This window comes from Dermacentor silvarum, chromosome 3 (genome assembly GCF_013339745.2).
Source record: "Dermacentor silvarum isolate Dsil-2018 chromosome 3, BIME_Dsil_1.4, whole genome shotgun sequence".
NCBI lineage: Eukaryota > Metazoa > Arthropoda > Arachnida > Ixodida > Ixodidae > Dermacentor > Dermacentor silvarum.
The window spans coordinates 62,839,504-62,982,866 of NC_051156.1; the positions used below are offsets into that span (position 1 = coordinate 62,839,504).

At 48.4% G+C, this 143,363-nt stretch overlaps 5 protein-coding genes and 1 long non-coding RNA gene across 6 annotated transcripts in view; 2 read left to right on the forward strand and 4 right to left on the reverse strand.

The window, feature by feature from the left end:
* Positions 1-1,412: 1,412 nt before the first annotated feature.
* On the reverse strand, positions 1,413-5,108 carry LOC119444430 (RNA-directed DNA polymerase from mobile element jockey). The gene has a single exon (XM_049664588.1). It carries the CDS (start codon positions 5,106-5,108, stop codon positions 1,413-1,415), a length of 3,696 nt encoding a protein of 1,231 aa, XP_049520545.1.
* Positions 5,109-5,157: 49 nt separating this feature from the next.
* On the reverse strand, positions 5,158-7,398 carry LOC125939626 (uncharacterized). Its single transcript, XM_037708830.1, has one exon. It carries the CDS (start codon positions 7,396-7,398, stop codon positions 5,158-5,160), a length of 2,241 nt encoding a protein of 746 aa, XP_037564758.1.
* Positions 7,399-33,375: 25,977 nt separating this feature from the next.
* Positions 33,376-82,077, reverse strand: LOC119445453 (serine/threonine-protein phosphatase alpha-2 isoform). The gene is made up of 7 exons (XM_037709734.2): positions 81,893-82,077; positions 73,036-73,398; positions 69,832-69,936; positions 64,009-64,232; positions 59,171-59,305; positions 48,748-48,834; positions 33,376-34,275 (listed from the first exon to the last, which is right to left on the reverse strand). Exons 1-7 carry the CDS (start codon positions 81,948-81,950, stop codon positions 34,273-34,275), a joined length of 975 nt encoding a protein of 324 aa, XP_037565662.1. The 5' UTR covers positions 81,951-82,077; the 3' UTR covers positions 33,376-34,272.
* Positions 82,078-82,490: 413 nt separating this feature from the next.
* On the forward strand, positions 82,491-119,567 carry LOC119445454 (3-oxoacyl-[acyl-carrier-protein] reductase FabG). The gene is made up of 9 exons (XM_037709735.2): positions 82,491-82,674; positions 88,938-89,077; positions 93,833-93,925; positions 95,723-95,861; positions 97,946-97,986; positions 105,460-105,529; positions 109,936-109,972; positions 114,863-114,926; positions 119,245-119,567. The coding sequence occupies exons 1-9, from the start codon at positions 82,638-82,640 to the stop codon at positions 119,401-119,403; spliced, it is 780 nt and encodes a 259-aa protein (XP_037565663.1). The 5' UTR covers positions 82,491-82,637; the 3' UTR covers positions 119,404-119,567.
* Positions 119,568-136,504: 16,937 nt separating this feature from the next.
* Positions 136,505-138,214, forward strand: LOC125943805 (uncharacterized). Its single transcript, XR_007465904.1, has 3 exons — positions 136,505-136,646; positions 137,233-137,329; positions 137,715-138,214. It is a non-coding gene; the product is annotated as an uncharacterized LOC125943805 (long non-coding RNA).
* Positions 138,215-140,277: 2,063 nt separating this feature from the next.
* The window catches only part of LOC119444431 (uncharacterized), a 20,578-nt gene continuing 17,492 nt past the window's right edge, over positions 140,278-143,363 (reverse strand). Inside the window, exons 4-5 of the mRNA XM_049664589.1 lie at positions 142,985-143,269; positions 140,278-140,290 (exon numbers count right to left, since the gene is read on the reverse strand). Coding sequence (XP_049520546.1) covers positions 140,278-140,290; positions 142,985-143,269 — 298 coding nt within the window. The remainder of the gene's footprint in view (positions 140,291-142,984; positions 143,270-143,363) is intronic.

Sequence of the window (143,363 nt, forward strand, 5' to 3'; positions counted from 1 at the left end):
TCCAGAGTGGAGGCGGAACCTCCCTGCCTTTCATTAAATAATTTTTTATTGCGATAGCAATTATATGGACACTTCAACCGCATTTCTGCCGTCGCCGTGAGGTTCCCTATAGATAAAATCTTCGCCGCGCGCCGTATGCCTGAGCGGAAGCGTGCGGGGACTGGTGATATCACGGTGAGCGAACGCACAATCTCCCACGCGCAAGCAAGGAAGCGGGAAGCCAGCGCCGGAGGGAGGGGGGGGGGGGGCGCACTTCTACTCTGCCAACAACCGCGCTCGTCGCTCCGCCCGCACCGTCTCTTATCTCCCCACGGCTCTGACCTTTATGCGCCGTGCATTCGCCGCTCAGTTTCCGTTGAAGCGATAGACCGCACGTAACTTCGCCGCTGCGGCGTAGGCGCTTGCTGCCAGCGTTTTGACAGTCGTTGTCTGCAGTCATTCAGTGTGATCTATTCATGTTTGTTTGTGCGCGCTCACACCACGCTTGTTCATTCAGTTAGTAATAGTCAGGCCACATTTTCCAACGCACGCTACACATGCAATGCTGCCCGGATCGGCAGTGCAGCGCTACAGGTGTGTCCCTTCGCACGCGCTGCCCACGGGAAGCGCTTCTTATCAACACCACCGTTTCACACGCGCCTTCTCGTGGTCATCGAGTCTCTCTTCATGTCGGTCTATTTACGCCGCAGCACACCTGCTTACTTAATCAGCTCATGTTTACTACAATTAATATTGTTACGGTTAATGTTGAACCGGCTTTATTTAAAGGACGAGGTTGATGCTGAAGTAAAGATGGCGTCCTGAGGCTGCGCCAGCTAACGTCTTCCTCCTCTTCTCCTTGCCCGGCTCATGCCGTAGCAATCCCCGGTTGCCAGACGAAGCCCGCTGGGCAAGTCCAAATCACTCGGAAAGCGTGGGGTGAAACCGCTTAAGACGAGCAACATGTACTAACTGGGTCCGGCTAGACCGACGACCAGCTGACGTCAAGCGTGCCACCACGTACGTCAAGTCACTCAAGCGATCTACAACGACGAATGGGCCCGTGTACTGGGGTAAAAACTTTTCGCATAAGCCACGCTTACGTAGCGGGGTCCACAACCACACAAAGTCTCCTTTAGCGTACGAGACAGACTGGTGTCGGCTGTCATAGCGCTCTTTCGATCGGTGTTGCGATGCCACAGTACGAAGACGAGCAATGTGTGTGTGAGTGATTTTAAAAGGAAGAGAAGAGAAAAGTACAGCGCCGTAACTGCCTCTCGGGGGAGGGCACCTCAACAGCGCTGTACAGGGAAGGGGGTGAGGGACATATAGTGACAGGCTAGTGAGAAAGTGGGGTAGAGGGGAGAAGAGAGAAAAAAAAAAAAAAAAAAAAAAAAACGAGCAGCAAGGCCAGGAGGTGAAGGCGGCTCGACTCACAGCCGAGAGCGCAGGTCGGCATCCTCCAAGAAAACAAGTAACGACGCGAAGGCGTGTCTGGCAATGGAGGGGTGTGTGGCTGGGAACAGGAGTTGCCGTGTGGTATCCGCGGGCAACCCGAGGCGATGGTATGCCGCGACAAGTGCGTCGCGCTCCGATGCACGCGCGGGGCACTGGAGGAGGGCGTGCTCAACCGTCTCGACGTCGGCGCACTCCCCACAGGACGGCGAGCCCTCACCCGTCAGCCGATGCAACCTTTCGGCCGTCCGGGCGCAGCCGATGCGGAGTCGCAGGATGAGAGCGCGGTCTCGCCGGCTCAGGCCTCTGCGGGGCAGCAACCTGGGGGGAATGCCGCCGGCGACGCGAGGGTCGGGGTGCTGCGTCCTCACATAGCCGGCCACGGAGTGGCGGGCGACGTCAAACCGCGTCACGAACCGCGACAACGGGACCGACGAGGAATGGGCCTCCTTTGCGAGCCGGTCTGCTTCCTCGTTTCCCTGCAGGCCAATGTGAGAAGGCACCCACTGGAACACGAGGTCGCATCCCCGCTCGCAAACGCCGTCAAGCTTGCACCGGAGCCGGCGAGCGAGCGTGGGGCCGTGATCTTCTCCGGCCAGAATGGAGAGCGCCGCTCGTGAGTCCGTCAGGACGGCCGCTCGCTGAACAGGAAGCTGGAGCAGCAGCTCGGCAGCCAGGTCAATGGCGGCCAGCTCGGCATGCGTCGACGACACAGCACACAGGACACGGCACTGGAACTGCGCCGAGAGCTCGGGGGCAACGCACGCCGCCGAAGCCGCGCCGTCCCGGAGCACAGAGCCGTCAGTGTACACCAGCACGCGGCCGGCGAGCTGCTCCTCGATCACCGCGGCCGTCTCCTGTCGCAGGGCGCAGGCGGCGGTGTTGCGCTTTCCCCGGACCCCAGGCACGGTGATGCGAATGTCTAGACGGCGGCGGCGATGCGGAGGGGGCGGCAGCCACGCACACGACGGTCCCGCGCCGACAAGGCTGGCGAACTCGACGACGCGGCGCCCCATGCCGGAGTTGGGCAGGGAACGAAACCGGTCAATCAGCTGCTGCCCGTGTGACGAACGATGCAGTCGCTCAACGTGGCCCAGCGCCCTCCCCACGGCGCGCAGGGAGATAGGGGTCTCGCCAGCCTCGGCGAGTGTGGCGCCCACTGGTGACGTGTGTGGGAGGCACAGGAGTTGTCGAACAACGGCTCGGTGATCCATGTCCAGTGCCTCCCACTTCGCTGGGCTGAGGTCAGCGAGCGGCAGGCCGTACAGTAATCTCGCCGAGGCCACCGAATTGTAGAGTCGCAGTGCCAAGGTGGGGGAGCAGCCCTGACCGCGGGCCAAGAGGGTGCGCGCGGCACTCGCCACCCGTTTGGTTCCCTTGCGCAGGGCAGCCACTGCCGGCTGCCACTTGAGCCGGTGGTCCACGATGAGGCCGAGATAGCGCACTTTCATCCGCCACGGGAGGCTCTCACCGCGAAGGGAGAAACACGGCGCCGATCGGTGGGCCCCGTAGCGTGGATGGACGAGCATCGCCTCGGTCTTTGCCGCCGACAGAGTGAGGCCGATGCCGCGCACGTACTCGTCGACTGCGTCGAGTGCCGACTGTACACACCCGCGCACAACACTGCCCCTGGCGGTGGGACCACTGGCGAACAGCGCGATGTCGTCCGCGTACAACGCGACACGGACCTCGTACTCCGGCAGCTGAGGGATGTAGTCGCCGATGCGCGCGAGCGCGAGATTGAAGAGGAAGGGGCTCAGTACACTGCCCTGCGGCACACCAGTCGAGACGGCGCGCGGCTGACTGAGCGCTCCCCCCACGCGCACACGCATCGTACGGCCACTGAGGAAGGCCCCCACATATGCGAGCAACCTCCCGGAGACCCCCATGGCACACAGAGCGTCGAGAATCGTGGCGTGCGGCAGCTGATCGAAGGCGCTCATGACGTCGAGGAGGACGAGGTAGCTAGCGTCACCGCGGTGCTTGGCCTCCTCGAGCGTCGTGACGACGTCAGCCAGGGAGTCGGCAGAGGCACGGAGACGGCGGAACCCGCTCTGCTCGGCAGCCAGGATGTCGAGAACCGCTGCGATCCACTCGAGGCGCCGAAGAGCCATGGCCTCGAGGACCTTGCCCGCGGCAGACGTCAGCGACACCGGTCGATACGAGGCAGGGTCGCGCGGTGGCTTGCCGTTCTTGAGCAACGGCACTACCACCGCCTCGCTCCACTCCCTCGGGATGACGCCCGATCTCCAGACGGCGTTGTAAGCGTCCAGCAGGTGGTGGAGCTGGTCGCTGTCGAAATTCCGCAGCATCTGGTAAGTGACGCCGTCGGAGCCGGGTGCCGAGCGACGCCTCCGTGACGCCAGCACCGTGCGCAGCTCGCCGATGGTGAAATCAGCCGTGCACAGTGCGGAGATCTCTTCCAGGGTGCCAGCCGCCGGGAAATAGCGCTGGGGGGCCATGAGCTCGCGCCGGGGGTGGTGGTGCGGCTGGAGGATCCCCGTCGGTCTGGTCGAAGCCGCGGTTGGAGGGCAGAAGGTGGCCGCGAGCAGCTCGGCGAGCTGCGCGTTGGTGATGCCGCGTGCCACCGCGATGGAGAGTGCGGGGCAGCGCGGCACACGGGGCCGGAGGACCGCACCCAGGATGCGCCACGGGCGCGAGCGCGCGCGCGGGTCGTCAAGCGAGCAGCACAGGCTGGACCAGCTCGCACTGCGGCGCTGCCGTGCATGGCGGCGGCAGACGGCGTCCAAGCGGTTGTAAACAGTCCAGTGCTCCCGCTTGTCGGTGCGCACGGCTTTGCGCTGTGCCCTTCGGCGCGCAGCTCGCAGGTTTAACTGCTTGATGTCCGGCACGGGTGTTCCAGCCGGCACCACACAGCGAGTCGTGGCCGCGCGCGCACACTCGGCGATGTGCCGAAAAAGGCCGCACTCCGAGACTGGCACTGCAGCACACAGTTCCCGGAAACGCGGCCAATTCACAACACTGTAGGACCTCGTCGGGAGGTCGGCGGTGGCGCGAGGCACGAGGAAGATGGGGAAGTGGTCCGACCCCCCCGTGTCGGGGTTGCGGCGCCAGGCGTAGTGGCACCGGTCCGACACCAGCGTGAGGTCGATTGCACTCCCCGCACAGCCACTGCGCACGAAGGTCACCGCTCCGGTGTTGGCGATGAGTAGGCCAGCACGGAGCACACTGTCCAACAAGCCGCGGCCACTGCAGTCGATGTGGTTGGAGCCCCATGCCGTGTGGTGCGAGTTAAAATCCCCGCACACCACGAGGTCCCCCCCAACACGGTCAGACAGGCGGCACACGAACTCAGTGTCCCAGCGCCTACCAGACCGCACGTAGACGCTGGCAACACATGTGTCGGTGGCGCCGACGCGCACGGTCACAGCCACGCACTCCACATTCGCGCAAGGCAGGTCGCACACGTTCACCTCGGCCTGGGCGAGACCAGCGCGCACGTAAAGAGAGGCACGCGATCGGCCGGCCGGGTGGGAGGGGTCAACACACGGGCTGGCCGTGCATGACGCCTGCTGGCAGCTAGTGGCACTGTGGTACGCCACAAAGCCCGGCAGGTTGAGCTCCCCCGCGCGCACGTACGTTTCTTGCAGAGCAAGAACGTCGCACCCGTCGATGAGAGCCCCACCCGCGAGCTCGGGATGACGGCAGCGCATCGAACGCACGTTCCACTGAACGATGCGCGGCCGTTGTTCCCTGGGCGTACTAGCCATGCTGAACCAGGGCGTCATGCATTGCCAATGCCGCCACACACATGTGACGCGCTGGCGAGTCGGCGGGGGCCAGCTCGAGGAGGGAACGAAGTGCCGAGGCAAGCGCCGTCAGCACGAGCACGCTTGTATCCGGCGCCGTCGCTCCGGGGGGCTGCACCGGGTTGTTGTCGGTGACGGGCGGTTCACCCACGCGGCCGCTGATGCTGCTGTCCGCTTGTGTGCCGCCGGTGAGGGCCGCAGAGTAGGAGAGCCCCGGCTGCCGGCGCGATGAAAGTGGCCTTGACTCCGTGGCCCGCTGGCCGGCGGGTCGTTGCTTGGAGGAATCAATCACTGCTGTGCCGCTGCTCCGCGCGAGCTCCAGCGCTTGTTTACGCGTGATGCGCGGCTTGGAGCTCGCGAGAGTGGCAGCGACCCTCCTCTCAAGCTGCCACTGGGGACAGCGCGGTTCCGTGGCGGCGTGCGGGCCCCCGCAGTGAAGACAGCGACGCCTGTCCACCGTGCAGGAGTTCGTTGGATGTCCGCCGGCGCACTGCAGGCAGCGAGGGTCGCGCGAACACGTCACCGTCGCGTGGCCGAAGAGGCCGCATCGGCCGCACTGAAGCGGGCGCGGCAGGCGTGGTCGCACGGCGCGCCGCCGTCGAAACAGCAGGACCTCCTCGGGGACGACGTCGCCGGCAAACCGCAGCGTCACGACGTCACCGCTCCTGGCGATGGCGACCACCGGCACCGAAGACTCGAGGCCCTCGAAGATGGTAGCCCCATCGAAGGTGGGGTCCACGTCAAACAGTGTGCCTGTGCACGTGTTCAATATGAGGGCTTTTGCCCTCACGCGCACATCACATATGACGCGGACCGCTAGCAGAGCCGTTAGGTCCTCGCCCGGGAGCGTGTCGACGGCCACGACGTTCCTCCGAAGGTTGGGGCGGACCCGATGCGCACCAGGAACTCCGGACAGGAACGCCGCAATGGCGTCACCCGATGCCGCCAGGAAGTGCGACCTCCGGGCCGCTGGTCTGTAGAGTACTGTGTACTCGCGGGGCGGGAGGTCGTCATCAGTGACTTGCGGTTGGAGAGGGGCCACGAAAGGGACGAAACGTAGCCGCTTTTCCCTTCTCGGCCCTGTAGGGTGGTCGCCCTGTACCCCGCCACAGGCAGGAGGTTCGGAGGGCTTCGGGTGGTCCGCCAAATCATCGGCAGATGCGATGGGCTGCTCTCGATTGCGAAGGGTGCCCTTGTTCTTTCCCTTCTTTTTCTTCTTTTTCTCCTGGCTGGCCGCTCCGCTGAGAGGGGAGAGGCGAGGCTCGGGGAGAGAGGGGGCGCTTGGAGAGGAGGCCTCGTTCTCATGCGTATCCCTGCTCTCCTGCGGGCCGCTGCCCCCGGGGCTGTCGTCTGATACCAGAGCCGGAGAAGCGAGCGGCGGCTGAGGGGTGACGGGGGCGGCTTGCGAGGGGGAGACCTCCTGCGCGAGGGAGGTCGGCGCGGGCGCGGCATGGCCGTGGGGAGGGAGATGAACTCTTTCTCTCTCCTCCTTGGACGGCTCCGAGGGGGAAGATGCCGGGGCTGGCGGGCTGCTTTTTGCCCGCTCCGTCTCCGCGCTTGCCTGCCCGTCGACAGCAGCCGCGGGCTTCTCCGAATCGGTGGAGTCACTCTGCTCATGGCCGACGCTTGGTAACACGTGGGGGGCAGGGGGAGACGAAGGCGGGCGGGTGTCATGGCGTTGGGGGAGACCGGTGGAACGTGGTTCCCCTTCGGTGGTGGATGGCTGCTCCTTGTCGACAGCAGCATCATCAGACGATGTGGCGTCGCTCTCGCTCTCGGGGGACAGGGTGAAAGCCGCCGGTGAACTTGTCGCGGTGTCGTCCGCATGGATAGGCGAGTCGGTAGGAGACCTGAGGTATGAGGCTGTGTCCGAGTCGGTACAGCCAGTCGCTGAGGAAGCGCTCGCAGAGCTAGTGGGTGATGACGGCGACGAGGAAACGGCGTCGTCATCTTCGGCGGGGCTTTCGAGCTCGGCCTTTTTTGGCGCGCGTCTCGCTACCCTGCGAGCACCACGGGCTTTCCTGGCGGCGCCCTTGAAGGAGGTGGGTGAAAGCCGCTTCGGGGTCCCCTCGTGGTTGCCCTGGTGGGGGTTGAACATCCGCGCTGCCTCCTTCAGCAGGAGGTCCAGGGCGCGCGAGCGGGCATGTGGGGGGCCAGGCCGGAGCTCGGCCATCCCCTCAAGGAAGTCACCCATCTCCGGGTGAACTCAGGCGGGAGAATTAATGCACTTGCCCATGCCTGCTCCCCTGGGAGCCCTAAAAAGGGCTACGCTCGAGAGCGCGGTCGTGGGAGAAGGCGGACAAGTGCAGGTGAGCGGGCCGAAAAACGAAGACGAGCAATACGCCGGGCTTCTTCGGCAAGACAAAGCGTCTTGGCAACAGAGTACTCGCTGTGAAAGTCAAACGGTAGTATAGTGTCAATGCAGCTTAGCGGTGGACGTGCGTAAAGGAGATAAAAAGGACTGTAATCGGTCGTCTCATGCTTTGCAGTATTATAAGCATAGGTGATGAAGGGGAGTACGTCATCCCAGTCTCTGTGATCGGAAGATACGTACATGGCCAGCATGTTAGTTAGAGTTCTGTTCGTACGTTCTACAAGCCCATTTGTCTGAGGGTGATAAGGCGTTGAATGGCGGAACTGCGAATTGCAGAGACGAAGCAGTTCTTCTACGGCGTCCGCAACGAATTGACGACCGCGATCGCTAATGATTACACGGGGGGCACCATGCCGAAGAATAACGAAGCGAAGCAAAAAGGTTGCAACGGACGCAGCTGTTGAAGATGGTACGGCCGCCGTTTCCGCGTAACGGGTCAGATGGTCGACACATACGATCACCCATCGGTTGTCGTTAGATGATCGGGGAAATGGGCCCAGAAGATCAATACCCACTTGTTCAAATGGCAGGCGAGGCGGCGGCAGAGGTTGGAGAAGACCTGGCGGAGCGGTCGTAGGGCGCTTGTAGCGTTGACATTGTTCGCAACTGGCGACATAGTGCTTGACTGTGTCCCGCATTCTGGGCCAGTAAAAACGTTCCTGTGTCCGGTTCAAAGTTCTGATGAATCCTAGATGGCCAGAAGTCGCATCGTCGTGCATGGCTCTCAGTATGTCCGCTCGCAGACTCTGCGGCACCACCAGAAGGAAGCGTGCGCCTTTAGCCGAATAATTGGTCTTGTAAAGCAGGCCGTCGCGGACACAAAATCGACCGGTGGCTCCAGGACGCGATGCGGCTACAAATAGAGGTTCCAAACTAATATCATTTTCCTGCTCTGCTGTGAAAGTCATCGAGTCCGGGGATGTACAAGAAATGAGAGCAAAACAGTCATCAACATTGTCTTCGTCACACTCGGTCGTCGTCGTCAGAGGAAGACGGGAGAGACAGTCCGCATCTGTGTGGCGACGCCCAGACTTGTAGGAAATAACGAAGTCGTACTCCTGCATTCGAAGAGCCCAACGTGCCAGTCGTCCACTCGGGTCACGGAGATTCACCAACCAGCATAACGCGTGGTGGTCGGTAACGATAGTGAACGGGCGTCCGTAGATATAGGGCCGAAATTTGTGGACAGCGAAAACAGCTGCCAAGCATTCTTGCTCGGTGACAGTGTAATTGCGTTCCGCCTTATTCAAAGAGCGACTAGCATAAGCCACAACGTGTTCAGCTTCTTGATGACGTTGCACGAGTACGGCACCGATGCCGATGCCACTGGCATCAGCGTGCACTTCCGTAGGTGCGGACGCATCGAAGTGACGCAATATGGGCCCTGACGTTAGTAGAAATTTTAGCTGGCGGAATGCGTCGTCGCAAGCCGATGTCCAGTTGAAAGGGACGGCTTTTTGGAGAAGACATGTTAGGGGGTACACCACGTCGGCGAATCTTGGGACGAAGCGACGAAAATATGAACACAGGCCCAAGAAACTCCTCAACTCCCGCACTGACTTCGGTGCTTCGAAGGAGCTGACAGCCTCAATTTTCCGTGGATCTGGCCTCACGCCGTTCTTGTCGACCAGATGCCCAAGTACTAACGTCTCAGTTTCCCCGAAACGACATTTCTTGGAATTCAGGATCAAGCCAGCTTTTTCGACACAATCCAGAACAAGTCTGAGACGGCTGTTATGCTCACTCAAAGTGCTGCCAAAAATCACCACATCATCGAGGTAGCACAAACAAATTTCCCATTTAAGTCCTCGGAGGATAGTGTCCATAAATCGTTCGAATGTTGCTGGCGCGTTGCAAAGGCCGAACGGCATAACGTTAAATTCATAGAGACCGTCTGGTGTCACGAAGGCCGTTTTCTCCTTATCGTCTGGGTGCATGGGTATCTGCCAATACCCTGATCGTAAATCCAGTGATGAAAAGTAGGCAGCGGAATGTAAACAATCAATGACATCATCAATTCTAGGAAGCGGATACACGTCCTTTTTGGTGACCGCGTTCAGTTTCCTGTAATCAACGCAGAACCGCCACGATCCATCCTTCTTCTTTACTAAGATTACTGGTGCTGCCCACGGACTAGAGGACTCTTGAACAACACTTTTCTGTAGCATGTCTTTCACCTGTTCAGCGATAACTGTCCTCTCTGTGGAAGAAACGCGGTAAGGCTTTTGCCGAATGGGGTGCGCAGATCCGGTGTCAATTCTGTGGCGGGCACGAGAACGCGGGAGTGAAGACTGCTTGTCGCCTTGTGTGAAATCGAACACAGAAAGATGTGCCCACAAAACTTGTGCAAGAGCGTGGCGCTCATGTGAGGGAAGCGCCTTGTTGATCATCCGTAGGATCTGTTCTTCAGAAGTGCTTCGGAGATCGCTAGTATGAGACTGCTCCTCCTCGCTTAGAACTGTAATGGAGCTGTACGTAATCTCGTCAAATTCAGCGAGCTTCATATCACGCGGGAGAACAGCAGGGGCGCAAGAACAATTGAAAGCCCACAAATTTGAAGCGCCATTCACTACTCTCACGACAGAGCGTGGCACAAGTACATCTTTCTTTACGCAGCTCGACGTAAGTGGCTGAACTTGCGCGTCAAACGATGAAAGGTCGGCAGCAGCGACATTGACAGGGACACGTGACAGCGACCAAGGGGGTAGCAGCAAATCGTTCGAAACAACACAATAGTTTTTCTCGGGTAAAGATGTGTCGGCAAGGGTGGCGAGAAGCGCGCTATTCAAGGTAATTTCGCCTGTGCCACAGTTAACGGAAGCACCACAATCCTGAAGAAAGTCAATCCCGAGAATAACATCATGAGTGCACCGCGGTAGCACGAGAAATTCGGTTTTAAGATCTTCTCCTCCGAATAAAACACTTGCAACACAAATACCAAGGGGAATAAGGCACTCTCCACTGACACCACGAAACGTCACACCATCACTCCACGGGAACATAACTTTCCGACCCAGCCTCTCTTTGAAAGTCACACTCATGACGGAAACGGTAGCACCAGTATCCACTAATGCTGTTGCAGGTATACTATCAATTAACACACGCACTTTGTTCTTCACCATCATAATAGGCAGAGGAGGATTTCGCAGAGACGCAGACTGTCCGGCGACCTTACCTCCATCGGCCGCGCCGGCTAGTTTCCCGACGGCGGTGGTGACGTAGCACGTCGACGTGGTGACGGTGAACGGCGTTGGCGACTGGTTGGGGGCGTCAGGCTGCGGTCTGAAGCTGGCGAGCCACTACGTCTATTATATTGACGGAAGGTATTCCGGGGTGGCGCGCCTGTGGTGTTTGCAGTATCAGGGTCTGTCGGCCAGCGGTCTTCATAACTGACTTGTTCAAAATTAGGCCAAGCTGGTGGTGGGCCATATGTTGTGGTCTGTCGGCGCCGGCGACAAAAACGAGCAATGTGTCCTGAGGCGCCACAGCTGTAACACACAGGCGATGCTCGACCGACGTTGTAAGCCTCGGGGTCAACCCTGGGACGTTGCGAATAATAAACGCGATCTGCCGAATGCCGATTCGTGGTGGTAGCTCGACGATTGCGCTGATCGTGCGTCATGTCGTCGGGAGAGGAACGTCGATGCGGTCGCAGCTGATCGACTCGACAGTCTGCAACGCCTGGCATGGCAGAGAATGCCGACACAGCAGATGCATGCTCTTGAGGTTGGTTGCAAGCGCAACGAAGCTGTTCGACATTCGCCCCTGTGGGGTGTCGTTCAAGTTCTTCGCGGACAATTTGCCTTATAGTTGCCACAAGGTCAAATTGAAAATTGCACTTGTCGTTATCGTCAACGCTTGACACCGTTGTGACATTCGCTAACCTGCCGAACTTTGGCGTGATACGGCGCAGCTTCAAGGCCTCAAATGTGCGGCAATGCTTGATGAGGTCGGCGACCGAGGCGAGACTCTCCTTTCCGATTAAATAATTATAAACGTCCTCGGCTATGCCTTTGAGAAGATGTCCAACTTTGTCCTCTTCGGACATTCGAGGATTGACCGTTTTGCAAAGCTTCAGGATCGCCTCTATGTACGTCGTACAGGTCTCACCTGGGACTTGAGCGCGCTGAAGCAATGTCTGCTCCGCCCGCTTCCTTTTCGTCGTGGAATCTCCGAAGCATTCTGTGAGGTCAATCACGAAGCTGTCCCACGTTGTGAAGGAATCTTCATGGTTCTCGAACCACACTAGCGCTGTGTCTGTGAGGAACAGACCGACATTGTCGAGCTGAGCCGTGGAGTTCCAGCCGTTGTACTTGCTCACACGCTTGTAGTGGGTGAGCCATTCCTCCACGTCCTCTCCGAGTTTTCCTGAGAAAGGGCGGGGTTCCATCTGATGCATCCAGGTGCCGGTTGTTCGCACTGGAGCCGCCAGAGAAGGCTGTTGGTCGCCGCTGTGGGACATCGGGATCTCAAGCGGTGTCGGAGGCAGTCGAGCGAGGCGTCGGCTTCGGCGTGGCACTTGCTGCAGCAGCTCCGTCGTCTTGGTCGAAATACCCAGCACTTCCACCACAAAACTGTTACGGTTAATGTTGAACCGGCTTTATTTAAAGGACGTTTGACTATATTGCTACCAAAGCCGCTCACCTTACTTCGTATGACATTGCTGTGTTGCTATCGCATTCATTGCTTCGCCCTTAGGGCGAAACTGTGACATTTTTTTCTCTCTCTCTTTCTCCATTTACTCCACCCATGCGCTGAGGTCACCCGGTCGTGGCTGCGCTTTGGCTATAGTGTACTAGAATACGGTTGAGTGTGACGAGCGGCTGGGGCGGCGCATGCTTTGCAGTGAGGCGCCCGACGTGGAAAAATACTGTGGAGGCGCTGCGATAGAAGTGGATTGGGCCGCATCGAGGTCGCGCCGTTGGAAACTGCTGGCGCAACTGCTCGGCAGGGTGATTCGTACTACTTCGCGCGGTTACACCATGCGGAGAATGCCCAATTCCTGAGCAAAGGCGACCACCGCTCGCGCTACACTGTCGGCCTCCGCTGAGGGACGGATCCACTCCTCGAAGCTGGCCACTTGCCCCCGGTGCTTTCGTCGGAGGGCTGCATACTTTGGGCTCTCCCACAGCCTGCAGGCAGTGGATCTTCCTTTGGCGTATGTTGTAGGCGTTCACGGAGCTGTTGTCGCCTCTGTCGTTGTTATAGGAAGGATGTATCTTCATTTCTGTAATTTTGCAGGGGCACAAAAGTTATTTCTACGTTGCACATCAAACCCCCCTCCACTGCACCACCGGTCTCCGCTTTTAATCCCTTGGTCTTCCCTAGGAGACTCGACTGGGGAATCTGTGACCTTGGTGCGGCCAATCAGAGAGGTATTGTTCACCCAACACCGCCTCTACTATTGCCTCCTCGAGCCCTTGTATTTGCTGCCATGGCGTGGTCCTCGAGGAATCCGAGATCGTTGTCGTTCCTACGGTAGTAATTCCTCGAAGTTGGCCTCTCGCCTCAATCCGGGGCATCTTCGTGACGGTCAGCTTGTCAGGGTCGGCGTCGGGCGCTGTCGCCGTCTGGGCGACGCTGATGAAAGGGGCTGCCTCGGGGCAACACCAAAGGATGCCCACTCCCGATTTGGGACGCTTGTCTGCCCGCCACCGTCAGTGTCGAGCACTGTCGCCGTCTAGGCGACGCTGACGAAAGGGGCTGCCTTGTGGGAAACGTGCAAGTTATACGCTGGCCCAGGTTGAGGCGTCAGTGGTGGCAATTGTTTATAGTATCACAGATCGTCCAGCCCTGCATGACCCGACAGCCCGGTGACAACGCGGAGTGCCTCGTTGTGCAGCACCTCCAGCTGCTGGACGTGTTCATTGTTTCGTCAGTCTGTACGCAAGCGCTCTGTATGTTGCATCATGCATGGGACATCAGCTCAGCCAGGACAAGCTGGCGGGCTGTCTTTGTTCCGGCCCCTCCGAGGCGCCACAATATTCGCTGTATCAAATGAAGGATCCGACGCCAAGTTGGACGTAACTGCCGGATCCATGTATGTCGAACCGACCGTCTACTATCGGCACGCCAAGAATTCTCACGTAGCCTTCGGTCACGGAGCGGCATATTTTCTCGAGTTTTCGAGTGGTTTTGACTCCAGAAACGTGGTGTCCTCACTGTGCGGCGTATAATTTCGAGAAGGCGACACGCCGGATTACGGGCGTCAAAAACATCGTGGCCTCACGGGATGGCATCTCGTTTCGAGACATCGACACGCCGATTAGCGGCCGCCAAAAACGTGGTGTCCTCACTGTGCGGCGTATAAATTCGAGAAGGCGACATGCCGAATTACGGGCGTCAAAAACGTCGTGGCCTCACGGGATGGCATCTCGTTTCGAGACATCGACACGCCGATTAGCGGCCGCCAAAAACGTGGTGTCCTCACTGTGCGGCGTATAAATTCGAGAAGGCGACACGCCGAATTACGGGCGTCAGAAACGTCGTGGCCTCACGGGGTGGCATCTCGTTTCGAGACGCGACACGCCGATTATGGACCCCGAAGTGTGCGTGGGCGTCCGTGTGGTGCAGTGCCAGGGCTCGACCTTGGAGAGACGCGAATCTACCGTCCTTCGTCCATGGTGAAAGGGGCGCGGCCAAGACTTTTGGGAGGAGCCATGAATTAATTAGGTGAACTCTGCAGTACCGGTAGTTCCCCTACATCGGGAACTAGGGAAAGGAGATGCTATTTAAGCGCAGATTTTGGGCCCTGCTAGTTGGTCTAGAAGCTGAATGTATGCGCTGCTGAGAAGCCGTCGGTGGGCTAGTGCCATCCAGTATCGCATGGGCCGCCTGGCCACGTCGGAACTCCGAGGAACTAGTTGACGTACGAGACGACAAACCAACGTCTGCAACGAAGCTCACGGTAGTTCGCCTCAAGTTAGCTCAACCTGCTTGAGGGAAGTCGTCAGATCTAGACTCCCGGGAAACCCAGCCCAGCAATCGCATCCACCTCGACAAGATCGGCCCGCCAGCATTGTTCGGGAAAGCTCTGTGCACCGACTTCACGATTATGGACTTGTTGCTGCTGCCCGGCCACGCGTATGACATCGTTTGTTTTCTTTTTTGAACATTGTTTTCTTAATTTTTAACACGAAAGTGTTTTATGCCGGGGTCCACCAAGACTTCACTGACGTATTTCCGTCACGGAAATACGTCACACGAACATACACGAACATAATACAAAGAAAGAAACCAGAAGAAAAAGTTCAACAAACATGCAAAATATGGAAATCGAACCCACGACCTCTTGGTCCGCGACGATAGATCGCCGAGCGTTTAACCCATTGCGCCACAAACGCATTTGCAGAGAGCTACACAGACGCGCCTTATATATCTAACACTCCTCCGCGTACCCGCGCTCTTGCTCGGGGCGGTGCCGCCGCCTACGAGCAGAAAAGAGAAGTACTGCATTATGACACTAACGCGCACCGACAGTGAACGCTTCGGTGGTCTCAGCACTACGACGCCTCGATGCCAGCATTCGAAGGGACGCTGGCATCAAGAAGCACTACCAACGCCAGGTGGCGTTCACCGTACTCAGCACAGCGGAGCGTGGCCTCCGCAATTAGCTCTGAAAATGTTTCTGAAGTTGATCGCGGAGGCTGCAATTACGACGCGCTGTACGCGCTGATTTGACTCGGTGACGATTCAGTTACGTGCTTTGTCTTGCGCGTTGTATTAGTGTGTCAGTTACGTGCTTCGTCTTTCGCGTTGTGCTAGCGTGTGCAGCGTAGTGCAGCTTCCATATGCACGACGGTTGCTCATGGTCATCGACGTTGGTAGTCGTGATGGAGGAGACGTGCCACCAGGCGTCAGCGTGGGTGCATCAACGCCTAAGGGCGCTTTAGGCACAAAGCACCAATAGACATTATATATCAATGTGCAATAAACATTACACTACTTCTGTGAAGACACGTTTCACTTTCGTGTTCTATACCGATTCCTATATAAGAGGGATCAACCACATTTTTTTTGAACTTTGTTTTCTTTTGAACTTTATTTTTAGTGAAACGCTGTTAGGTGTTATTCTTGTATATTTGATCCGCACCCTGTTTCATGTGTATATGTTAATTGCTCATCATATTTCTCTGTCATCATTGTGCTATATTAAGTTCAAGTGTGTTAGTCTGTCTTGTGTTCTTTATTATTTTATTATTTTGTTTATATTTATTTATCAGTCCATAAATATCTTGTTTTTTGTTTACTCCCGACTCTGACTCTTTTCACTCTGTTCGCTCGAGTACGAAACGACCAACCGGCTTGTCTACCCCGTCGATTGACTTCGCGCCGACGACGAATCTGTGACAGCTGACACCAATAGATGGGCACGTGCCCGCGAAGTGTAAGGTCACTTTTGTGCCGGCGTTCGTCGTGGCCACCAATGGTGATGTACGAGGTCTTTTCGGGGGATAGTGCGAATGCTAATTGCGTAATTACCATCAACAGTCATCGTGAGATGAATTCTGCCGCAATTTTTTTAATGAGGAGATTAATACAGATATGACACAGTCATCCATTTTGGTGGGGAGAGGTCACAGAATGGGTGGCAGCTCTCGTTTGTGCATGGCCGGTGGCTAGTGTGCAATAACAATTCTGTAATCCACTCTTTCTTTAGAGGAAAAAGCGCCAAGATGGACACGTGAATCCAGGCTCTAAAATCAGGCGCTGTCATCGATTGAGCGCAACTCTGGGGGCTTGAATTTTGTACATTTATGTCACTTAAAAGGAAATTCATAATTGAATACACTCAACCTTCCTCCTCTTTGATGCCCCTTTAGGTACAAGGTGCTCAATTAGAATAACCACATAATATTGCAGGTATTGCATCGAGCTTCTGATATCGGTGGGATATCAGAACATACAGCGCAATTTTCAAGCATGCACAATAATGACCTCCGAATTTCACATCGGTACATGTCTGCTTGCCTCTTGTTTGGCCTCACTCGAGCTCCAAACATGCACTGATGAAGCCCACAAGTTGCCATTAATAATCAGTGATGGTACTGGCCCTTGGCATTTCGGAACAGCTTTTGGAGCAGCCTAACATGAATTTTGGAACAGTAAAATAGACTTTCGGAGCAGGCTTGTATTAAAGCGATTGTAAACCATATTATATGAAGCTTTTACATTGGTCGCAGGTTCATAAACTCAATTCAAACAAAAATATCTTCCGATTTTTCGCAAGAACGTCCGATTAATCAGGCCGTCCAAAAACATTAATTTTAGGAGTACGATTATGTTAATGGCTTTTTACAACTTTAGTGGTATGAAGAAAAATCGCCCCATTCCACTGCTGTGAACCGCGAATCAGTTTAGCACACAACGTAGAGGTGACACAGAATTTACAGAAAAGGTATTAGCAAATTTTATTTCTCTTGAGCGGTGATGGCGGTCATCCCGAAGGAAGTCGACACGCACACACTTTTATTTTGATTGGCGGCATACATTCGCGTGGAAGACTACCGCCACCTCGGGAAGCCGAAGGAAATTGGACGCGCGACGGGACCGCCGCGCCGGGAGAGCGGAAGCAAACTAGGCACGCAAGCGCTTGGAACGACGACAAAGAGAGGGCGGTGCGAGCGTACACATGGCCGACGCGGCTCGCCCAGTGGCAAATCATTGAGAAACCCTATTATCTACCTGAGAGTCTACTGATATTGAAAATAGTGACTACTGCTAACTAATCTACTGAAAATGCATATTCAAGTGATGAGACGTTTGCATAGAATGAAGCGATTTCGCATCGAATTCGGGAGCTGAGTTTTTGCACATGCAGATTTATTGACGGCATGAAAAATCCACGGAATCTAGCCATAGACAGCTTCGCTGTAAAAATTAATTTTGCCCTGTGCTTCACTGATATACCAATGTCATCTACTTGCAATACCACGATGGTCGACACCGCGGGGGCGTTTCGCTTTTGCCCGTCACGAAGTCCATATACACGCGCGCGACCTTTGTGAAGCGCTGGCAGATTTGGCTGTGATGCGCGAATTCATGTTTGGATCGAGTTTCCTGCTACGGCGAGCTTTCGCCGTTCCGTCCAGTAAGCACAAAAACAAATTTGCCAGTCATATTAGCAGTAATGTGTGTCGGAGAACATCGGCGTGTGGTAAAGTGCGTGATGAAAATGTGGCGACGCGCGTGGCCTTCTCACTTGCGAACATGAACCACTTGGTGGTGGTCTGCGATGGATTGTGCAATGAAGAATATCGGCTTTTCCATGGATGTGTGCCACATTTCTTGTGGTAAAGTGTACGTGCGACGAGAACAGCGACGATATCGGCTCATCTTTGCGTAGGGAAACGGACCACATTATTTGTGTGTGCGTGTGTGTGCGCGTGTGTGTCTACTACGCGATTAGCAATACATCTCGCTTACGAGACTGTGGACGAGTTTTGCGTGTAATAAAACCAGTCGTAGTGATCAGGCTCCGATAGAACTTCAGGACCCGTAATTATTGAACAGGTGAGTATAAATGAGACACGATGATTAGTGAGCGCATGTATTTCGGGGCCATCCGCGCTGTGTGCAGAAAAAGAAATATGAGAAAAAAAAAAACTTCGTTTGAGCATAATTTATCGACTGAGAGGTATGGCTACAAAGAACTCCTACGATGCTTTGACCGCTGCCGAAGCTGCGTGTATACATTAACCACGTAGAATGCCCTAAAGGCAAACCACTGAAATTATCGCGATTTAAGGCAGATCTCTTTTTTTTTTTTTTTCGTTATTGGTGCCGTGATGATGCACATAAGCATGCAAAAGTTATGTATTGTAATGTTGAGAGCAGCAAAGGATGCAGTAGACACAGCTTAGTTAGCGCGCAACGGATTCACATGACTGAGACTAATAATTAAAATTAAATTATTGTGTTTAACATCCCTAAGCTGCACAGCGGCTTATGAGGGCCAGTGTAACGAAAGGCTCCGGATTAATTTTGTCCACCTAGGGTATCTTACCATGCTCTAAAGCAGGCTAATAAGCTTTTCTGCATTTCTCCCTCATCTGAATTTAGGCGACGCTACTTGGCACGGCTCCACTGAGCCGCCGTGTAGTTGTAGACAAACTTCATCTCGTATATCGTTTAAAGCTACAGTGTAAATGGGGCGCAAATCAGTGCATTCACGACAATGCAATACAAATTTGTGTTCGAAGACCAGTCATTTAGCGAAGTATCACTTTGCCACCGCGAAAATGTGCATCATCTATGATAAAATGTTCGTTTTCGAGGAATAATACATTTTCGTGGATATTTGATCTACGGAAGAGGCGCACTTTTACGAAATCACCACACGCTGACTTACGGGAACCATGCACTCGGCAACAACGCTACGTTAATTGTTGTACCGGTAGCGACTTTAAGTATCGGTAAAACGGGGACGATTATACTTCCTAAGCACAGTTCGTAAATGCTGTGACTTCAAAAAATCGCAATATGCCGGACTTGCGATCACGGCAGAGAGAACAGGTCGCATGAACGTTGTTTGCCAACCAGCGCCCGCTTCGGAGGCGCGGCAGAGGGGAGGGCCCCCGCAGTGACGTCACGCTGTTTCCAAACAGGGAGAGGTCTATTGACGGCCATCTTGCCGCGACGGCCTCCTGCTCGCCACCACGTACGCTGACAGCTAATTTTGGGCACAGCCGTACGATATGCAGCTAGGCCTAACCATGGCCACTTCGTCAGTGTCCAGCGGCGCAAGTTGCCATTTAATTGGTGCAGAGACGACCGAAACTTTGTAGCAGCCGTATACGTACGACATTCTTAAAGGGCCCCTAAACTACCTCCGATATATTTTTTTTTTTATTTCAAGTAAACACGCGCATCGAGTTCAGACTGCCGTCACGATCAACGATGCCAAACGCTGCAGCGCTACGCGTGGCGGGCACGCCACAAAATAAGAAAAATAATGTCGTGCTCCTCCCCAAGCCTTTCCGGTATCCCAAGCGGTCGTCGTGACGTCACCAGGGTGCATCTGCTGATGTCAATGGGGGCAACGATGTCGATTGGTCGAGCAATAACCTACGACTTCCGGCTAATCAGGTACGCGCGCTCCCTGCTCTTCCTCGTGTTCGCTTATGCGCCCTTGCGAATCGGTAACTATACCTGGCGACGACTTTCTGTGGCAGCACGGCCAAGGCTACACGCTTCGGCTCCGTGGCCTTGGCCGTCTGCAACGCAAGTGCTAACTCGGTCACGTTCCAACACAGTCGTGCTTAACGGTCTGATTAGCTGCGCGAACAGAGTCTGACTGTGGTGGCCTTTCTAGACGTGCGCGCAACACAGGGTCCATAGCGGCGCGCTTCGCATGAGTACGGGCCGGCACGGCAGCAACAGCAGGTAGCCGATGATGATGATAAAAACTTTTATTGAAAATAAGAAAGTAAACCTTGGGTTACGCGAAGATATGGTCAGGTCCCTAGTCCGGGACACCGTTGGCAAAAGCCGCTGCCCGTGCTCTTTCGATGAGGGCTCGTTGCTCCTCGAGGTCCGAGCTAGACAGCGCCGCCTCCCAGTCCTCCCACGTTGGCTGATTTATTATGTTAATACTGCTATTTTTCTGACAAGCCAACCATATACCATATGGTATATGGTTGGCTATACATACCATATGGTATAAGTCTGCCTTTTGGCCACAAAATTTGCACTGCGCCGAAAAAGACTCGGGCTCTATGGCGTGAAGCCTAGATGGATTATTAAATGACATAGTTTGTAGCCGACGGAGGTGACACTCTTCTGATTTATTAAGAGCCCTAGCGGGCCCCGGCAGTGTCTGCCTCTCAAGGCGCAGATGCTGTAGTATCTCTGAGTATATTGTAGACGGAGAGGGGGAGATAAAGTCAGCAAAGGAGCACGTAGAAGGATCCCGGGGAAGAAAAGCTCGGGCTGAAGCATGTGCACGCTCGTTTCCCTCAACCCCCTCGTGACCTGGTACCCATATCAGCTGCTTAGGTGCAGCGCGAGTCTTAGCTTGACTAAGAATTTTCCATGCCAGCGGCGTGATTCTACCACGCATATAGTTTCTATAAGCCGCCTGCGAATCTGTAATAATGTATTCTGACGTGGAGTGTGTAGCCGAGAAGCGCTGAGTCGCGGCTAATTAAGACCCGTCCACGTTACTGGCACGGCAACTCGCCGCACGCCGTTTGCCATTCGCGGGCCGCTGTTCGACGGCGGTTTTACTCGCGAACGGCGAGATTTGTTTGCCGTAGAGAGGATGAGACCGGGACCCATTTGTGCGGCAGCATCACCACAGCAGATCGCTCGACGGCGCCAATATCGTCGCTAGGCCTTCTCCGGTTCACTTCATAGCTAAAGCGGACGGTGCTTCGGAATGAATTGCCGACGCTCACAAGCCGCAGTATTTTCTTGCCGTTGCTGTCGCTTTTCGCAATAATTGTACACAAATAAGAAAATACGCTGATATTAGCGGCGCCTTCGGCTGCGATGCGAGCACAGCCGAGCCGGTCGTCTGCCATCGGTGACCGTGCACTGCAGCTGAGCTCGACAAGTATCGGAGCTCGCGTTAATGTTTAACGTTTGACAGTGGATATCGTTTTTCATAAAATGTTCAATTACGCATCACTGTATCTCGTGGAAATTATTTTGCTTGGAACAGAAGCTGCAGCCGATGTTTACGTCGGTGGTGGAGGCGCGCAGCTTAGCGCTCGTCGACGGGCCCGTCGGCGGTGCGCCAGCCACCTCTCGCGCGGCAGACGTTCTCCGGCACTGGTGGCCGGTTCGCCGTCTGTATGGTTGCCGCTAGCATGGGCGTGCCTTAACCGGAAGTGGACAGTGTTTTGAGAAGCGCGTTGGCGATGACATATGTCACGTGACATTGGAGGAGCACTCGGCGAGGAGGAGAGACCAGCCGACGAACGGAGAGTAGCGAAGGTACGAGCCAGGGCCGTGTTTCGATCATCAAACGCGTATAACTCCGCTATTACGGCACCATTTCGAAAAATTCTTTTCGGCTACGAGTTCGTTGTAGACTCGTGCACAACTGCAACACCACAACTAAATTTCGACCTCTGTGTGGTTTAGGGGCCCTTTAAAGCCGCGAAATCGTCTGGTTAACTAAAGTGGGAGACAGGCGACAAATTGAATGGCGGAAAATTTTGTTCACGGCCACCATGTCTGCGACATCGTGTGCGTTATGCTCGAAAAATCGAGCGATACATCGTAACGCGCCCGAAACTTCGGTCACCGTTTTACATTCGTCTACAGGAGAGAAGCGCGGTGTCTGTCTCGGAGCCAGCGCGATTGCTCGCTACCCCCCCGAAAAGCGACGCTGTCCTGTTGCCTAAGAAGCCAACACGCGGAGGGGCGGAAGGTATTCAGTCCACGGGAGAAACAGCGGTACATCCAGTCCTAATTGGAGAGGCTTGGCTCGGTCCACCGCGTAGCTAAAGCAGCCACTGATACATGCCACGCAGCTTTCGATGATGCGGAGGAACTGCGCTTGAGGATCGAGTTCCGTATGCGAAAGCCCGAGCTACCCTTTCGGCGCAGGGTGGGCGCAGATCTCACTTTGCTGAAATGTCTTTGCTGAAATGTAGCAGGGTTTGCCTCCCGGCGCAGTTCAGCGCAGCAGTGGCATCACTGCGGCATTGCTCACTGATCTTGCCATAGCATGCGCTTTTGTCTTCCATTGTTAGTGCATCAACTCAGTGTCTTCTCAGATAGCATACACATACACTGGTCTGTTGCATCCACACGTCCCATCAATCAACAGCTTGCTTCTAAGCAACGTCTGTGCTACACGCTCAGAAGCCTCAGTTCCAAATGCATGCACTATCATGGTGGCATCCTTCACTGCTGCAACTGCTTTGCGTTTGCATGCGTCCTTGTGCAGTTGTCTTCTACGTGCCACATTACCTGTCTTGTGAATGTGTTGGTTGCGAAAGCCTGGTCACCTATCTATTGCTGAAGCACATTGCAGCACCCTCTTCGTGTCTGTGAGACACAAGAGGGACTTCTTGTTTTCTAGTATAGAGCATGGCACAGTGCACTTTTGCATGAGGAGCTTCTCGTACATTCTTGACTGGTCACAGTCCTTGGTAGCATTCATACAAACTGCTAGGAAGTGTGCAGCTTAATACTCAAACAATAGGGTCACATTCTTGTCTTGCTTTAGCACAACTCAGTTTGAGTATGAAGAAAAAGGACAGCCAGGCGACAGCTCACCCCATCACCCAGTGGCGCATCGACAGAGGGGGGGGGGGGGCTTCGGGGTTTCCGACCCCCCCAGGCCACGACCATTTGGTAAGAGCTTCAATGGGTGACCATGTGCACTGCTCTGCAGACCGGCTTCTTGGCCCTATCAAGCTCTTTCAAGAATGAGTAAAACACTGAAAAAATAATCATTCTTGGTGTCATTATTATGATTATTAGGCATTTTATTTGCTGTTGGATTCTTCTGGCTAAAGCACGGAAATTGCATATTATGCAAAGTGCTTGCTCCCCCCCTCCCCCCACACACAAATTCAACCCCTCCCTAACAGAGGTCCTGGGTGCACTACTGCCGTCACCTGTCTGTCCTTTTTCCTTCGTACTCAAACGGAGTTGCACTAAAGCAAGACAAGAATATGATGCACCAACTCGCCCATTCAGCCAATACTTGTGAATAGGGTCACAGGAGGACAAGTCATGTGAATCGATAGACACTGGACGAACAAGAAAAGCCTTCGGCCAGGGGTGGCGGTTCAATAAGAGAGTTCCGGTGATTGCAAGTCCTCTTGTCAAAACATTGGCTCTGGGCTGAGGCTTGTCTTGTTTGCCCAATAATGACCAACACAGCTAAACATGGCAGTACAACAAGTAGTCATTTCTGATATTTCAATGACTGACAGTTTCAGTATAGCTGACATACATAACTGTGCCTCAACATGGGGCCCTTGGTTGCCTAAAGCTTGCTGCTTCCACACATTCTGGAGGCATTGCAGCCCATCCCAAAATGTAACTTCTACTGCACGCATTCTTGACCTTTGCAACTTATGCAGGCACACAATGTCGCACAATGAACACATAAAGGCCAGACACAAACTGCTCGCAAGTAATTTATTTGCAACTGGGAAGTTGAATCATCACCATGCGAGCACAATGCAGCACTGACAGCCCCACTTTGTTGCTTTCTTTTTTCACTTTCTTAGAATGTTCGCTGCATGAAAAGTGTACAATGCATTTGCTGACGTAGTCTACTCTGTACATTATATATATACATATATATGTATACACAGTATAGAGATGTATAAATATATGGCTATGTATTTATAGACGCGCAGTCTTAAACCATCCCACCATGAAACAAAGCCAGTTTCTCGCATCCTTAGAAAAATCCACCATAAAGAATAATTGGGTTGCCACAAACTACTTAAGACTCCTACTTGACAACCAGCAAGCATGGAAAAAAAACTCAATGAGCATGAAATGGCTGTTGGGAGTACCACGTTGTACACACTCGTAGAAGACGATGCTTGTGCAAGGGAACATCAACAAGGAAGTGAAAACGGGTACACAAGTGGTCTAGTCAGGCATCATCATATTACCTTTGCTCTTATTTCCTAGGCAGAAGCTGGACAGTGTGTATATGAAGCTTATAAGCAACACAGCCTTCCGCCTAAACAGAATTTTTTGTGCAAGGACTTCAAGTAGAGAACCATGCTGTGTGTGGTTCTCTATATAATAGCAGAGCACATGTCCACTACATGTCTGGAAAACTTCATAATGTAAAAAAAAGATGCCATTTATGTTTGGTTCCTGCAGGCCAGCTTGCGATTAGAGATATTACTGTGCACGCACTGATTTTTTAAACTGTAGTGAAAGTAAAATGCAGAGCAGAAACAGAATGGAGGCACATGAGACATGGCTGTGTGTCTGTTCTGCTTGTGCTTCTTTTTTTTTGTGCTACACTTAAGTATGACCAGCCTCTACCAACTTGCCCAAATTTTCTGCTTTGCAAAAATTCTTGGAGCTGTAACTGAAGACGTAGACACACCCGCACTCCTACTGTTTGCCACTTCCCTGCCAAGCGAAAGCATCTGCAAATACCATGGGCATGCAACATTGGCTCTTTTTTGCAGGAGATAAGCACAAGCTTCCCAACAATTGTCACTGCTGCAGTGCGACGCCAGCAACACATTGCTTACCAACTGTACCCACACAGTAACAGCACTCTAGGAACTAGCAAGAACAAAAGGCATTACAAGCTAGTTTACAAAACATCCAGAAAGGACTATAGGATCAGCACAGAGTAACCAAACTGGGCCACCTAAGCCTCACAAAATCTTTGCCTGCCTGTCATTTCATGACACAAATGAGCATTGGCAAAAGAAAACATAGCAAAGGTGGTGATGACACAAATGCACAACCACATCTGTCCTGTGCAATAACTTTTTCTCCCGCAGGAACTCCCGCACTTGACGTGCAATGTTGTGAAAGCTAGAGCTGCTTTCCACAAAGCCTCCCATTCACAACTAAAAGGCAGTGCTACATATTTGAAGGAAACAAGACTATATTAGATGACATAAGTCAAATATGTTATTACACAGACAATGTCTATATATCTTGCATACTGCTTCCTTTTTGCTCACATAGAAAATTTTTTTTTTGTATTGATAAATTCCTCACAGCTGATGGTAACTGAGGCGATCTCTCGTCTGGCAACCCAGCCGTCCTGATGTCAAAATCTTTCGGCACTTGTAAGATATGTGCGATAAACAGCAGCTTGGGTGATTTTGTCGTTTCAAATGGAGCAGCTACAGCAGCACTGACGTGAGCAGAAGTACTTGAGCAGACGTAGGACTAAGTCGAAGTTTGGCTCTTGCCTGTGCCTGCTCTACGAAGTAGCACGTCAGCTTGCAGACTTTTGGTCATGCTCACAAGATGGCCCCGGAATTTCACATTTCGCAAATTTTGTTCAGGTTCACAAAAAGCTTTCCCTCATGGGCTGTCAAACTGAGGTCGCACTACACTAGAACCCCCCCACCAACCCTACCATAAACGCTCCGACTGATGCAATCTTGTGACCACACTACTTGCTCAGCTTCCACAGCGTTGCACATTAAGCATGATTTATGAGTAGCCATCATTTCAGCCACAAACGATACAACTTAATTAACCAGGACAGTCAATATCAGCAGAGTTTTCCACTGCACAGAAATGACAAAAGCAACAAATTTCACAAAATTCACTGTGCAAGAACCTTTCATCATCCCAGAGGTCCTCGCAAAACACTCATTCAGGAGAGCCAGCACTACATTCAGACTGGAGCTGTATTATAAATGGATCACTTTCGGGGATGTCACTTTCAGTGCACACTGACTGGCTAATGAGCTGGCATAACTAGATGTGACAAAGCAATGGCACAGCTGCCATCGGTCATTTTCACATCGTAAAACTTCCTATTGCAGTGAATGCTGTGAGGCATCACTTTCGGCGACACGTCACAACTGGTGCAACACCTTGCCGTAACAAGTGAAAGTATCGCCCAAAAGCGCTTGACTGGCGACAACGGCCTCCCGATTTCCTTGCAGTGCTTATATCAGTTTGTGTAAGGGTGTCCCTAAGCACTGGCACTTCGTGTGCTCACACACTGCCTATGTACAGAGCAATGGAACATGCAGACAGATGGCTGGGTAATGGGGGACGGAATGAAATATGATACAATGAACCTAAGTAGGTTTTGCGATGTTCCGAGAAAAACTGTCAGCTGCTTGCTGACATCTGCCTGGCAAAGACAACCTAATCAAACCCGTATCGTGCTCTACGCACTCGCCTGCCTTCAGCAAAGAATATAAAGACTGACAAGGTTGCCGAGATGCACGCATATTGCATAGATTTTCTTTTCTTTGTTCCCCGCTCTAAAAAATGACAGCAGTGCAGCAGAACCTTTGCACGACAGCTCGGGCCTCGCATTGTTGGCACAGTGACGTTAACCTGGTTCCCTCTAGCTGCCAACAGTACTGCACGGAACTAGCGGCACTACTATTAGCAATGAATGCTGCCAAGACATACTCGTAACTAAAGCCAATGTAGACTGCTTTGAATTACGCTGGAGTGCACTGTAGTTGAGAAAATGCGTAGCAAATGAAACGCGGAACCAAAAAGTGAGTCAAGGAGTCCAGCGATCATTAGCACAAGCATCACCACTGATCTAGCAAAAGGGAGGGTCAAGAGATTCCCACAAACTGTGCAAGCTGAAGATTTCTGCTGCATAGCTTTGACAGAAGTTGATGACATATTTTGGAGTGCAGAGAGGGTTGCAAAGAAGAGCCGGGAAGAAGAGGCTGAGCCTTGGGATAATTGCATCAAAGAATGAGTTTTCGAAGCTTCCTGCCCTTTCTGAACAAACAGTTTCAGGAAGCAATGTCAGTTTGTTAGTGAATGGGCCCCGCAACGCTTCTTGTGAAAAGGCATAGAATGTGTTTAATGCCAGGGGCATTTTGTCGACAATCTTTTCTAAGAGTACAACCAAAGCTGCCAGAAAAGAAACGCCACCATTGGCTTCCCCTTGTGCCCTTTTCTTACTTTCATTGTTTCTGCTGCATTCAAAGCTGCACTACGTGAAACACTTATCACACACTGTCTGCCACTGCAGCGAGCTCTAGACCAGCTGCTGACGTAGCATCAACGCAGTGCTATCGTTCTGATCCACTAAAGGACACCACTGCCCGGTAGGTGACAAGATTGTGTGTGTAGTTCTTATGGATTTGCTACTTAGTAAGGTATACACAAAAAGTGGCAGCAGTTTCAAGAGGCTGAATAGTGAGTCTTTTGAAGTGTAAGCCCCTACTGCGAATACAATATTTGGCTGGCTCCCCAAGTGGGTTTATTTACTATGTCCAAAAAGCATTGTGGAGCCCCTTTAAGGGTTAACCTTATCCATAAAAAACAATTTCACAAAACACGATTCCAACAATTGTCTAGTCTTGGCAACTAAGCAGAGATGCAAGGAGAATAGATGCTAGTACGAATAAAAAAAAGAAAAAAAAATCAGACTACAGTGTACATTTTAGGAATTACCTTTTTTTTTTTACATTTCCTGCAACTTGCGGTTCAGCTGTTACCTCAACATGACCCGACACCGTTTCAAACCTTATTGGTTTTATTTTCCTCAACCAGCTTGGACGTGTGCACTGCCTTCCATTGGGTTTGTGCTACTCGAGAACCAAGAGCATCGCCTGCTCGTAAAGATGAGTGCTCTTAAGGCTCGAAGGGGTGGTTTGGAAATGCGAAGATGGCTAATGCAAGAAATGAAAGACAAGACAGCAAGAAAAACACTTGAAAGACACAAAGCTGCCAGTGGCAGCCCTTGGCGCGAAGGCAGCAGTAACGCTGCCTTGCATTTGCGGAAGCACAATCACTCTCAGCTCCTACCTCCTACGTAGCTTATTTACATCCACCTGCACGGCTCGCTGCTACAGACGAGCGACAAATGGGTCAACTCGTGCTTGATGCTCAAGAAGAGCGCAATAGCGGAGACTGCCAGTGCAGACGAGTCCAGGAGTTCTCAAACAGAGCTACGATGCCTTAACCGACGGTGCCGAGCCAGCACACTTTAGATGCTCCTTTTTTCCTCGACTTGCAAAGCTGGGACGACGACCCCATGCCTAAGGGCATTACCCCCGGCAACACACGCCAACTGGTCAAAGCAGTAAAAGTGGCTGTGCTGGTTCTGTTAAAGAGAAGAGCGAACACTGCATCTTCGGCTAGGAAACCACAGCGCTCTACAACTAGACAGTGTACATTGCAAAGTGAGTGTTACGTATGGATATTGCTTGCCAGGAGAGGAGAGTCAGACAAAAACGTGCTGCTTCACAGTCTCAGTTTGCAGTTGTCGTTCTGAGTTAGTGTCTGGAACTGCAGCGCATTGCTCAATTGACATGCGAGATGAGGTGTCGACAAACGCATAGCTCCAAATGCCACGACCGCCAATGAAACTAGCACATTTGCCTGCACTGCCTCAGCCAATTGGTGGGTCACGCCTGGGAACAACCTTCTGGGAATGGGAGTCAACAGGGTGAACCAGTTTCTTAGGCTGGATGAATGCAGGTACCCCACAAGGAGCTCCCTACTGAGAACCTGCACAGCCCACCCATGAACAGCACTGCCACCTGTCAAATTATCAAGTGACAGGGCCAATTTCTTGATGTTTGCAAGTTCAGGCTCATGACCAGCAGCCTAACATTTTAACCAAATGTTGCATTGTAAAATTAACCTAGTGTAAATAAAGGTGCAGCAGCGATTCGTTTTGCACTTTAGCCCCCTCGACTGCTGTACCCATGTCACCCGACATAGCATTCTTTTTATTTCCTGTGCTATTAATAATAACAAGGCTATTGTGGAGAAATTATTCTCAAGATGAACAAAGATTGCCACAACATTCCAGATTTTTTTCCTTTCACTCAATTTACGACTACCTTTTGTAAATAATGTATGTACTGCATATCTAGACCTGAAAATCAGTACGCCCACAAGTTACTAAACTTTTTTTGTAGGTGTGTGAGTGGCAAACCTACACAGAGGCAAACGGCGATGGCACCAGGCATTTGGCTGAAACATCAGCATATCAACCAGATACTGGCAGCCACTACAACAACTTCACTCAAAGAAGTTTAAATCAAGGCCTCCCGTTCGCAACAACAGATCAACTAATCAAGCAAGAACTGTATGCGATAATTTTCTGTTGGGTCCAAAACGTAGTACAAAATAACTACCGTAATGACAAATGCTAACTGAAAAAACACCCGTAAGAACAAGAACACCAATACTGGATACTGGTTCGGTTGAATGAAACATCACCGCATGCCTGTTTGGTAGGCTGTAAACTTAAGCTAACATTTCGTCAACACTTGTGATGCCCTCAAACACAGAAGAAAAAAAAAAAAAAATGACACGGTGTTAAGTTGAACATTCATGCTCAGACATTTCAATTCTGACAACTCATTCTAGAGCCTCATTGTAGCCCTCCCCAAGCATGATGCCATGACAACAAAGAAAGATCTCTACACAACACTCAGAACACCACTAGCACGGCAGATGAGAAAATAAGCACACTGACAGACTCATCACACCTGCTCATGGGAAGACTTAACCTGCTTGCACTGAAAGAACAATGCTACTCCAATTTTCACAGAAGAAAAGAGTCCTGCCTGAAGATCTCTCCTTCCGCATCTACGACAAAACCCGCCAATACAGTCGAACACTTGCACAACAAACACCTCCAATATGAAATGACCTCTATACCTGAAAATTCCGAATGTCCCGTCGTAATTCCCATCTTTTGTATGTATTTCCAGCGCCTCTACAGCGAAGACAGCTAGAACACACTTGCCTATACAACAAAAAAATTTATGTGTCCTCTGTGTTGCCTTAAAATGAACACGCATATCGCCGGCACACATAGTGAGTGCCAAATGACATAACAAAAACCGTACAGACTGGTCTAGACTGCAAATTTCTTACTGTTTGCGGATTACTGGAGGCATAAACTGAGTGGCCAGGTTGGTGCCGCAGAGCTCAACCAGTCAAACAGTGAGCTATTATTGCAGTAACCAAATGTTTTCTACTTCGCTGCTGGTGTAAAATTTCGGCAGCGGTGTAATCATCACATTGCCTTTATTAAGTGTATTTTCTACAAAAACACAAAAATGTCTATAAGGCAATCTGGTTAGAAGCGTTGGAAGATGTTGCTACCAGCGTACAGCTCTCGGGTAACTCAGTAAACCGCAAATGGTAAGAAGTTTGCGGGACAAGCTAAAACTCTCCGAATGTTCCACAGCCGGAGTGGAATACAGTACAAAAGGTTCTTGGGAAAATCCCTTCGTACAGACAGTGGAAGGAGCCTTGACATATTGTTGCCTTCTACTGATGCCTTTGACAAATCGGAGCTTTTAGGGAGCCTGCAACAGCAGTTACTCCCCCCCCCAAAAGAAAACCATGCATAGAATTTTATGGGCAAGCGTAAGCAAAGCCTGAATATTGCTTGTATCGAACATTCTCAAAACATTGGTAAAAGTAAAGAAATAATAAGAATTGCAACAAGAGCACAACAGTTGACAGCATATTCCACAAGGACAACGTAAACACATCCAATTATTTTTTTTTTGGCACTAGCACAGAAAGCTTGTTCCTTTTTTTTTTCTTTTTTTTTCTGGAGCACTCAAATAACAAAAATAATTATAAATAAGTGGCCCTGCAGAGCAGTATGTAAGTGGCATCTTTTCTGGAGTTATGGTCAGCAATGGCCTCGCAAGCTGCCTAAAAGAATGCAATTGGGGGGAAAAAAAAAGGAAAAGGCCATCCACCCAAAGGTAGCGCAAAGCTAAAATGTAAATCCAGTGGGTTCTTAAAGGCCAAAAGCAACGAAATTTCACTTCGGCTAAATTGGTTATAAATAGCTAGTCTGTTCTACTGAAGCAATCTTGGCAGGGCTGGCAACTGTGAAATTTTGTAAAAAGCAGCCTTTTAATAGCCCCTAAGCAGGCAACACATGCACCTGGTGGTAAACGGATACAATGCACCACAGATGCAAGCGCCTGCCAAGAAGCTCTGGGTCATGTGGCACTTTCAGCTAGTGACAATAGCAGCCTTTGTTACATTTAGTTTCAGCAACAAGGACGTCCAGTTTTTGCGAGCTATTTGCAATGCATCCATTCGTGTTTCAAAGGTAAAATTATATACAGTGGAATCTCGATGATACGAATCTCAAGGGGTCACGAAAAATATTCATATTAGCCGAAATTCGTATCATCGAAACACAATTAAAACTAGCTAAATTAAGGGGGGACTGCGGGGATCAGATCGCGAAAATCGCGAGAAAAATCGATTTTTGAAAACCTCGCGTTTGGGTATCTGCAACGCCTAATCTACGCTGTATCAAAATGGTTTGGCTGAAAACGCGCTAAAAGTGGCCGAAAAAGATTTATTCGTCAGTGCGCAGGGCAAGAAAACAGCTTTAAATCGTGCAAAATTACCGCACTTCACGGAGACATATCTCGTATTTCCCGCCACCGAGCGCCGCCATCTTGGTATCGTTCGAAAGCTCAAAGTTTCGCCGTTCCGCTTCTCAATTCGTCCGTCGTCGCCAACTTGTAACAAACGCACAAACACCAAAGAAGCGCGGGTCTGCGATAGGTAGTCACACGGGCCCTCTGATAAAAGTGGGCCTCCGATTGGCTGCCGTGCTGAAAGGAGTCTCTCCATTGGTTGCTGCTGTGGCAGGGGCAAGATGGCAACCGCAGTTGTCTGCTTCGTAAACCACGCCGGCGTCTTCACTTGACACACAGAATTCGGATTACTGAGAACTTCCAGGTTAGTGATGGATCGTCGCTCGTTGGCGAATAAACTTTGGACGAAGCACGCCTTCGGAATACGGAAGCGCTTCTACAGCAAGAAAAATACGGCGATTAGCGGGAGAAGCGAAGGCGCACCCGACTGAACGAGCGCAACCTTGCACCGTGGATTACGTGCCGCGCTATCTTGCACCGTGTGACTCCAGCAGCGAAACCCACAATCGCCCTGTGCCATCGGCACCGATAACGCAGCCGACGGAAGACGCGCCAACGGAGGCTCCCGCGCCTTGGCGTACGGCCGCGCGAATCAGCTGAGATCGTATCTCGGTAGACATAGCTCGCTGCGACTAGGCAAAATGGCGCAAAAAACGCGACCCGAAGCACGGCAGCCACTCCGCCCGATGGCACGCGGAAAAGGAGGAAAAGCACAAAAGCAACAAAAGCGCCACCGCTTCGAACTCTTCGCGCCCATTCGCGGCCTCCGCGCTGTCCGGCGTCGCGTCCGCGCCTCCGCACCAAAAGAGAAAGGGAGAAAGCCCGTGACTGTGTGCTGTTCTCTTTCGCGACCGTCGGTGGAGCGGCATTTATTCGTATCAACCGACGTGGGTCGAAAATCGATTCGTAACAACCATTCTCTAGCACGTTGCAAAGTAATGGGGCTCGGCCGGGACCACAAAAAAATTCGTATCATCCGGAAATTCGTATTAGCCGTGATCGTATCATTGAGGCTCCACTGTACGCAGGTCGCTCTACATCTACGGAATCTGGAACGAAGCTTTCTAAGCGGCCAACAAAATTGTTGCAGTTGGACTTTAAAGAGCTTGGCAGTTGAAGTTGTGTACCACAGTTTAACCTGTCTGAAACCATACAAAACAAGCAGGCACCAATAAAAGCACACACGAGGTCTAACTAAAAGGAAGCACTAAAATGAAGCCACCACAAAGGTAAAACTAAACGAGGTTTCAAACATTGCATTTCTTGGAATGTGAAGTTCAGAACTGACTACCTTAGTAGGAAATAAAATCAATAAATCAAACAAATAAAAGCAATTAAACTAAAAAAGACAATATACAAGCTGTCACAATGCACGGAGCATTATATCACAAAGATAATTTCTTTACATAAAATGCTAGAGCCCCTTTGTATAAACGTGCAAACAGCAGCAACAGCGTTAACTCAGCAACTTCAATATGCTTGCAAGAAGCTAAACTGCAGAACAGCATTGCAGACCAATCGCACGATGGACAAGGCAAATCACTGAAGCTTACTAAGTATAAGTGAAAAGCTGGGTTACTTGGGACAGTCATGGCTAACGTGCCAGGAAACAAGGTTGGCAAAGGCATCACTGTCCGATCTCTTTGTGCTTCCACCATCCTTGGCTCCCGACACGCTGGTCACAAACACACAGTTCTGATCAAGGTGCAGACATCTCTTATCTTTCTACAGTAAGCTCCCCGGCGCATGAAACCACACTTTATTGTCACGAGCAACAGTGCGAGACGTAAATAATAGGAGGGAAAAGAAGAAAAAAAGACAGTGGGAACAAGCATGGGGGAAAAAAGAAAAGCAATGGGGACAGAGAGAATTGCTGAGGTGGGGGAGAGCAGCACGGGGCCATCATCAAGGTGGCACACCTGGTGCAAGGGGGGTAGAGAGGTCGGACAGGGGAGGAAGGCAGACTTCGAGTGAGCCGAGGCAGTGCTGTAGCAAAGAGAGATGCCTGGGAGCGGAAACCTGCATGTTGTAAAAGAAAAGACTTCCCCGCAAGAAGGCACAAGCTGCTTTTGTGGGAGGGACGGTAAAAAAAAAATAATAAAAAATAATGGAGCACCCAAAGCAGCGAGTTACAGGGTCTTCCTCAATGCGCGCAACTCTAGAAACACTCAATCTGTCTCGGGAGCAAGAGCCGCCACTCAATTGACCCCAAAAGAAAAAAAAAAAAAAAGACACCGAGGGGTCGGGAGGTTAAAAAAAAAAAAAAGGATGCATGATCAGTCTTTTTGTCCCCGTGATCAGTCCTTTTGTCACATTGGCTGCATACGAGGGAGGTGTGGGGAGGCGTTTTCTAAGAGCCTGCTGTCCAGGAGCTGAGGAGGGTGAGCATGCGTTGCGCCCGTGACCTTTTTACCCTCTCCAGTCGTGCTGTTGCGTGCTGGTCAGGTGCAGTCTGCAGCTCTTTTCTAGTTGTGTCCATTGTTGCGATGGTGGTGGTCTCCTTCTCTCCCCCCACCTTCCTCCAGAGGCATCGGCTGTCTTGTGGAAAAAAAGAAAAAAAAAGCCTGGTGCAGCCTCCCTTCGCCCGCAAAGGCAGGGTTGCCGGGCTTTCTTTTTTTCCTCCCCCGTCTTGAGCACCCGTTCACTGCATCAAGGAAAGGCATGCCAATCAATGGGAGCCAATATGGCCCGCTTTATACTGGCACAAGAGCCGTGCAGAGTGCTATGCTGGTAAGTGACATTAAAACGTAGAAGAACTTCTGAGTTCACCAAGTGCTAGTTTGCTACAAAAGACAGGTTGGCACATTGCAAGTGCAAATATTCATAATCTATGGATATTTGCACAGGAAAAAAAAAAAAGAAGAAAGAAAACTGCACACTAATGGCTGTCTGCTAGATTCCAAACAAAACAAAGCTTCGTTGACAGCTGTCACACGAGGAACGTCTCAGGTTGGTGAAAAGGTTCCAACAAGGGGACTTGTCTGTGTCCAGGTAAGGATGAAAAGTTTTCCCGAAGTATAACAAGACTGCGCGTACGGTTATGCAGGAGCCTCTAATCATTCATTTGGTGGTGTAAAGGGGCGAATGTTCTCGACAGGAAAAGCAGGTTTCACTGTAAAGAGCAGACAAGTCCTCCACACAAGAAGAAAGATGGCATTGCCTGGCTTGTCTTCAGTTTAATTCTCCATCTCGTAGTATGCAAGCTTCTGTCATTTGCTTCCTTGTCTGCTTATGCTGCTACGAGGAACAGACGAAGCTGCTCAAACATTTGTTTTAGCTGGAGGTTCATATGCTGTTCACAGCAACTGACTCAAGTGAATCAGGGCCATTAAAATCTGGCGATTGGTGTTGCACTGCAGAGTCATCCGCTCAATTCCAGCTGCGGCAGTTGCATTTCAATGAGGAATAAATGCAAAAACGGCTTGTCTACATTTAGGTGCACCTTAAAGAACCCAGTTAGTCAAAATCAATCCAGAGTTTCCTCACTGTGGCGTGACTCATGACCAGATGTTTTTGGCACGTATAAAACCCCGGCAAGCAATTTTTTATTCTATTTTTTGCACACTGGCCCAATTGGAAACAGGAACAAAATTTTGCTTCGGCTAAATTGGTCGGTCATAAGTGAGTATCATATCCCCTTCAGTCACGGTGTCCACTTACGGGGAGAATTCCTTTTGCCAATTCTGTCCAGTAGTCTCAAGAAAAATATCATGGAAACTGAGCTGTGGCTCGACTGATCCCTTTCCAGTTACCTAATCTTACCCCAGTTCTCTACAACCAGCAGATCTTTTCTTTTTGTGATATGCATGGAAACACATCACACTGCAGAGTACTGCTCCACATGACCACATTACTGAAGGCACTACTACGTTTGATGGGATCTTTGATGTGCCACGTTCTGTCAGCAATGCTGAAGTAGTAACTTCGTCACTACAAAGAGCACACAAATTTTTCTGATTAATGAACATTTCAGAAATCCCCTGCTGACTGCTTTTATTCTCAATGTAAAAGTATTTCAGCAACACGAACTTCAGTATAATGTACTTTTCAGGATAATCATCGTTATTCAGTTTCCATGTCATGTTAAGAGCGCCTCGTTACCAGGAATTCATATTCCGAAATCTGGCCATTCTTAGATTTCAGTCTATCCTTCATGGCAGTTGGAGCAGTAGGCTAGCAGTCGACACAGTTACGTAACATGGCGCATGAGCTCAGAAAACCTGAAACGGCCCAGGAAGAGAGACATGCGGGAAGGCACTTTTTGCTTTGTTTCAAAGGCAACAACGCATCAGGTTTTGCGAGTGAATGCCACCCAGACACTTGTCACCTAGCAATGGAGGCAAGTCTCCTCCTTCTTTTGTCTTTTTTTGTGTGCGCGCTCTTCTTTCTTTTGTGCTTGTTTCTGTGGCCATTACATGTGTGGAGAGTAACCTCCATGCTCACGGGGATGCCACACGGCCTGCCCTTTGCAGACAGTGTCGGTTACATGCAGAGTAAGACAGTGGCGGTGTTCGTGCCAAGGAAATGTGAAACACATTGCACTTTGTAGGCAACATGGAGCTTCCTCCTTGTTGGTGGTTTTGTAGGCTTTTGCACACGTCACTGTTACTATACGGTGCATGTTGCAAATAGCAACAGCACACACAAGCCAAGGGCCAACACTGACGCTTTCGTGGACAGCCCATACAGTGACAACTGATGCACTGACAATTTGATGGGTGGAATGATTAATTTTAGGGCTTTCACTGTAACGACTTTTCAGAATATTGAACAAAATGCCGCGGTCCACTGAGGTTAATTATATCGAGATTTCACTGTAGTTTCTCCTTCCACATATTGCTTGTAGCCAATAATTAGGGTGTTTTAGTTGAGCGTCCTTACGGTCCGCTCCGCTCCGAGTTGCCCCGCTAAGCCACAGCTACAGTGTACTAGAAGGGGGCAGTGGGCTTACTCAGCCGCTCCTCTGACGCAGTCAGCGTCGCATCCAAGAGGTGGCCACGCCACTGGCAACTTCAATGGAAGCTTTGCTTGCAGAAGCTTTGATTTTCCTTGCGTTTCTGACGGTTTCAGTTCGAAGCAGTTCACACTCTTATTTCTTTTTAATTTTGACATACTTGAGAGTCTTTACATATCTTTAGCAAGCACTATATTTGTTTAGGCCACATGATATTTGCCATAATAGTACCTTGTGGAAAAGGAAGACGGCAACTCTTGGGCAATTTGCTGCCTATCCTTACTCTTAAACCTTTTTTGCAAAGAGGTCGTCGCTGACGGATTTTGCTTATGTGGAAGGGGCCTTCGAATTTTCCGAATTATCGGGCAATCGTAAAAAAAAAATTGAAAGGAAATTTTGAATGAAAGGGACGGTGACCAAATATACGGTTTCATGCCATGTCGACCTAATGTAAAATTTTGTCCTGACAGAAAACGCACTGCACTTACTACCCAGCTGGGCTAAAAAAAAAAGAAAAGAAAAAACACCAGGCATGCTAACCAGGTTTGTGCCTTTGCTTAGCCAAAATGAATTTGTATATATGGCTTAAATATTTCATTGTTCCGCTTTAGTTGTTCCATGCTTCACAGTAGCCTTCTACGTTTATTATTAATCATCATTACGCTGGCACACATTGATTAAATCAAATCAGATTGATTTTTTCCGTAAAGAAATGGAGGGAGGCCTGAACAAAAAGTGAAAACTAGTTCACTTGACAATTAGGCTCAGGCCTATGCTTATGCACAGCTATATAAGGGTAAGCAAAATGAAGATAACAGGGCTGTTGCTGACACAAAGCTTTTATTTGCAAGTACAGCAAGCCATTGTTTCATGCACTTCAACTCATAAGCAACGGTTCAACTTCAGCAGCTTGGCCCTCTGCCGCTTTCCTGCCTTGTCACAGTTAATTCCTTTCACATAAAAAGGCAGACGTGTGACAATGTAGAAACTAATTATTTTAGCTGTGAGGCTAAGAGCGTGCACATTGCAGCCAACTTTGAGGGGAAGCTTACTCTTAACAACTGCCAGCATGTCCATAACGCTGTCAGAGTGTGGCTCACTCTGACAGAAGCATTCTGTGAAAAGATCCTCTCGCTTTTTCACGAAGCCGTACAGCTGACTGGAGGGATAAAGGAGGCCTCCTCGGTCACAGAAGTTTGTTAGCCGGGCATAAAAACGTTTCGCCTGGTGGCGTCATAGTAAGCAGCTTTATGCATTCTTGGCATTTTGTGCTGGAATTGAAAATACACTCCCGCGCAACATAGCCCGCAATGTGTTAAGCGAGTCTTGAGTCGCTTCTGGCCACGTGCTGGTTATGGTCGTTTGAAACCCGCAGGCCCGTGCAATGCTGGGGTACCACGTTTTGTGTGGCCTCTGTGGCAGTAGCGCTAGCAGCAGTTTGACTGTACTCATTTCGGTCACATGATGCTTCGCGATAGTCAACTTCCTGTAAGGAGGCCAGTGTACTTTCCTCGCAGTTTCCTTCACTAACTGACCTAACTAGACCATAAAAAGAAAGACAATTCACAGTGATCAGGAACTGCACAAAACCGTGATCAGGAACTGAGCACAAAACGTGGCTTGAAATGGAGCTCGCATACTGCGCTCGTGTCGTCCAGGGGCTTGTCAGCTCTGTGGAGGTTTTTTTCCCACTCTTTCCGCCTATTTTTATCCTTCGGGACGCCAAACAAGGACAACTTTGGCCCATCCTTCCCATAAACATAGCACCCAGGCGCGTAACAGTGATTTTGTCGATGCCACGGCATGGCTCAGTTACTGCAAGGCATACTAATCTCTTGCAGGCTATGTGCGAAAAAAACACTGAATGAAAAAAAAAAAAAAAAACCTACGCGACGACGTCCACAGAAAACGCAGCTCTGCAACTCCAACGAATATGATCAGGCACTGGGCTGGCACTGGGCAGCGCAGCCGTCGCACCCACGCTCCATTGAAACTGACGCCAGCGCCGCCGCTCGGGCTATCGGAGAAGCTCATATCTGCGACATTCGTGGAGCCGCCGCATCGCATAGCCTCCGCCGGAGAGTAAGCCCACTGCCCCCTTCTAGTACACTGTACCACAGCGGAGCGACAGGCGATTTTCACGTTTTAGGTTTTTTTTTGTAGCGTAGCGGAGCGTATCTTTCGTAGTTAGAGCGCACTCTGGCCAAATTCAGCGTAGTGAAAAAAAAAAAAAAGTTTGTCACTTTTACAAAGTAAGACAAATATATATAACTTATTTGTTCATGAAGTATCTAGACGGGTGCTTGTAATGCGTTACCGGTCCATTTTATCGAGTGGAAAATGAAGCGTTGACTTGGTGAACGGCACATGATAGCCAGCGAGGTTGCATTTCGAATCCAATCCAATCCTTTCTGATGCCAATGCGCTAGCGGAATTTTTGTTCGCTGTGCTGTTCACTTATTTCCTTAAAGAACCAGTTGGAGGTGTATTACATTACACGACTAGCGCCTCAATGCAAGGTGCTTCGAAGCACACGCAAGAGAAGGCGTGTGCATCGACCACCCTCGCTAGCGAAAGACAGCAGCAACGCTCCTCGCTCCGCTTAGGCAGCTTGTAAGCGGACCATGTTTCTTGCTCCGCTAGCTCGCTTGCGGCTCAGTGGAGGGCGCATGCGCATTCGTGCTTCCGCTCTGCTCAGCAGCTAAGCGGAGTGTAAAAACGCTAAGCTAAAACTGTCTAATAACTTTTACATTGTGGAGATTCAGGTGCGCCCTGCGCCATTGCACAAGCATTTCGCCTATTCTGCTGTACCTTCACATCCCCCTTTCTATCTGCAGCATTTGTGGGGGCCGGCCTTTGCCACGAACCAGTCTGTGGCACAACCAGCACAGCGAGAGATTGCCCTAGCTCTTGTGAGTGGGCCCATTGGTTACTATGAGAGCAAGCAGCATATCCAGTTTTTCCTAGCCGCGTGTCGCGGGGAGCCATTTTCCTGCAGTGACGTGCTAGCGGTGCCCCTTCTGTATTTTTCACCTTTGGTGCTGGAGCCCTTTTGCTTCCCGGGACCATGCATTTGTCCAGTGCTGGGTGTCGCCGGAGACAGATAAACTATTTCCATTAACTTGGGGCAATAGTGTGAAAGTGCACAGTTCTCGGTGTGCTAGAGTACGTGAGGTGATGGCTGATGTGGCCCCGAGATTCGTTAAGCCCGAACCCGCGGTGGTCGGTATTGTGTATACCAGACCCCAAAACATGCAGTCTGAGCCAGCGATTCAAATCCTTTGATGAAGATAATGCAGCACTATACTAAAAGTACACAAAGACAAAATTAATTTATAGTAGACTCTCGGTAAAGGGAAATTGCTTACACGAAACAACAGCCTAATGATTGGTTGGTCTTGCATTAAGGCGATGCAAAAAATACTAAGTTCGTTAAATGGAATCATACTTTTTCAAACTCTGAAAATATTACAGATAATGAAACCGAGTAGCCAATATCAGCAGCATCACGACGGGCATCACTGTTTGGGCCTTTCCTTTTAAGGTTTTCTCGGCAGTTCTGCATGTTATTGCCATGGTGTTGGCAGGGCACACTTGCTGGCTTTCGTTAGAGCTGTGGTTAGTGTGGCTCTACCGTGGTCAGGGCTTGCCTCGTTTTTTTTTTTTTTTTGTGTTGGTAATGTCAGTGAGCTGAGAGTTTCAGCGTTTCCAATAATGGCACAGAAACACCTGCACAACGCGTTCACGCTAGAGACAAAGATGAAAGTTTTGAATGAATTCTAGAGTGGTTGCTTCAATAAAACGGCTATTTGATAAGGGGGGACAGTGTAATAAAATTAGCATTACTTATTTATGAACCAAACTTGATAAAAGTTGGCATGCTTGTTTAATTTCTTCTCCTGACTCTAAAAAATGCAGTTATTTTTTTTTGTAGGTTCATTTCGTTACATAATCAAGTAAACAATGTCTTTTGTTCTTACTACAATAGACAAATAACCGCTGCATAAAAATAGACAAATGACATACGGACCAATAGCAGAAAGCACAAGCTACACAACATAGGAAGCACTTTAATGATTGGATCAATATTTCTTACTTTATAGTAAACTGAACTCCATTGTTTTCAACATGGCCATGCATTAGTCACACAAAAGACAAACTTAAAAAAACTTTAAAGAAACTTAAGAAACTGCTTCCTATGTTTGGGTGCTCCAAACATCTAGCTTCATGCTGCAAAAAGAATTAATATTCTATCTATAATAGCTACTGATATATCACAGTAAATGTCTTGCTGGGTGTGCAAAATTAGTACAGTAGAACCTCGCTGATACGTTCCCGCTTAGTACGATTTCCCAGCTCCTACGTTCGCAATTGCGAAAAATAAACATAACCCCATCGAGGAATGTGTTAATATGTTCCGGTTAATACGTTCCCGGAAAATGCGATTATTCAGCAGCAACGTTCAGCATTGCGGCAAACTGCAGTCATATGATACGTTTTGCAGCGAAAAATTATCATTCAGGTATGCAAAAACGCCGCTCTTATGTGCTTGTGAAGTGCTAAGCGGGAGACAGCGGCCGCGTGGCTTCTCTGCAGTGCTCGTTCGCCCGAAGTGACAAAGCGCGGCAGCAGTGGTGAGCAAATAGACCTCTGCACTACCCCGCCCCTCGCTTCAACGCGAACTACTAATCGGCGAAAACAGGCGGACACTGCGCGCGCGGGGCTACGACTCGCCGAGACCGTAGCGGAGGTGGTGGCGGACGAGGTGCCTGAAGACAGCGGCGAGAACGAAGGCTTGCGCCCACCGGCTACCGTCGCCGAAGCCCTTGCTGGTCTGGAAGCCTTACGAAGCTTCTTTTGCACGAAAGAACGAAAATGCGGACAAGGGTCTGCAATGTGCGCAAAAGAAGTTATTCCTGTCCAAGGGTGTGACGCACCAGCAGAAAATACAGTCAAATCTCGATAATTCGAACTCGAAGGGGCCCGAAAATTTGTTCTAATTAAAAGAAGGACTTATTTTTTTCATATTTGTGCACCATAACGCTACATACAAACGGTGCGAGTCGTGAAATATCGCGGCGCGCAAGCACACAGCGAGCAAGGGCTACGGAACTGCCCACACCGGCCAACGCTCGCATCCCGATAGCGCCTCTTCCTCTTCACAACCACAATCTCTCTCTCTCGCATCCCAATAACGGCAGTGAACGAAACTTCAGGGAGCGGGCCGCGCCGGCACGGCAATGCACGCGCGCGGAGACCGCGTCAAAGGTGAGGGAGGGGGGCGGCAGGGAAGCGCATTTGGCTTTGGCAACCCCGTTGCTTCGGTGGCTCCCCTCGACCTCCATCCCAACTCCCTCGTAGCTCCCTCACCCTCGACTCTCCGTGCGCGCCTGCCGGCCCGGCGCCAGCTTAACCCACTCCCCCTGAGTTTCGTTTTCTGCCGTTGAAGCGAGCGTTGGCCAGACTGGGCCTCCGCGTTGCTCAAATAGCGACCTTACCATGTGAGAGAGGAAATTTTTGCCGCGGTATTTCTTTCTTTTTTTATTTCTCCGCGCAGCGTTGAGGGGTCTCTCCCAAGCTTTTGCTTTATGGCGGTGTCGGAGCATTGCCGGTGCGCGGTTATGTTCCAATTAACCATCGCAAACGCTTTCGTGTTCGAATTACCGAGTGTTCTCGCCCACAGGAATACACGTAACTTTGACGGGACCATAGCGTCAGTTCGAGTTAATGAGATTCAACTGTAACTATGTTTTGCAAGAAATAAATGTTTTCAACCTTTGCACCTCAATATGGGCTTGTCAGCTTCAATTTTTACTGGATTTGGATCGTACGTTTTCCCGGATCGTACGTTTATTTTTCGCATATTTTTTAAAAAACGTATGAACGAGGTTCTACAGTATTTCGAGAAAATCAAGAAAACAAACAAACAAATGTGTACACGTACACACTCCCAAAACATTAGTAGGCTCCTGGGACATAGTCAGTTTGGGTATTAGCACCTCTGTGGCGCTTTTTGAATAAGCACTGCACATTTTCTGCCGATGCACGCTTGTGTTCAGATGCAGCTGATCGGCGCCGGTCTTTTTCGTCCATGCGCTGCACACACTTTTGGCAGGGTTCATCCAGAGTTCTTGCAAAATGCTTGCCGAGGTTATCCTGCAGCCAGCATATAATTTCATCACTGCTTCCGCCACAGCAGTCTCAACGCTGAAGAGTGAGGTGTGATGCTCCTTCGGTGCGAGCGCCCATATTAGCGAGTGCAGGCTTTCGTTGTTCTGTGTTTTGCCTTGCTGGCAACGCTCAAGCAGCATCTTGTCAGAGAGCCATTAGTAAATTGGCAGTATCGCCTTGCTGACATGAGTAGGTAAATTGTAGTAGGTGCTTCGGCACAGGTTGGCCTTTTGCCTTTGCAGCATTTTGCCGGCACTAGGAATTGGGACCTCCTGGACAAAGGCTATGATTTGAGATGGCATCATTTGATGTTACGTGATAGTAGCTTGCCATCACGGCCTTCTCTATGGCTACACACAATTTGCACAATCCTCTTTGTCAACTTTGATGTAGCCATATACTTTGGCCTCCTTTAGGGCCAAGAAAGTACGGCTGTCACCGTCTGACAAAACAGTTGTGTATCTTAGGCTGTGCTTTTCCAGTGATATGTTGAATAAAATCAGGCCAGCCTCCAACGCCATTTCACCAGCCTTCTTATCCGTATTTTTCTGACACTCATGGCTGGCTTTTCATTCTTCGTACGAAGAGTCACCAACTTTTGGTCCACGCTGACAACCGGCACAAAAGTTGCTCAGCACAACGTAGTCCAGCACAAGTCCGGTAAAAAGTTCAATGACGGCGCCGACACCGATGTGCGAACTGTGCCCGCGGGTCATCCAAAACCCGTCGTACGATACAGCAACGTTGCCCGGGTTGCCGAAGTTTAATTGGCTGTAAAGCTGCCGGACTGACCTCACGCATTCAATTGTAAGCGTCTCAGCAGCCCGGGTCGCGGCAGGCGTCAACTTCGTTTTGACGTACCCCTGCCACGTTTTCGTATGCAGCCCGCGGTGCGATATATTCATTGCTGCGAAAAGATCGTTGAACGCAGTTTGCCGATTGCCGGTGCTCTGCATCGCACACGCAGCCAGAATATTAACGGTAAACGGATTGACCTTCCGAGTCCCATTCACACGCGGTGAGTGGAGGCGCTGACAATTTGTTGCCGCCTTTCGAGCATATGAGCACCAGACTTACTGCAAGGCCGCATTCGCGCTCCTTCCGGCTGATTTTCGCACCACCGCCTCATGTATTACAATCCGCCTTTTGCATGTCCCAAGTGCACATGCGCTGTACCCTAGCGGCGAGCGCCGAAAACGTTTTGTACGGCGTCTGTGGTTTGTGCAGCTGACGACGCACACAGATGCAGCATAGCCGTCGAGCATGCAACTCTTTATTGTCGGCGTGGTGCCGGTCGACGACGCGGTATTTGCGCTGTGTTTCGGTAGAAACTTCAGCTGTTCACAGAGATATTGGGTTAACGTCCGGTACATCACAATATATGCTGACACGACACCGATGTCGGTCAGAAGTCGACCTAGCTCACGCCGGCGCCAATGCTCGGCCGGCTGTAGTTGTGATACTGTGCCAATGGGAGACCTATATTGTCATACAAGTACATGACGTAGAAGCGACCGACGACGCTGACAAAACCAGTGTGCTGATCGCAGTGCGAGCGGCCGCCGAGTGAGAACATCGCACTGACAACGTCAATATCGCCGAAAATGCGCTCGTGTATGTATTTCTTGACGATCAAATTGAGTCGAAACGTGCTTCCGACGCTGATATGCACGAGTTCCAGCCCTTTACAGCCCTCCACATCAAGTTTGAGGCGGTGTCGATCTCGTTCAGGCAGCTTCATTAGGTTTAACACAGCCTACGAGTTCATCCGCTACTGGCGGACCTGAAATATAGGATAAGCAAGTACGACGAAGGAAACTGCTAATATAGTTCGGTCCTGAATTTACCGACTAGAAGTGAACCACTCTTAGCATAGTACGATGCACACACAGAGTGGGAAGTGGTGACGAGGCGCAGAGCTAATACCACGGTACAGGCACCGTTCCTGAACGAAGGCAGTCGGTCGCAGTCACCGGCGCTTCCATGAACGAAGTGCAACTACGGAGAGGGTATTTTTATGCTGCCAGATTTAGTAGTTACCGAAAACACAGTTTGCCTCTTACGCTAAACAGGCAACAAGTGATGGCCCTTTCGATACTGCATCGTAAGCAGCAACACCACTCGTTGCCACGCGAGTACGGTGGGCATCGGCATTTTCGCGTGCCAGTGCAGCTAGGTGGTCGTGGTCGTCGTTTTCGATGTGCCCGGGACGGGTATGCCTTCTCGTCTTAGTGCGATCGCTTCTGATATGTGCATGAGAAGTGTTCATATATGCTTTGAACATTTCCTCATTATTTCGTGTGAGCGGTGCACGGTTTCTATACGGTACTTGAAGTGAACAGCGAGCGGTGGCCGTACGCGTGCCGATGTATACAAATGCGCCGTTCTTGCGTTGCATAAATACTCTGGGCGTAGTGTCGCCCCTTCAAAGAGCTATGGCCACTGTGGTCAAGACTCGGCTATAAAATCAGCTTTTATCATCCTATTAGCGTACCTTCAGTGCAGGTCTAAGAGTGGAACAAATGCACGAACTCTGCTGCTATATACGATACGGCTAACCTCCGCTGAGCGGAATCGACCCCAGCTTGAACTTCATGTGGGCGGCTGGCGAGTGCTCACGTTCGTGCATTTCAACTTCCAAAGCATGTTTGGAATCGTATTCGGTACGAATAAATATGAGTAACAGGAATACAAGCGTAGGTGGTGTGTCAATCGCGTTACGGTGCGATGTATTCGTTCAGAGGCACATCGCACGGTGACTGGTTTTGTCGGCGTAGCTGCACGAAATCCCGTCATATTTCAACAACTTGCAGTTGTAAGTCGCACCAGAGTCATTGCCGGCCTAGGCATCCTGTCCAACAAGCGGCCACTCACGCAAAACGAAAATTACAACTGACAAATGCACAAACCCATTTCAGCTCACTTCTTGCAGCGTGCCTCTGCGTCCCGCAGGGCCCCGACGCGAACATATTGTTTCTCGCGGAGCCCGCTAAGGTGGCGCCACAGCGCAATGCAAAAGGCAGATTCATATGCTCCAGCAGTGTGTTCAGCGATTCCAGGCACACCACGGTGAAAACAGTATTGTCAAGCGGGCCGGCCGCGACATCGCTAGCGGACAAGATCTTCGACTTACAGCTCACTGCTGCGGTTGACGCGAGCTCTCGTTGGATCTTCTGTCGATTATCTCCAATTCTTTAGACGTCATCATAACCGCGTCACGATGGACGCGGCTGGCGTTTTCGTCGCACCTACTCAATGTCGCACCATCTAAGCCTAACATTGTCGGCTCCATCGGTTCCGTCGCTTCGATGCCGTTGTTGGCTTGTCCTCAACGACTTGCGATGCGGTGGGGCGTCTTTTTTCAACGACTTGCGATGCGGTGGGGCGTCTTTTTGAAATTGTCGAGCATAGACTTCTTCCTTTTCTTTCCAAACTTGTGCTTAGAGTCAAACTTTCGAAGCGGAGGAGGCATAGTCGCGGGTAGTCACACAATGATCGTATCGAACATGGCATCTTGCACTGCGCGTCTGTAGCGGCTAGCAGACAGCTCGGAGTGGGCCCAACCAATCACGTGGCATTATCTCGTCACGTGCATGCGACAGCGAATGAGAACGCGCGTTTCATCTATTTTTGCCGCCGGTTTTTGTATTGAACCAGCAAGCCCACGGCCGCTGGATAAAAAAAAAAAGGTGCGGCCCATTGCGTGGCGCCGAAACGGTGTCTCGGGCCTAGTTCTCCTCGCGCCCGCTCTGGCGCCAATGCTCGGGTACAGCCGTTCACGGAGAAGCGTTTCCACAGCCACGTTTGTACGCGCAACAGTGACTCTAATCAGGCCGTAAATAATGCGTTTTATAGTTACACATTACAGGTTGAATATTAAAGTCCTTATTAGAGGAGCCGATTACCCAACACATATGTGAAAAGTCTGCCCTAGGAGTGCCAATCTTTTGTAGAGTGAGCCTCAATGCTCTCCAAGAAGGCTGCCCGCTCGACTCGCATGAAATGAAAAGTGCTCTATTACGAATAATCGGGAGTGGATTTACGTGTTTCTTCAAGACAACTTCAAAACGGTGGATCGCGTTTATTTACAAGATGATGAATGCGAAGGTATCGCGAAGTCCACGGTGCCGCACCCGATCTTGCCCAGCTTCATTCTTCTCTTCAACCGAACTCCGCTCGCACGTTTCAATATTCTCTCTGCGCTGGTAGTGGCACGGCCACTAGGTAGGTAGGTAGCCGGAAGAATCTTCACCCAGTTTTTATAGGGGCAAGACTGCAGACGCTCCCATGTTGGGATGGGAAGGCCAAGCCTCACCGCCGCATCGTGGGCCTTCTGGACAGCCCGGGGTTTATCAATCCATTCGTGGCTCTTTTAGATAAAAAAAAAAAGGTGCGGCCTGCTGCGTCACGTCGCCGCTAGTGGGTCAGCGCGTTTTGGCTGAGTTGACAGTTGCTGCCATTGTTTTTCCTGGGCTCGAAAAAAAAAAGAAGTTTCCTGGGCTGCACATTCTTTTTTGCATGTACGGCGGATAACTGGGAAACAAAGTCGGGACCGCAGTCGGAAGCACAAGCCGTGTTCTTTTTATAGTCATTCTCAGTAAAATGTAATGAACATACCAGCGACCTGTCGCTTGGCTCCCACTTGCTTTCTCTCCCTGACGGCCCTTGGCGAGCAATATTCTTCAGCCACGCTTCCCGACACTGTAGATCGCAAGGGAGCTCGTGGTACTTCATAGTAGCGTCTCTTCTCGCGTTCGAGTTGCACAGCGGCACACAACAGCATCGCAGCATCACACCGCTAGGAAAAACCGTCTGCCACACACGCGCACACCAGAGAACCGTACTCAAGCACAAGAAACATGAGGCAAGCTGCTCACACACACGATCACACAAACAAGGCACACGAGAATGCGCACGAAAAAGCACATCAACACACATAAATCCTAAGGCAACCACATTGTAGCACGAACTGACGTCTGCCTTGTGCACCGTAGCAGTGGCGCCCTCACCAAAAACAGCGGCCGCAACTGTCAACTTAGCCGAGACGCGCTGGCCCATTGACGGCGACGCGACGCAGCAGACCACCTTTTTTTTTATCCAGCGGCCGTGGCAAGCCTAATGAAGCGGCAGCGCGCGATATTTGAAGCCAAAACCCCGTTCTTTCAAGTGAGACCAAGATGGCCGCCCTCAAGGCACTAGTATGCGAGCGCGGCGTCATTGAATGTGTGTCATTTTAGTGTCGACACACAAAAAATCAGGTGCCCTATCCCTAATCAGGTGCCATAAATTGATGGTTTGTCTGAAATATGACCTTACGAGATTGGAAACTTGGCAGATAGGGAGAATAATAGATGTAGATTCCAGAAATGCTATTTTCCAAAGTTCGTTTTTTTGACGATTTTTTGGGGTCTAAAGACCCGTGTCCCCTTAACTAAACGACTCTTCTTAACAGTAGTGTGTAAGTAGAAACATTGCAAGAAGTAGCTTTGTAAAGAGTACACCTATTACTGTAAAGCATCCGTCGCTTTCAAAAGAGCATTTTGTGTATCCTCAAGATCAATGTCTAGGTAAATGAAACTCCTGATAAACAGAACTTATTCCCCTGGTCCCCTCCTTGATGTTCCGTTTAACGAGAGAGTCCACTGTGCTCTGTAATTAAGAGGACTCAGTAGAAAAATGCAGAACAGATCTTCCCACCCTGTTTGCTTTCTTTCAAGAGTCTGTAGTACCTTGGGAGTAAAACTGTGACACGCTTACTGACAGTCACTCTGCTCTGCAGTCACAGTAAGAAATGATCTGGGTCACAGACAAATAGAATTGTTAAGTTCTGGGGTTTTACGTGCCAAAACTACAATGTGATTATGAGGCACACCATAGTGGGAAGGGGTGCGCTCTGGATTAATTTTGACCACCTGGGGTTCTTTAAGTTGCACCCAGTGCACGGTACAAGGGCGTTTTTGCATTCCACTGTTAAAATTTGTGCCCGCTCACCTGTCCCCGCTGTGGTGCTGGTGGCTTGGCCCCTCCTGCTGCAATGCCGCCGTAAGGAAACTTCTTCTTGTCGGCTGGTTTCAGAATCTGCAAGTCAAGAAGCAGAAGCAGCTGCAACACTTGTCCTGATCAGAGGGTCTCGTCATTCCACACCGTCTTCGCACAATCCTCTCCACAGCAGTGGTTTCCTGCAGGCAACACTCCTACACTCTTCCTTCCAGTGACCTTCCAATGCCAACAAAATGTGCCTGCCACATGGGGACCACATTTGACATGCACATACGTGCATCGGCATCGATGGCATAAGTACCAAAGACGGTGCAAAACTCATACCTGTGCAATCATTGTGCCACTTGCTCTTCTCCACAGCCCGGCGTCATTATCAATTTTATCACAATTGATCCAGTCCTTATCAACCCTTACCTGTCCTTATCAACTCTTATCAGAATTGCTCTGATCATTATAAGCCCTTATCGCTCTTTAGCACTTTATCCAGAGGCGTCAAACCAGTATTGACTGTGACGAGATCCATTTGACCCCTCATCACTCCTTATCCTTGTCAACTCATTGACTGCTTATCTGGCAGTGTTGCACGACGCGAAGCGCATGAGCCCTCAGAGATTGGTGGCATTAAGATAGGTGAAGGAACGCCCTAATGGAAGGCACATCCCGCAACCACCGAAACGCGTCGGGGATGTGACATGTTTGCCATTAAATTTTTGCAATGTCTCAATTTTTCTGACATTTACAATGCTCCAAGTAGGCTCTACATGTGGTCCTAGAGATGGCTTTTATTCCACCATCACCAAATATTTCAACAAATCCTTCACAGAAACTGTTCCTTTGACATGTGTTTCGTACCAGTGGTACAACACATTCATATGGTTCAGATATATTGAACTTCTGCAAGCGTGGGTGTGTAGTCCAGTGGGTAAGACACTCGGCTTCCAAGTGTGGGGGTTGTAAGTTCGAAATCACCACCGCCAAAGTTTTTCCATTCAAATTTATATTGTTTTATACATTACTTTCTTCATAGCAATTAGTCCTTGTGTGACAGACGGACGGGTTTCCTCATTGGGTAGGCAGAGAAATGCTTACACATTTAAAATAGGCATATCTAAGTTGCACACACATGGACTGTAATTCAAACCATGTGTGCCACCCATGCATGCTGCTGCAATGATGAAGGGAGCTGAAAAGTTTGAGGACTACTCTTCTAACAACTGCGTACTTAGCGCCGGAGCGGGTTCTCGCGCGCACCGTATCTTGAAAGCGATCTCCAGACGGCTCTGACCTTTGTATGCGCTGTGCTTTCGCCGCTCAGTTTCCGTTGAAGCAATAGACCGCACAAGCCTTCGCTTGCTGCGGCGGCCGCGCTCGTTCGCGCCAGCATTTTGACAGTGGTTATCTGCAGTCATCGAGTGTGATCTATTCATGTTTGCTTGTGCGCGCCGACACCACGCTTGTTAATTCAGTTAGCAAGTACGGTAAAAACCCGCATATAATACGAGGTTTCTTTCTAAATTTTACCCTGTAAAATTTCTGCCTCGTATTATATGCGGATCCCAAAGTTTTCAGCGTAAAATTAGCAGTTTCGGGTTCGTTTTTGCTCACTGCTATCATCATCAAGACTCGTAGCGGAGTATGCATCATCTTGCGGTGGCGTCGGTAGGCTGCTGCTGCTTTCAACGGGCGCCATTTTGACCACGCTAAGAATCGGCATGTTCGCTAGTCTATCTCGCACGATGTTGGGACCGCGAAAGTAGTACCCAGCTGCCTTTAAAAGGAAAGTTATTTTAGCTGCCGAGGCCATTGGAAATTGCGCCGCAGGGCGGCACTTCGGCGTCACCGGGCGCAGCGGTCACGGCTGGGATGACATCCCAGTTGCAAAGTTGCAACGGCGGCAGATAAGCGCATTTGGCCTTGGCAACGCCGTCACTTTGGTGGCAGTGGCTCCCCTCGCCATCCCTCTCAACTCCCTCGTAGCTCGCCCCACCTTCGACTGGCTCCGCGCCAACTTAGCCCTTTGCCTGAAGTTTCGTTTTCTGCCGTTGTCGGGAAGTTGGCCGAGACGTCGGCTCGTACAAGCGTGTTCCGGCGCGACGGTGAAACGGCGACCTTGCTATTTGAGAGTCAATTTGCCGCCGCGCGTTGTTTTTTTCGTTTTCTTTTTCTCCGCGTGGCATTGAAGGGTCTATCCTAAGCTTTTGTTCTACGGCGGTGTCGGAGCAATGCTGGTCGGAGGCGCCGCCGCGTGATTTGGAGCGCTCCTGAGGGCATTGTCGGCGCGCCATATGTTCGAATTAACCTTCGCAAATGCTTTCGCGCTTGAATTACCGGGCGTTTTTGCACACAGCAATACACATAACTTTGACGGGACCACAGCGTCAGTTCGAATTAAGCGTGTTCCGAGTTAACGAGATTAGATTCTCAATGCTTTCTGTGGGTTTTCCTCACTCGCATTATATGCGGGTGAAAACTTTCTTTTTTTGCGTTATTGCTATCCCCAAATAACACCTCGTATTATATGCGGGTCCGTATTATACGCGGGTTTTTACGGTATGTTTTTTTTCTAAAGTTTTGGTTACTATTTTGAACGTGGTGTGTACACTGAGCAGGTGTCTCGGAGACCCGTGTCTCAGTGATCGGCGCTACCTCATCTGCCTTCGCGAGAGCTAAGCGGTGTGAAGCTCTTTTCTCCGATCTCCATGGTGAACTCCGTTGGCAGAGATCGCCAACGCGGTGACGTTCGTGTCGACTGTACACGGAGACGACGTCACTGCTGCACAAATCCAAGCAAGTCGATTCCCTCCAAGCGTAGTATGAGGCAGGGCATTATTAGAGATTTTTTTTAATCCGCACTAATAATTTTTTTGTCAGCCGAACGAGTTCTTCGGACTATTTTTCAGTCCCCACGCGCTCGGAAAACCGGTTGGCGACTGTACAGAGCGCCCCAACCTAACAGCCGCACGTTGCTACCAGCCGGAAACTGAATTATCCGAATAGAGCCACGCGGGCCATTCAAATTATCCGGTAGAACTTGAATTGAAAATGACAGGACCGCTCAAATTCTTCGAATTAACCGAGTTCGAATTATCGAGGTTTTACTGTAGAGCATGGGTTCTCAAAGTGGGTTTCGCGGAACCCGGGGGTTCCGCGAGCCACTGATAAATTTTCCGTGGTCCCGCGCTCGCCAAGTGGCCAAAACGGCGAACACGAAGTGCGCTTGATCCACAGAACCTCAGTTACCTATGCCCGAGTCTCAAAAAGCAGATCACAGTGCGTAACCACAACGCGCGAACTGCGCAATAAATCCGCAAGCAGCTTGTGCGAACCTAAGCTTTCGCACTTGAATCTCGGAGGCTGCAACTTACCACTGTGCGCAGTTCTCCCATTTGTAGATAGGGTAGGTGCCGATAGCGTACGCACTGACGTATACTTCGGAGGAATAAAAAAATTAATGCGCGGAGCACCACAAATGCGCACCGCAAAAGAGTTAAAACGGCGCTAGCGTCCAAAAACGAAGCGACACAGTCCTCATCGGTATGGTCCTCAGCAGCAACCGTACTTGACTGACAGCAACGCCGCAACTCGTCGTGCCTAATTGTGCCCGCAAAGCCTTTATTATTGCATTAATCGCCGCGCGCAAAACCGCGTTGGCGGCTAGCCGTGTGCCTTCATAAGTCCGTAATCGCGATCGCATCGATAACCAGCACAGTTTCGTCCGCAGCAGCCGTTGCGGCAAATAGTAGTTCCGTTTTGACTCTGTGCGCGCGTCGGCTGCGTGCCTTTCGCAACTGCGTAGTCGCCTCTATGATCGAGTCGATAGCGACCGCGGTTTCGTGCGCACTTGTTGCAGCAAACGGTAGTTTCATTTTGACTTGGTGCGTGCGTCAGCCGCCTGCCTTGCGGCTGCCTGGAAGTACGGAAGTCAGCGGAGACGGCGAACGCTCCCCTCAAACGGGCGCCCCAAGGAGTGCTCGAGGAAGAGAGACGAAATGGAGGCGAAGGGCATGTGGTGCTAACGAACAGCCAGTGAGGCTCAAACCAGAATCTTGAGTGCGAGTCGTAAACATCACGGCGCGCATAGCGAGCGAGGGCCACGAAACTGCAAACTCCGGCCAACTTCACGATAACGGCAGTAAACGAAACTTCAGGGAGCGGGCGGCGCTGGCACAGCACGGCGAAGGGCACACGCGGAGACCGTGGGATGTGAGGGAGGAGGGCGGCAGGGAAGCGGATTTCGTTCGCCTTGGCAACTCCGGCGCTTCGGTGGCTCCCCTCACCCTCCCTCGTAGCTCCCTCACTTTCGACTGTCACCGTGCGTGCCCGCCACCGCTCGAGCCGGCCCGGCGCCAGCTCCCCGAAGTTGCGTGGTTTCGTTTGCCGGCCTGGGACAGAGCCGCTACTTCCCTCTGCGCCGTAGCCGCAGCATGCAAGGTCAACACGCGACTAGAAAGTAGAGGAAGCATAAAGGAGAAAGAAGGGTTCACTACAATTTTCTACGCGTGGCTACGGTAGCGTGGCTGAGACGTCAGCACGTACACGCATGTTCCGGCACAACGCAGAATCGGCGACCTTGCCATTTGAGAGAGGGTGAAATTTCCGCCGCATTCTTTTTTTTTGTTTTGTTCGCCCGCGACATTGAGGGTCTCTCCTAAGCTTTTACTCTATGGCGGTGCCGGAGCAATGCCGGTCGGAGGCGCCGCCGCGTGATTTGGTTCGAATTAACGAGATTCGACTGTAAATTGAATGCAAACGTTCTAGCCGCATTCCTGGACGGTCGCATACGCGTGGCGGCTCGGTGCACATGTTTTGCATATGTGCGGGCCTTGAAAATTGTTGCTTTCGTTATAGTGCGGTACCGCTTATAGTTCGGATATTCGCGACTCTGGCGACTTACGTTATAAGCGGTCTACACTGTATAATCATCAGCAATGGCTCGAGCGTCAAGGTCTTCTTTCACAGCTGCTGGTTCGTTGGCACCCTTCGGCGCAACTGCGCGAACACGCTCGTGCAACTGCTCACGCGTTCATCGTCTTCTTACACAGCTGGCTCCGATGCTGCTCATCATTTATGAATATTTTTTATGAATAGAATGTCTGCTGAATACAATCTAGCACTTTTTTTCCCCCTCAGGCTGAAGTAGTGACTATATGTTGTACTGAATACCAATGAGATTCTCTGTTTAATAGTGGCCCTGCGCTTTATGGCAATCTTTTATTGCCTAGAAAGCTTTGCTTTCCAAGTTTTCTCCAAATTACAGAACCGCTTTCGTATCATTACGGCAGGTGGGTTATTTTAAGGTCAATTCGCGCAACAGACGAAAGCGTGGACCGCACATCCGGCGACTCGATCACTACTCCGCATGTAGCCATCGTTAGTGCTGTGTGGGTCGACCATGGTCGGCACCGGCGGTAAAGAGCATGTGCCTTTTCATTGTTAGGTTCAGTGCAACTTGCCACCTGTCAAAAATCTTAAACCAGGAGGGTAACAGCAAGTTCGCATGCCGTTCCACTCTGCCCCCTCCTCGTCCATCCGTTCAGTGCAAATGTATTCAGCTAAGTGCACTAGTCACACGACACACTCATGCCCGCCGTGCAAATTCGAAGCTAGTCTTGTGACGGGTTGCTCGAAGCGTCAAAAAGAGACGAATGTGTGTCTACAGACAGCGCCGCGAACGAGAAGCCACCGTATGGGGTGTCACAAAGATGGCAGCTGGCATCCATGATCGCGTCAATAGCCCCCATGGTTTTGATCGCGTCAATAGCCACCCGGAAACGCTGGGTGGCGTCAATAGCCACCCAGCGTTTTGGCGTCAATAGCCACCCAGCGTTTCCGGAAAACAGCTTTGTTTTGAATCAGTGCACACGTCGGCTGTGTGCCTTCAGAACTTCATGGTCACCATTCATGTTTGCCTCGATAGCGGCTGCGGTTTCTTCTGCAGCAGTTGCTGCAAACAGTTTCATTTCAAAGGTTTTACTGGTGGTTCATCAGTGATCGGTCCCAAGATCATGCGTATGAGTTAGATTGATGGTTGTTCATGCGGTGTTCATTTAATTTATTTAGTCTCTGCTCATCCAACACGATCTTTTCGTATTAATAGCCAAGTATTTCAGCAGGGGAATGTTACGAATTCGTATTACATCGAAATTCGTACCAGCTGTGATCGTATCACTGGGGTTTAAGGAGGGAGGAGGGGATGAAAAATAACTTTTTTTTTTTTTGTTCTGGCAGAAAGGGCTGAAACTTGGCACACACACTGTACATTGCAATAGATAGGGAAATCTAAAATTTTATTAAGATATCTTCATTAGTTTTTGTTTTATAAGAATTTACGAATGTTTACAAGTTCCTTGCTCGTGGAAAGCTTGGCACAGTAACGAAACATGCCAGGGAGCTGCCTTTAGTTTTAATCTTTGCTCAAAAGAACACTACAGGGTACAACAGCTTCAACAATTTTTTTAACCCTTTTATTTTTTTTTTACACAGAACATCATGTTCACCTTCACTAATTGTACCAGAACTTGTCACTCACAAATTGCATGTAGAAAAAAAATCCATCAACAAAATATTGAAGACTGTCATACCCTCAAGCACACTTCAGGGAATAGATAAAAATAAACGGAATCAAAATCGGTCGAGCCATTGTTGTGCTATGCTTTCCACGAGCGTGATGACCGACCAAAAAAAAAAAAAAAAACAATTGAGAAAATGGGCTGTTTTGCAAGCAGCGCAGATTTATTAAAATGCATCAAGGCTGTAATATTTGCCATCATTGCTGTCAGGCATCTTCTTGCACCTTTGCCTCTTCGTTTAGTGGGCGTTTAAAATTTCATAGCCTGGCTGGTCCATCAAATTGAGTTTCTGTTTGCGGACACCGCGCGAAGGGAGTCTCGAACGCTACATGCTCGCGCTTCTGCAGTCACCGCTGAGACGAAACACGGCTTGAGGCGCCGTTTGGGCGACTATTTGTCCGGTGAATCTTCGGTTATCACACTGTAGCTCGTCGACGGTTGGGGTTCACTTGGACTTGGACACGGCGTGTCCAGTGTCACACGATGCATCAGAAACTGAGTGCACCGTTTTTGCCAGCGATGCTGACCTTCGACTCGCGTCAATACGATCTCGGCTGATTCGCGTGGCCGTACGCCGAGGCGCGGGAGCCTCCGTTGGCGTGTCTTCCGTCGACTGCGTTATCAGTGCCAATGACAAAGGGCGATTGTCGGTTTCACTGCTCGAGTCACACGGTGCCAGATAGCGCGGCACGTTCAGTCGGGTGCTCCTCCGCTTCTCCAACTAATTGCCGTATTTTTCTCGCCGTAGGAGGCTTGCGCTTCCGTATTCAGAAGGCATGCTTTGTCCAAAATCTCTTCTTGAACGAAATCCATCACTAACCTGGGAGCTCTCAGAAATCCGAATTCTGCGGGTCAAGTGAAGATGCCGGCGTGGTTTGCGTGGAACAAAACCTTTAGGACTATCATTTAAAAACTCATTTCCAAACTACTACTTCGAAACCTGTTTTCAAAGTAGTTTCTAGGCTGACATTTTGTCAGGAACAAGACGAGGTACTCTTTATATCTCGAAAATTATATTCACAAAAACTATTATTACATATCCGACATATAATGACAACGAAAAATTTGAACTTAGCCTCAAAGTGATGACATTGCTACAGAAATGTAATGAAAAACAATCAGTATGTTTTCATAATTTCTGAAATGATAGTTTTCCTAAAGTGACATGCCCAATGAGTTCGGACAACAGCCATAACTTCTTTTTTATTTGATCTGTATTAAAGAAATTTAGAATATGTACTTAAAACAAGATATATAAACCTAGAAATTTTTATGAATATCGGTGCAATGTGCAAGTTCATGTTCAGCCCCGTATCCCTCCTTAAAATGAAATACAGTCGAATCCCGGCACAACGAAGTCCGCTTCAACGAAATTTTCACCACAACGAAGTTTTTTTCATTCCCCGTCGATGTCCCATAGAACATAATGCATTGAAATTCCCTCCAAAACGAACTACTTCACGGACACATTTTCACTTCAACGAAATTTTTACGAAGCAGACGTGAGCAAAATTTTTTAAACGGCAGCTGACCGAAGCCCCTAAAACTCTTTTTTCATGCCTTAACAAACCATCGACCTTCATAGCGTAAACACACAGAAACTTGAGCTGCTCGGGCTGCAATGTAAACAAAACAACGCCGCCATGCCGCGTTAGTGATGGCGATGCAACGCGCCCGTATGGAGGAGCATCTGAGCTCCGAAGAAACGTTTTGGGTCATATTTGTTAGAAAAATAATACGCCTATAAATTACATACACGCATCAATTTTATTTTTATAGTATGTCTAATTATTAATGTTCTATAACGTTTCGTGAGAATTTCTCGGGTGTACAACACCAATTAAAAAGTTGCGGTTGCGAGGTCAAATCCCGGTAGGGTGCGCCGAGGCGTTCACGCGATGCACGCTTGACAACAAGCGATTGCACGCCAGTTGGTCATTGTCTCCCGAAGGTGTCAAAGCGGTATTCGGAGAAGCATGTCGCCGCCGACAAAGAAGCGGAAGTTTTTGTCGCTGGAAGAGAAGGCTAAAGTTATCGCCCAGGCTGAAGGCGGAAAGAGAAAGTCAGTCATCGCGGAAGAATTTGGGATTCCGGCGAGCTCCCTTTCTACTATACTGAAGTGCAAGGACGCTATAGCGAAAGCGCTAGCTTCCGGGACGTCGGCGAAACACAAGAAAGTGACTCAGCCGGTGCACGAGGACTTGGACAAGGCAGTGTACACCTGGTTTGTGGAGACGCGGGCCAAGAAGATCGCTCTTAGCGGTGATATTGTGCGACAAAAAGCACTGAATTATGCCTGCTTGCTAGGCATAGATGACTTTAAGGCCAGTGTAGGTTGGCTGAACAGATTCAAGTCGCGCCACAGCATCATCGGCAAAGTTTTGTGCGGTGAAGCCGCTTCGGCGGATAGTGACGGCGCCGCTGCGTGGATGTCAGCTAGCCTCGCAGGCATCCTGAATGACTACTCACCGTCGGATATTTACAATGCAGATGAGACCGGACTCTTTTACGAAATGCTACCCACCAGGACCCTGGATTTTAAGGGGCTGCGCTGCCACGGAGGCAAGCACAGTAAGAAGCGAATAACCGTGCTCCTGTGCGCCAACATGGACGGTTCGGACAAGCGGCCGCTGTTGGTCATCGGCAAAAGTGCCAAACCACGCTGCTTCAAAGGAAACCGGAGCCTTCCCGTGAAGTACATGGCTAACACTCGGGCGTGGATGACCCGGGCTATTTTCGGAGAGTGGGTTCAGGCTTTCGACCGGGACATGGGCAGGCAAGGCCGAAAGGTTTGTTTACTCTTAGACAATTGTTCCGCCCACATCATAGAGGACGACGCCGAGCTGGAAAACGTGCAGTTAAAGTTTTTCCCACCGAACTGCACCTCCATCATTCAACCGCTCGACCAAGGGGTCATCCAGAGCGTCAAGCGGGCCTACCGTGAGCGCCTCATTCAAAGGCTGCTTCTAAATACGCAGTTGGGCCGCGAAACAAAAGTGGACCTGTTTATGGCGCTCCAAATGATTGCCGCTTCGTGGTGCGCAACGAGAAGCGCCATAATCAGAAATTGCTTCCGCCATGCTGGGTTCAGCGCGCAGGCCACCGAGAATTCGGACTCCGAAAACGAAGATGGAGACGGGTCGCCGTCTGATGAAGTCGAAGCCGCGTGGGCAGCCCTGCTGGAAAGTGGAGATGTGCCCGCCGGTGTACATCCAGACGAGTACATCCAAGCTGACTCGTGCGTGGTGGTGCGCGAGGAAATGACCGACGAAGACATCCTGAACAGCGTCCGGGAAGACTGTGTTTCGTCGGACGAAGATGACGCAGCCGCGCAACGTGAGCCCGGACAACCGACTACATCGCAGGTAATGGACGCATTCGACACGATCAGGCGTTCCATCGGGACCACGGACAACGATCAGGCAATGGCTTTGCTGGCGGCATGCGAGAACCTCGTTGTGCCATCGCTTGGCAGGAAGCGGAAGCAAGCTAAGCTGACTGATTTTTGGCATTAAAGATTGCTTTTTGCGTCAGCGAGTCACGTGTCACCTATGTATTTGAATAATATCGCGACAACGAATTTCCGCGACAACGAAATTTTTCGCGCTCCCCGTCAATTTCGTTGTAGCGGGATTCGACTGTATATGTTGTGCACACTGATTCACTAATTGCCATCGATTCCAAAGAGCTTTCTTCTTTTATATGTAGCAGCGTGCCACCAAAGCGACACTTCATGCAGCAAAGAAGTGTCAATAAATTTGCCCCGAGTACAAGGAGAAACAAGAAGGCAAGAGCTCAGCTACACCAATGGACTGCATACCGGACAATCGCTTGGCTCATCTCACCTGGAATGAGCACATGAGGGTCTCGTCGACGCTCATCATGGCACCAGCATTGTCGAACTCGCCACAGTAATTGGGTGCTGAGAAGAGCGTCACCAGTTGTCGCTTGGCAAAGAACTCGTAGCCATCTTCCACCACCTGGGCACAATAAGTACACTTTGCTCTAAGAATGCTTTTGCATACTTCAGTAAGGCAGCAGTGCCTTGAACTGCCACATAAACATTGTTTTACATTTGGCATGACTAAAGTGCTATCATCGTAACGATCTCGCAAAAGGCACACTTGCTGTATCAGGATACAATCAAACTTAGCTCAGGACAGGCAAACGAAGCCTTCCCTGAGGCGTCTTCCCTCAGGGAAGACTTCACAGATGATTGCACTGTCGTCAAGTTCTTCGGTTACCCACACAGCATCGGCGGCAGCAAGAAAGTCATCTGCATCACTCATAAGCCTAGCCTCTACTGTAGTGATCGCTGCATTGTGCTGGAGTTTGCAGCTATGAGATGGCACTGAGAGCAAGGGGGTGGCACCTTGCAACATGTATATATAGTGTAGATAGCTTATAACGTAAGTCGCCGGAGTCGCGAATATCCGCACTATAAGCGGTACCGCACTATAACCAAAGCAACCATTTTCAAGGCCCACACATATGCAAAACATGTGCACCGAGCCGCCACGCGTATGCGACAGTCGAGGAATGCGGCTAGAACGTTTGCATTCAATGTACAGTCGAATCTCGTTAATTCGAACCAAATCACGCGGCGGCGCCTCCGACCGGCAATGCTCTGGCACCGCCATAGAGTAAAAGCTTAGGAGAGATTCCTCAAAGTCGCGTGTAAAAAAAAAAAAAAAAAAAAAATGCGGCGGAAATTTCACCCTCTCTCAAATGGCAAGGTCGCCGATTCTGCGTTGCGCCGGAACATGCGTGTACGTCCCGACGTCTCAGCCACGCTACCGTAGCCACGCGTAGAAAATGGCAGTGAACCCTTCTTTCTCCTTTATGCTTCCTCTACTTTCTAGTCACGTGTTGACCTTGCACGCTGCGGCTACGGCGCAGAGGGAAGCAGCGTCGCTGTCCCAGGCCGGCCAACGAAACTGCCCCACGCCGGCAAACGCCCGCTTCTCGATAATGGCAGAAAACGAAACTTCGGGGAGCGGGAGCAGGGCCGGCCGGCGGGCGCGCACGGTGACAGTCTAAAGCGAGGGAGCTACGAGGGAGGGCGAGGGGAGCCACCGAAGCGGAGGAGTTGCCGAGGCGAAATCCGCTTCCCTGTCGCCCTCCTCCCTCACACTCCACGGTCTCCGCGTGTGCCCTTCGCCGTGCTGTGCCGGTGCCGCCCGCTTCCTGAAAATTCGTTTACTGCCGTTATCGTGAAGCGCACGTTGGCCGGAGTTGGCAGTTTCGTGGCCCTCGCTCGCTATGCGCACTGTGATATTTCACGACTCGCACTCAAGATTCTGGTTTCAGCCTCACTGGCTGTTCGTTTGCACTATGTGCCCTTCTCCTCCACTTCGTCTCTCTTTCTTCCTCCAGCACTCCTTGGGGCGCCCGTTTGAGGGGAGCGTTCGCCGCCTCTGTTGACTTCTGTACTCCCAGGCAGCCGCACTGTAACCGGTATTTTGTTTCCCGCAACTGCACTATAAGCAATATGTGTATACAGTAAAAGCTCGATGATACGATCACGGCTAATACGAATTTCCGGATGATACAAATTTTTCTGTGGTCCCGGCCGAGCCCCATTACTTTGCAACGTGCTAGAGAACGGTTCTTACGAATCGATTTTCAGCCTACGTCGGTTGATATGAATAAACGCCGCCCCACCGACGGCCGCGAAAGAGAACAGCGCGCAGTCACGCGCTTTCTCTCCTCTTTTGGTGCGGCGCCGGACAGAGCGGACTCCGCGACTGGGCGCAAAGAGTTTGAAGCGGTGGTGCTTCAAAAATAAATGCTTTTTACGTACATTTGCCTGAGTGAGTTCACCTCTGACTCTTTAATTTAGCTACAGTCGAATCTCGTTAATTCGAACACGCTTATTTCGAACATACCGCGTACCGACAATGCTCTTAGCAGCGCGCCAAATAACGCGGCGGCGCCTCCGACCGGCATTGCTCCGACACCGCCATAGAGCAAAAGCTCAGGAGAGACCCCTCAATGCCGCGCGCAAAGGAACGGGGAAAAACAAAAAAACAAAAAAAGAACCCGCGGCGGAAATTTCCCCCTCTCTCAAATTGCAAGGTCGCCGGTTTCTGCATCGCGCCGGAACAAGCGTGTACGTGCCGACTAGAGTGCTCTAGACAACCGTATTCTAGCACACACTAGTGCCGACGTCTCAGCCACGCGGATAAAATGGCAGTGAACCCTTCTCCTCTATTTTCTAGTCACATGTTGACCTTGCACGCTGCGGCAGCAGCGCAGAGGGAAGCAGCGGCGGAGGCACAGTCGGGTCAACGAAACTGCCACGCCCGCAAACGCTCGCTTCCCGATAACGGCAGAAAACGAAACTTCAGGGGGCGGCTAAAATAAGCTGGCGCCAGCACGGCGGCGGGCGTGCACGGAGTCGAAGGTGAGAGAGCTACGAGGGAGTTGAGAGGGAGGACGAGGGGAGCCACCGAAGCGGCGGAGTTGACGCGGCCAAATCCGCTTCCCTGCCGCCCTCCTTCCTCACCTTCGACGGTCTTCGCGCGCACCCGTGTGCCGGCGCCGCCCGCTCGCTCCCTGAAGCTTCGTTTTCTGTCGTTATCGGGAAGCGACCGTTAGCCGTCGTGGCAAGTCTCGTGACCTGCACTTGCGCGCCACGATATTTCACGACTCGCACCGTTCGTGCATCGTGCTATGGTGCACGAATACTTCAAAAATACGTCCTTTTAATTCGAACAAATTTTCGGGCCCCTTCGAGTTTGAATTATCGAGATTCGACAGTAGTTTTAATTGTGTTTTGATGATACGGATTTCGGCTAATACGAATATTTTTCCTGACCCCGTGAGATTCGTATCATCGAGCTTTTACTGTACATGGATGCTATGGGAAAATTAACGGGAGTCTGAAAAGACCGCACTATATCTGGTCCTGCACTATAAGCGGTTACATTATAAGTGGTCTATACTGTATTTAACAGGCAGACAGCAATAAAGGGTCTTGTTGTTGTTACGGGCAGAGTTTCTCATGTCGTCAATCGGCATTCCCTGAACATCTACGACGTCTTCCCATTCTTGCCGTAAGTTCTCTCGGGGATTGGGAATAACAGCATCCTTGGCTGATGCTGGCGAAGATGATGGGCGACAAAACCAGCCTTTCTGAAACAATTCTGTATTGTTTCATCACATCCATCCATCCTACCTTGAGCATATGAACCACCATCCACAAGTCAATCTTGAGAATCTTGTCTCGACAGATGAGGATGAGAAGCCTCTCGATAACACGGCAGCGGTAATTAAAGTGTTGAATTGTGCCCATGTTAAGGGGCTGTAGCCTTGCACAGTAGCACTGGCTGCCAAAAAAATAAAGTTTGCTGGCTTGCAGCGCAGGGTAGAGTCAATGAGCAGAGCATCCAAGGTATTGTTAGCATTATTTAGTTCGTCGTAGCCAATCGTAGCTCTGGAGAACAGAGTAAAAAAAAGCCGACAGGCTGGCTTCATGCTCCCTCCTATTTTACCCCCCCCCCCCCCCCCCTCATTGCCATTCTGCGACTGGAGAAATGCCTGGAAAGTGAGTGACCTGGCTTGCTGCTTCCGAAATCTACCCACGGTACTCGATGATCTCAGAGACGGTTAAACTGGAGCGGAGCACATACGAGCGCCCACCCCTCTCATGGTTTAGAAGGCCTGGTTTGATATTTCGTTTACCTCGTATGTGCTTTATTTTTAGCATGTGTTTGTGTAGATCGTGTTTTTAAGTGTCCGTAGCAAAAGCAGGACACTTTAAAAATGTTCGTTATATCTGGTTGCAATTTCAACAGGTAGCATAGGAAAATTGTAAGTACAACGAAATATAGCCATTATAACCAATAGATTCGTTAGACTGTAGACAGCATACGCAACATTTTCTTGCGATTACACACAAGAGTTGCGACATATTACACGGGAACGTTGCAGGAACGACGACGTATCAAAGGGGATTCTGATGTTAAATTCCAACGGCAGAGTCTGAGCAGGCGGCCGACTGCGAGCGAGCACACTACTATACACTAAATGAATCTTAACTTGAAGTGTCACATTCAGAGCTGTCGCACTCAAGCAGCACGAGCAAAAGCGCACGATGCAATATCGGCATCCATTACGTCAGTAGATACCGGCATCCCGGCGTGAATAGAAGCATGCTGGGTAGAAACAGGAAATGTAGCCGAGAGCTCTGGTCCGCTCTGCCAATTTTGGCAGAAAAGTTTCGGCTGCTCCGCGGAGCCATTTCGCCTCCGCGGGTGCTCTCAATCTGCCATTGGAACACTGTTGCTCCAAAAAGAGCAGAAAATTCTGCTCTGGAAGTGCTCTGAACCAACCATTGGAATTCGAAATAATACATATGCGTGCGTCTATGATCCCTATGCTGGGACCTGGCTTTAGCAACACTATACCTGGGAAAACATGAACGAGGAACATATCAGGGGGGTTCTACTGTATCTGTATATTTATTGTAATAGGCAGACTGTCAAATTTGTAAAACTGCCGAAACCTAGCAATAACAACCAGGTTAGCTGCATGTGCAACTGGCTATGACATCTTTTACCTGCCATACAGCTGCACTATCAGTCATTTGCAGTAATAGTTCTGGCCTATTTTTCTTATTCTACACAGAACTCCTATTTGCCGTTGGGGAAAAAATGAATGGATGAGACGGGCCAATCACCTGGTGCGCCCTGCAGATGAGATCGAGGTCGTGCTTGTGCAGAAACTTGGCAACCACATCAGCACCAAAGGTGAAAGAGACGCCACGGTCATTCTCGCCCCAACCCATGATGTCCTTGTCGGGATCGGACCACAGCAGGTCACACAGCAGGCCCTGGTCGGGCACGTCTGTTGGGCGCATTATCCGCCGCACCTGCTCCATCGACTGCAGGTCCGGGCTCAGACCTGCAAGGCCACTCACGCTTAATGGACTGCAACTCTCGGGAACACTGTATTTACTAGAGATGTGCAAATACTGAATGGTAGATTTCAAATTTTGGGCAAGCAAATACGGTGCTGCTCATGCACAGAAGTCTCCTAGCATTGCATAACAAGAATCTAGCAAGCTATCGATAACTTAGGTACACAGAAGTCCAGACGTACAGCACGGTCTACTCTTATTAAAGGGAACATAAAATTAGTATGCCAGCACTGATTACTACGGGTGTGCCAATATCGAATATCACCGAATCGAATAGTGAATGTTTGAATAATTTGATTCGCAAATCAAATATCTACTATTTGATCTTTGAAATATTTGACATATATGGTGTGGAGACCCGCACAGTGCCACATGCCGCGCGTGCCCCTTGTGCTTCATGCTGCCCAAGGGAACGTCTCACTTCATTTTCGCTGCGAAAGGAGCATCAAGAAAGGGATGCAGTGGCTGACTAGCACTGTGAGCACTCCCCAACGTCGGCCCAATGCGGAGCTCACACACACAGTACCTGAACGCTGCAATTTGCAGAACAGCACCGCGTTAGCCAGGCTGCCTCTGTCAGTACAAGATTCCTCTGGGTTGACAGGACCGACCAAAATGACAATGCGATGCAGACAGAGGGAATGGCAACAAAAGCAGCGTGTACAGTAAAAGCTCGTTAATTCGGATCTCACAGGACCGTGAAAAATGTCCGAATTATCCGAATGCCGAATTACCAAATGAACAGGAAAAACAACATTAACATCACATTGGAGAAGCATACCTTTATTTGCTGAAGTATTTTGTAATAGTCTGCTTTTTTTGCACAGATTACATTACAATTTTTCTCAACTCTTCCAAGTGGCCAACAGCAAGCAAACTATCGGAACTGCTCAGGCAAACGTCCTCCAATATTAAAAGTGCCTCCGAGACTTCTCGTGAGGTGCGATGAAGTCGCGGCTGCACCTCCTCACATGACTCGTCAGAATCATGGTCTTCCTGGGCGCCCGTGACATCATTAATAATTTCTTCATCGGTCAGGTTCATCGGAAAGAGCAGACCTTACTGTATATGTCTTGATTTCTATGTACCTAAGTTACTGATAGCTTGCTACTTTCTTATTATGCAATTCTATAGGAGATTCCCGAGCATGTGCAGCACCACATTTTTTTGCCCAAAATTTGTAACCGTTACATTTTTTGCAAAGTCTTCAGATATTCGATTCGATATTGTCGCATGCATAACAGTTGGATATGTTGTGGGTTTGCCGCTATTGAGGAAGCTGAGGACGACGAAGTGAGCTTGTCCACCAACCCGGTGATCAAGTTCAGATATGGACCCCGATTCACCAGTGCGGCCAGTTGGAAAAGTTACTGTGCTGCTACTTCGGCCCCTACAGAGTCCTACGTCGCCTCAGCAAGGTGAACTACGAAGTCCTCCTTGAAGACACGAGCCAGCAATCCTGTCGTGCAGCAGACAGACATTGTCCATGTTTCCAGGATGAAACCGTACCACTCACTTTGACGAGGCCGTTCTCATTTGCACTCGACTTCATCCCACTTACGTGACACTTTCCTCTTTACAAACTTTATCAGTGTTGCCGTGTATGTGCTTTGCATTTTTTTCCCCTCTCGTTTGCATTTGAAGCATCGAGATTATGCTTTCTGGAAGGGGGGTAACGCCACGTGCACAATAGTTGGCTGTGTTGTCGGTTTGCCACTTCTGCAGAAGCTGAGGACGGAAGTGAGCTGGGTGTCAACGAGGACGCGCTCTCAGTGAAGGTGTTGGACTGAAACTGCGATTCCTTTAAGGTTGTGGGAACCCTCGGGTCCCATAACCGCCGCACGGGCAGCGAACGTCGCGTCAAGCGCATGCGTGCCAGGGAGAGTTGGGAGAGGGAAAACTTTCCTTCCGCGGGCGGCGCGCGGGAATCGCAAGCGCTATCAGCGCCACCGGGTGGGTCACGTGAGATCCCGCTGATATTGCCCGGGTCTCTTTGGTCTCCAGCAAGCGGCAACGGCGGAAGTCTCCGCCGTCGCCCCCGTATTCCCGCACGTGGTTAGTCAACCGCGTTCTTGTCGCGGCAAACGCCGCGGCCCCCCCCCCCCGTATTCCCCAGTTGGTAAGTCGGAAGCCCTTCTTTACCTAGTGTATTATTCTCTTCGAGGGAACCCTCAGCAATGTCAACTATAGCTAGCTGGCCTGCTCGAAGTGTTAGTTGCAGTCGTAATAAATGCTTTCCGAGTGTACACGTGGTTGTCGTCTATTGTTTCCTCGAGCTTGTACCGGACCGCGGTTGATGCGCAGGCATGCGCCAACCGCGGGGCTCGGTGTGTCGAGGCAGAGGGCCGTTGGCATCCCCTCATATCCCAACAAGGTTAATACAGTAGAACCGCGCTGTTACATTCCCGGGTGCTGCGTTTTCCCGGCTGTTGCGTCGTTTTCGGCCGGTCCCGGCACAGTTCCCATAGAACCCAATGCACTGGTAACCCCGCTGTTAGGTCGCAACTGTGGGACCGTTCCCGCATCATACGCTGCGAACTGCCACCCCGCGCCGGCCTGAGCGACCATTTTGACTTTTCATGTTGCTTGGCTTGGTTGCTTGACGATGGCATTGGCCGCCCAAAGTGCCGGGGGCGACACTTATTACGTAGTTTCGATTTACGCCAGCAAAAGTATGGCCTTTGAGATCCGCATTTGCTATCTAAAGATGGTGTCTATGACGCATTGCAGCCATAAAATTGGTTTTGGCTCATAGATGTTCCGTATAAAGTCCAAGGGCGATAACACCGTTGCTGCGCGCCGTATGCTTTCTCTCACGCACGAGACGCAGTTGTCGGCTCTCCTCGCATGCTTTCACTCGCACATACGTCGCTGCGCACCGTATGCTGTATGTGAGAGACAAGCGAGCGAGGGGAGCCGACGACCGCGTCTCGCGCGCGAAGAAAGAAAAGCAGGTAGGAAGCACGCCTCCTTCCGTTGCGCTCGAGGCACCGGCGAGGGAGCGAGGGGGGAGGGACAGCGGGCAGCGTTGTGCTTTGGTATCATACTGCGCGGCAGCAGAGTCTACGCAGTGTAGGTGCGCCGGCGGCTCGTAGCTTTGTGTGTGCTGCGTGTTCTCGGCGCTCAATTTGCGTTGAAGCGATAGACAACAGCACGAAGGTCACTTCGCTCGCTTCTGCAGCGGCTCTTAACTGCGCGTGTCCGCGCTCATCGAGTGTGATGTGTTCATGTTTGCCTGTGGGAGCTGACACAATGCTTATTAATATAGTTAATAAGCAAATGTTTATAAGTTTATACGGACGATAAAATTACTATTCTTACTTTGTATAGCTGATCGCAATCGATACTTCGGCTGTCGGGCGAAACTACTTTTTGTGACACGCGAGAATTAAAATAATATTGTGCGCAGTTCAACACCCTACTCCCCATTTCTCAATTTTTCCTGTTTCCCGGCTCTTGCGTTTCCTGGCCCTTACGTTTTTTTTTTTTTTATGGTCCCGTGAAAAACTTAACAGCGGGGTTCTACTGTAGTTATTATTGCCATACGTACTAACCTGACTAATTCAGCTTTTTTTTTCTTTCTTGATTCGATTCGATATTCGATTCGAAATCTGCTATTCAGTATTCACACACACCTACCGATTACAACTCGGTTCCAGTACTATATGAAGGTGTGTCAGCTGCCCGGGGCAGCCTGTCCCACAGTGCACTCAGCCCTGCTTTTGCGCAGAAAACGAAGTGAAACGCTCACTTGGATGGCACCAAGCATAAGGGGCTGCTCCACGGTGCACCTGACACTGCGCAGGTCTCTACACCAAATATTCAAGGAATCAAATAGTAGACATTCGATATTTGCACACCCCTATTATTTACATGAACTTAATACACACCATTCTTCCGAGAAAATAGGTCCAAAACTTGCATGTGCGTTACAATTGGATACAAAATCAAAACAGTTTTCGCGCCGCTGGCAACAGCCTACAGTCAGAACGATCAGATGCAGTGCCATTGCCACCACAAGATGGCATCCGAGCAGATTTTGGTCAAGGCTGCTCAGGGCTAATTTTGCACTCAACTATGATCTCGAGTAGTATTTTCCGTCAATCACTTTCGGAGATGCAACCACTTTCGAGAGATTTAGAGCGACTCGGCACCGGATGCATCGGCCTATACGGCCCCCAGCATGCCCGACACTGTACCAAGCACGCTATCTGTGCGCAGTGCCAGTAATGCTCTCAGTCGCATACTCCGATAAGTCCAATGCAGAGGCGCGTAAAATCTAGTGAAAGTGATAGCAGTACCTCGAAAAGTGATCGTCTGAGAATACCGCCCCTGTGGGGTAGGCATCTGTGGCCAATGAAGCGCAAGTGGAGATGACCCACCACTTTCATTAAGCCAGCTCATTTAATTTTTTTCTTTCTGCGAAGGTCAATTTGCACGCCTTGTTATTTTTTATATCTAAGAACTGGGGTTTCTCTTTATTAATCAGCGCATGGGACATTCATTGGCCTTTTAGTGTTTCCTTATCCTTAGAATCGTGTAATTACGGTATATTGGCAAGTACAATGCGGTTAAAGATGTTTGCCTTCAACTGCATGGTTCACACATCATAAACAAAAGACCAGGAAAAATAACGGATGTAGATGAAGAGAAGAAATATAGCACAAACAATGATCGAACATCGAACAATGATCGAACAATGATCGTGTATATTTTTCTAGCGCAATGTTGCTGCATGTCACAAGCAGACCTATGTTGCAGCGGCAGAGCTAAATTTAATTACTTCATTTTATATTTAGTTTAGGAGCAGACACTGTGATACTCTACACCAGAATCCATCTGCTCTTTCAGGAGAGCCTGCACTAAACTGCTCCAGAATGAGAGCACAGAAACTGCTGCAGTACAATAAACACAGCCATAAGACAAGCACATAATTATCTACAGAAGCATGCTTCGACGACTAAGCACACCTTGTTCCGTTCACGCTGAGCCACCCAGACACCTTACAATGCCCGAAAATGAAAAGTGCTAGCCTTATTAGCCTTGTTGCCAAGTTCCTTCATGCATGCGAAGCAAAATGCAAAGATAAGTAAAAATTCACTACAGTGTCAGCAGTGCCTATCTGAGTGACAGTTGTAGCAATGCCCATTCAGTCACATCATTTTGCTTGAATGCCACCACAGCTTTACACATGCACATTTGCCATCACTTTCACAGTGGCTGCGGCACTACAAGGGTTGTCACATAACAAGCGCACCTTGTGGCTACCAACATGCGACTAGCGCTTCCACAGGTAAATTATGTCAATAAAATAAATAAAGGTCAACCTATAATAAATTACAGGACTGCACGAGGAAACAGTCCACTGGGTAAAAAACTACAACATCGTTAAGTGAACTGCACTTGTGGACTCTGCGATGCTCCAAGAAAATCCTGAACAGCAAGTTCGTTCATCGTTCTGCTGGTTTCAGCTGCGCTTGGCAATTGCATTTGCAGCCACACCACAGTGAAGGGAGAGGGAGGGGCTGCCAAGTCCACAGAGAAAGTGAAAAGTGATGTCGCAAAAAAACGCCTCGCACGTACCTCCGTGCATGCAGAAAATTTTCTCGTCCACTATGGCAGCTACCGGTAAGCAGTTAAAGCAGTCTGTGAAGGTCTTCCACAACTTGATGTTGTACCTCCTTTTGCCTGCAACAACATAAAGAAAATGCAGTTGTGAAGTCAATGGGGCTGGGAAACCACAGGCAAGGGCAACGAAATACTGTATTTACTTGCATATTGAACACACTTTTTTCCCAAAATTATGTACAGAGTTGTGGGTACGTTCATTATGCGGGGTAAGATATTTAGTGATTTTTACGTGCAAGCCTAAGTGGCCCACTATTGACATCGTCGATGGGATGTTTGAGAGAGAACATCTTTATTATGTAAATGCAGCTTTAGAGAGGCATCCTCATTCCAGAATGCCTTGGGCTGAGACCTGGGCCCTCGCAATCAGCCGTTGCTGATCTTCAAGGTTGGAGCTGGGTTTCAAGCCGTGAAGAAAGCGAGCGCCAGAGGAGGAAGGCGCCTGGAGGTGGAGAATAGAATCGCACGGCAAAGCAATACCACCCAGAGGAAAGTCTAGGTCTAAGTGGCGCTGAGCGAAGCAAGGAAGGAGTAAAAGAGGAGCAGCGTCGCAGGGGAGGAGGGTATGCAGAGGTGCGCTGGGTTGATCTCCTCTGGCAGTTGCTCTGGTTGCTGTGTGCAGAATGGACCTACTGGGTTCGTCTCATGATAACATTGTCCCCACACGCCTTTTGCTGTATGTGCAATTGAAAGCTTGCAACGGTGAGTCAATCTCGCACAGGCGAGGGAGGAAAGCGGGGAGCAAGCGCACAGTCTTCCCATTGCGGGGAAGGGGGAGGTTCTACTGCGGCGGCTGCTGCGTATAGCGTGGTCGCACGTCACCCATCTTGAAAGCAATCTGCGATGCGGACAGTCTAGGCGCACCGAGGGCCGATATCTTCAAGTGCACTATAATACATACGCTTGCAGGTCACATGCATTCACGAAGTGAAACGTCGCTAACTTTTTTTAGTGATGTTTAGTGAAGTAGGAGACACGTATTACATTAGGGTGGCCGACACAATCGCACCGGCCGGACACCATATCGGATGCCAAATTGTACCGCGTCTCTCCTACTTCACGGCAGCAAGTTCAGGGTGCGATCATTACGTGAGGAAAAGAAAAAACACACTTCTTGATTGGAAAAGTTGGTTCTGTATTCATTACACGAGTGCATTCATTATGTGAGTAAATATGGTAATACCACTTGTTTCACAACTGTTGCGCAGCAACAATTCGTATTTTCAGGCGTTGTAAAAGAGGAGAGTAAATACATTTTTGTTTTTTTGTGACAATTGTGCAGATCATTGGTCACATTCTCAGATTTTCTGCCAACCACTAATTTTGAGTTCCACTAAAATGCAAACATGACAATAAAGCTTTGGCCATCTCAGACCCACTACCAAAGCAACTTGCAATGCCTCTGTGCATCACTAGCTGAGACCTTACAGCCCTATAACTTAAATAACTACAGTGGAAGCTAAAAAAAAAATACTAAAGGTTGTTTTATTAAGATTACAAAATAATTCACAGGCTTTGCACTGTAAAGATGCTTTTAGCAGGCCCTCTGCTCTACAGTTGCAGGCAGCTAGAATAATTGTGCTAGTACAAACGAAAATATTCATGAAATAACTAACAGCCATAATTTCGGTTGCCATTACACACTGGTTCTAAAGGGAAAATGAGACATCCACCCAAATGTAGCAATTGCTACAAAGGAAACCCAGAAGGGCTCCTCGAAAGGAGTTCCTTGCCCTCCATAGAACACTGGTTCTGTGGAGGGCAAGCGTGGCATTGAATAACGGAGCAGGTCCCAAAAATCAGGCTCCGAGAATCAGTCGGTGACTGCTTTTGTATTTTTTCTAGACAGCCATGCTGCAAACTTGAAGCAAATAAGAAATCGTGATATTATTAGAGTTTTTACAAAAATTGTAAACATTCTCTAAAAATTTGCGAGAAAATCGTAAAATTTGGCAGTCATGCTAGCTTCTTTCCTCAACCTGAAAAGTGGCAAAACTCAACCTCCATATCACCTCGACAACCACCTGCAACCAATGCTAACAGAAACCGCCAAGCAACAAAGCTGTTAACCCCACAAAACGGTATTCTGGCAGATAAAACTCCAACCAGCCGCACACCATTCGCAGCACAGCCTGTAGCAAAAAAAATGTAAAAGCAAACACCCTGTTGTTGCCAGCAAGTGTCAACCGATTTTATGTGAAATGGAAGGCCGGTTAAGGCTGATTGGCATAGCAAGAATTTATTGTTTTGTATGCTCAATTCGACATTCAGTTAATTCAGCCGTTTTTTCCCCTGTCTTTCGAAATTTAAATAAACAAGTTTTTACTGTACTAATACGGATAGAGCTACTGTGAACGGTTAAGGCTTAGAACAGAACTGGATCCTCAACAAAAATGGAACCGCCTTGATGTTTATGACAACAGCAGAACACTAACATGAAGAACGTACATACCAGCTATCGGTAATTATAAAAAGGAAACCTGATCTGCAATTGTTATCCAGTAGAAAAAAAAAAAAAAATTGGAGTCATTGGCTATGCCGACTAGGCCTAGTTGAGACATGGGAGATTTACTCAAAAGTCAGGACTGTGCTGCTAAAATTGGGACGGTTGGCAACCATATTTTTCGCAATGCATGGGAGCTAGTGGCCCACTATGAAGGAACTACATTCCGTCATTTTATGCCTGTTGCTGCTAGAGCAAGGGCAATTTTGGCATGCGCTGCTGCAGTTCCGTACCTTTGCTTCCACATGAGGTGCAATAAAAGAAAGCTTGCATGGCCCTAGCCACACCTCCAACTGTTACCGACTACTGGAAATGCGGCGGCGTCTAAGCAACCCCCCGTTTTGCTGTCAAGGAAAAAATATAGGAGGCACACTGTGGCAAGATGAAGGCAGTGGCCTACTTCTTTTAAAATTCCCGGGGTGCTATTGAGGACAAACTTTGCCATATTGTCGAATACACCATCTTGTCAGCTCCGAATGGCCCAGAGGGCTGCTACAGCCTCCCTTACTGGGTCAAAATGCGACAATTACATAATTTGACAACGTCCAGAAAAGCACACCATGTGTGTGTAAGAAACTGTGGAAGCACCACCAGCAAACTGGCCACAGACACACTTGAGGGCAAGCACACGCGCGCAAGAGGGAGGAACAACGCACACTCATCGTAGAAGCCATAGATGCGGTTGATGGAGGCGCACTCGTGGTTTCCGCGCAGAATGAAGAAGTTCTCGGGGTACTTGATCTTGTAGGCGAGGAGTAGGCTGATGGTCTCGAGCGAGTGTCGTCCCCGGTCCACGTAGTCGCCCAGGAAGAGGTAGTTGCTCTCGGGCGGGAAGCCCCCATACTCGAACAGCCGGAGCAGATCGTAGTACTGGCCATGGGTATCGCCGCAGATCTTGAGCGGGGCCTCCAGCTCCAGCAAGATGGGCTGTGACAGGAACACCTCTCGCCCCTTCAGGCAAAGGCCGCGAATCTCGTTCTCAGACAGCTGCACGTTCTTGCCCGGCCGAGAGCCACGTACTGTGTGCAAAAGAAAAATAACGGGAGAGCGTTGAAACAGGGGAAGGGTCACTCGTGTCACTGCTGCAGATTGCAAGCAGGCCCTTGGCAGACAGTTATGAGGAGCACTTAGCGATGCTTTGGGTTAAATGGGAAGCGAACTCAAGTATAGACTAGAAATTGCAGCGCTTGCACAGGACAGCCACCTTTTGCAGGGGGGGACTGCGGGAATTGGCGGAAAGAATGAAAGCACCGCAATAATGCTCAGCGTGTTCTTACTGCAGGCTTGCCGCGTTCGCTTGCTACGGCTTTGTCGTCAGCTGCCACTTTTTCAAATTGGCAGCCCATCTCGAGCTGTGCCAACCGCTTGCGACTGGGATTGAGATGAAGTGCACTTACTCTAAAAGAAGTGCGCAAGAGCAACTCATTCTTCTCGATAGGACTATTTATTCTATGCGTTGCTTACTGCACCTTCTGCACACTCATCTTGGTGCAAAAATGCACCAAAAAGAGATCCTGCGGCTCATGATTTGCCAGCGCCACACTTTTGCCAGCAGTCGCCAGCATGACGAGGCAGGAGTGAGAATGAAACACCACCTCCTCAGTTACGAAGCGAATGTTCGGAAAGCGAGATGCTTGCGCAATTTCGCCCCTGGTCTTCCACTGTGGTGTGGTGCAAGCAAAGTGTTGATGTTGTGCAGAAAGCCTCTGCTCTGACGTCAAGAAAAGAAGCTCTTCAGGCTGCCTGCTACAGTTTCCGTTTTGATGCCGTTTCTAATATATTTAAAATCTGACTAGAGGTGCACATAAACCGAATAAACCCTTTCTCTAACGTGATCCACTGTTTTTGTGTTTGTGTAAAACATGAACAAGATGACATGATGATGAGAACTTCCCAAAAACTGAATGAACTAGGAAAGAAAGCAAGAAACATGACAGCGGGGGAAAAAAAAAAAAATTCTGTGCATACATGCCCTTGCTTTCCAATCCGTCGTATAACAGTGCAATGAAAGGCTTGCTGGTACAATGTGTTCTTTGTGCGTCTTCATTTACAGTTCACACTTCTCACAAAAGACGTAATACCGACTAGTGCAGTCAGTCACATTGCTAAGTTACACAATGAACAATCTTCCCAAGTTGCCATTTAAAGTGCAGCTGCTACTAGGAGATGAATCCCACAGATTTTAAATGCAGGTTTTCAATATTCGAGGCTCATGCAGTCAAGGAAAACTTCCTGCAACAAAACTACCAGCCTGCTCAGCCAGTGCTACACCCACACATGTGAGCACCCAACTGACTGCAAAAAACATTCCTACGTTGCGATGCTGCAACTCTTTACTGGGTTGCACCTTTCCCCGAAACTTTAGCTAAACTCCAGACAGGCGTTGCCATGCAATTTGTGGCAGAGGCCCATGTTCTTGGCAGCATGCCATCCCTCGCAAGCTGATGCATAAAAAGCAAGTTTTGCAAAAGCTGCTCTGGTGCCAGGCAAGCACTTCACTCTACAGAACTAGGGGAAAAAGAAAAAAGCTAGAAGCAGAGACAGGGCTTCAAGTGAACTGCATAAGGCAGCTTGTAGTGCAAATGCTGAAAGGAAGCCAGGACATGTTCCACTTTCAATTTTTTTTTTCTTAAGCCCATAATGCCCAAGCACCCTTTTAGATTAAGAAACTCAAAGCAACTTGATCATCTTTATTTCTGGCCATGGAGATTAAACCTGCACCAAAAAACAAGAGACAATGAAACATTATAAGTTAACTAGCAAGTGGTTTTAGTAACTACCCACAATGGAAGGCTCCAGCATGTCAAAAACACTGTTACGAACTTTGCATTGTTTACCGCACTTAAATAGGAATGCTGATGTATAAACTTGGCATATAAGAAATAATACATTCAGCTTTCTGGGGTTCATTCTGCATATCCAATGCCGGATATGAAGAATGTCCACGATCTACCCACTAAACCAGGCAAGATTTGGGCTGAATCCCTTGTCCAACCGCATCCTCGAAAAGAGCAGCATGCATGAAAAATCAGCTTTTCTAGGAAATAGTCAACAGGGTGCAAATTTTGGTTTGTATGGGAAGAGGAACGGAGGAGGCACGTGAACAGCAAGGTTCAAAGACAAACGCCCTTCGACGCCATTTGAAACAGAAAGCAAATGCCTTGATACCCGCAGCAATGACAATATTTTCCTCTGTAAAACACTCAGCTCTGTCATGCGACATAATGCATTTTGATCAAGAGTGGTCAAACCAGGCAAGTGTCGAAAAAGGGTCTTGCATTGTCTCCTTTTCGAAACGTCGACTCTAACCTAAGACTTCAGCGACCACTGCTGATCACTTCAAGTATCGGTCATCCTGTGAAACTTCATCTTGTTTAGATAATGCAGATTGATGACCAGCGCTGTTCTGCAACTTCTACCACTGATTACAATTTGACAAATGGGCATGTAAAAATAAGCGATGCCTGTGCCACACAGGCAAAAAAAAAAAAAATATATGACATTAACATGTTAATGCCTTTTTTCGGCGGAGCTGCCACATGTCCAAATTACATTTGGCACGATGTCAGTGACAGCATCTTCTGAAGAGAGTAATTTTGAAGTACTAAATAACAAACACATATGCATTTACAAGTTTACAACAGTGAAATGTAATAACAAGCATACTATGGTGCTGGTAGTGCGAGTTTGTTGCTGTCTTTTACAATGTTGAAACTGACCATAGCATGTCATATCCGAAGCCTAAAAGCAAAATGGCACTTGCCCTGTCGAAGACGTTCCAACACTGACCTGAGGAAGTTCACAAGGTACAACTCCTGACGGGAGCACTTTCTTTTTATGCGATAGAGGCTGTTTTGAATACTGCAATTATACTGCACAGCACAGGCTATGGAGTCAAGAGTATGCATTTCACAGTCGAATAAGTTCTGGCAAACACATTAGATAACAAATGGCATTAACACAAATGACATAGGTATGTCCCTGTGGCATTATGCAAATGGCATTAAAAATTTAAGGTATGAGCAAGTTAATGTCATTTTCTGTGCCTGTGTGGCCAGGTATAAGGTAGACAACTGCATTCCAATGGTCCAACATTGGCACAATTATCCCAACTTGCACCTGAGATGGCAGGAGCAACACAAGTGTCTAATAAATTAATGGCAAGAGACTGGTGCACTGCATGGCCACTGATGCAGAACAAAATAGCATGAAAAACACCGGGACAAGAAAAAAAGGGACGAAGTGCTTGTGTTGTCTGCAGTATCTCGGTGCGCGAAGCATGAGCAATGCAGATCGTACGCGATGCTCAGCTAAACCTGTCTACTGTTAGACACGTATTAACTATCTTGCTGGCTTTTTGCCATTGCCACTTGCAGCAGCCACTAACACGTGCGCTAGATAACGACACAATAATGGAAACAAGTGCAAGGCTCGGTCTGTGCCACCATCCAAGTCATGTCCTGCAAGACCCGCCTGCACCATCCCTTGCTTTATAGCAACTTTACTCGTGTGACTGTATCAGGCAGGTCACTTAAGGCGATTTATACACCTAGTCTCCACTGTTCTCCCCCCTTTTTTCTTTGCACCAGTGGTTTTCAAGACCAGCCTTTATTTCTTGCCATGTGTGCCAGTGGCGGAACAGAGATTCCTGAGCTGCATCCTTCCTGTATTATTCACAATGCCTCACCCAATCTTTTGGAAGTGCTTCAATCAATTGATCAGCGTTTTATTTCCATTAGTTGCAATAGCTTTTTCAACTGAACAGCAATTTCATATGCCCCAGCAAAGTGTCTGACAAAAAAAAAAAAAGAAAACTTTTTTCTTCTGTGCACTGCAATTCAAATATGCCATGTTTATACATGCAATATTTTATATGCAAGCTGAAGCTTTAGAGGGGAAGCTGTAGTTTATATTGAAAGGCATCTGATACTCCAATGCAGTGAAGGGACAATCAATCATGAGCTTTCAAGCAATTCTACATACAAGTGGCCGCTCTGGCTGCCATAACAGACTCAATTTCATCTCGTAATTTTTTTAAAAGCACAGCACATGTTACAACTATCAACACCTGCGTGAAATTCACTTTTTGCGCAGCACTGTTCCAGCTGCTAAGCTGCGCAGAAAAGAAAAAGAAAAAAAAAGAGAAAAAAAAGAAAGAAACAGCACCACTTGTAGCTGCTCAGCACGTAACCTGTTCTGCTGTCCCTGTCACAGCCCATGACATCTGTGCACACTTTCAGTGAGTGGCTTCGAAACTGCATAGATGCTGTGTGAACAGCTTGTGCTGCTGCAAGCCAGCCTGAACTATTCAAGTGGACTCGCACATAGAAAAACAGCCATGCTCGCACTTGCCTCACAACAGACAAGTGGACTAACGGATGCACACACATACACTGCGTGGTCAGGGCTGCACTACTGCTTCCCGACATGCAAATGTAAATGTCAGATCAGGCACAAGTATATGCAGTGGATGTTGATCAAGTAGCAGCACTAAATAAGCTTAAATGCCAACGGCAACAAAATTTCACTGGCTAAATTGGTTGTAAATGAGTAGCGTTACTATTGAAGCAATCCTGGCAAAGCTGCAAGACTGGCAATGGCAAAATTTTCTTATTCACAGCTTCTTAAGTAGCACCTAAGCGGACCACACGTGCACCCGGCGGGGTTAGAGTGTACATGATGTAAATCCCAGCATGTCACCACATTTTTCAGCGCCAATGCAGGCACTACAATATCTCAAAGGTCATGCCACGGAGCTGCGTCAATTTCGGCGAGCGGCAATGGCAGCTTCTTGTTTTTTGTGTTTCGGTAACAAAGATACGTCTATTTTACCCAGCTTGACACGATCGCATCCATTAACATCACAAACGTAAAAATTTGCACGGAGGCAGCTCCTTATCTACGCTGCCTGAAACTTGTTTTTTATGAGGTCCAAAAGTTAAGTTGCAGTTGGCCTTTGAATGCGTGGCACGACAGACTGATGTTTGACTTCCATGCCGCATTTTGTTTTCTTTCTTCCTTCACTTTCAACCTTCTACGTGCCAGTTTATCTCAGTTTCTGCCCAGGGTCCTAACATTATGAAAGCACAGTTCGCAAGTGCATGCTTCACAGTTAAGGCCGATCCAAAAGACAAGAAAAAGCAAGGCGAACGGGCAAGAAGGAAATATCTGTCCTTGGGCACATGGCCAAGCAGCAGCAGTCCGTAACGTGGGTAGAACATGGCACAGATTGCCCGCACTCAAACCCCACTGCTGCTGCTTTTCTTCTTTGAAAACATATCACAAACAAGAGCACCCTGTCAAGATCAGCGCTGTACACAATTAACCTGGTGCTTGGTCAAAGCATTTTACAAACAGAAAGACAAAAGCTACTGCAACTGAGATAACGATGACACCTCAGTGCCACGTAGCTGCGATCGTCCTTCAAGGTTACAAGTACATGCAACCTTGTTGAGAGTCAAGGTCCAAGATTCACCTCCGCCATGAAAACAGACCTTAAGGTGACTGTTTCTGTTGCGGCACTTGGATATTACACTCCTGTATAGTAATTCTGAACAGTGATCTGGGACTCTCTATGGAAGCAATTTAAAAAGAGAAGGGTTGTTTGAAAGTAAGCACAAATTAGCAGGACTGCTTTCTAATGATCCAAATGAAAGTCTCCATTGAAATCATTCACAGTAACAGCACCATGTCTAAACAGTGGGAGACGCTTCTCACTACATCTAAAGACAAATGCTAAGTAAAGCTGTCGCAACAATGAATAGAATGGGTGGCAGTGATTAATATTTGCTGAAGTCATTTCTACACTCACGATTACCATTAGAGAATAATTAGGACCAATGAAGCTTGCATCTATTTTTTTTTTAATGGGAAGGGGGGGGGGGGGCATAACCTTGGGCCTTCAGCTAAAAACTGCGGCTGACCTTGCCACACTTGCGGACAGCTTTCTGCAGCAATGATGAGAAAGTTACAGGGGTAGAGCATTGGCACACGTTTTAATGTTCCAATTAGCCCGGCTGTGCTTACAACAGTGCTTTTGCATTCTTTGCAATGATACTGAATCAGGGCAGCTTTCACATACGATGATTTCACATTTGCACAATAGTCTAGTGTGACACCCAATGATGCGTTTTTGACTTCTTTTAATGCTGCAAACGAATAGGAGAGCGTGCGACTATTTTCAGGAGTGCCCGCTCTTGTGTGCCTCAGCAGCAGATTTCCCTTTGTTGCCACAGAAAGTTGCCCATAAGTATAGGCTGATATTCATTAACAGCTTTGAGAACAGCACTCAATGCCTCGAGAGAAAGACACCTAATAAAGGCATAAATATCCAAGACACAAAACAGTACCAGTGGGCTGTGTTCTGTGGGTCGAGCATGTGCAACCTGAACTTTTTGTCACCTATTGCAACAATTACTTTCTTTAAAATGAAAAAAATAACGAGAGCATGCCTGTTCTAGGGCAGTTTCTCTGCGATTGCCACATCTCTTCCGAGTTCCCAAGGATCTGTCTCAATGTGTGGATGAATAAATTGGTAGTATTTCTTTTTCTAATGACATGTGGCTACAGCAAAAGTTGGGTCCCAGCCAGCAGCCACTGAGATCAGTCACGTAGGAAAACAATTGAACGCTGAAAATGCATTAAGAGAAGGCTACACATGAACATTTTAGTATTGAAACACACCACTGCACAGTTCCAGCTATAACTTATAGTGAATCGGGAGGCCAACCGCTTTTTCATCTTTCCACACTGCATGGAATGTAATAGGTAGAACTCAAATGGCAATTAAAGTGTGAAAGTTCATGTAATTTCTCCTAAGCAAAACGGAAACATGGAGGTCTGAGGCGATAAACAGTGGTCAAATGAGGAATGCCGCAGGAGCCAATGTTTCGACAAGAAACTCTGAGCAGCAACTGCCAGACGTTGCTGCCATGATGAAGGCAAGTTGCACTGCTCAACCAGTTGGTCCAGCGACATCGCCTGTTTGACGAATGCACAAGATACATAGGAGCTGGCATCACATTACGTTTTCCACGCAATGTGTAATTGAGCACAATGAACAGGTGTCCAATGTGTTCAAATATACAGGCCTGTAAAAGGTCTAAAGCCAAGAAAAAAAGTCAAACAGCACACCTGGCTCAGGCACAGCCAGCTGGAAGCAGCAGGTAAAGGAATATCTGAGTAATGGAGTGACAAGGGACGACGGGGCAGGGACTACGTGTTCGCCGTTTCCCGAACGCGATCACACGTACCGGCTGCTTGTTAAACTCTGTAGACCGATGCCCGAGTGCTACACAAGTCAACCGCGTGGCGCACAGAATTTCATTAACGGCATCGCAAAATCTCGGGCAGTGATTAAGCGAAACCGAAAGCTAGACGAAACCCTGCGGCGTTCCGCATGCTGATCTCGGACGTCGTCGTATGCGCCTGCGGTCAAGGGCACACGACACGAACTACGGTTGTGGGCCACACACACACACACACACACAGCGCGCGCGATAAAGGCACAACGTGGGCGAGTGGATCGGCCGTTATCGCGGCAGAAGAAAAGGAACAACACGCGAGCAATCAATACGATGGCCGGGCAACCACTGACGCAACACATCGCGTAACCCGGCTTGTTACGGCGACACGGCGATGACGACCAGAAAAGAAAAAAAGAATTCACGTCGTCAACGACAAATGCAGCGGCCGAGTGCCCACGTGCTGTGTACACGCGCCCGTTCCGAAGTGTACGAGTAGAAAGTACTGCGTAACTCAGCTGCGGCTAGCACGCGCTCGGGCGTCGTCAAGAAGAGAGCTGTCGGCGATCCATCTGCTCTTGCGCGCTTCTTTTATGCTTTGACTCGTGGTAAACGACGTGTGCGGCGAGTGCACCGTGCGCGCCGGAGGATGCGCTGCCGCCAGCCGGGTGTGTGGCAACGATGCCCATTTGCAAACCCGCTCACCTCTCGACATGCAAATGCCGCGGCCTCTTCTTTCGCGACTCTGAAGCAGCTAAACCCGCAGCCGTCACGCGGCGGGGGAGAAGCGGCGGCCGAGTTTTGCTTCAAAGTGCCGCTCACGTTCCATCATCGCTTCGATCGTAAAGGCGGAGGCCGGGAGGGAGGACGAGAAAATAAACAGAGCCACTCGTTGACGGCGCCTCGCGAGGTCATCGACGGCACGCACGAAACGCGCGTAGGGCGAAAAATAGCGGACAGAAACCAAAGCGTGCCCCGCTAAATGCGGACCCGTTCTTCGCGCCGTACACCCCCTCGGGAGACGATCGATTCTTTCTCTTCTTTTACGCTTCCGTTTAAATCGGCAGTAATAAGAAAAGGCCGCCGACAAGAGTCGGCGTCTCGCGGTATCCCTTCGAAGGGGCCCGCGGAGGCACCGGTAGCAGGCGCGTGGCCAGCTGTCAACCCATTCATCGGCGCCCGACGGGCTGCCATCCAAACACCGCGGCGAGCGGCTAGGACTACCGCAGCGGCGTCCGCTTTCGCCGCTCAACGAGTCGGCGCCACTCACCTTCCAATAACCTCTGTAGCACGTTGTCTATGTTGAGTCGCTCGGGCTGGTCGGCCATCGAAGAGGCTTGCCTTCGAAGACAAACAGTTGCGAGTCGCGCTGCCGCCGAACGCCTTCCTTGCCGATAACGCCGCTCGCAGGTTACCGAAGTAGACCACCACAGACATGCATCGGTGACGTCATCAGCGCGGCGCGGACCGCGCACCAGCTTTACCCTAGCGTCGCTTGAACGAAGCTCCAAAACGTTCCAAAGCGGTGGCTAAATCGCGCGCTGTATGAAAGAAAAACAAATTGATCGTAAGATATGTTTGAAACGTTACTTTTTATTAAATGCACTAACCAGAAAAAGAATTTCTTCTAATTTTTATGATTTGTGCTCTCGAGTAACTCGAGTCGTGCTCGATTCATGGCTACGCGGGAAGAAAATGCTCAAATGAAGGCATGAATCTGAAGCTAAAGCTTTAAGTTTATTGACTGAAAATATACTCTGCCTATTTTCAGCCTCCAAGCAGTCGCAGTGTCTGAACTGTCACTGGCGCTGTGAAATACGAAAACGAAAACATTCAATCCGGAAACGAAACTTGCATAAACCCAGAAGCCGACTCTTTCGCCTGCTTTCACTCTTTCACTTGTTTTCACGTAATAGCTGCTGTGCTAAGTTGTCAGCTGCCAGTTAGCACTTCGTTATCGTACCGCATTATCCAGCTGTCATTCTTCCAGCTAGAGTCCTTGTGCGAGAGAGGAAATGGCAAGACTGGACGGTAAAGTTACTCTCATCACAGGTATGTGTACTACATATGTGTACTACCACCAGTCCAGAGTTTCGGCATATTTCTCGCCGGCGTACGTGATAAAGGGGCGTGGGTATATTTGGCGACATACCAGCACGCTTCGCACAAAACTTCGCGAAGCACCCGCAGCCAAATTACCCGTAAGTTCTGATGGTGTTTGTTGCGTGCACGCTCGCAGCGCACGTGCATACCCGACCAGAGTTGTCGCGGTGGCAGTGTGAAGTGATTTCGCCACTTGAGCAACGAGGAAGCAGCGCACGCCTGTATTTACTATTCACTCGGGCGCTCGTGATGACAGTACGTGGCACGCTTCTTTTTAACTTGGGAAATTTGGTCACAGTCCTCCATATAATGTATCACGATGCGTTCTGCATTATATTTAAGCGATGCATGACGATTCACCCAGTCAAAAAGAACCTTTGGACCCCTTTGGGCTTTTCAAATGGCACAATTGGACTCGATCCAAATTGATTTCAAATGGTTTAAGTCAAAAACCAGTCGAATTGTCCAATTAGGTTCGCGGAAACCGATTGGGATTTGCGAAACCAACTGCGCGGTGTGTCGATCCCACTGGCTCCTCAAGTTTCCATTTGTGTAAGGGGACATTCCTGCTTCCCAGGTTCTCATTTGGGCCTTGAATATGTTCGTTAGCAGGTTCATTAACACAAGGGTTCATGCAAGATACGTTCTGAGAGTGTTCTGAGATACATTCGACGCGCCATGGATGTGCTACACTGGCGAAATCCATGGCGCGTCGACTAGCTGAGAAGAATGTCCACGCTTCATCACAGAGTGCGTAGATGTTCTTTCCAGGACGATAACCTCCGACAGAAAAGTGCAACACATAAGGAATTTGGTGAACTTTGGCATGAGGAACAATTTACGGTTTCTTACCTCTGATAAGGAAGGTTGTTTTGTAGTAGTACCTGAAGGTCTCTTCCAAGAAAAGGTGTTGACAGCGATAAAAAAGAATTTCGTCCGGGTCGAAGTTAAGGCTAGTAAGGTTAGGGATAAAGCAGTCACTTTACTGGCGAGCAACAATTTTGAGCGACTTGGTTCAGCAGTTAAGTGCGCGTGCAACCTGCACCTCGAATTGTTTTTTGCAGCCAACACACACAAGATTGATGTTCCGTTCTGAGCCATAGTATCAGAAAGGGACTCGTGGCAGTTGGTTGTTTCATCGTATCTACAAAACCAGCTTAAGCGCTTGAAGGTGTCTGATACGTTTGTTAATTCTACCAAACTCTGAGGTATTAGTATCGTACTTGAGCACGTCTAACCCAGGAAGGTGCAATTTTTTCAGCATAGATGTACAAGATTTGTATTATAACATTCCGCATGGTCCCTCGTTAGCCAGTGCAAAGCAATGTATAACGGAAGACAACGATGAGATGGATTTTGTCAACAAATGTCGGCGTGTCCATTAGTACCTTTCTTGAGCTATTAACCTTTTACCTTGAGTCCACTTTTGTACGGTGGAATAATGTTATGTACCGATAGAGGTCCGGGATATGTATAGGCTCAAAAGTTGCTCCGGTACTCAGCACAATTTTTTTAGGTAACATTGACAAGGCAATTGATTCAAATCTTAACAGCCTTGCTTAATGGGTGTTCCGTTTTGTGGATGATTTTTTGGCCATAGTTGAACATGTTTTGGACAGCAGAGTGGAAGAAGTTTTGAAAGGGTTCAAGGGGGGACAACAGCCAAGGACTGGATTTCACTGTCGAGTTGCCAAAAGATGGCAAGCTACAATTTTTGGACATGGCATTAACTACAGCGTCAGACCGCGTTTGCTGGTCATACAATCCGCGATCAGAAAAGCCCTTACTTGGCTACAATTCGGGACACTCAAAAGTAGTAAAAAGTGGCATAGCCTTTTCATGTCTGCGATCGGCCATAACCAAGTGTTGCCCGGAAAAAATAAAGGAAAGTTTCGGCCAACAAGTTATCAGGCTAAAGAATGCAGGTTACAAAAAACATGTGCTTTGTAGATCAGCCTATAAGTTGACTCGTTACGTGCGCAATGGCTTTCAGAAGGAGCCCAGTAGAAAAGTGAATGACAGCAGAAAAGTTGTGTCAATTCCTTATGCGCACAAGATTGCGCATAACCTAAAAAATGTAGGTAGTAGGCATTTATTTATTTATTTATTTATTTATTTATTTATACATACTGTCAATCCCAATAGGGATTATAACAGGAAGGCAAAAGGAGACAGGGATTTAGTACAAGGCAAAAAAAGAACAAAAAAACAACAACAAGCAAACATGGTGCGACGCTGTGCTACGTCACCAAATACGTATCTTGCAACCGAGCGCAAGGGCAACTGGCGACGCAATCTCCCACGCGAACGGAGCAAAGCGGGAAGGTAGCGCGGGAGGGAAGGAGTGGGGGGCTTTTACTCTGCCAACAAATGCGTTCTTCTACTTTGCGCCTGTGCCGGCTGTCGGTGTTGTCGCGCGCACCGTATCTTGAAAGCGATCTCCACACGGCTCTGACCTTTGTATGCGCCGTGCTTACGCCGCTCAGTTTCCGTTGAAGCGGTCTTCGCTTGCCGCGGCGGCCGCACGTGGGGAAGAGCGGCCGCCGCAGCGAGCGAAGAGACAAAAAGAAAAGCAACAAAAGCGCCGCCGCTTCAAACTCTTCGCGCCCAGTCGTGGCTTCCGCGCTGTCCAGCGCCGCGTCCGCGCCTCCGCACCAAAAGAGAAAGGGAAAACGCGCGTGACTGCTCGCTGTTCTTTCGCGGCCGTCGGTGGGGCGGCGTTTATTCGTATCAACCGACGCGGGTCAAAAATTGATTCGTAACAACCGTTCTCTAACACGTTGCAAAGTAATCGCCGGGACCTCAGAAAAATTCGTATCATCCGGAAATTCGTATTAGCCGTGATCGTATTATCAAGATTCCACTGTATTGAATATGAGAATCCCATCAGTAGGTCTTGTGACAATATGACACCTAGGTATTTATGCTGCTTAACTTTAGACAGGGTGGTTGAATTAATGGTATAATTAAAGTCGGATGAATGTTTTTTTCTAGTTATGGATAACAGTGCAGACTTTCTTTCATTAATATGCATTTGCCAATCTCTGCACCACATTGAAACTGTCTCTAACGCGGTGTTAAGGTGATGTGGTCATCATGAGTATTGATTTCTTTGTACAGAATGCAGTCATCTGCAAACAACCTGCATCCAACATTGACGTGTGTAGTCAGATCGTTCAAAAAGAGTAAGAACAATACCGGCGCCAAGACACTACCCTGTGGTACACCTGAGGTCACCGGTACGACTAAGGATTTCACATGATTAAGTTCTACGTATTGATATCTGTCTGTGAGGAAGTTGGTGATCCAGTCAAGAATTTGTCCCTTGCCGAGGGTAAATTGGAGTTTAAGAATAAGTTTGTTGTGCGAGACCCGATCAAAAGCTTTAGAAAAATCCAGGAGAATGAGATCGATTTGTTTTTGGTGATCGATGCTTGAGGAGATGTCATGGACCAATTCGATAAGTTGAGTTACCGTAGACATGCCCTGGCAGAAACCGTGTTGAAAAGGAGATAAAATATTGTATTCTTCAAGGTGGTTCGTTATGCGTTTTAGGATTATGTGTTCGAGCAGTTTACCAACTTGTAGACCAGGTATGGTCTACAAGTAGTTTTCTCAGCTCCTTTCAAACTCGGTAAAATTTGTGCCGGACTGGATCGTAAAATTTGAACAAATGTAAAAGGAAATCGATATAGGTGCACGATTAATCATACAAAGGAATTTGTCAAGTGCAGATCGTCCGTTGTGTATGGTTTACCCATATCTTGTGGAAAAGTGTATATCGGCCAAACGGGACGATGTGGCAACACAAGACTTGTGGAACACAAAAGGTCAATGAGGGGCAACATTCATTACCACATTAAAGGGCATTGTGCACAGCATGGGTGCCCACCGCGGTACGATGACACTACAATTCTTTCGCACCATAAGGATCAGCTGACCAGGGAATTCATGGAAGCCTTTCACATTTACAAGAGAAAAGACGGCTGTATAAGTCAACCATCTGTTTCTCTGAGCCATAGTGAGGTCGCCTTTTAGGGGCGAAGCTCCTTAGGGTGTGGGTTTGTCCCTCCTTTGTAGTATGTAGTAGTAGTAGTAGTCGTCGTCGTCGTCGTAGTAGGTAGCCACGTCTACTTTTATGAAAAAAAAAAAAATCCAAAAGTTGTGTCCGTAGCGCGGAATCGAACCAGGAACCCCTCGCTTCCGAACGCGCGGTGCTAGCCACTACGCCACGAAGCGCACATGGACACACGCACCACGATGAAAATAAATACCCAACATTAACGAAAGACTGCGCGTTTCTAACGCGTTTGTGCTAGCGCGTTACAGCCCGTGTAAGAAGCTGGTGTAAGACGCTGTGGCCTCTCCGCCGTACCCCCGTATTCATAAACGCTCCTCGACTTGAACTTGACTTGCCACCGCCTTGGGCAGCGTGTTCGAAACGCGTTGAAGGCGGTGGCAAGTCAAGGGTTCAAGTCGAGGAGCGTTTATGAATACGGGGGTTATACTCTCTCAGTAGTCATGTGATGGCGTCGGCAAACGCGGCATGTGTAAACGGCTGCGTAAGACGCTGTGGCCTCTCCCCCTTACTAGAGAGTACTGCACGTTTCTAACGCGTTTGTGCTAGCGTCCCCTTAAGTGGGAGATGGTGCAATTATGATGAAGGGCGCTGTTATAAAATAGGAATGACGTCACATATGGCGCGTGTCATTGGTGGAAGTCAATCGTTCGATTTAGTGTGGCGAGACTGGGCGAATTACACGGAAGATTCACGGTTTACCGATGATTCCCGCCGGAGCTTCGCCCACTCATCATCATTCATCCCGTGGATATGCGGTGTTTTTTTTTGGAAAGTCACTAGATTAAATTTGTAAAAATGAATGTGTTAGGGGTATAACGATTAGGATAGGATTACACAGCGCGTAAGATATGCGGCCTATCTTTGACGCCCGAGTGTGCGCGGATGCGTTTTGTAAAAGTGCTATTAATCTGACCTTGCACATCGTTGACGTTGGAGGGTGCATGGGTATATAAAAACGAAGTGTTCATTCTAAAGTAAAATAGTTGCGAGTGCAGCGAGTGTCGTGTATTCTTGTGTCTCTCCACTTTGTCCTTGTCAGCGCGCTGCTTCACCAATAGGGTATAATGATTATCCATCCGCGTTGAACTTTTATCTACCGCGATCAGACCCATATAGCCTCTCATCACTCCTTATCAACTCATTGACTGCTTATCTTTCTGTGTTGTGCGACAACACAGACTTGATACAACACATTCATTCAGGTTCAGCGACACTCGGCTTCCGAGTGTCGCACGTCGGCGACGGTTTTCTTCACTGAGTCGACATAGGAAATGCTTACGCATTTAATACCAACATTACCACAATGCTGTGCATGGTTCAGCGAGAGTGAGGACTCCATGATTTCAGCTGCTTACATTTAATTATACACAAGAAAAGGATGTGCAGCTTTCGTTGTCATGTCACTTTTTCACTTCATAGAGAGTGGTAAAGAAAAGCGGACATCAACCACAGAATTACAACTTCAAAAGGAAACAAGTGAGACGCCTTGGCTCCCGTACGGGAGCCTTGTTCACAATGGTTACAGATGAAGTTTGCAGCACTTCAACCATTTGAAAAACCCAAAGGGGTCCAAGGGTTCTTTTGACTGCGATGCTTTTTTTTTTTTTCTCCCCTTTTTGTTTGTTTGACTGTTGTGCATTTATCAGGACCCACACTGCCAGCTAGATTGATTCTGCATGCACCGCTGAATTTGAAGCTGGCTACTCTGCAGTTGCATGGGAAGAGAAGTGTTATTTGCTATTTTGACTGTGTTTGTTCAGTACACAGCAGCAAAAACAATGAGGGCTGTTGTGAACGGCTATCTGCAAAGCACTTGAGATTTCAAGGAAACTATTGTCTTGCGGTATATTGTGTGCACGCATCCATCCTTCCTCTCGTCGTCACCGTCATTCTTCTCGTCTCCCTCCTCTTGTGCAGAGTAGCAGACCAGCCTATAGGCTGACCTCTTTGCCTTTCCTATGACAGATCCTCTCTTCCCCCGTTTCTGTTAAGCACGCGAGACAATGGCTGAGCAACAATGTACAAGGTTCCAGAACAAAACGTGCAAAGTGTAGTCCATCTTCAGAATGTTTGGTGTTCAGCCACACAATCTGGAAATCAGTGTGTGATCCTGCACGCGCACTTTTTGCAGGGGCCTCGTCAGGTATTGGGCAGGCGACTGCACTGCACTTTGCATCTCTGGGCAGCTGGCTTGCACTGAGTGGCCGCAGAAAGGATGCCCTGGACAAAGTTGCTGACCAGTGCCACGACAAGGGTGTCCCGAAGGACAAGGTACATTCCTGTTATTGCCGTCGGAAAGGAAGGACAGGCCTGGTGCAGCAATGCACCCTTGACGAGGACTGTTCGTCGGACAAGTAGTAGTTGAACCTGGGGGGAAAGAAAAACATTCAAGGGGGCACTTAGTTATCCCTACGTAGATGAATGCGAAAGCATTGCGACCACCAAAGGTCGTGGGTTCGACTCCCACTAATGGTTGTGGGTTCGAGGGCCGTAATGAACTCTATCTTAATTAAACATATGCCTTAATGCCTTCCTTTTTGACAGCAATTACAGGACGACAGAAAACTAGTTGGGGTGATGAAATCGGGAAATTTGCAGGCGGAAATTGGAATAAGCTAGCACAACACAGGGGCCATTGGAGATCACAAGGAGATGTCTTTGTCCTGCAGTGGACATAAAAATAGGCTGATGTTGATGAATTAATTATACCTTAATTAGCTGTACCTTATATAACTTCACCTTAATTAACACCAAAAGTCATGGGTTTGAGTGCCTTAATTAACTCTGTCTCAATTTACTGTGCATTTACTAACTTTGCCTTAATTAACACGAACTGTCGTGGGTTCCAGTGTGGCTCGATTGGCTCACTTGACCTTTTGGACTATCGTGGTCACACCAACACCGACTACGCCGGATTTTGCACCTCGTGAGCCATATAATGCTTTCACATTGAAACGCAGAATAAAAATGCAGAGAAGGCATGAGGGAAATAACAGTCCTAACTCTGTTTCTTTTATGCGTTATCTTGTGTTGTACATTTAAGTTCAGCAATGGAACACCAAGTAGCTCAATCTTACACATTGAAAAAAAAAAAGCTTTTGCTGTAGAAAGGTCAGACAGAAATACTCGTCTGTTCTGGCCTTTTGATTGCCAAAGAAAGCGAAAGAGACATGGTACGACAGCTGGGTATCTGATACAGCACGCGATCAGTTGTAATAATGGCTGCTCTGATTGTTGGAAGCTGGTGGAACCTGCCGGAATCTTGTTGGGTGTAGTTATTGGTACATCTGATCGCGCAAAGAATCGTACTGTTGTCGTTTGCTTATCTCAAAATAACATTTGTGCTCGCTGTGATTGAAATCATTTGCAGCCCCCCCCCCGAAAAATAACATAGGCTGAAAATTTATTCCACATAAATCCTCACCCAGTATACTTGGTGTGCCATGTAACTTTACGTGCCAAAATGTAAAAACATGAGTGCCACATAGGTGGACAGAACCAAAGTAATCTTGTTTGCCGACGCTTGGAGCAAGTCGGACTATTTTTTATATTTTTCCTAATTAAATAATTAGTTTTTACTGACTTCTAAAATATTATCTGCGCAAAATTGTCATTTGGAAAATTGTAGGCCATCATGGAAAATTCCCAATTCTTCTTTCGGTTGCAGAATACTTGCTGCATAAAAGCTTTTCCAAGCGTTTCAAAAAGCCCGCAAAACATGAAAAAGTGACGCACGACTGGTCGCGTGGCACTTTTCGTGTGAGTGCGGGCGAAGGCAGGCAAGATAAGCCACTTGCGGATGCTAGTCGAGGCAGAAGAAGAGTTTGTCTACATTGGCACTGAAGTTCGCCTACTGGCAGCATGGCAACTTGACATTTCATCTATCTCCTCTTATAATGAACCACTATAAATAAATTGTTGCAGTAAAACACTCCCGTGACGGCGATCTAAAACTTCCAGCGTATAACCAAATTTTTGGGAGGGCCTGGTGAGGGGCCCTTTAAAATATTATTTGTGACGCTTTCAAACACTTGAGGCTTCGCATACTGTGGTTAGAGTTGATAGCCACCTCACGGAGCAAGCAAAGTGGGAAACAGTCAGTTGCCTGCTTGAGCGTCAGGTGAGAAGAAATGAAGCCTGCCTGGCTGAGAATTAATATATCGGGAGACTAGGAAACTTGCCTGTGCTGTTTCAACGCCACCTAAGCTAGAAGGTCCCTGCACTCCTCTGTGATGTCACCACAGTTGGCCCGTCCTGGCCGTCTAGCAAGCTGTGTTGCAGCCACCTTGCCTACGTGAATATTCGGAAGGCAAGTTTTGTGATAAACAAAAAAATTAATCAGCTCAATTGCTTTAGCGCTTGTGCGCACGTCCCCACGTCTTGGGGGGCATTCCTGTATTAATTTGCCCTTTCTGTAGATATATTGAAACGCGTTAATAACACATCCTTCACAGAGCACAATATTTTTTTTATAGTTGTACCGATGCCTAGTGTGTGATAACGCTTCTGTGGCATTGTATGAAGACTGGTGCCCGTCGTCAAACATTAGCGCAAGTTTTTCATTGTTTGCAGACATGCTTCAAAGATGTCTTTTTTGTTGAGGCTAGAGTGTGGCTAGTTGCACCGACATCAAACTCCTCACTGTCATTAAGCAACATATCATTGCACTCAGAAATGGCAACTTCTTGTTCATTTCTGAGTGAAACAGACACAGTTGAACCCCATAATAACAAAATCGGTGGGGAAAGTGAAAAAACTTCCTTTCGCGAGAATTTCGTTGTTGTGAAATGAGACAGCACAGACAGGGAATGCATCACAATACGAAACTTCACTATGGAAATTCTATTAACCTACTTTGGCAAGCCTTGCTCGATGCTATAAATCTGCATTGCCAACAGCACAAAGTGCACCCCATGCTTTGGTCAGTGATGGTGGCACTGCCGTGGTGCGGTATTTTCGGTCAATCGCTTTTGGGGATACGATCACTTTTGCGACATTTCGCATAACTTTTTATCGTATGCGGTGCAAGAGCATTCCTCCAGCGCACGCTGTCACCCGTAGATGCCAACACATTCAGTGTCGAGCATGAAAGTGACCACATCTTGTATTTCCAAAAGCAATCGACCGAGAATACAACCCCTTCGGGCAATCCATACACAATGTTTTTTGGGTGGTACTGAAACCAGCATCCTTGAAGCATGGGTCACATGTTTTCGGACAATCACTCAGTCATGGCCAGAGGCATGGAAGCCCACGCAGCGGCTGCCATTTCAAGCGCCATAAACAAGTCTAGGTAATTGGCCTATGGATCTTTGTTTTTGCTGCTTTTTTTTTTCACTGAGCTGCAGACTAAGAGCTGCAGTCTCTTAGTCCGCAATCTTGGAAGTCTTGACATTGACAGCGCTACACCACCTTACATTGGATCTATAAAATTTTCTCTTACATCAGCCAGAATCAGATGCAAGTTTTGCCTTGAATCTTTGATGCGGACGACACAAAAGCAGTAAAAATTTAATAAATTTTACATAACCTCTTGGCTTAGAGCAAAACCTTTATGGTCTCTTGTAATGACATCAAACAGGTCACCAAGAGAGAAGCAAACATCGCTTACCAGTGGAATATTAAGCTTTAAAACGCCGATGTTATTGCACTGCACAGCGTACAATGACATTCTGCTCTCTGGTCCGGATTGCTGTGGAACTGTCACACTTTTGGCCCATTATCATAATTTTCTTGGCAACTTCGTATGCAACAGCGTCACATTCTTCCATGCAGAAGATATCCATAGAAAAAAGAGAGTGTTTAAAAAAAAATCGCTCATTACGGTGCTCCCTAATGCAAAATTTGAGCGCAGCTCTATACGTTTTCTCATTTCGCGATATATTGGCTGGTGCAGACAATTTATCATGTGGCACGTTGCAAACGGAGCGAAGTGTGGTGCGACTGCCTCGCTAATCTGGAGATTGTGGAAGACAGCGAGTGGGTGACACGTGGGCGCTATTCACAGCCGCAGACAGACCTCCGTTCATGCAGTGCTTTGTTTCCATACAGCCGACGCACACTGCTCTGGCACCATCTGTGTAGCCATTGTCGCTGGTCGCTGCAAAGCCCGTCTTGCGCAGCACTACGCTTTTCTTCTCACGCTTTCGCCATAACCTCCTCCTCCACTTTTCTCCTAACGCTTTCTTTGCTATCGCCATCTATCATCTCCCGCTGCACTCTACGCTTGCTTTCATTGTTCCCAGTGCTTGTTCGCTCGGTTACAAGCGACAACGCCGATGCTCGCCGCAGGAATGGGCGCCTAAGAGCTGCGCAGTAAAAATGGCGCCTGCATTTCACTCGTTTGACCATGTGACACTTCCATGCCAGTGTGTGTGGGGGATGACGGGAAAATTGCCGCTTGTGCCCATCTGTTGCATATCGTTAAAACCATCCGAGGGCTTCACTCGGGCTGGGTGTGGTGACGGAGGAGTGCAGGGGCCTAGTCTCCGGTTAGGACAGCGCAGGACAGCTTTGGCAGAGACTCTTGTACTGTGGCCAACCTAATTAGGTCTGATGTCCTTAGAGGATCCAAACGTCAAAACAAAGGGTGCAACAGGAAAATAGAGAAAAGTCATTAATGGTGGTTAAACAAGAATCCTCAGCCTGGAGCCAAGATCTCCAGTGGGGGACCTGTCTTTCTTTGTTTAGCCCCTGTTGATCGAGTCGTGGGTACATGCGGTGTGCACGCAATTTGTCTTGCACATTGGCTGTCTTGTTACCATTCAATTTATTTTATGTCTGCCTTTCAGATTGCACTTGTAGACTGCATTTTTGTGAGTGTACAAAACTGTCCTATCCGCTTCTTAATTCCAGGAGCTCTGTTCTATGTTCATAGTTTTGGGAAAAAGCTGACAGTGAGAAGTTTTAGTAATATTGGCTGATCAAGCACTGCGCAATGAATGCACAGCTTGTTATTTAGAGCACATAAAGCTCATATTTTTCAAGCCCAAGAGCAATCGATTCTGTTCTCTCTTGCGATTGCAGATCCTGGTGGCCGTGGGTGATGTCTGTAAGGAAGAAGATGTAGCTGCCATTGTGAACGAAACCCTGAAGCACTTTGGCAAGATTGACATACTCGTGAGTCCGTGTCACTAATTTTGAGTAAATGTGTGAAAGGGTTAAAGCTTGGGCGAGTTGATATGGCGTTCTTTTGCTGTGCCTGTCCTTTTTTTCCTTAGCATACGTGCGCTGTGGACACCATCAAAATGTCTGAAGGCTGTGCTGAAGACAGGATATATGAGGGTTATGAAGGATAACTATTATTGTTAAAGGTGCTGACATCTAATTTCCAGGCTCTATTTAATTCTACCTGTAAAAAATTTAGTATCAGCACTTTTATTGCTTCTAGAGTATCATTAAAGACACAGCAATTAAACAGATTAGGAAAACTGAAATTTTTTCTGCTTGTTTTGTTTAGTGAGTTCAAGCAATTGGAGCCTTATTGCATGACGTATAAAGGGAATACAGTTGACTTCCATTAATTCAGTATTGACAGGATCAATTAAATTGATAGAATTATCTAAATGTTCAAGCGCACTGCTGCTTCATTTTGCAGTATTTACCCTGTGATAACATGTGCACCCACTTACGTACGAAATGCGTACCCACTTAACATGCATGCAATTTTGATACCACCATCACATGTCCACATTTATGATGGAGCCTGATTGGGACCTTAATTTTTCAGTCGTGATTTTCGAAGCTGGTAGAATAGAACCAATCACAATAGAAAATTTTGATGTTGATCGGGCTCGATTGTGATTGAAACTGTTAATTTGATGCCATTATAATCTACAGCCTCCCGCATTTTTAACCATATCACACGAGAACACTATAATATGGCCGTACGTCATCCTGAAGGGAACATGGCATTAGACGACTTGTGCTTAGTGCACTTGAGAGTACTTCTGCAGGTCTCGTTTATTATGGGCGCTTAAAGGCACTAAAATGACATGTGATGGACGCCTGCGCGATATAGTTAAAAATGCAGGAGGCTGTACATCCATAGGCATGTGCAGTGTTCCACATGAGAGGGGTCTGATTCTCATTCTAAATGCTGATTCTAAATTTGCTCCTTGCGCTGTCCCAAATATAGCGTGCTGCCATCTACCAGAAGCATGACAAAGTACTGAGATGGAACCAGCTTGTTCATGGCGTTGATGGAAAATTGAAAGTACCATCAGTGACCATTTTTGGCCAGTAGAACCAGAAACGCAGGGATGAACCTAGCTCGTCCAAGACACGGAAGGGGTTAAGTGAACCGAGAAGTATATTTGTGATTAAGAAGCCCGCTGACAGTGAAGTTCTTTCAGCATGTGATGAAATTTTGTCTGGAGCATCGAACTCTTTGGTGTTCTGTATGATATTGTGCTGCTTTATGGCTATCTTTGTTACAATTTCATGTCTGATTTGAACTTGTTCTTCTTTTAAGCACTCTTTAAATTTCTACAACCTGCTGCATGAAAGGTTGCTGTACTATTGCATTTTACAAGCTGTCATATTGTATTGTACTCTTCACCAAACCTCTGAGGGCTGCGCAGTGTTTTCGTGGCCAGGTCCGCTCAAGCTGTCCTTAACAGCTTTTTTCCTGCACAACCGCAGCACTGTCTTTGTCGCTGTTTGCAGCAAATAAATTCAAATCTTCGCAAGTGCAGGGACGCCTGGAGGTGTGCCATCGTGTCATCTGCTACTATGTTTGCACATGCTGGTGGAAATGTTTACTTTAGTTGATGGCACAGTGCACCATGCTGGAGTTGGTTTCACTACCTCGAGCATGGTACCCTGCTTGGAACACTATGGAAAATACATGCCGCTGTGTTCTTGGCCTCTTACTGACTATAGAGTACTGCTAACACTCTTGGCCATGTGTCGCAGGTGAACAGTGCCGGCATTCTCAAGAATGGCACCACGGAGAACACGCCACTGACAGTCTACGATGAGATAATGAATGTCAACCTCCGCAGCATCTTCCACATGATGCAGGTTACCATCCCGCATCTCAAGAAGACCAAAGGTGTGTATGTGGGCACGAGTGGAACCTTGTGTTCACTTGTACAAGAGAATAAGTGGAAAATCGGTTCTGCAGCAGCCCACAAGGTGGGGGAAAGTACATGAAAAAGGAAAGTTGTCAACCACCTGAAACGTAGTGAAAGAAACCCGTGTGGGTTTTCTTTGTATCTTCGTGCTACCATTCTGGTGGATGACAATTTTTCCCTTTCAAGGGAATAAGTGTGGCCTGCTGAATGACGGGGGGTGGAGCATATCATTTAACAGGTAGATGCCTGTTGGGGGTTGCATCCACACTTGCAAATGGATGAAATATTTTTTTAATGCAAGCTTTGTAATTTGCACGCACTTGTTTTTTTTTTTTTTTTGGTTCAATAAAGCATTTGTATTTCGTGGGCCCAGAAGAAATTTAAGATTTACTCGAATGTCAAATTATCGAATTGTCCAAAGAAAGAATAAACAAAAGCTTGCAGCATCAGAATACCTCTGTTTACTGATTAAATTCGTTACCCTTCTTTGCATTTTGAAAAACTATATATATTGCGGTCTGGGGGCTTATCGCTATCCTCGAAAAAATAGTGTACAATCATTTCATTATACTGGTGCTAACATATGGGGCAGAAACTTGGAGGTTAAAAAATAAGTTTGAGAAGATGTTAAGGACCGTGCAATGAGCAATCGAAAAAAAAATTTTAGGCCTAATGTAAAGAAACGGGAAGACTGCGGTGTGGACTGGAGCCAACAGTGGTATCCAATATTCTAATTGATATTAAGAGAAAAAAAATATACAGATCCAATTTCGAATCTATGGGAAGCGGTTAACGAAGTGCTATAAATTTGCCCATTTCATCTCTGTACTCGCACACCTGCACTACGCAATGTGACAACTCTTATTGTCTTTTATTTCTTCATTTCTTATTTATTTTAAATGTACTGCCCACTTCTTGGTCTGAACGTGCCGACCCGACAAGTTCAAGTCGCATGAAGTTCAAAGTCTGCACGAACATGCGCGACCCAAATGGCAACGCATCTGGGCCGCACTAGGGGACAGTGAAATTGTTGAAGACGTTATCTCCCCTCGAAAACATCGATTTCCAACCTGTTAAAGGTAGATTTTCAAGCAAAAATGGCAGCTCACACTGAATGATTATCCGATCTACCAAATTAAAATGCACACATTTAAAAAAAAAACTTACTAAAATTGCCTGCATGGTGCAACCGATCGAGAAACTGAAGCCATGTTTGCGACAGCCTACCATCGGTTGTTGCTATTGCCTTGATAAGATTGGCAACAGAACAAGTTCTCGTTAGGGATGGTGACAATGCACCACTGTTTTTCATTACAATAGCTTGTTTATATAAGGTACTTTACATGCCAAGTTAGCGGCAAGCAAGCCGCTTTGGACATTCTTGAGAAGTGCTTGTGTTTCGGGACAAATTAGGGAAATTCAGGCTTGGGCCAACATCCCATTTCCAATTGTTGCAGAGCCATTCAATCGGTGCGGAATATCCTATGTGCAATAAACCATCAAGAAGATGGCAAGTTGCAGTCTGTAAACAGTGATGGAATGCTGTCGGAGAGTTACAGTAATGGAGTTACAGTAATGGTTAAGTAATTACAGTAATTTATAATTGTAAATAAATTTGTATTTGGGGAAAGCGAAGTTTGGTGGTTTAATCTATTTCTGATTGCCAGAATCGGAGATACACTACATTTTTCTTGTTAAAAAAATTGTATGTACATTAGTTTTCAAATATAAACCTATAAAAATTGGCCATGCATTAGATTCAGAAGCGGGCTCTGATCAGGCAATTACTGCCAACTAAATCAGCAGTGTGCTTGGGCATTTTTTCTTCCTGTTCTTTAATTCAACCCGCGGGAAAAATACCGTCAGAATCAAAATATTGGAGGTTGGCTGTGTATATATATGGGAAATGGAAAACTAGATTTGAACTCGCCATTTAAGTGCACAGTCTACAAAAATAACTTCTGATGCTATTTATTGGTGAAAATATGTTACTTTTGCCTTTGACGGGGAAAACCTTGGGGAGAATTGTATGGTGATGGGACACTTCCTTGTTTCTTTCCAGGGACCATTGTAAATGTATCAAGTGTCACTGGACTGCGAGCTGTAAGTTGCACAGATTGTCTTGTGAAAGAACTGAAAGTGAGACAAAATGAGGGCTGTGCTATGGTTGTAGTGATAAGGGAGCTCAGCGACATATTTGACATCAGCACAATTTTTGGGACGTTTGTCTAAAGCAGAACGTTTTCATCGGTGGTTTGCAGACTTCCGGGGTGGGTCCGTGAAGGGCAACTGCTATGAAACTTCTTTCTGACTGTGGTTGAACCCACTTATAACATTACTGGTGTTAACAATATATCAGGTATAACAATGAGCAGTTACTGCGCCGTGAACTTTTGTGTGTTCAATGGTAAAATAACTCGCTAGCTACAATGTTCCCAGGCTGCATTATTGGTTACGTAAGTAAATCTGACTAATGGTTGTCTGCACCGAAACGAAAAGGAATGTTAAATGTCATAAAAGAAAAACATTCACCGGCGATTATGATACTCCCTAACGCGAAATTTGAGCGCAGCTGTATACTTGCTTTCATTTCACAATATATTTGCTGGCGCGGACAATCTGTCTTGTGTGGCACGTTGCAAATAGAGCAAAGTGGGATGCGACTGCCTCACTAATCTGGAGATGTGAGTGCCAGCACGTGGGTGATGTGTGGGCAAGATTCACAGCAGCCACCGCCGCCAAATCTACCAGACGTCACGTGCAACTCTGGTACCATCTCGTAGCCGTCGTCACGGCACTACGCTTTTCTTCTCACACTTTCGCCATACCCTCATCCGCTTTCCACCTCATGGTTCCACCTCTCCTCGTTCCTCGAGTCTTTCATCCCCCGCTGCGATCAGCGTTCGCTTTCATCTTTTGCTATGCTCGTTCACTCGGTTACACCGCCGATGCTTGCTGCAGGAACGGGTGCCTACGAGCTGTGCTGTTAAAAACATGTGTTCCAGTTGCCACCCTTGCTTCTGCGCCACGCACACCGTGTCGCTTCCTCGTCTCCCTTCCATTGCTCTGAAACAGGAGTCGACACCCATCACTGACGCCCTTCGGTGCAGTCGACTCGTGCTTTGGAGGGGTGGATGGGAGAGGTGTGCGAGGCTGGTGATGCAGCTTCCGCCACCCACAGGCTGGTGTGGCGGCTCACTTATGTTCTTTTTTTTCTCTGAAATTCTTTTGTTATTTCAACGCTGGCACTCAATAGCCAGATTTGATTGTCATAATCAATACCGTGGCATGGGAACATTGTAGTAAGCGGTTTACCTTACCATAGAACATGCAGAGATGTTCCCGGTGCAGTGGCTGCTCATTGTTATATCCAATATACAGTCGATACAGTTTCACTTCCATTAATTTGACCCTGACTGGTCCCACAAAATTAATAAAATTATCCAGTGGGTCGAATTTACCTAGATGACAAAAGATGCCGTAACACACCGCTGGCTCATTTCGCAGTATTTAGCCGGCACTAACACACACCCAAATCAAACACGCACCCGCTGTCTATGTGTCCAAAGTGAAAAACAAACCTAGAGATGAAAATAAAGCTCGTAACCAAAGTAGAAATCAAACTCGCTCCCGATTTTTAGCAAAATAAATGGACACAGGTCTAATATGCGTTGTACAATATTGCGTTAATCGTTTTTTGTGCTAAAGATCGTGGACAAGGAAAGGGTGTAAAGAGCACGCAATGTGGTTCTTTTTTTCCACTCCTCGTCTTCTAGCGCAAGAATGTTTCTGGCTGTGCATAACCAATTCGCCGAGATCACCACTTTGCACAATGGTGGCCGGTTTTCTAAAGTCAGCTGCGCCGCGGTACAGTTGTGTCTTGCGGTAAAGCGTACGAATGTCGTGAATGCAGTTTTAGTTTTTTATCCAATTGCACCGTGAAGTAAATTTCCGGCCCAATTTTCGTGCAAAAGAAAAGTCAGCACTTGAAAAGCAGAGCATTGATTGCGATAGCAAATTGTTAGACAGCTGTACGATGTACGGTTAGTTGTTTTATAGCACATATAAATGGCTGTAAATATTCTTTTACTAACTAAATTAACAAGCATGGCGTCACGCGTGCAAAGGCTTACATGAACACACCTCATTCGATAACTGCGGTCATTCACTGTCAGAATGCTGGCTTGATGAAGAGCGGCAGCTGCTCTCGCTTCAATGTGAACTAGCCATGCGAGAAGATAGCGCACACACAAAGCTATCAGCTATCTTTGATTGCCTAAGCTTTGCACCCTGTACAGATTATCTCCACGGTATCAGTGTGTGACTGTGCCTTACACAGCTGGAGTAGAAAAGAAGCGCGCTAACCTGCCCCTCTTACCTCCCTCGTAACGCGCGTATCTCCTGCTTCCCCCCCCCCCCCCCTCCTTTTGGGCACAGGAAAACACTGTGCGATTTCTTCCTTGCATGCATGAGATTAAGTTACCATTCTTCTCTGCTTACCATCGCACGCGTTTTCTCACGGCAAATGGCACTACAGCATATGGCACCTACATGAGACAGCGTGTGGCGGCCATATTATCGCACGTGGACTTTATAGGAAACCTCACAACAATGATGACTGCAAAAATTCGCCTAGAGTCTCATATAATTGCTTATCACAATAAAATGACGCGCATTTCAATTGGGTAAATACCGTAATCAGACATTGTGGGCCCCTGTTAACACGTGAAAATCTTCCTAGGACAGGCCAAAAATGGGTGTTTTCAAAGTGAGATCATGTGTGTTCAATGAATGCACTATCTCTTAAGCTCTGCCGTGTCATGCTGCCACTAAAAGAGTCGCTTACTGGGTTGGGTTCGAATTATCCGGCGAAGGGCAATTCTAGGATCGGAAGTACGAAAGTTCGGGCCCATAGAAATTCATGGGCACTGGCAGGGACCTTCGGTTGGTGTCGAACTAAGTGCAATATCGAATTAACCGAAGTCTGTGTTTTTAACACTACTATTGTTATAAGTGGGTTCGACTGAACGAGTTGTGTGTATTATTGAAGCAATATCTGCAAAGCTGCAGGGCTAGTAATTGTCTAATTTCATTATCAGCAGCTTTTAAGTACGACGTGTTCACATCTTTGTTAGTAGATATTACGTATATCCCGGCATGTTGCCTTGGAGATAATTCGGCGCTCTCCAAGCAGCCAGCGGTGCCGCCTAATTTCAGAGGCCATGCCAAGGAGCCACACTTGATGTTTTGGGCTGCTCAATGTCTACACTAAAGCAGAAACTTAGAGGCTAACAAAAGAAAGCTCGAGAACAAGTTGAGGACTGTGCGAAGAGGGATGGAAAAGAAAAAAGTTGGTTTCACCCGAAAGGCGAAGCATTGATTGCGATAGCAAATTAGTAGGCAGCTATACGAAGTAAGGATAGTAGTTTTATTGACTGTATAAACATGTAAACATTTTCCTGCTAACTAAATTAACAAGCATGGTGTCACGCATGCACCAGCTAACATGAAGACATCTCACTCGATGACCGCGGAAACTGGCTGTCAAAACGCTGTAGTGAGGAAGTGCGATGCAGCAAGTGAATTGACCTTCATGCTGCATCTCCATTCAATGTGAACAAAGTGGCGAAAACAGTGCACATGAAGCTAGCAGCACTTGGCGCACTATGTCCCCATCGCAGATCGCTTTCGAAAGGGCCCGCACCATACGCACTAACCGCTGTAGTAGAACCTCCTCCCCTACCCCTGGTGCCTTGCGCGTAACGGAAGACGGCGCGCTTCGTCCCTGCTTTCCTTCCTTGCGCACGCGAGATTGAGCCACCATCGCCGGCTCACCTTTGCACGCTTTCACTCGCACATACAGCATTCATAGTGTGACGGCAGAGCAATGGCAGAAATGCGCCTGGAGTGTCCATATAATTGCTATCGCAATAAAATGTTAGGCATAACACTAAGAGAGTGGTGTGGATCAGAGAGCAAATTGGTATAGCTGATATTTTTACAGCTGATAGTCGACATTAAGAGGAAGAAATTAAACTGAACACGCCATGTAATGCATAGGATGGATAACCAGTGGACCATTAGAGTTGCAGAATGGATACCAAGCAAAGGGAAGTGCAGTCGAGGACGGTAGAAACTTGGGTTGGGTGATGAGATCGCTGGGAGAGGCCTTCCTCCTGTAGTGGACATAAAAATAGGCTGATGATGTCTACACTATCTAAAATCAGGCTTTCTGTACAGTCCAAGGTTTCATGGCATTTTGCCTTAGGAGAGGGAGTGGGTGGGCAAGAGCCTGCCTGCATCGTCCCAGAGCCATGACAGTGTCTGAAGTCGCTGCCTGACTGCACAAATAGTCGATCATTTTGTTCTGCCAACACGGTACGGTGTCTTCGGGATGTGTGCATTCAGCACATACTTCCGTCACCGTAGCAGTGAGTGGCTCTACACGACGCCTGTGGTTGAAAGAATATTCCACATCCGCCATCATGGTCGTGAGTGGCGCTGGTTAACACTCCCAGGGCTAGATATAGTACGCATACACAAGTACTGTAGACTTCCATTAATTCGAGTTCTGCTTATTCGATTTAATTTTATTCCGACCGAAAATCCCTGCCGGCACCCAAACATTTCTATGGGCCCAGACTTCTGTTATTTCAACCTCAAAATTGGCCTTCGCCGAATAATTCGAACTTGGCTGGTCAGCTTCGCTGCAATACAGTCGTGTTATGCGGTGAAACATGCTCATTTTATTGCAGTGAAGCATACCAAAAATAAAAAGGGAACAGTGTCACGGGACATAGTATCTGTTTCTTAATTATACATGCATGCACACACCATCTCCGGTCGCAGTACGAGCATCTAGATGCCTAATAAGCATACTGGCAGCCATTCATAGTTGTTTCTGATGATGTTGTGGCAATTTGAACCGTCGTTTCGCCCACCACGCTTGTCTTGTATACGAGACCGTTAACGGGGCCTAGTACGCATTTCTTAATTATATGCGTGCACACGCATTGCGCTCGGAGAAGCGGAGAAAAACAATCTGGTTTGGGAAAGCTAGCAAAATGAAGTATGGTAAGATGAAAAAACTTGTAAAGTCGAGGGGACATTCAAAGCCAGCAAATGAGCGGGGGCTATCTAAAACTCTGAAGGCCTGCCAGTAAACATGTTAGCCGTTGCAGTTCCGCTCGTACCGTGACCGGAGACAGCCCTTGGGCGTGTGTAAATTCAGGAAGTAACAGTAGCACCTTTCTCAGTTTCGGATGCACTGCACAACTCGGGTGTATTGTGGCAAAGCTAATGTTAAAAGCAAATTCTGCCAAGTAATTAACACTGTGTTTCGGCGTTATTTCTTTTTGCTTAATTCAACCGGCTGGATAATTTGACCAGTTTCGTTGGTCCCGTCAGGATTTAGTTAATGGAAGTTGACTGTAGCCTAGAAATTGTTTGCAAGGACGGTAGCCTTTGTTCTTTATCAAGAGTAGCATGCTTGTCATGCAGTCACGCGAGACTCCCCTGTTGTCATTGAAGAACCTCGTTCTGTCACATAATGCAATCAATTGACATGTCAGTGTGAGACACAGCTGTTTGGCTTTACTGTTGCTCCGGAAACGTTGCAGCACAGAACACAGGCATGCAAAGTGAACACTGTCATCTCTTTGTTTCTTTCTGTGGTGTTGTTACGTACTGCAGTGTTTGCCACATTTTTTGTGCATCACCGAGAGCTGTCTGGGTGCAAAGCATGTGGGACATGACCTAGCAGATGCAAATACTATGACGTGCCTTGAGAATGTGGACCTATCTCAACATCTCTTGTCTCCGCGTGCACCTAACAGAAAAATGAGAAATATCTCTAATGGGGATCCTTTCACTGACTTGCTGCGAGTTGGTTGAGATTTGGTTAAGAACAAGTGCTTAAAAAGTAGTGGCGCCGAGAAGTGGTGTAACTGGATGTTGTTTTGTTTCTCACTTACGATGCCCTTGCATGTGAATGGGGATGACTGGACAGATTGTGGACTTGCTTTCCTACTTGGAAAGTAAATTTGCTCAAAAGCCAGGTCAATTCAATGTCGCGTGACACTTCCAATGGCACACTGCTGAGGATGTCCCCCTGCAGTAGCCCGGTGGCTATGGTGTTGTGCTGCTGAGCTCAAGGTTCTCAGTTTGAGCCGAGCCATATTTCCATGGAGGCAAAATGCAAAAACGCTCATGTACTTAGAGTTAAGTGCAATTCACAGTACCCCAAGTGTTCAAAATAATCCAGAGTACCCCACTACCATATGCCTCATAATCAGATTGTGGCTTTGGCATACAGAACCTCAGAATCTAATTTATTTTTTAAATTTAATGATTAAAAATATGTGAAAATGGATAGCGGCCAGCCAGATAACACACCCGTCACAGTGGTTCAGTGGCCATGGTTAGGGGTGTGGCAATAGTGATTTTTGAGACCGAATCGAATACGAATCGAATAGTGCCAGAAGTGAATCGAATCAAATATTTTTATAATGGTTTTCGAATAACGAATAGCCATTATCATGGTTAATATGAAACGATGTTAACATGCCAGTATTGTTAAAGTTAGCAAGTTTCTGTCATTAAATAGTATGGTATTAAATGTTTATTAAAAGCACAAATGGAGCAGTAAGAACAAACAAGTAGTTTCTTCACATGCACGAGGCTCTTCGGAGAGTGCGAATGATCACTGTACAGCCTGTAAATTATGACTACCTAAGTGGCATAGCCTGCTCCACTACGCAAGTTCCCGTGTTTTATGTCTATACTATGCCCCCGGGGTGAAAATTTACCGCCTTGCTCCAGTTTTGTTTATTTGTGCACACTTGAAGTTGTGAAATATTCGAAAAGTATTAGAAAAATATTCGCATTTACAAATATTGACTATTCGATTCGAAGACCAAATTGAATAGGACACTATTCAATTCGTTGTTCAAAGGATTCGAATACTGTATTTTCCAGTGTATAAGACATTTTTTTTTTTTTTTCAGAATTTTTTGTCGGTGCGTCTTATAGAACGGTGCAACTTGTGTATGTTTGTTTTGGTTTTTTTCAGGAAAACTGCCTGTCAAAATCGGATTCGATGTTATGGCCACGCGAAGCATGCTGGGTTGACTTAATTGCTACAGGTTCTGTGCACGCTATCGGTGTTCTGTTGCTTAGCACAAGGTCGCTTGTTTGATTCCCGTCCACGGTGGCCACATTATGATGGAGGCAGAATATGAAAACCCTCGTGTACCATGCCTTGCACCCAGACTAAACAGTCGCAGTTAGTGAAAATTTTGCCAAAGCTATGGCATCTCTCATAGCCGGTGGGTTACTTTGGGATGTTAACACAACGCCCAAGACAAATAATGTTAAATCAGCTAGTGGCTAGTACTATCTGTCATGTAAGCAGTGCTCAAGCCAGTTGGCATGCCAGAACCTTCCGAACTCTCTTCTTCTTCGTAGGAGGTCTGGCTAGCACAATGCCTGCTACAACACCATCAATTAATCATTCAGGCAGACGACATGCCCTGTGCTAAATTACTAACCCTTCAAATTGCTTTCCAATTTGTGCAGTTTCCCAATGTCGTTGCCTACAACATAAGCAAGGCAGGCCTGGACCAACTGACTCGCACTGCAGCCCTCGGTAGGTGTTGACAGCATGCACCAAAAAATTCTGTGCATGCTTAGAATATTCAGTGGCCTAGAAATAACCACCAGCGCATACTTTCATTCCCAATTTTGCCTTGTCCTGTGGAATTTTTTGTTTTGTTTTAAGTGTTCGAAAGATGCATTGGATGTATATCTGAACAAACAAATTGGTCTTAAGGAAACAGCGGATCCACAAGAAGAAAGCTCTTCCGCAACCGCATTCCATGAAGCTTCACACTACTTTCAGAGTACAGTTAAATTTATAGAGCTGCTTATCGTACATGCATACCTTCCTATCATCACATGTGCTAGGTGGAATTCTGCACAAACCTAGTTGTGTGCTCACTTGCACTGGTGTGTGCATGTGCGCTTATTGCCTCTCATGAAATTATTTTGCATCTGCTACAGGCCACTAAATGCATTGTTGTCTTTCTGTAAAGAACTGCACGATTCTTTGTGTCACGTGTTCATCAGATGCCCTAAATCACCACTCTTCATTGTGGGCAACTTTAGCTTTCCGGTCATCTTGTGCGAAAGTAAAAACATAAACTGTAGAATTTGTCTGACGTACCTGCTAAAAAAAATTTTGATGTCTAACCATCAGCCACAGCCAATTTTTTGCAAAGAAGTGCGTTTCCTCGGAGCGCAGGGCTTCCTCACTCATGCCATTTTGATATATTTAAATCTCAAATCAAATTTATTTAACTGTCACAGCAATGCTGGGGTGTACAAAAACCTCTACAAAGGCTTGACTAGGGGGCTGTGCTTCTTGCAGAAACCGTGCATTCTGTGCTGTATACATTAGCAACAGTAATGAAGTACAGTAAAAGCTCGATGATACGAATCTCACGGGGTCACGAAAAATATTCGTATTAGCCGAAATTAGTATCATCGAACCACAATTAAAACTACTGTCGAATCTCGATAATTCGAACTCTAAGGGGCCCGAAAATTTGTTCGAATTAAAAGGACGTATTTTTGAAGTATTCGTGCACCATAGCACGATGCACGAACGGTGCGAGTCGTGAAATATCGCGGCGCGCAAGTGCATAGCAAGCGCGAGGGCCACGAAACTGCCCACGCCGGCTAACGGTCGCTTCCCGATAACGACAGAAAACGAAGCTTCAGGGAGCGAGCGAGCGGCGCCAGCACACGGGTGCGCGCGGAGACCGTCGAAGGTGAGGGAGGAGGGCGGCAGGGAAGCGGATTTCGGTGGCTCCCCTCGCCCTCCCTCTCAACTCCCTCGTAGCTCTCTCACCTTCGACTCCGTGAGCACATCTCCGTGCGCACTTCTCTGTGTTCTCCGTGCGCACCCGCCGCCGTGCTGGCGCCAGCTTATTTTAGCCGCCCCCTGAAGTTTCGTTTTCTGCTGTTATCGGGAAGCGAGCGTTTGCGGGCGTGGCAGTTTCGTTGGCCCGACTGTGCCTCCGCCGCTGCTTCCCTCTGCGCTGCTGCCGCAGCGTGCAAGGTCAACATGTGACTAGAAAATAGAGGAGAAGGGTTCACTGCCAGTTTATCCGCGTAGCTGAACTGTCGGCACTAGTGTGTGCTAGAATACGGTTGTCTAGAATACTCTAGTCGGCACGTACACGCTTGTTCCAGCGCAATGCAAAAACGGCGACCTTGCAGTTTGAGAGAGAAGGAAATTTCCGCCGCGGGTTCTTTTTTTTTTCCCCCGTTCCTTCACGCGCGGCATTGAGGGGTCTCTCCTGAGCTTTTGCTCTATGGCGGTGTCGGAGCAATGCCGGTCGGAGGCGCCGCCGCGTGATTTGGCGCGCTGCTAAGAGCATTGTCGGTGCGCGGTATGTTCGAAATAAGCGTGTTCGAATTCGCTTGCTTCGCGTTGACGTTGAACGAAAGCACGTTTTTCATGATAGTCTCGCTGTGCAACAATTGTGCTCAGTGTTGACGTTGCGAGGCCTAGCTCCTTAGCCAACTCCGTCCGCTTCCTCTTGGGATCCTCATCGACCTTTTGAAGAATGTCTAATTTCTCTTTAAAGGAGAGTGCTTTCCGCTTGCGAGACATAGCTCGCTGCGACTACGCAAAATGGCGCAAACACGAAGAACACGGCCCGAAGCGCAGCAGCCACTCCATCTGACGGCTCGCAGAAAAGGAGGAAAAGTACAAAAGCACCAAAAGCGCCACCGCTTCAAACTCTTCGCGCCCAGTCGCGAAGTCCGCGCTGTCCGGCGCCGCGCCTCCGCACCAAAAGAGGAGAAAAAGCGCGTGACTGCGCGCTGTTCTCTTTCGCGACCGTCGGTGAGGCGGCGTTTATTCGTATCAACCGACGCAGGCTGAAAATCGATTCGTAACAACCATTCTCTAGCACGTTGCAAAGTAATGGGGCTCAGCCGGGATCACAGAAAAATTTGTATCATCCAGAAATTCGTATTAGCCGTGATCGTATCATCGAGCTTTTACTGTAATAGCATAACAGCAGGAAAACATCGCGAGGTTAAGCTAAAAGCTACATGACATCATAGAAACAATGCGATTACAATAATAGAAAAACCAGACACTCAGTCATATAAACAAAGTTTAGTCATAATTGAAATATGCACAAGAAATGCACAAAGTATATTGTAAAATAGCTGACAGCACCTTTTTATGTGGCATTGAGTTGGGGATGCTTAGAATAAATTACACATAAAAGTAAATCGTCAACATTTTAGGAAATTGCAAATAAATAAGGGCAAGAGAAGACATTGAAGCATCTGCCAAGGAACAGCAGCAAGGAGTAGAACCTAAAACGATATAAGCACATTGATCCCCTTAGCTTATCGCAATAATGTAGCCGAGTGACGCCCAAATGAAAAGCTAAGGCGTTACCAGAAGGGCATTAAAGACAAATTACCTCAGTAGTACAGGAGATAGCTTGGAAACACGATTCAATAAAGAATCGCAAGGTGGCAACACGACGATACTTTGCACTCGCATACCATTTATAAAATCTAGAAATGCAAGGCTAACAGTTAGAACAAAGTATTTTATCCAGGATGACACTTTCATTCACTCCTCCTAAACACGTTCGGGCATTTATAGTTACTGTGACAATAGCTACACTATGTTTCATACTTAACAGGCAACACTGCTGAAGCTGCTGTGCCCGTAGTGCAGTCGTAAGTCTCGCTCTGCACATTTTGTTGCAAGGTTGCTTTTTGCTCTGCGATGCTTGCTGTGGCACCACTGAAACTTGTGGACGCAAGGCTATGTTGAACCACGCGTTATTAATGCACTTTCATTGTTCGGGTATGCAACATACTATGTTTCGGTCATGAGTGCAAGCAGTGCGCTCAGGCTTCTGGTTGCAGAAATATCGCTACACTCATTTTATGGTAAATGGATTCAGATAAGTGTTGCCTTCCATGTACTGTATTTACTCGAATTTGGGCCGACTCCGATTCTAAGCCGACCCCCAAAGTCCGAAGCCAGCAAAGAAAAAAAGCTTACCTCGAATGTAGGCCGAATAAAAAAGCGAGGACAGCGTTCACAAAATGAAACGGCATTTATTGAATATGAACATGCCGAGCTCATTCTACAATCGTCATCGCTGCTAGCCTCGTCGCCATCTTCCTTATTGCTGACATCTTCAAACAGTGCACTATGTTCAGTATAGTCAAGCGCATTAGTGATGCTGCACTTTTTTTTTTGGAGTGCACGATCAATGTTCCTGGGTAAATTATATCTTCGTTCCGGCGCACACGAAAAGCGTCTCCCATGGTCCCCTCCATCGAAGGACGTTTTTCTCATCAATGTCGAAGTTCGCCCGGCTTGAACGTTTGACGATGCCTCTGTGGCTCTATAGGCACTATATATCGGCACTATAGTGGCATCATTTGTTTGGTGCCATTACGGTAACGCCACGCCGCATGCTCATACTACACCATACCGATACTACCGATACGACACAGGTCAAAATGGCAACGTCGGCACCGCTACTAGCGTGTGATACTGACTTTTCCAGATGGCGCTAACTATGCACGATATTTATCAGTTTCAGTTAAGAACTGGCATGTTTTTTTTTTAATTCTCGAATCTAAGCTGCGCCTAGAGTTTCGTATGTGATTATTAAAAAAAACTATCGGCCTAGATTGGAATAAATATGGTAATAATTATGCATATTTTGCGACATAAAAGTATGACACTTAATGTTAGATTGAATCACGTGATGCATGCCTATGCCTTTCTTTCATAAGTGACGCACAACTTTTTTTCTGGACATGCAAGCAGTAAGAGAAGCTTCTGTTGTTCTTTTGGCGTTGCCCGCTCTGTATGAAACGGGAGTGCTATAGCTGTTATCATTGACAGTGAGTGTCGCAGCATGTTTTCTAAGCTCTCTGTGTGGACATTGAAGCATGTTGTTTGAATGTCTACATGATGTTTCTCTTTTTCTGCTTCAGAGCTGGCTGCTGATGGTGTCCGGGTGAACGCTGTGAAGTATGGATACTGTTACTTCTATAAGTGGGGATTGGGGTTTTAAAATGTTCTTTTTTTTAGTTTTTGGTTCCATCTAAATGAAACTACAGTCTTGATCGATATTTCGCTGCGATTTCAAGTCAGCTTAATAGCTGCGGTAGCTCAAAAATGATTAAAGTTTGAAAACAAATTTAATGCTTATCTCTTACGGGGCATTTTGGAAATTTAGTTTCGCAAAACACAAGTAAGTGCATGGCCCCAATGCCATAGACTTAATTCTCGGGGTGATGCTATTTTGATTAATTGGAAATTATTCTGTAGGTAAAAAAAAAACGGACCAATATTTACTGTGAATATTTGTTTCTTAATTTTCGCTCATTACTATTTCCGATCGTAATTTGCGAAATGGTGCTATAGTGCTAGAGTAACACAATTAGCATTACCCCATAGATCATTACAATATAGATACAATGATAGCAAATTGCCATTGTCGCTCAACAACATAGAAAAAAGCCCCGTAAGGCTGAGTGCGGTGTATAAAAACATCTGAGAAAAACGCATATTGCGTTTAAAACAACTGTAACATTTGCTAGACTGCAGCTATAGAAATATTAAGGACATTGTTTTGTAACTCTATTAATTGCGACAATGGCAATTCTATATATGTGACCCTACTGCCACATTGTAGTGACGTTGAAGAACACAGTAACTCAACTCGCTAATCACAAAACTAAGTACTTATTAGGCGAACTTGTGCCCACAACACTCGCAGCACAATGATAGCGGCAAGCACAGTCGGCAATTGTAGAAATCTGACCCACAAGTCAAGTGCGTCTGCTTTTGTATGTGGCTTATCGAAGGTTCCAGTGTAATTGCTGGTACCCGTGTGCCTTCCAGAAAGTACTACACAATTCGCGTCTTGCATACATGCAATCAGATTACACAAGGTTTCGGTGTCAAGAGACAACCGATAGAACCATCGATAACATTCGAGAAACTTCTGATACATGCAAGTGCGTCCTGTGCCGTTAACATTTGTTAGCCGGTGAACACCGGAGAAAGATAAACAAGTACACGTGTCAGTACCCTTCCAGAAACCTGTTAAAAGCTTCTTATAAAGACATGTACTGGCACTAGAACCAGCATTAGATATTACATTTACGACTTCATGTGCCTGTTCCAGTGGCCTGCACAGTAAAAAAAATTGAAAAATTTTCATAAAGGCATTTCCATTTGTTTTTGGTATATACAAATGGAAAAATTCCCTGCTCGTATGTCAAAGCGATGCATTGGAAAGGGCACGGAAACGGCACCCACACTGCAAAACACCATGGTCGACGGTACACCCTTGGGACCCACATTGGGTTCAACGAGAACTGTAAGCCACGGACACTATCCCATGTTGTTCGCCTTTCTAAGTGCTGCAAATGTGCTGTCTCTGCTAATGTTGACATTATAGATGTACTGACCGTAAAATTCCGAGCAACCGCCCCCACCCGTACAAGAGGCCCCTGTGCCCCAATGCACGCCCTTATCACGCACCGTGCCCAGACAACTTTGGCCTGCCACATCCCGTCCACGAAAATAATGCCAAATTCGGCAAATCGCACCAGTGCACACCGGGGGGCCCGGATGTGCTGTTTCATCCAATCATGGTTGCACCCGGACGTGCACACATCTGCATTGGGGCGAAATGCGGCCAGCAGTCCACAGTTCGCGGACCGCCGGCTGACAATGGGATCTGCCTGCCACACAGTATAGAGGATTTTTCTGCGGCACAGCGTCGTGGCCACTTAGCGACAGAGGAGTGGTCGCAGCTACGCTCTGGCGTCGCTCTGGCTATGCTCTGGCATCACCAACAGCTTCACCAAGGCTTCACAGTCACTGATCACTTGCCACTGATATCGTCGCTAGGATTTTTCTGGTTCACTTCGAATATGTAGCAGATGGCGCTTCAGAACGAACTGCCGACGCTCCCAAACAGCAATGTCGTTACCGTTGTTGCTGCTTTACCCTCTCCTTGCAATAATTTCACACGAAGAATAAAACATGCTGATATTTGCCATGGCTCCGCCAGCTGCGATGCGAGCATGGCCGAGCTGCGGTTCGCAGTCTGCCGTCGGTAGCTATGCAGTGCAGCAGAGCTTGACTTGTATTGGAACTCTCGTTAGTGCTAAACATTTGACCGTGGACGTGGTTTTTAATAAAGTGATCATTACGCATCACTTTACTCTAGCGGACATGATTTTGCCTGGAATAGAAGCTGCATAACCAATGTCCGCGTGACCGGTTGCTGCGATGCGCTATTTCTGAAGTTCTTTCGATGGTTTTGAGAGTGATAAAAAGCACTAACCAATCTTCAACTTAATAAAGTTCATCTTAAATAAAATTTTAATTCCATTCCCACCGCGCTTTTTTTTCCTGGCCGGAAAATTTTGTCGTCACCATCTTGAATTTAGGTGCCGTTCCGTGATAGCGCCCCCCCCCCCCCTAACTTTGCCAGTAATTTCGACTTGCTTTAGGGGGGGGGGGGGCGATGGCTCGGAATTTTACTGTAGTCTCGTAACGGTGTCTAGAGTGCAAGAACTCATGGCTGCATGAAGAGTTGGGGGAACAAGAACTGGCGCATTGTCTGCAGTCCTGTATGGTTCGCTATGTGAAATGGCACGCGCGCAATGTTTGCGTCGTCTCTTAATCCATGACTCCACGACGCAGGGCTTTACTTAGTTATCGCTAAACTGCCGATGTGATATGGGACTGCATGACGTGTCGTCTTCTACGATCTGCCGCAGTCTGATCACAGGCTAGCATGCCAGCTCCTCTGATCCTTGCGCTGAGTGCCTACTCTTTCTCGCCGTATGATCTGGTAACGGTTGCGCTTTGCTTTCCATACTTTGGGGCCTCAAGCGTGCTCTTGGGACAAAGAAACGACAACACAGTAGTGCAAACAACCAAAGGGCATTTATTGCACCTTTCATACACTAATGCACGCTATCCGAATTACTACGCCAGTGGGCGCGCGACAAATGGAGGAAGTCCGACTCACTGCGACTGGGTAGCGAGCGAACATGCTAGACACAACGCCTAGTCGTTCATGTGTACGGTCACGCAAACGGTATCGTGTTCGAACGAGCATGGTGTCGTGCTCCTGAGCCTTCTTGGGACGGTCACGTGAAGCGGATCAGCACATGGGCGAGGCGTCGCGCTGCTCGCCGACCCCACACCAAAAGAAGACCCTGCTTCCTCGTGCACCACTCACCTGTGCATACTAGTAACCCCGCTGTTAGGTGGCGCTCTCGTAATATGCTACATGCTCTCGTGATATGCCACAACCACACTGACTGCCGCCGCTGTAAAGTCACCCAGCAAAGCTGGAATACAGGAGACGGGAGCCATGCAGGGAAAACATCAAGGGACACGTGATAGTCGCGCATCCCCTCAATTCACAATTCCAGTTTCAAACTTTTTGCAAGCATCAAATAGCCGTTGCTTACGATCACGGTGTGATCAACAAAGAAACGGCAAATAAACTGCGAAGTAGGCCTAGCAGGGTACTGTCAACATCAGTACATTGTTGGAGCAACAGCCAATCGGAAGACACCTCTCAGTGTGCTGGTGCGCTGAGGCAGTAGCAAGGCTGCTTGCCTTGCAAACTTCCCTGATACTTAATGAGAAGCATTCTTTTGCCTCATTCTTGGCACTTTGCGTTAGGTTGGTAGATAGGTAGGTAGGTTCCTGTTTTGCCTTAAGAAAAATAAGATACTGTGTGACCGATCTAGGAATCTAATCTCTGCCATCGAGCACAGCAGGCCATCTAACCATTAGGCCATGATTGCACGCATGCTTCTCTCGTTCCAAATTCAGCCAGCTCTTTGAAACACTCGGCGCATGGACCCCATGCCACTTTACCGTCTTCTATCTTTGCGACAGCTCATGTTTTGAGGCACTGTGTGAGACTGCACTATATCCGGGATCAGCCGGCTTTGCCCAGTACTCTCCTCCTAGCAGCTTACGCTACGTAGAGACTGTGTGAGGTGGTGCAGACTTCATGATCGCTCAAATGAATCAAGTTATGCTTTTTTGCCGAAGTACCAATACTATCGTCGTTTTAACGTACACCACGTGAAATAGCTATGTGGAATGTCAGTGACTACGTGTACAAATGTGTAACACGTAGTCATTGAGGACATCAGAATCCATGTTATACTTGTGGTCCACTACTTTTGTAGAACCCAACAGTCACCATGTCGTAGGCTTGCGCCAAACAGCCGGCATAGACATCATGACATTGCCATAATACACTCGTTCACAATGTGGTTGTTGTCATGCTGCTGTTGTGACACACAGTTGCACTCGCAACCCACACACACACCCAGCTACTCAATTTACAGGAACACCTTTGATCATTTGTTATCATTTTGTGGAACCCCAAACAATGCTGGATGGCCAGGTACCTGCAAAATGCTTCACATAACATAGGTCCCCACAATGTGTGGAATCTGCACAGCTTTTTTTGCGCCTTTCTTATGCAGCCATCATAAGCAAGAAAAGCGGGAACGAAAAGGTGGAACTTTGAGCTTTTGAACATTATCAAGATGGCAGCGTTCAGCGACGGACTCTGATGGCTCTGTGAACTCTGGTGTTACTGCATGATTTTGGGCTACTTTCTCGCCGTCCCCACCAACAAAAAAATGTTTTTCTTCGGACACTTGGAGTGCGTTTTCAGATAAATCATTTCGCGACAGTGTAGATTAGGCATTGCTGTTGCCGAAACAAATGGTTTCTAAAAACTTTTTTTCATGATTTTCACCCTTTTAAGACCCACGTCCCTCCTTCTATAATAGGCCCACGCTGTACACTCCTTTGTGTTATAGGTAGGTCGTGACTAATGAAATGCCTTCTCTCTTACAGCCCAGGTGTCATTGTCACAGAGGTGCACAAGCGAGGTGGCATGAGTGACGCCCAGTATGCACAGGTGAGTGGTCAGAGGTGAGACACAGGCAGATCTGGATAGTATGTAGGTAAGCCTCAACCATATAGGGTGACAAAATTGGCTACAGGCATATAACTCACCCGTTTCAGGTGCCGTTCACAACACTGACATTCTGTTTTGCTATGTATGCGAGTTTTCTTTCTTAGGGGTTGCCTTCAAAATGTTTTTGTGGAAGTCTCCCTTAGTGCATGCACACTTGAACATACTTTGTGGAAGTTTAACAAAACAAAATGTGGCCTCTGTAATATAAGATCATCAGACACTTTGCATGTGAGGCTCGATTTGGGTACATCTTGTAGTTCTTGCATTATATGAATTAAGAGCCATAAATATGGGCTGCCTTGCTGCTACAGATGGTTGCAAGCACATTGTCATTATGAACCTGTTCCATGTTTACTACAAGATGATCTCTTCTTGTTATTCCAATTACTCCTGTCTTTCCTTAAGTGACTTCATCATGTACTTCCTAATCTCAACACACAAACCAATTCTGTGCCATTCTTAACTGTATTGGCCGCCCCTTGGCTCCCGTATTGTTACTTCAAGAGACTGCCGTTTCTCTGCCTTCATTTGCTGTCTAATTTATAAGGCCATCTTCATGTAGAGCTCATTTTAAGGGCTCTCTTCACCTCAGCTCATCATAAGCGATTGCCTCTTTTTAGCTTGACAAGTTCACCTCATGGGAAACCCACGTGATGAGGTTGTCCTATCACTTCAACTTTCATGACCCACCTTTCATGGGTTTTTCCCCACTTGCTGAATGGCATGTGGTAAAAATAAAAATAGACTATAAAAGGGTGTTTTACCTTTTGCAACCTAGATGGCAGCTAGTCATCTTGATACGCCTGCTGTTGCCTCGTCTGCTAGGTGAAATATGGCAACAGAAACAAAGCAACCAGGAAATTGGTCTAGATGGTGCAAGAAAGTGTAATTCACAGGGCTACATTAGTAGCAGTGTCATAGCTCTGGTAGTCTTTAGTACAGCATCAGCAGAGCAACACTACAATTCAAACAACCTTCTCCACGAAATTCCAGCGAGTGAAGTGGGCAGTTGATAATAGTAAATAAACAATTATTATCTAAAGTACATAAGAGAGAGACAACAAGATGTTCCAGCACCGGAGCTCAATCTGAACTGGATGTTTTTTTATTTCGTCGGTCCCCTGTGCAAGCCAAGCTCCCGTGCTGCTCGTGGCATCGCCTGACCTCGTCTTCTTTCCTAAGGCGATCACGTCAACGTCGCTGGTGCTACATAGCTCCCCCTCTAGAGAGCAGCATGGTCTGCGAACAATATCAACAGCTCCATGAAACTCGGCGAACTGAAGCAGCGTGAGCACCGACTGGAAAGGAGACATCCGGGGCTGAATTGAGGGATGCGACTGTGGGAGTCGCCTCGCAGTAAGCTGGCTTCAGCCGGTCAAGTGCGATGGTATCAGTTTTGTCATGAATGTCCACAGTGTATGTGGACTCGCGTCTCTCCAGTATGGGAAAGGGTCCGAGGTAGTGTGGATGGAGAGCAGGCCGAACGGGTCCATAGTGCATGAAGACGTGGGTTGCGTTGGCAAGGCCAGTTGAAATGTAAGGTGTGCGTGCTGGAACTGAATGCGTCGGACAGGGTTTTAGATCCCAGAAGAGGTCACGAAGGAGGTGCGCATATTCGCGAGTAGACAGAGCAGCCGAAGGTGGTTGGGGTGAGAAGTCGTTAGGCAGACGGAGCGGAGTACCGTAGACGAGCTCCGCACTTGAGCACACGATGTCCGACTTCAAGGCCCACCGGGTGCCCTGAAGTGCCAGTGGTAGATGTTGAACCCATTGCGATGGCGTGCCATGAGCAATCAGTGCTGACTTTAGCTGTCGATGAAAGCTTTCCACGAGGCCATTGGTTTGGGGATGGTAGGCGACCGTGCGTAGACGATTCGTACCAAGCATAGGCAGGACCTCTTGAAAGAGAGCCAACTTGAATTGCTGTCCTCTTTCAGTAACAGTTTTGGTAGGACATCTGAAGCGGGCAACCCATGTTATGACAAAAGCTACTGCGACCGTTGAGCAGAGCTGTCTTGAAGTGGCATTGCTTCTGGGCAACGAGTAAACCTGTCGGTAGAGGTAAGCAGATAGCGAAATCCCTGACACGGTGGTAGTGGTCTAACAATGTCAATGTGAATAATGTCGAAACGATGATCAGGTTGAAGACACTGGCATGCTGAGGGAACAGGATACCTATGCACTTTTGTACATTGGCAGGGTGCACATGCACGTACCCAGGCGCGTACATCAGTGATCACGGGATAGAGGTGGAACATTCCTACGAGTGGTCGCAACCATGAGCTCGTCCAGTCTACATTGCACAGCTCAGTGATGGGAAATGTTGTCGATGCTGTCTCTGGCTGTTTTGGAGGTGAAGAACGCGCAGTGTGCGACGCTGACACCGGCATCACAGCTGCAACCAGCACAAGTGGATTGGCAACTTCTATCACCTTGTCGGCCAATACAGCGAGCTCTGACAGATCCTGGGTTGAAGCAGTGGCCAGCACATCTGGACTGGAGTGGGCAAGCACAGAAGAAATAGCTCATGTACGAGGGCGTTGTCCATGGGCCGAGAAGATTAAGCATGGGGCGTTGATTTCCCAGCTGTTCAAATGAGAGTAGCTATTGTATTCATGAGCATTCTGGCGTAACTGTACAATCCAGTAGAGCAGCCTTGATTTCATCATAAAGTGACGCTGGGAGGTTGTGCACGAACGAAAGAAGGTCAGCAATCTTGTCGATGATGGCCGCTGGAAGTGTGTCAACCACAAGGAGGTACTTGCATGTCTGTGACGTTATCCGCGAGAGTTCGAAATGGGCCTCTGCTTGGATGAACCACGCTGTGGGGTTCCACTCCCAAAATTCTGGCAGGCGGATGACGTTTGAGACAACCGTAGCGGTTCAAGCGGGCTCAGCGTCGGCTTCCGGGTTGGTCGAGGCTTGCTGGTGTTCTGTCGGTGTTCGACATGGCTCCACTTCCTTTTTGTGTGGCGCGTTGTTACCAAGCACAAGTTGCACATTGATCCAGACGTCCGTGGCCACCAGTTGTAGAGCACATGAGAGAGAGACAAGACACTGTTCCAACACTGGAGCTTAATCTCAACTGATGTTTTTTATTTCATTGGTCTCCAGCGCCAGCCAAGCTCCCGCACCGCTTGTGGCATCGCCTGACCTTGTCTTTCCTAGGGTGATCGCGTCGATGTCGCTGGCACTACAATTCTTTGCCATTGTCTTTTGTTGTCTTCCATGTGATGGAAGGACGCCGCGTCATGTGCCTGGCTCTGCAAGGCAAGGAAAGAGAGGCGCAGCCAGTAAATCTTTTTGTCCAGTTGCATCCACATGAGAGAGGCTACAAGAGGCTCAAACTCTTCCTTACGATCATTACTACTAAGTTGAAGCTCTGTTGGCACTCTTTGGCCATCTCTGGCCCTTGTGCTAATAAACCCCCTTTGCATAATTATCATTCGAAGCTCTGAACACAACTCGCTAGAGTAGAGCTTTCCAAATCATCATGATCAGCTGATCACCCAGTCATCATGATCAAATGATCAGCCGCGCGAAGACTTTCAAGTGACATGACCTTAACCCTTGTCTTGTATATAATATCACACTTTTTAGCTATTGTGTTTTTTGTAGACTCCTGCTTTCTTTTTTTTCTTTAGTGATGTATCTGACATTTGTGCTGCATTTATATACTTCAATTATATTTTTGTGTACTTTGCTCTTAAATGTGTTGGTGCTTTTTAGTCCTAGCCCTTTGCAATACTTTTCCTTTTTGCCCTGCGTATTTTGCATTTCCTTATAATATACTTGTTTGTCCCCCTTAGTGCCCTGTGGGCCCTGTAAGGTATTGTAAATAAATAAATAAATAAATTGAATCGTTCAATTGGGTGAAGCGACATCTAGAGCACTGCTATTCGAGCATTGAAAAAGGCTGCTGTCCTCACTGCAGCCGCCTAACTTCATATTGCCATTCTTAAAACCTAAGGGAATCGGACTTTCGCTGCATTTATGCCAACCACGCCCACAAAAGAAAAATATAATCTTGCCAGCTTCCCATAAGTAGCACAGTATTCAAACCAAAGTCAGAATATGTATAACTGCCACTCATCTGTGGCACTCTATAAATGATGGGAAAAGGGTTAATATTCGTGCAGCTTATAATGATGCAATTACTTAGCACTCAATGAGCACGAGAAAGCTAACCTCCACAGCGTTGACACAGTGCTCTTTTCTGGATCAGCCTGCCAACTGTGCCTTGATGTTGCATTTGCAGTTCCTGGAGCACTGCAAGACGACCCACGCCATGGGTCGTGTGGGCACCGCCGACGAGGTGGCACGTTCCATCGCCTTCTTGGCCTCGGATGACTCCTCATTCATTACAGGCCAGACGCTGGCCATCGATGGAGGACGCAGCATCATGTGCCCGCGATAGGTCTCCCCTCGTCACTGCCAAAAGCATAGCCCCCTGTTCTCCCTTGTATTTGTTATCGGACCTTAGTGCTCAATGTTATACAACGGGGACATCGGGTATTTGTTATCCCGGTGTGAGCTTGCTTGTCATACAATTTTCGAATAAATGCCTATTTTAGAACAAGACTGCAACTCGTATTTGGCGGCAGAACTCCATAACATACTCCGCAGCAAAATTCTAAAACAATCCCCAACCTGACAAACATTGCTCTGAGAGCCAGGTGTTCTCTGTAAGGAGTAAAAAATGCTTAGTGCACAATGCGCGCTTACCAGTTTTCCCATGTTCTAGTGACTATATAATTATGAAAAATTGCTGTCATTACAGCATCTCACCATTAGACTGTGCCTTGCTGCTAGCATTTGCCACTTGTTAGTTCTTAAACTTCACAGACATATACATATTGCAAACTGGAATAACAGCGTAGTCCAGGGACCATTAATCTTTTTTTGTCATGTGAATGTGTACCATATTAGATGTGGTGAAGCCCCTGAGTAAGTCCATTATCTCGCATTGACCTCATGTTTGAGGTATGTGAATGTCAAACATCCCAGAAAGTGTTTTGGCAACAGTAGTTCTGGCAGAGAAGTTGTTCTTAGAGGGAAAATTTCTGACGAAACCAGTCTATCTATGCACTACTAACATTAACATATTTAATTTCACCCGCCGTGGTGGCTTAGCAGCATGATGTTGCACTGCTAAGCACGAGATCGCGGGATCAAATCGCGGCCGCAGCGGCCGCATTTCGATGGAGGCGAAATGCAAGAAAACCCATGTCCCGTTCATTTGGGGCACGTTAAAGATCCCCTGGTGGTCAAAATCAATCAAGGCTCCCCACTACAGCGTGCCTCATAAACAAATTGTGGTTTTGGCACGTAAAACCCCAGATTTCAATTCATATTTAATTTTATACGATCTTAAGGCTAAGTTGCGTCAAAGGCTGCTAGAATCAGGCAAGCTCCTTTCTTTTTTCAAACATTGCATAAAAACAGCAAGGAAGGAGCAGTTTTTCGCTCTATGCACGGCCTGTAGGTTTAGGTTTTTCTATGCTTTGTTAAAATTATTCAAAGTCTAACATACTGAGCTCATTTATCTTATGCTAATAAGCAAGTCAAACGACTCTTGAAGCACTCGTAGCAGTTCTACAAGGTTAGTTAATGGATAAAAAATGTCGCAGTTTCGCCCCAAAGTCGAAGCATCAATTGCGATAGCAAATTAGTAGAGAGCTATTTGGAGTTGGGATAGTAGTTTTGTCAGCTGCATAAACGTGGACACATTCGCTTACTAACTGAATTAACAAGCGTGGTGTCGGTGCGCAGAAGCAAACATGAATAGATCGCACTGAATGACCGCAGACAATGACTGTCAAAACGCTGGCAGCAAGCGCAGCCGCCGCAGCAGGCGGAGGTTCGTGCGGTCGATCGCTTCAACGGAAACTCGGCAGCAAATGCACAGCGCATACAAAGGTCAGAGCCATGTGGAGATAAGAGACGGTGTGGGCAACCGCCACAGCCGGGCAAAGTACAAGCGCAGTTGTTGGAAGAGTAGATGCTGCCCCCCCCTCCCTCCCGCGCTGCCTTCCTGCTTTCGCGTGGGAGATTGAGTGGCCAGTTCCCCTTGCGCCCGGTTGCAAGATACGCATTTCATGCCGGAGCACAGCGTCGCCCCGCCTCCATCCCTCCCATACCCCCGCGGCCTTTCGCGTGACGGTCACGTTTGCTTTGCGCCGTGCGTTCGCTCTCCGTAATAGCGCGCGGGGGAATACGGCACGCGGTGACGATTTTATCGCCCTTGGACTTTATACGGAACCTCACGGCGACGCCGACAGCAGAAATCCGGTTGAAGTGTCCATATAATTGCTATCGCAATAAAATGGTGCTGAGCAAGCGATGAGATAGCAACAGTATAAGAGTGCAAATGTGTAGGATGCCTGTTGTGAACAGTGCCCTCTGCGACTGCCATCGCCGATTGCGGCGACTCCATTGCCTCTGTTCAGGCGCGCCATGGATGGCACGCTTCCCAGTATTATTGTGCACCATAGCACAGTGTACATTACGATACGAGACTGCACATGGGGACGCATTCTCGGACGCACACTTTCAGCGATATCACCTTCGCGTGGCGTTGGGCTCAACCAGTCAAACAGGTCATCCGGTTTCGCTGAAGCAGCCAATAAGCACACATTGAAAGTGATATTGCCGAAATCGACTATCCGAGAATGTCCCATGGTTGCTGCACAGCCACCATTATCTGCCATGTTGTCTCTCTGATTGGCTGTTGAGAGGCCATGTTTTTTAAACTTTGTGCCAGAAAAAAAGGCATTCCAGAAAGCAATTCTGCAGCTTCATCAAGATGACAAAATGTGACATGGAAATGTGCATTTTTTTGAAGAAAGCTATTTTTTCTGGACCTTTGCAGCGAGTTTTATTACAGTCTTAGCACTTATAAAAGAAAGTTAAATGTAGGTTGCAGAAATCTCGGAAATGCATTTGTGATTTCGCGAACATGTGGTGCCATTCTGAGATAGCCGCCATATCAGCTTGTTGATTGGCTGAAGGAATACCACGCGAGTAGCTCGCAGGAAGGCAGAAAGGAAGGTTTATGGTGGATGCCCGCGTGTAGCTACATTCATGCAAACGCTGAAAATTGTTCCCTCGCATGCCACACACCCAGTGACACATACACAGGGACCTAAGCTGTCAAGATGTTCAGTGAGCAGCACATACCCAGTGCATTCATGGCATAGCTTGCTATATCTATAGCATTGGTGTGAAAGACATTAATTGAAAAGCGGCGCATACCCTGTGCATTTGCAGCGAAGCCTGCTAACGCGTCGGGTTGTTGTCCTTTAGGCACCCATCTGACGTGGGTTTCATTACGCCCATTATCGGATAAATTTAAAGGATCTATTTTGTCATTGTAAAGTGGCACATACCCAGTTACTCAAGTTGGCATCAAAGAGGTTCATTGAAGAGAGAGAGATATAAGTTTAATGATGCGAAATGCAGAGAGGTCGGCCTGAGGTAAATTCCTCTAGCCAGCTACTCTGCGTTGGGGGAAGGGGAAGAGGGAAAAAAAGAGGGAAGAAAAAGGCGCATGATGGGTGACGATGATGAGAGAAGGAGGATATGAAACATATGGCAAGCACTTTGGCATGCTCAAAGCCTACAGTCCAGGCCCGTACTTTTTAAAAAGTTCAGTAGCGCCTGCATGGCCTTGAAACTTGATTGAGTGTCTGGCCAAGGGCCTAAAATAACGTCCTCCGACAACGGTGGGCTGTCGAGACGCGTAAGGTCATTATTTAACCTTTGACGCTCTTGCACGTACCTAGGGCAGTCACAAAGCACATGACCTATAGTCTCTTTGACATTGCACAATTCACAGTCTGGAGACTCGGTGCGTCGCATGAGGTGTACGTATCCGCGCGTAAACGCTACCCCCAGCCTTAGTCTGTGCAGAAGACTGGCACAGCTGCGTTGAATTTTCGGTGGTAGCCTAAATTTCATGGTAGGGTCCAATCTCTGCAGTCGTCTGTGTCGATTATCCGGATTGTCCCAGTGCTTTTCCGTTGATTTTCGGATGACACTGGAGAGAAGGCAGTTGGCGTCCGCTCTTGAAAAAGGAATCGCAAGCATTGACTCTCGTTCTTCCAGTGCTTTCTTCGCTTCGGCATCAGCCAATTCGTTGCCGTGTATACCACAGTGACTGGGAATCCACTGAAATGTGATGTGGTGGCCGTTTTCTTGCGCTAAAGTGTATAGCTCGGCAGTTTGAAGAGCCAACACTCTGTAAGCGCTTTCTTTCAACACCAGTCTAAGTAGTTGCAGAGCCGACTTTGCGTCACAGAAGACTGTCCATACTTGAGGAGGCTGTTGCAAAATATATCGAACGGCCTCTCTGATTGCCACTAGTTCCGTAGATGTTGTAGTCGCCTTGTTACACAGACGAAACCGTCGAATGACTTCATGCGCAGGCACGACGAAAGCCGCACCAGACGCATACGACGAGACCGATCCGTCTGTATACACATTCACCGAGGAGTCATATTCTTTCGAGATATATTCAAGTGTTAAATGTCTGAGGCCGACGGTAGGTATTCGCGATTTTTTAGAAATTCCGGGAATAGATAGACGCACCCGTATTTTGGACATTACCCATGGGGGCATACGTGGAAGGTCAGCAGGGGCAAAGTATGATGGTAAGGCAGATTCTTGGCATTTAATGGCTCTTGAAAATGTGGAGTCTGGCCGTATGTCGGGAAGTGTCGATAAGGGGTGGCATCCATGACGGCACAGTAGTCGCAGGAATACTCGAAGAGGTTCGCATCGTAGATAGACAGGTAAAGGGGTGACGCGAGCCTCCTCAATTGTTCCGTAGGTTGAGGTGCAACGTGGAACACCGAGACATGTTTTCAGCATCTGTGCCTGGGCACTTTCCAGCGTACGCAAACATGACCGGCTCATACCTGATAAAACTGGCAGGCTATACCGAATGTAGCCGACGTAGAGAGCCTGGTACAGCCGGAGTAGCGAATGCTCAGATGGGCCTCACTTCATACCGGCCAAAAAGCGAAAAACTTGAGCAAGCCCAGTTAATTTTTTCTTTAACATTGCCACATGCTTTGACCATGAAACACCGCGGTCAATGACAACGCCGAGGTATCTGTGGTGGGCCACATATGGGATGGTATTGCCATTGATCATAATTGGATACCAACACATAAGCTTCCGTGTGAACGCTATCGCAGCGCACTTTTCTGGAGCCAGTTGCAGTCCTTGGCACTGCAGGTACTGAGACGTTAAAGAAACGGCTCGTTGCAATCTTGCACGAATTTGCGGTCGTGTGACTGCGGACGCCCATATGCATATGTCATCTGCGTAGGTACTGATGCGTACTGTGTCAGGAATTATTTCCGCAAGGCCAATAAGGGCAATATTGAAAAGAGTCGGGCTGAGGACTCCTCCTTGAGGCACTCCACGGACCACAACGTGTCTTCTCGTTTCGCCATCAGTTGTGGACATGAAGACTGTGCGACCATCTAGGTAACTTTCAATCCACATGTAGAGACGGCCGCCGATGCCCAAATTACCGAGGGCATCAAGAATGGCTTCGTGCAGTACATTGTCATAGGCTCCTTTTATGTCCAAGAAAACTGCTCCTACAAGTCGGTGTCGCCTTTTTTCGTGTTCGATCGTGGACACGAGATCAATGACCCCATCTATTGCAGAACGTCCACGTCTAAATCCGGTCATCATTTCAGGATAAAGCTCATTCCCTTCCATGAACCATTCTAATCTAGTGAGCACCATTCGTTCCATCACCTTACCGACACAGCTAGCTAAAGCTACTGGCCGGTAAGATGACATGTCGTAAGGCGATTTTCCTGGTTTTAGGAGGGCCACCAAACGGCTGGTTTTCCACTGCTTCGGGACTGTACTGGATGACCACGTGGCGTTGTAGTACGACAGCAGGACCTTCCGACCTTCCACACCAAGGTGGCACAGAGCAGTATATGAAATACCGTCAGGTCCAGGTGTAGAAGATCGTCTCGAAGCAGCAAGAGCAGCTTCCAATTCCGGCATCGTGAAAGGAAGGTCAAGACGAGCATCTTTAGGAGGTGGCACGGGTCGATGCAATGTTGGACATGTTAAAATATTGGTACGGGTGACTCTCTTACAGAAGTCTTCGGCAACCTGCACTTCCGTCAGAGATTGGTGAAGTGCTAGAGCATGGAAAGGATGTTTTTGCTGAGGAGGGGCACGAAGGCTTCGTGCTATCTGCCAGATCCTAGAAAGTGGTTTTCGAGGATCCAGAGTCGAACAGAAGGTCCTCCACCGTTGTTTTCCCATTTTTTGAAGGTGACGCCGTATTTTTCGTTGAGCACGTCGACATGAGACAAGGTCTATTGTCGATTGAGTTCGCCTAACCTTCCTTTCCGCTCTACGAAGAAGACCAGCATAGGCTGATTGGCACATACCTTGCACTGCACCAAGTCAGCGTCAAAGAGTTTCATTGAACAGTGGTATACCTACCCAGTCCCGCATCCAGACACAGTGAGACATGTTGGCGGGAAAGAGGTTCATTGAAGAGCGGCACTTATATACACATGCTGCATACTCGGTGACACAACTTGGTCTGAAGGTTGGTTTCGAACACTGTTCTCTCTGCACAGCAGCCCAATGCGCTACCCATTCAACCATGGACTACCCAGGTAGGTGGGAAAACGGTTAGATACAAACATACATTTACCCTCGGAAAGTGGGTGAAGTACACTAAGAATGCGAAAGCATTAAAAAGAGACTGGAAATTTACAAATGTGTTTTGCCGCCATTTGGAACTGCACCAATTGGGAATTCATATCAATTGATTTTTGGAATGGTTCAAACGGTTTTTGCAATCTGACAAGTACATGCCACTCAATTCGAAAGGTCTACAAGACTGAGTACAAGACATCCTCCGTGCGAGTGTGTGCACGCAATGTATCCCTACTGAACACACGTCCACTAGCCACCTGCAAGGTGTCTTGACAAAATTATCAAAACTCGTGGTGATCACTTCATAACGTATACAATGTCTATTAGATGTTCTGAAGAATTTTGAGGACTTCCTGTGGCCACCTTCTTGCAACTTTGTTGGATGTCCTAAGACATCTTGTAGCCGTCACGAAGACTTCTCGCAACTTTGTTCGATGCCCTAAGACATCTTGTAGCCGTCGCGAAGACTTCTCGCAACTTTGTTGGATGTCCTAAGACATCTTGTAGCCGTCACGAAGACTCTAATGCACCACCAGATTTGGTGTACTGTAGATTTAAACAGTGGTATAAAACGCATTGCGAGATGTCTTGTAGCCATTTTAAAAAAAGGTAATAAAATGTATTGAGAGACATTTTGGAGCTGTCTTAACTCGTTCCTTTCCATTAAAAACTTGCTCACTTAATTTGTGGTGCTTTTATGTTCTAACATTTTATTTCAATATGTATTAGTCACAAAGTATGCTGTGATAAAATCGTTTGCTGATCATTAGTGTTTTGAATGCATGTAAAGCAGGGCATAATTGTCCAGAGAGTTTTTCAATGTCTGAAACTTCAAAGCACTTCAAGAGGCATGACTGAGAGTGTTAATTTGCTATTTTTATATAAGTGCCAAGATCTAGAGTAAAAGGATATCTGACATATACAAGACATTCGCCTTGCTCCAAGTTCCGAAGCTCTAAGTCGGACCACCTAAAAAATGTAATGCAATTTCGTGGCGTGAATATTAGCCACAGTAATGACCATGCTATGCGGGAAAGCCGTGGTTTTGCAAATGTGAAAACGGGTAAGCGTATATTGTGCACTAAGCATTTGTTTTCACTCCTTGCAGCGAACACCTGGCTCTCGGAGCAATGTTTGTCAGGTTGGGGATTGTTTTAGAATTTTGCTGCGGAGTATGTGCTGCGAGTTTTGCAGCTAAATTGGTGCGGACAAGTTTTTATTTATTTTTAACTTTTTTCTACGTTTGCATGTTGGCTGTAGACCAAAATCATTTGGAATGCTGAGACTGCTGGATTGCTGAGAAATCAAGTGCGCATTTATTTTCACGCAGTGCGTTCGCTAATGTCTATGGGTAGAGTCAAGCTTACGATATGTCATCTTCGCTCGCCACAATGTCTTCATTGTCGGACGGGTAGAGGACGCGCTTCCGAATGGCTTCGCTGTCTCCTAGCGCGTTGCGCCGCGGTTCGTTTCGCCCGCCGTATATTGGGACAGCTGGGGACAACGGCACATTTCACTGCCTGCCTCTTCGCTCGTTTTGCTGCGTTCTTCCGCTCCCTTCGTCTTGGTGTACTGGCGTGGACGATCACGTTTCGCACATGCCGAGCTTGCGGCCGCCAACGATGTAGAGACTCCATAGCGGTACGTGCTGCCCGAGCCAGCTAGCAGCAGCAGCCTGCAGTGCCAACGTCGCATGCCACCAACGCCCTGCGCGACGACAACCGGCAGAAGCAGCAGCGGCCAGGCCGGCAGGCGCGCGCAGTAGCTAAGCCCAGTGTAAAGTTACTGTATATATGCTACCTTTGGTAGCATATACAGTAACGTACTCTACACAGTATACATATACAGTGGGGGTGAGAGGGGCACGTCGCGGCGATGCCTTCGCGCCTTACGCAACACCTGGCGGGTAATTGCCTAGTTGTTCGGCACCGGGCGGGGGCTACAACATAACTTTGTTTCCGTGAAGCTGCCCTAACTCTGACAACAGAATTGAGTCGAGTATCCTTGCGTGATTTGAATGCAAAATCATGACTTCTCTAAGTTATCACCTTATATTAAAACACTACCTTAATCTATCTTGCTCTAGTTTGTACCAACCTTAATCCACTTTAATTGAGCCACTTCAACGTAATCCATCTCAATCCACATTAATCCACTTTAATTCGATTTTAGAAGTGGGCCTCGAGCGCACGACAGCACTCACCGAACTCAACGCACCGACTGGCAGCACCGGGACCCGCGGCGCTATACAGTTAAAACACGATCTAACGAAATCCGATTTTACGAAGTTCCCGATATAATGAATAAATTCCCATTCCCCGGCAGGTACCCGGGGTTCAGTGCTGTCATAAACCCAAATTAACGAAACTAATGGCCACCAAACCCGATTTAACGAAGCTTTTCCTCAAATGAGTAAAAGAATTACTGCGCTTTAGCTCAGCTAACCCTGGATATGCAAAGCAAAAGCTTGTTTTTTTTTTCGTCCAAGGTCTGCCTTTGTCTACGGTTGTGGTCCCGCTTGCGGCGTTTTGCGAGCCGAACGGCTCGCTCTTCCTCAGTCTCCGACGCTAGCTTCGCGCTCTTGGCATTCCGAACCCTCTCCAGTGAAGCAGCTCGCGGGCGATATCCGCGGATTGGTCAGACGCCGCTTGCCGACGACGGCTCAAAGCCTCCCGCTCCCGCGCAACGCTCAGAGAAGACGGCCCGGCCTCGCTCTCGTCCATAGCCAAGCTCGCACTGACTAGGCGAGCGCGGCGAGTCACGTGGTCAGGCGGCGACCCAGCTGCGGAGAGCGCATGCGCCAAGCCGGCGGCGGCGACTAGCGCACGCGGCGAGTCACGTGATGCGTTGCCAAGGCTACGGCGCAGCTGCGGTCAAATGAAGGTCAAATTGCTGGCGACGGCGAAACTCGGCTCGACTAGGTTAGTAAAGCTTCGCTTTAAAAGCGGTGATTCCTGACACCGACGGGTCTTTCTTCGAGCGCGCGTTCTAACGCTATCGCGTTAAAACATCTAGGCACCCTAGTCACGGTATTCGCGCCCGCGTCTTTGCATATCGGCAGCCTGTCATAGCTTCACGTGACCGTCTACCTGGCCTGCATCGCACAGGTACTGCGGGCCGCACAGCGGACTTTTACACGCGCAGGCGTAGGTTAGCGGCAAATACAATGCCGCGTATAGCTTTTGGGTGTCGGTACGTTACTATTTAGATTGCGAAAGACAAAGAAGTCCCTTTCTCGATTTTACGAACTTCTCGATTAAACGAAATATTTCGAGTGTGGTCATCACTTCGTCAAATCCAGTTTCAAGACCGGCCACCAGCGCGGTCTGTCTCTGACCACGTGACTTTTTGTAACATCTCCGGCCACGCCGCCAGATTTTCCGCTTCGTGAGCCATAAAATACTTTCGCATTAATGTACCTCATGTCGCAGTCAGTGTATCTAAGCGTGTAACGACGCTCTCTTCTGGCCTCCTAGTCGGCGCGCTTTGGCTCGTCACATCTCCGTGGCGCGCGGCCGCCCTAAACTTATTCAATAAAGCAAGACGATTCCTCCTCAAACGTTCTCTTAAACTGCAGGTGGACTAGCCATAGGTCGATGAGTCGTTATGTGCGTTAAGTATGCTGCCGGTCATCGCCTGTGCATTCTTGCAGTGCAGTAAGAATGCAGGTTTATTTTCACAACTGCCGGCAAGAATAGCGGGGACCGACCGGCCTCGCGGTCTGATTTACGGAGTTCATTGTGAGCTCCTTTCAACCCTAGAGCACCATAGACCATACTCGGACGAAATGACTTGGTCCTTCCTTGACTCGGTAGGCCGTGATTGGATCCGTTCGTCGGATCACTACTGCGCGCGCACGTTGGTGCAATCCAATGTGGTTGCGCGCCAAAGGCGATAAAAGTAAACAAGAGAAGAGAATCTGTCACGACAAGAAGGCGGAGTAACGCCAACTTCCGACGTCCCGGAGGCTTCCTTCACAACGATGACGTGAGGGCCGCTCCTCAGTTATTACGCGCAAGCGTACATGGCCCGCCTGTGAAATCGCCGAAGCCATGTTTGAAGCCGCGAAGGAAGCGAACGCCGGAGGAGAAAGGCGCCTGGAAGGAAGGCACTTGGCGGTGGAGAAGAGAATCGCGCGCCGAGCAAAGTACGGAAGAGCGCACTGAGCGCGCTAGGATGGATGGATGGATGGATGAGGCTGAACCCTTTAAATCGGGCGGTGGCATACGCCACCTAGCCATGACCATTAACATAATTTGTACTTTGTGGTGGGTGAAATTTCACCCCTGCCTTAATTTTATCCACCAATCAGATAACCTCTGCTTGGTCATTTCTACCCGCTTAAAGTCTATTTTACCTTCACTGTCCCTAAACCCCAATGCTTTGAAAAAATCAGCCCCGTTGCCTTGCACTGTAGGGTTAAGCCACTTACAGAAAAGTATGAGGTGTTCAGCCGTTTCCTCTTCTTCTCCACACGCACAGCACAACGTGTCTATACCTTGGTACTTGACTCGGTACATCTTAGTCCGCAATACTCCCGTCCTGGCTTCAAACAACAAAGAGCTTCCCCTAGAATTATCGTAGATATTTTCTTTGGCAATTTCTTGCTTGAAAGTTCGGTATGTGCCCAGTGCTGATTTCGTCTGCATCCCTGTTTTCCACAGACCCCTCTCTGTTTCCTTAACCTTTTTCTTAACCGCTGTTTCCTGGTTTGCACCCCTCCTGCAGTCCAAATATTTGATTGACAGTTTTCTGGTCAGCTTCCTCCATTTTGTATCAACATTCCTCATGGCACCTCGATGCCAGCGCCGCCTTACAGGGTGCGGATAGCCTTTGAACCGCCCCGCGCCGCCGCTCTGGCTTTTCGGCGCCATGTTGGTTCTTTCGCGCGGGCTGTCGAGCTGAACGGACGAGCGCTTCATTTGCTTTCTTTGTGGCGTTGTGGCGTTGTGGTGCGAGAGCTCGTGTTTTGTGTACTCCCTTGTGATGTTCGTACCTGTTAACGAAACATGACGGGCTGCTTTGTCGCTCTGTGCACTGGATCGACGGCAAAAGAGCCGCGGGTATTTTGTTACCCCCGCGACGTTGAACAAGGAAGAAAAGGGCAGCGCAAGTAAAACGTGACTGCTGGGTACCGACGGACACAACGAAGATATGCGAGTGAGGATCATGATTTTGTTAAGGATAATGTCCCGTTCTAATCCTTTTCATTTTCACAGAGAAGTTGCTTGTATATGTTGGCGTGCCTTTTGTAGTGATTATAAGGCTGCAGTATGGTGTGATCGCCGTGTTTGACTTGTTGCAACGGCGTAGGTTTATTCTAGACGTTTGTGAATTGACCTTTTTTGCAGCTAGAAGTATGGGGGCACTTGTAAACTCGTTTCCTGGATACGCGATCGATGACAGTACCTACCTGGTCGATTTTTTCTCACCAAAAATTAAACAAGCACGAAGCATCACTCAGTCGGAAGAGAGTGATGAGAGAAGCGACTTTACGAGTATTCTCGACTTAGGGAAAGTTTCTTCTCTTGGGGAAGATGTGCTCACTCACTTGGCAGGCTTTTTGTTAACGCCGATTATCCGCACTGTGAAACACTGCTCTGTGTGCATGTACATGCTAGCGGCTGAAGAACCTGGACAGGAACACCACCTTGCTCAACTAAATGAATATGTCCAAGGCGGCAAATTTTAATTTATGCAAGCAGACAAATTCTGGACTTTGTTTTTTAATGTGAGGGTGTTCTCAAGTTTTTTGATGAAGCTCAAGATCTGAGCTGTCTGAGAAACATCATTAAAAGCACTGAAGGAAATTATTGGAAAGAATGTAACCTTGCCAGAAAACCCATGTTATCAGCACAAAGATGTGATTGGAAAACTTCTTGAGCGATTTTTCTCCACACATCTCCGCATCTATCTGCGATGGCTTAACCTGAAAAGGCAGCTGAGTGTCATGCTAGCAAGACTGTAGCAGGTACGAGCGTGCAGTAGGGCAACCAACTTTTAACCAGATAACCTCACTGAGAGCTTATAAAGTGGATTAATTAGTGCTTACTTTTGTAAATAAATTGTGTTTGAGCGTTGAAAACTGTTCTGAATGCCTTTTTCTTCTTCAGCAGGCACCTGAACTGCTGCAGGCCTACTCACGCGACGTCTCCTAATTTTTCTCCCAGTTTCATAAATATGATGGGAAAACCCTAAGAAGCAAGATTACTATTGAAAGAGCTTCAAACTTGACATTTCATCAAGTGTAAAATTCCAGTAATATGTGTGGGTCGTTTACCAGTGAAATGAGTAAATAAAAAAAGGGGGTAACCTCGCAAACAAATCGTGCTACCTTCAGGTTGCGATACACGCGAAAAGTGTCGGACAACCTCTTTTGAAACGGGCACTTTATGAAAGCAAACTGTTTATCTGACGGTAAAGCAGAAAATCTGCATATAAATCGCGCGGGTTTCGACCTTAGCACGCCCGCCGCCCTTTCTTTCTGGGGGGGTAAGTGGTTCGTGAGGAAAGGGAAAGGTTGACGCTATCTTCTGCAGCTCTTGAGGGAGCACGGCTCAGCGCCAACAGGGAGGGGTAAGTGGGAGAGAAAGAGGGGTAGTGTGGAGTCGTCACCATGGCTGGACGGGGCAAACCGGCAGGCTGAGGCGGCACGTATCGGCCGAGGTGGTAGGCCGTAGAGTGCTGCAGAGTCTGCAGGGGTGTTGTTCCGAGCCTGTCAGGCCCGGGATGGGATGGGAGGCCGTGAGGCCTTCCCGCTTGCAGAAATGTCCTTAGAGGCGTGCGGAGAGCCCTGACGAGTCAAGGTACTCCACGACGCCTCGAAGTGCAGAAAGGTGGTGTCGGCCGGGGAAGAGGAGATCTTCCTCCTGGTTAATGGTTAATTGTAGCCGCCACACGCCCAGCGCCTCTGTATTGGAAAGAACCAAGATGGCGCCGAAAAGCGTGGGTGTCCCCACCCTGAAAGCGGCGCTGGGCTAGAGTGGCTGGCCACCCTAGCTGGGCATCGAGACACCCTAGAGCGCGCTAGGGTGCCTCGATGCCAGCGCCGCCGTTCAGGGTGGTGCCATCCTTTGACCGCACCCGCGCCGCCGGATGGATGGATGAGGCTGAACCCTTTAAATCGGGCGGTGGCATACGCCACCTAGCCATGACTATTAACATAATTTGTACTTTGTGGTGGGTGAAATTTCACCCCTGCCTTGATTTTATCCACCAATCAGATAACCTCTGTTTGGTTACTTCTACCCGCTTAAAGTCTATTTTGCCTTCACTGTCCCTAAACCCCAATGCTTTGAAAAAAATCAGCCCCGTTGCCTTGCACTGTAGGGTTAAGCCCTTTACAGAATAGTATGAGGTATTCAGCCGTTTCCTCTTCTTCTCCACACGCACAGCACAACGTGTCTATACCTTGGTACTTGACTCGGTACATCTTAGTCCGCAATACTCCCGTCCTGGCTTCAAACAACAAAGAGCTTCCCCTAGAATTATCGTAGATATTTTCTTTGGCAATTTCTTGCTTGAAAGTTCGGTATGTTCCCAGTGCTGATTTCGTCTGCATCCCCGTTTTCCACAGACCCCTCTCTGTTTCCTTAACCTTTTTCTTAACCGCTGTTTCCTGGTTTGCACCCCTCCTGCAGTCCAAATATTTGATTGACAGTTTTCTGGTCAGCTTCCTCCATTTTGTATCAACATTCCTCATGTACAAATAACTGAAAACTCTCCTTGCCCACCGCTTTCCTGCCGTTTCTCTCAATCGCTCCTCAAATTCTATCTTGCTGCTGGCTTCCCTGCCCTCGAATGACGTCCATCCCATGTCACCCTGTACCCCCTGATTTGGTGTATTTCCGTGTGCTCCCAGAGCCAGTCTACCTACCCCTCGCTGCTTAGCTTCCAACCTTGCTCGAACCTCTGATTTCATGCACAGGACCGCATTGCCGAAAGTCAAACTAGGGGCCATCACCCCTTTTCAAAGATGGCGTCGCCGCTTTCTCGCTGCGACGCCATCTTGAGTCACAGCGAGCGGTTGCGAGTGCTTGGTGCCGGTGCTTAGTTCGAGACACAGTGCGCGCGGATGCTTCGCTGACGCTTCTACTTGCTGGACAGTGTTCAGCCGCATGAATGACAAGCTTGTCAAGTGCACCGAGTCGACATGACGGGCTGTTGTGTTCCCAAGTGCACCGGATCGACGCGTAAAGGGCTTCGTTGTTTACGCTTCCCCCGGGACCCAGAGCGAAGGAAGAGATGGGAAGCCCAAGTAAAGCGGTATCACTGGAAGGCAGCGGATAACTCCTACATTTGCGAGGTAAGTGTCAAGAAAGTTTAGACTATCGCATCGTGTTTTTCCTTTAAATAAGAAAGTATTCTCTGATCCTCGCTCACGTACATACCTACGTTCGCTCACGAACTAAGCACTGCACCGATGCTGTCTGAGTAGCCTGTGGTTTGCGAGCGCGCGTCGCATAGGCTTTTGCCGTTTTGATCAGCGCAGTCTATGCGAGTAGTACCCTTATTTTAAGAACTGACGAAAATGCTTCACCGCGAAATAGCCTTACATTAGCTACAAATCGTCATGTAAACCACCTATTTTACTTTTTCACGGGATCGAAGCACACATCGTGTGTCTCTTGTTTCTTTTTTTCCCCTCAGTTTCTTTTTTCGCTACTGGTTATTTGGGACTAAAGAACGCAGTGCTTCTTCTGGGGAGAGCGGTTGTTGTGTACGTGGCAAGCGAAGCATTGTGATTTTCTCTATTCTTAGCAGATATCTTGCGGATCTCAGGTTGTTACGTTATATAGCTTATTTTTTAAACGAATATATTTGTAGCGTGGTGCTCGTAAGCCGATGGTCATTCGTGCTCATCCCCGATCGTAGTGGGTACTGTGATGGTCTTTAAATGCCTGTGCACGGTATGCCCAGGTGTAGTAGAGTTAAGGGGCATCATGGGACCAAAATGTTTCGGCGCTTTCTGGCATGGTGTCTGTTGTAGCCTGTGCATTTCTTCGAAACGTGTGAAGCGAGGTAATACAGCATTACTTCTGCGAAAATTTATTTTTAAGCACTGTAATGGGTTCTCTAGCTGTATTTACAAGGCAACTTTTCATATCAATAATCACTTTTGTTGTTTTACTTGTACTTAGAAACACTTTGAAGAGGATCAGTACGAGGGAAATCGACAGGATGGGCGCCGTCTGTTAGTAACAGCCCTACATCATCATGGACTATATTTTCGAAGTGAAAAACATTGCTAATCTGTATTTGACTGTCTTAGTTTCATTTACGGTTTTTGTACGCGATATGTATGCAGTGTTGTTTATTTTTTCAATGTAGTTATCAGTGTTCTCATGGTTATTTATAAAATGTTCTGTGCTCGCCATCGATGTGTTTGGCTGATGCGACGTATTCGATGGTAGCTGATGTATTCTGGCTGGATTAATATTACCCGCGGTTGCGTTTTCTTGTTTGCATTCTTGTTTTCGATTTATATTGTGTGTAATAAGGTTGATGTACTCACTTGAACCCCCCCCCCCCCCCCATGTAATGAATAAATTAAAAAAAAACTCTCACTATCCAGAATCGTGTGTCGAGCCTACCTTGCGAATTTTTTTAGCTCGTCTTTCAACATAACCTTCAGCGCCACACAGTACATATAATTTTTCATGTACATATCTCTTTCATGATTGATTGTACTAGACATTATAAGTAAATGTATTTTGTGCATCGTTTGGTTTCTTGTGTGTACTACGCAAGATTGACACAGACAAGTTACGTTACATGTTTCTCTACAGCACTAACTAAACCTTATTTTCACATCGCAGTTATCTTTACACCAGCTTAATCCTGTCAGCACACAGTTTTGAAGGCAAAAAAAGCAAAATTGCGCGTAGATATCGTCAAATAATTGCAACGAACACGAAGAGCACGCGCAACGCAAGGGAAACTAACCGACGTGCGCGAGTGGCTGGCTATGGTAAAGGAGGCGTGACGTGTAAACCAAAATACAACAGCGAAAAAGAAAAACTTCCACACACAGGGGGTCGCAAACCTTATATACCAAGCATCGAAGCGCAAAAAAAAAAAAAAAAAAAAAAATAGCACCCTAGAGCTCGCCGCAAAGCAACGCCACCTAGAGGAAAGTCCAGGTGGCGTTGAACGAAGCGTCGGGGAGGAGGAGGGTAGGCAGAGGCGCGCTGGGTGGACATCCTGTGGCAGTTGCCACGACTTCTGTGTGTGATATGGATGTACCGGGTTTGTCTCGTGATAACATCGTCCCCGCGCGCCGTATGCCCTGTGTGCGAGCGAAAGCGTAGGCCGGTGAGCCGACGATGGTGGCTAGGGAGGAAAGTGGGACGGAACCATCTTCCGTCGCACTCAAGGCACCGGGGAGGGGAGGGAGTAGGGGGGGGGGGGATTCTACCCCGGCGGCTACTGCGTATGGCGCGGCCGCGCGAACCCTATCTTGAAAGCGACCTGCGGTGCGGACCTGTGGCGTAGCCAGAAATGTTGGTCGGGGGGGGGGGGGGGGGGGATCACACGTTGCAGCGCGACATTCACGCGTAAGCAACACTGTGATTCCGTGCAGCATGACCGGAAAAGCTCAGGCCGGCGCGGCGAGCCTTCCGCTTCCGGGTCATATCGTTGGGGGAATGCTTTCGCTTCGTGGTGCTTTGAAGTGCATGCAGCAGCAGGCATTGCAATCTCAAGGACCTCGGCAATCATTTTAATCATGGTTAGTTGCGCTGTGTTCGGTTGCAATAACGATTCGCGGCGGAAAACTGACTCTGGTGAGAACATGAAGCAGCTTAGCTTTTTTCTGTGCCGAATGTTGTTCGTTGGCAGTGCAGCCAGAGATCTCAACGAAGCGTCGAGCGGAATGGTTTCGTCGCCTCTACCGGGGTGACATTAACACAGACGCTACCCACTACAAAGTCTGCAGCGAGCACTTCGTTTCTGGTGAGTGCATATTTGTCGTTCTGCTACAAATTACGCCGCGCGAATTTGAAGGGTTGGGCTACTGTACCGCATTCTCCTGTTCACTTTTTTTTTCTTTTCACTCAAACTGAGTTGCACTAAATGCCAAGACACCCGCCGTGGTGGCTTAGCGGCTAGAGCGTTGCGCAGCTAAGCGCGAGTTCGCGGTATGAAATCCCGGCCACGGCGGCCGCATTTTGATAGGATGGGGTGAACCGCAAAAACACCCGTGTATGGTGCACGTTAAAGAACCCCAGGTGGTGAGAATCAATCCGGAGTCCCCCACTGCGACGTGCCTCAAAGTGGTCTTGGCATGTAAAACCCCAGAAATTAGCGAATGCTAGGACATCATGCCTGTTCGTGTTTATGATGCTGGCGTAATTGTTCTGGAGACGAGCGAAGCCTGTCGTAGTCCTGATTTCTGTCAAAGCTGGTTGTCGTGCAGTTTTGGCTTCAAGTAATGGTTAGACTTCTTGCCACTGCAACCAGTGGCTCTTCTTGTTAGAAATGCGTCAGTTTTCTAGGAATTTGTTTTGTTGTGCAAACGCAGTCTCGTTCATACTTGCAGGCAAGCCATCCTACTTAATGGATCTGACGAATCCGGACTGGGCGCCAAGCTTGCACCTAGGGTATGACACAAAGTCAACAACTCGGTCTGAAGAAAGGTATGTATGTATGTGCTTTTTCTGGTAGCGCACAACAAACCCAGACTTTGAAAATAGCAGAGACCTAAGAGGTGCTGGTGGACACGGTGTTGATACAGCAGCTATCTTTTATATTGCACTCCCGACTGCAGTTGTGTAGTATAAGTTACATAGTCATCAAGTAATGCATTCCAATCAGATACTTCCAAGTTGTTTGCATTGTTTTGAGAACAGTTGTGTCTGCAGAGAGCAGGCTGGTTTCAATTTCCAAGAGAATACAAAATTGTGAGAACTGGTGCCAGCACTGTGACAAATAGCAAGTAGTTGCAGAGGTGGAATCATCAATGCAAGTAGTGCTAATGAGTACAAAGTAGACATTTTTACAGAGAGGTACATTTTATTTCAGGCACCAGCGACGTTGCAAGAGGGCTGCGACTCCAAAGGAGGTCCAAAAGGCCGATAGCAGAGTGCTGCGACCCTTGACTACAATGTTGAATGCGCAGCAGAGCGCTGTGAACAGTACTGTCACAAGTAAAATGGCTTATTCATACAAGGGGAATATTTTCTTTAATGACATTCAGCATCTTAACATTTTTGTTTTTATGCAGGCACACCACTTGCAAGCTGGCATCCAGGAAGATTCTTTCAAGATGACTATCTGCTGGTGTCCACACAAAAAAGTCGCAATAGCTGCGCTGGCAAACAAAAAGCTGCATTTGTATTTGCGTGTAGTAAGCATGTTGTCGTTTCAGCTTCAGTGTATTATCACTAGCAGCAACTTCTAAGCAGCCACTTTTCTGGGTCACAACGTCATTTACACAAGCAGCTGAATATGGGCACTTAATTTCTAAAACATCATCTTGGCAGCAGGCACAAGAAATCAGGCCATCTGGGCTTGCTGCCATGTGGGGCTCATGTGAACTAATATGCAATCCAGACTTGTTGCAAACAAACTCTTTGTGCTGGCTGGATGCTTCAGCAACATATTGGTTCCTGGCAGTGTCCTCCTTGCGCAGACCCCAATTAGTTGCAGCAGAAGAAAACTTGCTCTCCTCAGGGTAGCAGATCTTCACCAGGCTCACAGATGACTGAGTCAAGGTCGTTCGGCAAGCTGCGTGGGCTGTCGATGCCGTGACCCGGCCTGCTCTGAAGGCGAACCACGTTGCTGAGGCCGACTGACCTCTCGTTGCCGCTTCCACACCTTTACAGACCTGTATTGTCAATAGAATGGCTTTTCACACTAATTCAATGTACATGATCACAAAACTGCACTTAGCTAGCAGCAACCATTCAGGTTGGGCAATGTAAACACTGGTAGTTTCAAGCATTTAACAGTGCCTTGTCTGTCATGCAACATGTAGTTACTTTATATCAATAAAGCTATCATTCAATGGAAATATAAATACCTTTGGCTCTACAACATACACCTGGGCAAACATTGCGCACTCCTCCAGCATCGCATCCCTTGACAACGGCTTGTCTCTTGCCAAGTGTCCGAAAAGAGCAGTGGAGTGCTTCACTTGCACAGGGATTGAACTCCTCGCAATAGTCCTTTTTCAGTGCAAACACTGCAGAATATTTGCCAGCCTTCTTAATTCTGTCGAGAAAGGCCTTCCATTCGTTCTGTGAAGGCCTCTCAATAGTGGTGGCTGGTTTCTTTGAGGATGATGATCGATGTCCATCCAGCCGCCTTTTCTTGGTGGTAGCTGATGCAAAGTCAATGTGTGCAAGTGGCGCACAGGGCACAGTACTTGAGTACGGAGGCAGCCATGCATTTTTCTTATCAGTGCAAGCATGACCATCACGAAAATTTGAAGCTGCTTCTAAATAGAAGAGCAGTGCACCAATGTGCGAGCAGGCTTCGCCGAGATCGGCCATACACGTGCAGTGTGCAGCTTCGACCATTCCATCCTGCTTGACAAGAAGCCATGGCTCGAGTGGCTGAGTGGAAATTGCCTGGGAGTGGTTTACCTGCAAACGGAGGAAGTGTTCTATTTAACTGCTGATTCTATGCATGCTGAGAACACAGGCACAAAAAGCAAGGCGAGTTACTACATCATCAGTGAGTGAAACTAATGTAGGTGTATCCATGAGTGTAAATAAGCAAAACACCAGCGAGTGGTTTTATGCTTGCACAATCGAATCGCAACTGCGCATACGTATGCAAAGCTCGCGGCCTCGCCGGTAGCGATAATTTGTAGAACTTAGTAAACGCTTCGGCAGGTGACGGGAATTTGCAAAAAAAAAGAGGGGGGGGGGGGAGAGGGCTGGAGCAAGGTGAACAGCTGGAAGTAGCCGCTAAACAGCAAGTGTTTCTAAAGGTGCATCATGGTGGTAGCTGACATGTTGCGTACAAACGATTTTCTTTGGTATCGTTTTCGCTCCCTTAACTCCGGAAGGCACTGCGTTGCTGGACGCTGCGCAGTGCGAAAGCCTACTCCTGCAATCTTCATGTACTATCAAGGAGCATAAGAAAGTGCTACGATGTTTCGCTGCGCAGCGAAACATTCCGAACACGAATCACACTCCTGTCACACACATTTGCAAGTATTACCTGTTACCCGGTAATACAAAGAGCGACTAGCTGATGTAGCGTTTTAGATTGTCTTACCTTCGTGCGCACAATGATGTGCTCGCCGTGTCTTCTCAGCCGGGGTTCTTGAACAAAGCCGCTGGTCAAATAGTTGTGTGACTCTAGAGATTTTCTTGCTTTCAGCTGTTCGTTAGTTATGAAGCTTGTAGCGTGCACAAGGTAGTCCTTAATATCAGAAAGTTCTACCTTGGGTACGAGCGCGAGATCAACTGACGCCTCTTTGCCAGTAAGCATAAGTGGATCGACGCCACCGCAAAGCTCCACTTTCTCGACGTAGCGCACCTTCACACCGGCCTCTAAATTCTTCGCGTACGTGCTTAAGTGCATTAATGAGGGGCTGGCATTCATGCTTGCAAAGTTGCAAAAGATAGGCACTTTAGTGACTCCTCCTAAAGTAAAAAAACACACACATCGGCAGCGCTTCAACAGCGGAGATAGGCTTTGTTGACACCGGCTCCCCAAAAATATGGCGGTTTCATAGTGGCCAATGCAGCTTGTGCCTTTTCCGCTACAGCGCCCGCCAAACTGCTCTGCCGTGACTTCACGTGAATACCACCTATAGAATTCGTCGAGGGATCAAATTCATGAATACTATGCATTGCCATATGCATTGTATATTAGATGCTGCAAACGAATTATTGAACGCTACGCACTGTCACGCAAAATATGTATTTTTTCATAAAAGAATATATTCGTATGTCCCAAACATTGTGGCAGAAATAACTGATATCAATGCTGCCGCGTTTTTTTTTTTCGTCTATTCAATAAGTAAAGAAAATATCACACGAACTTTAGGACTATATCAGTTCGAAACCAGCAAAGCAGTGCATGCAGCTGACATGAAAAACGTAAAGGCCATGAAATGATTAAGTTGAGGACAAATATTTTGATGAATCTTTGTCATTCAAGAACCTTGTTTACATTTTTGCACATATGCAACGGCCAGGGAGAACCTCAATGACGCTGTCCTTCGTTGCAATAGATTGCGCAGGAGCAGCTGTTACCGGTCGTGTATTGTAATTACACCGAGATTATAGTCGCATTAGTGAGTACATATAAAAAGCAGGAGCTCTGCAAAATATACATTAGAAATGCGAAGATAGAATGGAATATACAAATGCGAATATACAACTCGCTAAAAGGAAAAAAAGAGTCGCTGGAAACAAAGTTCACTGCTTGTAGACACAAAACCTCGCAACAAGATATTTAAACATACGTATAAGTGTCCAATAGACTGGACTGGACTGGACAAACTTTATTTGGGTCCTGCAGGACGTAGGGCGTAGTGGGCGTCTCCCACGTAGGGACCGACAGGGAATACCTGGCGGCCGCTTCGTGGGCCTGCTGGACGGCCCATTGCTGGTCGGCGAGAAGCGAGCTTATGAGGGACTTCTCCCACTTGTCCGAGGTAGAGTCGGGATGAGCGTTTCTACACTCCCAGAGCATGTGTGTGAGTGTCGCCGTGTATCCGCACGATGGGCACATGTCGCTGGGGTACGCGTCAGGATAGACAACGTGGAGTTTGGCGGGGTTTGGGTACGTGTCTGTTTGTAATAAGCGTAGGGTTAGCGCTTGCGGTCTGTTAGGTTGGGGTGTGGGGGCGGAAAGATGCGGCGTCCAAGGTAGAAATGTTTGGTGATTTCATTATACGTAATGGGTTCATCCCGGTTGGTCTATATCTCGGCGAGGTGAGGTTGCCCTGGGACGGCGCGGGCAGTAAGCGCACGCGCTGCGTCGTGGGCGATCTCTTTGAGGTTTGGCGGGGCACCCGACGCCACCCGGCACCCGTCCGAGATGGGCGGGGAACCAGATGACGGTGTGGTGCTTCAGGGTACTCTGATCCGCGCTGCTGAGGATGCGTAACGCTTGGTCCGAGACGACACCGCGTTCGAAGGCTTTGATGGCCGGTCTGGAGTCGCTGTAGATGACATTCCGTTTGCTGTCGAGCATAGCTAGGGCTATGGCTACTTGCTCCGCTATTTCGGGCTCTCGAGTGAGGATCGTGGCGGAGTTGAGGATCCGCTGCGAGGATGAGACCGCGACCGAGGCGAAGGCTCGGTTGTTGCGATAGGCAGCGGCGTCCACGAAAGAGATATCGTTCGTTTTCATGTCTGTGCGCCTGAGAAGGGCGGTCGCTCGCGCAAGGCGCCTGCCTCGGTTTAGGTCGGGATGCATATTTCGCGGAATGGGAGCGATCGTGACAGTAGCGCACCCAGGACCTCTGCCAGGGGGGGGGTGACAGTTTGCCAATGCCACCTAAACAGCACTAATTTCGATTTCTTCACGGGAAATTATCAAAAAAATTCGCTTTTTGCGAGTGTGCAGACGATTGCGCGTCTTGCTTCTTAGTTGCAGTACTCAAATGCGTAAGGAAAGAGAAGGGGTTAAACAAAAGCGGGGGTTAAGTCGGCCACAGGGGGGGGGGGGGGATTACAACCCCCGAATCCCCCCCCCCCGTCGGTGCGCCAATGGATCGTGATAAGGTCTCGGATCTCGCGGGGGACCGGCGTCAAATCTGGGGGATCCCTGGTCATCGAGGAGAAAAAGCCGAGCTCGCGCAGAATGTGGCGGCCCGCCTTGGTGGTCGTGAGTCGGATCATCTGCGTTCGCTCCTGAGCCTTGGCGATCTCTTCTAGCGTGTTGTGCACGCCGAGCTCGATGAGTTTATACGTGGAAGTGGTGATATAGGGAGGCCGAGGGCTCGTTTCACAACCTTTCGAATAAGGCCGTTGAGTTTGTCGCGCTCCGCAAGTAGCCAATTGTGTATGGCGGCGACATAGGTAAAGTGGCAGAGAACAAACGCATGTACAAGACGCAGTAGGTTGTCTTCTTTCAGGCCGTGGTGCCGGTTGGCCACTCTACGTACGAGTCGTATTGCATTTTCAGTCTTAGTCATTAGTTTCTGCACCGTTAGGGTGTTGGTTCCGCGGGACTCGATGATCATACCCAGGACCCTGATGGAATCTACCCTGGGAACTATACGACCGTCTCTTATGCGGAGTGTGATGTTGCGTTCGGCCGGAGGTTTCTACCCTTTGGGCTTGGCGCCACGGCGTTTGGGCAAGTACAGCAACAGCTCCGACTTGGTGGGGGAGCACTTGAGACTGGTGTGTTCAAGGTAGGACTCGGCAGTTTCAATGGCCTCCTGCAGGGCGGATTCGATGAAGCCATCCGACCCCGCGGAGCACCAGATCGTTATGTCGTCCGCATAGATGGTGTGATTTAGCCCGTCGATCCTCGAGAGTCGTTCGGAGAGCCCGATCATCACTAGGTTGAAGAGCGTCGGCGAGAGGACGGACCCCTGGAGAGTTCCCCACTGTCCGAGCTCGACTTCTTCCGACACCAAGTATCCTGCGCGGAGGACGGCCCTGCGCCGGGTCAGGAAGGAGCGGACAAAGTCGTAGAACCGACGCCCGAGCCCGAGGTCTGCGATCGCCTTCAGGATGTACGAGTGGGCGATCG

What these genes read in the sequence shown, in the direction of transcription:
- LOC119444430 (XM_049664588.1), bottom strand. Translation starts at nt 5,108, where the DNA reads ATGCGCTGCCGTCATCCCGAGCTCGCGGGTGGGGCTCTCATCGACGGG.
- LOC125939626 (XM_037708830.1), bottom strand. Translation starts at nt 7,398, where the DNA reads ATGGGTGACTTCCTTGAGGGGATGGCCGAGCTCCGGCCTGGCCCCCCA.
- LOC119445453 (XM_037709734.2), bottom strand. Translation starts at nt 81,950, where the DNA reads ATGGCCGACCAGCCCGAGCGACTCAACATAGACAACGTGCTACAGAGG. An exon ending in TCATCTGCAGGGCGCACCAG is followed by an intron (nt 59,306 to 64,008) that starts GTGATTGGCCCG and finishes TATTGTGCCCAG; the next exon opens with GTGGTGGAAGATGGCTACGA. An exon ending in CCCTCATGTGCTCATTCCAG is followed by an intron (nt 48,835 to 59,170) that starts GTGAGATGAGCC and finishes CTTGACTTGCAG; the next exon opens with ATTCTGAAACCAGCCGACAA.
- LOC119445454 (XM_037709735.2), top strand. Translation starts at nt 82,638, where the DNA reads ATGGCAAGACTGGACGGTAAAGTTACTCTCATCACAG. An exon ending in TTGGCAAGATTGACATACTC is followed by an intron (nt 93,926 to 95,722) that starts GTGAGTCCGTGT and finishes CATGTGTCGCAG; the next exon opens with GTGAACAGTGCCGGCATTCT. An exon ending in GACTCGCACTGCAGCCCTCG is followed by an intron (nt 105,530 to 109,935) that starts GTAGGTGTTGAC and finishes TTTCTGCTTCAG; the next exon opens with AGCTGGCTGCTGATGGTGTC.